At 40.8% G+C, this 143,131-nt stretch overlaps 11 protein-coding genes across 11 annotated transcripts in view; 6 read left to right on the top strand and 5 right to left on the bottom strand.

Annotated features, from left to right (window-relative positions):
• Positions 1-1,542, top strand: part of scarf2 (scavenger receptor class F, member 2) — a 12,825-nt gene extending 11,283 nt beyond the window's left edge. The window contains exon 11 of the mRNA XM_068760864.1: positions 305-1,542. Within this exon, the coding sequence (XP_068616965.1) occupies positions 305-1,542 (1,238 nt within the window). The remainder of the gene's footprint in view (positions 1-304) is intronic.
• Positions 1,543-11,269: 9,727 nt separating this feature from the next.
• On the top strand, positions 11,270-13,028 carry selenoe (selenoprotein e). The gene is made up of 4 exons (XM_068738748.1): positions 11,270-11,376; positions 11,684-11,761; positions 12,042-12,120; positions 12,885-13,028. The coding sequence occupies exons 1-4, from the start codon at positions 11,270-11,272 to the stop codon at positions 13,026-13,028; spliced, it is 408 nt and encodes a 135-aa protein (XP_068594849.1).
• Positions 13,029-13,683: 655 nt separating this feature from the next.
• Positions 13,684-15,636, top strand: zgc:112294 (transmembrane protein 17A). The gene is made up of 4 exons (XM_068760863.1): positions 13,684-13,807; positions 14,454-14,560; positions 14,966-15,079; positions 15,331-15,636. Exons 1-4 carry the CDS (start codon positions 13,684-13,686, stop codon positions 15,634-15,636), a joined length of 651 nt encoding a protein of 216 aa, XP_068616964.1.
• Positions 15,637-28,325: 12,689 nt separating this feature from the next.
• Positions 28,326-44,783, bottom strand: LOC137893109 (calcium-binding protein 7). The gene is made up of 5 exons (XM_068738550.1): positions 44,675-44,783; positions 30,984-31,127; positions 30,716-30,828; positions 29,490-29,640; positions 28,326-28,456 (listed from the first exon to the last, which is right to left on the bottom strand). The coding sequence occupies exons 1-5, from the start codon at positions 44,781-44,783 to the stop codon at positions 28,326-28,328; spliced, it is 648 nt and encodes a 215-aa protein (XP_068594651.1).
• A 23,984-nt stretch (positions 44,784-68,767) lies between these two features.
• Positions 68,768-91,867, bottom strand: nf2a (NF2, moesin-ezrin-radixin like (MERLIN) tumor suppressor a). Its single transcript, XM_068738783.1, has 16 exons — positions 91,760-91,867; positions 90,633-90,758; positions 90,385-90,507; positions 87,399-87,482; positions 81,653-81,721; positions 81,450-81,532; positions 79,883-79,958; positions 78,308-78,442; positions 77,979-78,053; positions 77,645-77,758; positions 76,879-77,001; positions 76,426-76,643; positions 75,190-75,295; positions 74,390-74,496; positions 73,561-73,720; positions 68,768-71,392 (listed from the first exon to the last, which is right to left on the bottom strand). Exons 1-16 carry the CDS (start codon positions 91,865-91,867, stop codon positions 71,342-71,344), a joined length of 1,758 nt encoding a protein of 585 aa, XP_068594884.1. The 3' UTR covers positions 68,768-71,341.
• Positions 91,868-93,527: 1,660 nt separating this feature from the next.
• Positions 93,528-98,560, top strand: fbxo21 (F-box protein 21). The gene is made up of 12 exons (XM_068738520.1): positions 93,528-93,764; positions 94,315-94,450; positions 94,579-94,688; positions 94,849-94,970; positions 95,090-95,236; positions 95,382-95,518; positions 95,613-95,749; positions 96,437-96,616; positions 96,720-96,852; positions 96,980-97,170; positions 97,260-97,417; positions 97,564-98,560. The coding sequence occupies exons 1-12, from the start codon at positions 93,541-93,543 to the stop codon at positions 97,821-97,823; spliced, it is 1,935 nt and encodes a 644-aa protein (XP_068594621.1). The 5' UTR covers positions 93,528-93,540; the 3' UTR covers positions 97,824-98,560.
• Positions 98,561-98,882: 322 nt separating this feature from the next.
• On the top strand, positions 98,883-105,594 carry tesca (tescalcin a). Its single transcript, XM_068738487.1, has 8 exons — positions 98,883-98,943; positions 99,921-99,990; positions 100,421-100,501; positions 101,232-101,371; positions 102,906-102,967; positions 104,198-104,305; positions 104,392-104,439; positions 104,521-105,594. The coding sequence occupies exons 1-8, from the start codon at positions 98,883-98,885 to the stop codon at positions 104,611-104,613; spliced, it is 663 nt and encodes a 220-aa protein (XP_068594588.1). The 3' UTR covers positions 104,614-105,594.
• Positions 105,595-105,768: 174 nt separating this feature from the next.
• Positions 105,769-119,660, bottom strand: fbxw8 (F-box and WD repeat domain containing 8). Its single transcript, XM_068738717.1, has 11 exons — positions 119,211-119,660; positions 119,023-119,127; positions 118,603-118,767; positions 117,740-117,828; positions 114,572-114,729; positions 114,145-114,341; positions 113,423-113,641; positions 110,436-110,563; positions 107,224-107,397; positions 106,739-106,855; positions 105,769-105,934 (listed from the first exon to the last, which is right to left on the bottom strand). The coding sequence occupies exons 1-11, from the start codon at positions 119,658-119,660 to the stop codon at positions 105,769-105,771; spliced, it is 1,968 nt and encodes a 655-aa protein (XP_068594818.1).
• Positions 119,661-122,697: 3,037 nt separating this feature from the next.
• On the bottom strand, positions 122,698-129,269 carry rnft2 (ring finger protein, transmembrane 2). The gene is made up of 9 exons (XM_068738605.1): positions 129,223-129,269; positions 128,213-128,727; positions 127,927-128,003; positions 127,480-127,580; positions 127,012-127,165; positions 124,141-124,290; positions 123,318-123,383; positions 123,090-123,191; positions 122,698-122,832 (listed from the first exon to the last, which is right to left on the bottom strand). Exons 1-9 carry the CDS (start codon positions 129,267-129,269, stop codon positions 122,698-122,700), a joined length of 1,347 nt encoding a protein of 448 aa, XP_068594706.1.
• Positions 129,270-129,862: 593 nt separating this feature from the next.
• On the top strand, positions 129,863-131,793 carry spring1 (SREBF pathway regulator in golgi 1). The gene is made up of 5 exons (XM_068738606.1): positions 129,863-129,958; positions 130,761-130,917; positions 131,033-131,184; positions 131,378-131,491; positions 131,710-131,793. Exons 1-5 carry the CDS (start codon positions 129,863-129,865, stop codon positions 131,791-131,793), a joined length of 603 nt encoding a protein of 200 aa, XP_068594707.1.
• Positions 131,794-133,475: 1,682 nt separating this feature from the next.
• Positions 133,476-142,842, bottom strand: castor1 (cytosolic arginine sensor for mTORC1 subunit 1). Its single transcript, XM_068738409.1, has 9 exons — positions 142,665-142,842; positions 139,470-139,540; positions 138,983-139,176; positions 138,399-138,534; positions 137,542-137,665; positions 137,001-137,117; positions 136,416-136,498; positions 136,176-136,270; positions 133,476-134,440 (listed from the first exon to the last, which is right to left on the bottom strand). The coding sequence occupies exons 1-9, from the start codon at positions 142,775-142,777 to the stop codon at positions 134,372-134,374; spliced, it is 1,002 nt and encodes a 333-aa protein (XP_068594510.1). The 5' UTR covers positions 142,778-142,842; the 3' UTR covers positions 133,476-134,371.
• Between the last annotated feature and the right edge of the window lie 289 nt (positions 142,843-143,131).

The raw sequence follows: 143,131 nt of genomic DNA, 5'->3' as shown, positions 1-143,131 counted from the left end.
AATGATATTGTAAATAAGGAGTAGAAAGAGACAATTTCTTCTTGGAAGACACTGTGAGTGAAACCGCAGAAACTGTCATATACTCGATTCACTAGCTTGCTTTGCGGTATGTTGGGACCACACATATTGTAAACAGACAAACCAGTGTGGTCGTAAAGTCAAACTGTTATAAGTCACATAGGTCGTAAGTCAACAACTACCAGAATGGTTTATTCTCTGTTGGGAAGAAGAAGGCCATTTACAGTTTTAAATTGATTGACTATTTGATAGTGTTTCCCTAATTACATCTTCCGATGATCCATAGAATCTGTGAATGAAAGCAAAGACAAGAGCAGCTCCAGCCCAGCAGCGGAGATACCAGAGCCTATTCTTAGTGAGGAGGATGCAGGGGAGTACACCTCCCTGAAAGACACCAGTGTTACCAAAGTAGAAGGCAGTGAGCAACCGCTGCTCAAATCCTCTGACAGCGAAGGCTCCACCAGTGGCTCAGATTCCACCAACGCAGCACTCTATGCTCGCATCGCACGCCTCTCCAAGCAGTCCAAGGAAGATGATTGCAGCGGCAAGGATGGGGATAGCACTCCCACACCAGAGGCTAAGCGCAATGGAAAACCACCACCTTCACCTGGTAAGCCCAAACCACGTCCACCAGACCCAGCCACTAAGCCCAAGGTATCATGGATACATGGAAATGCTACGGGTTCTCCCCAGCTGGAGCAGCATGGGGGGGTGAAGGCAATTGCAGTGCCTAAAGAAAAAAAGAGGCACTCCAGTGACGGCTCATCCAAAACAGAGGATCTGCAGAAAATGAAGGAGAAGATCCGTGAGCAACAGAAGAAACAGGAGGAAAAGGGGATAGAAGTCAATGGTTCACCCAGCAAACGCAAATCTCCTTGCGGTAAGAAGTCTGGGGATGAGCATAGCAGTCCCAGTCACATGGAACACATAAATGGTGTCGTACAGAATGCTCTTAAGAAAATAAGCAACTTCCATAGCTCACCCGAGAAAAAGAGTGCAGAGAATACTAAGGATGTCATAAAGGAGCCACCCAAGAGTCCAAAGGTGATCCACCCGCATATAAACTCTGAGGCCGCCACACTCTTGGCTGCTCAGCTCAAGGAGAAAACCCAAAGCATCAACAGGAATGAGGGGACAGGTCTGACAAAAACCAATGGTCTCTCTACCCCCAAGGGAAATCGGGAAAAGCCAACACCTCCGCAGAAAGCAAAGAGGATCCCCTCTAGTGGATTGAGCCAGCAGGGCTCCACTAAGCCCCTGTTGCCTACCTCAAGCAGTCTCCAGAAAATGGTGGCGCCCATCACCACCGACCTTGAGACTCCTGAAGCCAAGAGCCCGGAGAAGCAGGACTTGAACGGGTCAAGGTCAGGGGGTCTGATGTTAGATTCTACACCAAAGAAGACTCCCATAAAAAAGCCTCCCCGGAGGAAAGGCAAGGAGGGTACTTTGGACACAACTGAAAGTAAAATACCACAGCAAAAGACAGCCATAATGCCACCACAGGTAGTGAAAGAAGTATTTTAATATAGACATGTAATGCTCAAAGAAGATGATGCATTTCCAAGAGACTTCAATGGATTTGTTGGAAGGTGAACCAGTTTCTCAATCAAGGAACTTTTCTTTGTGCATATGCTGTTACTCCAGAACTACGAGTCAAGAGTAAGAAGTGCTTTAAAATGAAATTTGAATCGTATCAATGAGTTTTATTATAATGACATCTATTATAAACTATTGTATGTCATTTCAAGAAAGTGTTTCTCACCATGTTTCAGTGTCACATCACAAAGTATGGATCAGCCAGAAAAAGGACTCTGAAAAAAATGGTGCACAGACCTAATCAATAGTCCAGTCATCTCTATAATCTGCAATATTTCCACCACTATATTTATATATGGATTGTTTTTGCAATTTGCTATGCAGGTGTTGGAAGAGTACCAGATTTGTATGCACGCACTCCAAAGGTATTGAAGGTACTAAGAATAACAGGAACTCCAGATCTGTTGAGGATTGCAAGCAATTTTATTTGTGTGTTCTCTTTTGTCATTTGTACGACCAATATGCACAAAGACAGTTCCGTACCTGTAGTCATATTACATTGGATATAACCCTCATTCCTTATGTCGGCAAGCTTTTCTTTGCAGGTGAGTACCTACTTAATTGTCAGTTAATAGTAATAGTTTATCTCTTTTCTATTTTGTTGGTGAGCTTTGTCTTTAGCAAATGAAGGACATTTTATTTCCCCCTCCTTTTTTTGCTTTTAGCGCTGGAGCTAAGTTGAAGTCTTAATTCAATTAAATTTGACACCCAAACCCAAAGTATACTAGTCATGCTATGAAGATCTTAATTGTCTTCTGTGTGCTTGTGAGCCATCTATAATTTATTTTGGAGTTAAAGTCTTAGCTATCGTTTGGCTAACTCTTTCAGACATGGTTTTCTAAAACCCAAAATGACCATTGATCGTTTTTGCAAAAAGTGCTATTTTAAACCTCTTTCATACTTATGCTATCAAATCACTAGAATGTGCTTTTACTGTATCTATTATTCAGTCAGCTAAGCCACTAAACCAAAAATAAAATCCGAGACTATCCTATGTCCTTACTCTGCTTTTAAATCACTTTAAGCCACAGCTGTTGTTGCTGTATAAAAAAACTTACTTCAGGACAATATTCATCTGTAAATGAAGACAGTTTTGTTGATATGATGGCTGTTAGTACTATTCTGTACAGATCTAATACAGAAAGAGATTGCCACATGGATTTGTTCCTCTTTCATCTTAGCAGTTTTGGGGGGGAAACTAGGTCACATTAATTTGTTTATGCCATCGGGCATTGTGTGAAAATCAATTATTGTCAAACATTGTTAGTCAAAGCGTTTTGTCCCTTAAGGCTTAAGGATCTTATTATCTGAAGCTGCTGAAGTTGTTGCTTTAATTTCTCTGTTAAAGGGTAAAACCAAAAGACTAAATGGTACCGTGCCTCAAGAGCTATATTTGTGCCTCAACTGTGGATCAGTTTAGGCAGCAGATGCTATATTCACCCAACTGTTGTTGTTTACCTTCATTTCAACTAAAATAAGTAAGAGAAGTGTGAAATGCATGAACTGGAAAATTCAGTTTTTGTTTTTAGTTTTTTTTGTAATTGGTCACTGGTGTATATCTGTTTTTAAAGTAATGCTGAGTAATACTGAGCATTAACCAATCCATGATGGTATTTATACAGAAAGTAAATGTACAATTGGCTAAACATTTTACATTTACAGCTAATTTGAAAAATTGTCTTGTTTTTGATGTATTTTTATCAAGGTACAACACTTTTTTTTATTCAGTATTTTCTACTTGTGTACATTGTGTACTTTGTATTATATTTGTAAGCTGTGCTTATATGACACTTTTAGTTCCTCTGTTTTACTTGGTGACAGTCATGTTGTATTTGCTTCTTTTGAGCAGCATGTTTGTTATTTTTGGCTCAGAACAAACTTGCAGTACAAGTACTCACCTCCTGTAAAGTGTACAATGCTTTGAAATTGTTCTCTGTTGATGTTTTTAGTTGGCTAAGATTTAACCGCATGATGCAGAGTATAATTATACAACAATAATAGCCACACACAATATCGGTAATCTTTTTTTTCCCCTCCGGTCGTTTTATTGCCTCAATGAAAAGTAGCTCATACAGAAAAGATTGTATAATACAACTATGATACCACTGTTGATACATTTGCATATACTGTACTTATAAACATAACATTGTGTAATAATGAAGTATAATTTTTCACTTGACTGACCCGTGTCTGACTTACAGGCTTACAGTCCTTTTTTTGGTAAAGAAGGGCCTGAAAAGCTGCAAAATTATTACAAACTGTATTTTGTCTGGAGTGACTTGTTTGTAGTAACTTTGAATTGATTTTTTTGGTATGATAATTAAATCCGTGTTTTATTCACTTCTATGGAATAAAAAAAGCAGTACATGTAGTTCTAGTCAAACCTCAACTTTAAAATCAGTGCTTGATTAATCGACAAGCAATCATCGCATGACGATTGTTCATCCTTTGCATGTTCCCCTGGGTCTACTTCCGGAGTACAATCATCCAGAAAAAAAACATAAGGGAAATGGACATACTTAGCAATACACAATGATCTGTTATTCTTTCTTCAAACAGATTCAATTGAATACTCATTTGATATTTGAGCTTTTCCTATGACTGTGCTACTGAGCAGGAGCCTTCCAGAGTCATTCGGTCACAGCGGCTCGTCAAAGAGCCTGAGGGAATCAGGGACTGCTCATTTGGCTCCGTCAGGATGGGTGTACAAAAGCTCCATTCATTGGGGAAAAACAGTGGAAACTCTGTGCTAAGGACTTAATCATGTGCTACATATTATGTGTTGTGTTTTGGCGAGGAGGAGCGGGACATGGAAGTATTGGGCCATGGGGTCATGGCTATGAGATTGGGTGTATGTATATATCTCATGTGATGGGTCATTGGATTCAGATGGCGATGCAGCACTGTTTTTGATTCAACACACTATTTGACACACACTATGCATGTAATTCATACAAAATGACCACAGATCTGGAAAACTTGAGTCTGATTTCTGATGTGCAAAGGACTCGTCAGGGCTTGTTTGAATAACTCAAGCCTTGTCTTGACATTGATGACAAATTGATCTTGATCTGACCCTTTATAGACAGTCCTATAAAGATAAAATTATTTTAAACAAAGAGATCAAATTATTCTAATGCTTGCTCCATGGAATGCACGTCCTTGTTTTCTGTAGATAATCAAAAAATAGTTGTCTTATTTGGAAAATCATGCTGTTCATTGCTTGCTAAACCATGATTACAGTTCTTCATAGGCTAGTTTTGAAACAGATATCAGCTGTATACTAAAGTAACATATAGTCATGCCTTTTGGATGAAGGGTGAAACATTTTCAAACTCTAAACAGAAGTCCATGTGCTTTGTGTTCAACCTTCAAAACAATATTCATGCAAGATATTTCCTCTTGGTCAACACTGAAGTGTTTTGTGGTTTTAGTAAAAGTTCTCAAAATGTACTAAAATGAAATGTCATGAAACCTTTTAATCTGGTGCCATCTTCAGGTCAAACATTAATTTGTTTCTGATGAAATCCAACTGAAATTAAGCACAAGCTCCAGCCTCGCCTATAGTTTGTGTTACTTAGCAAGTATCAGCTTGCTAACAAAGTATGCTGAATAATAGTAGAGTTGTATGACATTATTTTCAGTTTTGTTTCTCCAAAAATATGTGAAAAAATATTACAAATATTAATAAAATATAACAATGAAAATAATATTGACAGAAAGATATAAAATGAAAATATTCATTAAATGTTTTAAAAGTTTTTAATTTTGGAAAAGAGTGAAATCTGCTGGTATAGTTTCCTGTATTTGTGTGAATGTTCTAAATTTAAACAGAGTTTGCAATATCTGTGGGCGCAGTGGCTCCTATTATTTTCAAATTTAGCTAAAATAAGGTTTAACAAAATGTCTAAATTGTATAGTCTAAATTGAAGCGCTAAATTTAATTTCCATTGACTTATCTGGATTTTGAGAATGATCATTGAGAATAATTTTGACTGGGCACATTTGGGTTCACCTTCTTTGATGGACAGGATTACTTTTATGGATGTTCTGAACAGATCAGACTGCCAGGAGAAACTGGACACTGACTGTTTATGATGTATTTAGCTCTACTATTGTGCACAGCCACGCAGAGTGGTTTGATTCACTACATAGTATTTTTTACTTTTATTTTTATGTCTTGAATACATCACAAGTTAACAAACGTCATGTCTCCAAACGCAAGTTTTCATTATAACTCCCTGTATGACTGCCTTCCAAACTCCATGTTGGAGTCGGAGCACTTTATTTGCAAAATCGTTAAATATTTCACTTGACAGTGGTTGGAGATCTTATTACTTTCAGGATGAGAGAAATATTGACACAACTGCCTCCACGTGCTTGTCCTCAGCTTGCAGAAGTAGCTGAACATACCAACACATGTTTTCTCACTTTTCATGCATGACCTGTCACAGTAAAGTCCCTGGTAATGTGAAATGCATGTCACTGCTGCAGCACATTCCAGGAAAAGCTGTGTTAACTGAACATGGATTCAGCTGAAATGGATTTCTACGCCTGCTACATTTAAATGGACTTAAATGAGAGAAACCTGTGCATGGTTGTGGAAGTTGCCCACTGTTAGCGAAGAGTCATTTTCTCAGTTTATTGACTTGGTATTGAGGGTTTCTTGCAGAATTGTTGACAAAGCTGCAACTGCACAGGATAGTGCAAAGTGTGGTCACAAAGTTAGGGTTGTGAGTGTGGGAAGGGGCTTCAATGACATGTTGTCTGCCAGTCTAAACACCACTTAGCGCTGGGGCGTTCTCATTGTGCCAAGTCTATAGAAACAGCGAGGCTTCAGAACTCAGACTCTGTGAGTCAGCCAAAAGCCCTGGACTCAGAAAACCTATTCCAGTCCCTGTGTTTCCACGGCAACAGGAACAGATTGGAACCACATCTGGTAGCCATTTCAGTCCCTGCAATGAGAGGAAGAGAGAAATTTATGAGTGAGGGGGGGGAGACAAATATTTTCTGCAATGCAAAGCAGAAAGAAAGTGGAGTTGCATTACACTTGAAAGGGGTTGAAAATATGAATTCGTCCATGGAGTCGGTGAAGTTTCTCTGTGCCTGTTTAAACTGATGACAGGGAATACGCTTCACTCTTTGTGATTGTAAATCTTGTGAGAGTCCTCCAGTGGAACGCAACTTTTATGAGTCTTTATGAGTCTATATGCGTCGGCGAGGCAAAGAAACAAAGCTGTTTTAAGTGCAGATCCCTGTACTTGTTTTGAAAACTTAGAGCTCAAGATACCTCTTGATGAACCTCAATGTAACAGAGAGTTTGACGTTTCTGACCTCCAGTTTTAGTGCTGTTTCATAGTCTGTGCTCGTTTACCCGACTGATTCATTGCATCAGAGGCAGGCAGAGGAGAAAATGCTGTTTTTGCCAGTTATCACATCTCAGCGTCTGCATGAAACGCTGTTTAATTGCAGTCCTCCGTATGCATTAAATGCTGTCTCGGCCCTGTGGACATGCAGTAACTATGAAATGACATTTACTGGAAATGGAACCGGTACTTTCTCTTGAGCCAAAACCGCTGAGATCTGAGGTCAGCTTGAAACCAGAATGGGGACGTCCCGAATGTGTGTTTATAGATTTCCAGCAATATCTTCTCACTCTGCGATGAAAGGCCATCGTTATATCAGACCTGGAACGCCCTTGCAGTGTCACTGAAGGAGAAAGGGCCGGTCGATGCGTGAATAAAGAGGACTTCCCAAATGGATGCTCAGACATGGTGACAATGTGCTGAGCATCCACATGAGCAGTGGGCTTGAAGTCAATGAATGAGATTGGAAACTTCTGCTAGTACTTAGTTTGAAAACTTCTACATTCTACTTACTACTTCAAGTCAAGCAATTGGTAGAAAATTGTAGCAGTACAAGCTACTTTGAGGCAGACTAATGTGTCATTTATCTCACAGCGTTAGAATACAGAGACTATGAATGCAAAGAAATACCGTTTTCATTATTTAGATGCGGAGGCAACAAAACGTTTATATTTATAAAAAATAATTAAGCCACATTTGTTCCCTCCATCCAGATGGGGAAGTTTTTCCCCTCTCCCTTTTTTTTTTGTTCACAGAGGAGTGTGCAACTAGTTGTCTGGTAGTTGTCTGGTAGTTGCCCCCCCATTGTCAGCATAATTCTAAGACGTATCAGGGGAGACAATTTGGATGGCTAATAGAAAGCAGATCAGTCAGATGCTCTTTCTATTCCTTCCTGTGTCTCGTCATCCTTCTCTCATGCTTCTCTCTTTAGCCTCTTTCCCTTCTCCTCATTTACTCCTCCCATCTCTTATTCCGTCACACACTCATCCATCTGAGATCTGCGCAGTAAAGCGGGACTTCAGACTTCATAATGTGGCTGAAAGGTTTCAGCTTTCACATAATTCCACAGGCTGACCCAGAGAGAGACAGAAAGTGAGAGAGAGAGAGAGACAGAGACACAGCGATAGAGAGAGAGAGAGAGAGAGGGGGGGGGAGGGGTTACTGCCTTATTCCAAATACCAGCAAATACCAGGATGGAAATTAATCACAAGACAGAGTGTGTCTGTCCAAAACCAAAACTCGGGGAAAATGTGCAGACGGTTTATGTTTTTATGAACTGATCCCCAACTGTCCCGACAGTCCTGCTTGCAACCAATCAACTGGAGCTTGCAGCAGCTTCGTTGTTGGAGGATTTCACTTCAGGCTTTTTTTTTCTTATTTTTTGGCCAATACCAGTCACAGAAACACATGTCCACACAGCAACGCACATTTAGCCTACAGGAACATTTTTTTCTCTCCCTTTTTCAAATATCTGCATCAGATTTGTTTCTTAATTTAGAAGCCGGGTCAGGATTATTCACACTCCTCTTGGATTGACACACTTTGATAACAGCATAAAAGGTAGAGATGTTGCCTTTTAAAACTTGTGTACGGATGACGGGATCTATTTTACTGTATGTGGCTGCAGTGCGCCGGCATGTATTTGTCAAGGCCGCGGCTGTGTGCTGGTGTGTATGCGACCCTTGCAGCCCTGTTCTACTTCACAGAACTACACTAGAGCCATTATAGGGAGCCATGTGTTTCTGATTACCCAGGCTCAGATTAGAGGGAGGGGAGCAGCAGTTGCTGTCTTCTTGCCCTCCTGGCTCTTCTGATGTGGCCGGAATCAGGACATCCATCAATGCAAATCCCGTTGCCTTCCTCGCCCTCTTCCCAGCTCTATGGCAGACATGAACCAGGCTAATCTATTTCCTTGTTAGACTGTGAAAATGATGGACTATCGCCGGAAGTAAAACTGATAACACAATGTGAAAAGCTGCATTCTGAATTTCACTTCCAAAAAGACGTATTATCTATTTATATATATATATATATATGCAGTATATATACATATATACTTAATGTACAATGATTATAAAGTGGTGTAAAATTCAGATATTCAACCACAGGCATCTACAAATAGCCCCTCAGTAGATGTCAGATTCTTAATCACACAACAACATATCTGTCTTCTGTGGCCTCCCTCTCCCTGTGTGGGTGTAATAGATGTCGCTTATTTTAGATCATAGTTTCAAGCTAACCTCAAGGCTCAATCAAACTCTGTGATCGTCACGTTTACTCCGTTAGCAGTTAACTAAAATCACTGTTTTAGCTGCAGGTCTCACTTTGCAGGGCAGCAAACAAGACTCAGAGCCAATTAAGAGACGAGCAAATGGTGCAAGGGTTTCATGAAAGAACAATACAATGAAACACTGACGTTTGTGTGTCCTACAGGACAAAATATTGTTACAAGTAGAGAATATGACGTTATGTGCCATGTACCAGAAACCCCAGAAGGTTATGTCCACTTACAGCACAGTGTACAATGGGGCGCTCTCATTAGCTTGTATTCTCTTTGAATGAAGCCCTCCACATGGCCTTCTCCTCTTTCAACACTGCCTCTTTTCTTTATGCAAAGACCAGGGGGAAGTAGGCAGACAGGGGGCAGCCGTCCCCGCCCCCAGATGCCCCAAAGCTCCAGAGAGATAAACACACATGCACACGCACAAACATTGCCACCCAGACTCACTTTATTTAAAACTGTATTTGTCTTTCTTAAACATGCATATAAAAGTCTACGCTAATGTACACAGAGATACTGATTCCCACAAATGCTTGTGCACATCACAAGAGAGCAGGCATAGCAACTAATGTCCCGCTGGCACGTCAGCAGCATCCGGTGCTTTGCAGAAACAGGAAGTGTGTGTGTCTTTATAACGAGCTCTCCGAGGGGGGCAGGGTTATAGCGAGGTGTTGCAGCTTTTGATCTTCCACCAGCTGCAAGTGGTGCAGTTTGTAAAGCCCATACTGCGGGAAAATCACAGTTGCAGTTTCTATAGTCTCTCATCTGCTTATGTATGACTGTGTTTCCCCCTTTGTCAGCAGGTTAATCGTAACAATTTCCCCTTTTTGACACAATGCACCAGACATATTCAGCCACGTTGAGCTCAGTCTTGCTATTCATCTTCCTCACTCTTTCGCCTTGTTTTTCTACATCAGCTCTTTAAGTTCTTTCAAGATGAAAAGATCCATCAAGAGAAGAGTGCAGACCCGTGGATTTGCAATGGCTGGCTGGGAGGGGGGTTGTTTCACTGACGTTTATCAAACAATGCATGCCGAATACAAACCACCGAGAAGCAGAGCTCTGCATCTGGAAAAGATGGGGGGAGAGAGAGAGAGAGAGAGAGGTTTAGCTTCAGCATTCCAGGCAGAATCAGTTTATTTTTTGTTTGAATCGTAATTGTCTGTGGTTACAAATTTTGGAAATACATTTTTCCGCCTGCTGCACAGTGTACATGCAGGTTGGACCGCCATCTTGTGGTGACCTTCCAAACCTACTTTTTCATGACAGAGAAACAAACGTAAAAAAATAAAATAATAAAATACACCACCAAAAATTAATCTGGCCCTAATCACCACCTTCCCATTAACATAGGATCATGCGCCTACTGTACTCCTAAAAGTCACTGTTCAGGGCAAACAAAGACAATTATCACACACGTGCAGTGGAACACCCTCCTCTTAAATAGGTTTATAATAATAATATGTGTTTCTTTTTACTGCCTTCAACTTTTGACCTTTCTACGCTCAATGAGGTAGAACGTTTCTCTTCGATGTGTTGATACAATCCGAGTGTTTTTTTCGTCTTCTATATAGAACACCTGTTCAGATTCAGTTTCGCAACCATTAGTGTCGGGCCTCAGTAGCCGTCAACCACCTGCATGGTAACTGAATGGGAAAAAGTGATAAGAGCACAGATGGCTTCTGAGTTGGAAGAAACTATGGAAGTATCATACCAGGGGCCTTTGAAAACATTTGAGGAGTGAAATAACTAAAACTACAGCAGAGGAAGAAAATGTATGTTAATGATTTGCTTATGGGGGCTCCGATTTCTTTTTGATAATAAAGAATTCTAAACAAAAACACTACACAGAAATGTAAGACGAATCTAATTAGGGAGGTCTCTGCCCCCCTTTGGAAATGTGACTTGGTCCTGTCCTCCCTGAGAAGTTCTCCAAATGGATTTGTCGGTTTCAACAATTTGGTAATAACTCAACAGAAGCATCCAAGATCCCAGTTCCTTAAAAAAAATGTGGGCCTTCCTTGCGCTCACTCTTGCCCTCACTGTTGGGGCATCAGTCACTAGCAGTGACACAGCTGTCGAAGAAGAGCGTGTTATAGCCAGAGGTAAACTGCTGGTGAGTAGAGATAGAAGTATGTGTACAACATCGATCATCATAAATCTGGATATCCTGTCATGGGCGTAAAACGCAGAGTCTTAAATGAAATAACGTCGTACTTGAAAACAGGACATGGGACAAAGCGACAGGGAAGCAAAAATGAAAACGAGTACAAGGCGAGACAAGCCGAGTGCTGTCACGTCAGTACGTCGTCACACTCTGCTGAGACGCAGAACCTATTCCTGGCACCTTTCATCACATAAAAAACATTTTGATGTGTGCAATGTTTTTCGTCGTGCTGTTTTAACAACTGTCATCCCCGCGGGCGCCAAGTGTGGTCGGATGAGGAATAAAGAAAATGCCCGAGCTCCAACATTTTCTCTTGGAGCGTTGGGCTTTATAGTATCCTTCTGCTTTTGTGTTCCTATTTTTTTTTTAGATGTCTTGACTTTTTGGAAAAAACTAACAAACAAAACTCACCAGATTTTCTCATGACCTCTTTTGTAAACAATCCAATGTTCTCAGCGAGTTACCAAGTCCAGTGCCAACTCGGCGTGCTTTCCAAAACGCTTGCTCGTCCAAGCTGAAATCATGTTGAGTCTAAAAATAGCAAAACAGATGGACGAGCTTTATTCTGCACTGCCTACCTGTTGTTTCCCTTGATCCATTGTTTCCTGCACAGTCACAATCTGGAGTACGATTCATCGGAGGAGGAGAATCCACGTCTGATATTTTATAACGAAAATGACGAGGTTGTAAAGGTGAGACGTAGTTCAGAGATCTTTCACTATTCAGCCTTATGATGGAGCTGATCCTGGGAATGTTGGAATCTCAGGACGGATTCGCATAGCGAAGTATAAAGACTACTGCATCTGCCTTTAAAAGTGCGAGACAAAAAAAAAAAAAACATATGGTAGGACAAGTGAATGAGAAGTATACGAATCAGGGTTTGTGGCAGTTCTTGGTATGAATGTTGATGATTTTAAAACATTTGCATGGCCTAAAATTGAAACTTCCCCACAAGCTTTTATTTTTGCCAGGGTGGAAAAGCCCCTAAACTTGCATTTAGACTAGCATGTGGCAATAAATCCCTCTGCTGAAACCAGTGGCTGGCTATGACTGCTGCATATCCAAAGAGTGACCGATTTGAAAGGGAACTATTCACATGTTTTACTGCTATTTGATGTTTCCAGTTTCCCCTTTAAAATATATGTTTGCTTTTGTCACATTCAAGGTCTAAAGGGAGTATTGCTATATTTATATTTCAAAATTCGGACTCATTCTGAGACGGTAATTTATTTAGATAGAGATTCATATCAGACACTGAATAACAGAACATACAAAAACAACAACCAAGGAGCAACCTCTCTACGACTGCAAAAAACAAACTTCTGTGAAGTTAAATTGCGTCTTGCGTTCAAGCTTTAAAGGGTTAAAGCATGTGTCCGAATGATTGTGCGTGTGTGTGTGTGTGTGTGTGTGCGTGTGTGTGTGTGCGTGTGCGCGCGCCTTCCTGACACGTCAGACTGTTCCTGTGAAGAAAATGAAAGCAGACGAGATCAGCAGCCTGTTACACTCACTCGGATTCTACAAGAGGTCCCAGAAAGGGGAAGAGGTGCCAGAGGAGTTCCAGCATTTCCCCTTGCGCGCCCCCAGGGATGAGCTGTGATGCCACCCTGTGGCCAAAGTCTGCTGCTGCACCCTGGCCGCATAAATGAAGAATGGGGCCTCAAGGCCAAAACGATAAGCCAGGCACCATTCGGAGGGCTCGCTGGCCAGGCGCGGCGTGCCGATTGTGATACAGAAATGTACACACTGTAAAGCAGCACAATAAATGATCGAGTAGATCAATGTGTTTAACGTGTCTGATATTTACATTTAATATTAATACGAGGATGGCGTGTCGCGTTTCAACTACCGGAAACTACCGGTAAATGTTTTCATCTTATTCTAAGTGTTTTATATTTTATTTTTTATTTTTTTTATATATTGTAAACACATTTTCTTTGGCGAGAAAAATTATATATTTGTGTAAAAACGTTTTAAATAAACACAGCATAAAAGCACTAACTCACTAACAAACCGCCACTCTGCTATCTCAGGCTAATCCCCAGCCCTCCCCCTTCAGCATAATCTCATTAGCAGTGGTGTCTGCCAGAACCAGTCGGCATATTCCCATTTGTGTCTGAGCTTTTATGCATTTGTGTACTTGTGCAATTGAGCCAAAACAAGGATTAAGCAGACCCGAGGGACAGAAGCACAGTTTTGGAAAAGTCACTCTGCCTGACTCCTCGGCTTGGTCATGGTCACCAGCTCTACCCACAATGCCTGCGTATTACTCATCTGTTCCAGAGAACCTGCAGACGGGCCTGGCCTATTTGGGAGGCTCCGTGTTCACCAACAACAGGACAGCAGATAGCGACTTCACCAGAGAGCAGGAGGAGACTGGTTTGTTGCTGCCGTCACACGACACTGCATCATGTGGTCAAATAAAATACATTACAATATATTCCTAAATCATATGAGCATAATGATGGTGTAATATTGTGATGTATTTGAATATAATTTATTATATAACTAGAAGCTCTGATATCACGGGAATGACTCTGAAGGCTGGTCAAAATAATAGTAAAAAACCAAAAGAATCTCCTTCAAAGAATAGCTCACTATTATAACAAAATATTTGTATCAATTATTCTCAGTGTATTAATTATATTGCAGTTGAATGATACCCGGCTAGATAATTAATGCATATTTTTGCCTTTGTGGAGATTTGGTAATTAGCTTAGGTTGCTTTAAGAGGTCATTTTGTGATATAGTTTTTTTTTTGTTTGTCAAAAAAGTGATTTCCTGACACCATCGATTGCTTATATTGGCCTTGAGGAAGGACCACGATCGATGTTTGCAGTGCTGATAGTTGTGTAAATAACTCTTCATGAAGACTTATTTACAGGATTTTCTTATAATTGCTGTAAATCATTTTGTGTACTTTTATGCTTCCTGCACAGACCAACCATCTGAAATTGAAATTGTTAAAATGAATTGGGGTTTTGGATATGATAAATATGATGAATACATTTTATTTGTCTTGCAGTGGCCAATGAGCCGGTGTCTCACCTTCCCCTGCAGATGCTGTTGTATTTCAACACGTATTATTTTCCATGCTGGTGGTTTTCTGCTGTTTTCATGCTGGAAGTGAAGGTGAGTCGGTGATCTATTTTACCTCAGATGTTTCATGCTTTTAGTTTGAACTGCATTTTGTTCCTAGTTTGTTAATGGCTTTGCACATTCACAAAAGTTCTGTTAAATTAAATCTACTGAAATGCACTACAAGTCAAAAATATATATATATAACATTGGCACCATCTAGTGGCAAAAACAAGAAAGATACGTTGATACGCTCAACTGCAGCAAAGTACAGTCTATCAGCAGACTGCAACACTGTACACCAAGGTTTTCTCTTTTTTTGGAAAAGCCAAACTAATGCGGATACGTTTGTCTATACGTTTGTGTACTGCACACATTTTGAAGTCCTGCGACCTGCAAATAAAAATATGCTTTATGCCTTCCTGACACACTGACATTCCAATTCTGCTACATGTCTAGTTCCATTATCTTCCTGCACACTACCAGGCTCTGCTTATAATCGGCGTGATCCTCCTCACAGTCGTTGAAGTGGCCCGACTTTATCTGGGTTACATTGGCAACCTTAAAGAAAAGGTAATTCAAACCAACATCCTCTCCAACATCACAAAGCTCCTTTATGGATCTGTCTCCTCACAGCAGGGGAAGTGCTCAAGAATTCTGCCTGACTCTGCAAACAATCAGCCATTGGCTACAACTGTCAATGCAGTGTGTGTGTGTGTGTGTGGTTTCATGTGGATACATATGCTAGATCACTCTCTGCTCTATCTTCCATCGAGCCCATCCAGCAACACAAATCTGCACTCCCCTTCCCGCCCTGTCATCAGGTGCCAGAGCTGGCAGCCTTCTGGCTCCTGTCTTTCATGTTCCAGCTGCCCGTGCTGCTGTTCTTCCTGACCGATGAAGAAATTATCATTCTCCCGCTAGAGAGAGCTGTCCACTCCCTCTACCTTCTCTTCCTGCTCGCCCAGATCCTGGCTTCCTTCCAGGCGCTCAGGGCAATGACCCGAAAGCTCACCCTGCTCTTCCATCTGCGCCAGTTTGGCAAAGTGGCGAGCATCCGCCACGCAGGGATGAGTCCTGTGCATGGGCTATCCTACCGCCGCAGCGTGTTGCCCATGTCACTCACCTGAGATATGTAACCTTCTATTAAAAATACATTTTTACATTGCAATATGTTTCCATCGATATGTTTCCATCTTATCATTTTATATTCAGAACACTTCATTTAAAATAAAATAAAATGTTGTCACATTTTGTGTTGCAGTTTCTGTTTAAAAAGTTGCAAGACAAGCCTTTATTCACGCTCCAATGTCAGATCCCGATGCCAGACACTCCAGATTCAAATAGATTGATGTCTCTTTGCATGATCAAATAAGTCAAATACACCATCAAACCATGAAATGGATTCTAAAACACAGCACAGCCAGAACCCTGAACATTGTGTTAAAGGGATTTGATTCATTCCTGTTTTTAATGATGATGGATGATGTAGGTAGGAATGTAGGTAGAATCATATTATTTTAGCACAGGTAGATTAAATTTCTACCAAGGAGAAATGACCGGGGGGGGGGGGACCAGGCTGCCAATTTTCTGGAAAGAACAATGTGAGAGTTAATATTGGATATTTCCAAAGTTTGTGAAGTGAAAGAGGCAAAGCCTAACTTCTGCAGAAATGTGTTAAAGAATCATGACCACACAGTGGCAGTCAGCAACCAAAAGAGGGATGGGGAGCAACTGACAGTGCTGCAAATGAGAACAGATGATTATGCAGCACAATCCCTGATCTGGAAACCCTATGGCAGCAGGATAAAGGTTAGGCATGTCCACCTGGATATGGTGTATTATTTTATCATCTATGTCGCTCACCATGTCTACCTGGAAACATTGATTTCATATTTTGTTGCCTAAACATCCATTGATTGTGTTTGATTGTAAAATGCTGTCATTGTAGGTGGAAGAAGACACAAACTGTGTTTGTGGCTGTTGTTTCTTTTTCTGTTGAGAAATAATATAGCGGATGCTGCACTTTTTGTACGTTTTTATTCATCAACGTGCTTCTTCTGCTCTACTTTATATCGAGCAAACAGCAGAATGCAATGGCTGCTGCAACATTGATGTAGAGTAGACAATAAAAAAGAGGACGTGCTAAACATCACCATGATGCCTTTAACCTTAAGCAAAAAGATGACCGGTACATTGTTTTTCTTGTTTGTTTGGTTTTTCTTTTGTGTGTGTGTGTGTGTGTGTTGTGTGTTTTATTAAAACTACGATCGCTGCTAATGCAGCTTGGTTTGTTTCTCCTATCACAGAGATATTATAATGAAAATGCGTACAGCAGTTAGGCTCTGTATTTGATGTACGTAGTAGTATTAGTACACATTGGAGTAGGGCACATGTGTCCAATTCCTGACAATCCCATTCAGTTCAGTCAAACCTGATCAAGAACCCAAATTATAACCACATAACCTTAATGGTTTTTTTTTTACCATCAGTATGTATCAATCCCAAACCTAACCCTAACATCAAAGTCTAGTTAGCCTGTCTGTTTTCTAGTTTAAAGTGTATTTCACCAGCCAGCACATACTTGAGTAATTTCTAAAAAGCATGCAGATGTACGCCATATACTTTCAATACTCGGAACAGAGGGTTTCCTTCCATTGTTTATCATAAGTCTATTGATTTGTCTTCCCCCTTGCTGCGCCTCATCACTAACTATCTCTTCCCATTCCACATGTAGAGTGTCGTTTTCAGTGTTGCCGTCATCATTCTTATTCTGTCTTGTGTTGACTCACCGAACCTAAAACTGCTATGTTAGCCTTTCAGGGTATGACTGGACAATCTCAGTGCAAGTCTAGTTTAAATTTAGATTCAACATCAAGAAAGCTTTTTGAAGAATTCCTTGAATTATGACTTTAACTAAAACACTGCAGAACAGGAGGCAATGTTGGTGTCAGAGCTGCTTTTTTTTTGACTCGGGAGGGATTTTAAAAGAAAAGCCATCCTCTCATTTTACACCTCATGACACTTGATTTACAGCATATAACACAGGGAGGTAATTGAGTCTGGATGGTCCTTTAGTGCAAACAGAGCTAAATCCGTTCCATAATGGAAGATGCTCAGACAAGGGAAGACACAGCTAGAGGAGTCATTTTCAACATGTTTATCCTGTTCAGTAATGCGAAAGAGAAAACAACCACCTGCAGGCAGCCACCGACGCAAGGAGGGAGCCCAGAGAAGCATTAGCGCTGCAGGCTGGCACCGGATCAACCGTGTTCTCATTCGGCGACAGTAAATATACCAAGGGTCTAAATTTAATCTTATTGGCACAACTAATCTATGTTGTACCTTTTCCGGTCAACGGAACTCTAATGATCATGTATCGAAATAGAAATAAGGGCTGTAGTCTCAACGTTTGTGAGTGACAGCCGACATAAGCTCTGCGCATTCACCAGAAAGTTGGGATCCATTTCAGCTTGTCACGTACGCAGTTTTAGTGAAGAATGAATTCTAATCGGAGCTGGAAAGGAAAAAGATTAACCAGTCAGTGATGAAGAAAAGAATAGAACCTCCCCTCTGAGACACACATCTGAAGCAGCAGTCACACGTTTCCTTTTGTGGAGTGCTGTGAGTCATAGCTCCTAGACACCTGAGTTAATGCCTTCTTATGGAGATAATGCATTCATGTTAGCGTTCTTTCTGATGATGGGCTCCCTGCAAATTTTGATCAGATTTTCTTCTTCACTTCTCCTCCGCAATGCAGAAGCATAGCTGGGCTTCAGCGAGTCTTAGTCGTGATTGGGTACAGCTGAGAGGTAATCACTAAATGTGACCAACAAAGCTCTCGGGAAGCAATAAATTGTCCATAGGTGTGTGTGTGAGAATGATTGTCTGTCTGTGTGTGGCCCTGCGATGAACTGGCGGCTTGTCCAGGGTGTACCCTGCCTCTCGCCTGTTGACTGCTGGGATAGGCTCCAGCACCTGGGCATCTGGTAAAGGACAAGAAGATAAATGAATGTAACAGGCTTATTTTCTAATCTGTTACAGTTATCCTGTTTTTGGAGAAATATTTATGGACACAAATAAAATATTTAACAGACAAATCTGCTCCAGAGGCTGACCATAAAGATCCCTTTACCTGCCCTTGTGTGCAGCATTCTACATTTTTTTTTTTTATTGTAGAGGAACATTTCTTGTAATTTGTACTGACCAAGGTTTTAAATGAATCTATTCAGCTAATAGAACTGACCTATCTCTGCAGGACTCTGCCATTACACTGCTACCTGTTGCCATTAGCAACTGAAACAGACCTTTTATGTGCGCATTGTGAGTGTCAGTTGTGCACGTCTACTAGGAGAATAAAGCTGCAAGCCTACTGCTAAATCCTCTGAGGCAGTGGTCGATCTATCTCCCCCAGATATGCTTTGGCATGCCGAGGATAGGACTTGGCAATATGATAGCTGATGGAAAACACATGTATGACTCCGTGATTTGATGCCATTCTTATGACCCAACATGCTCAAATCTCATTCATAAACCACTTAAATTGTCTCCACTTTAACAGCCAGCCGGCTGGCCAGAAAATACGACATCATCCTGGCAGTCAGGGAATATTGAAAAGTCGGCCTGCTATTGGTGGCTGGGCATTTTCAATTTAGGTCTTATTACCTAGGTGAATGGAAATGGCAGGACAATTCACTCCTCCTGGTGGTTTGAACAGTCAATCACTATCCAGTACAAATGAATACTTGAACAGCAGTGATGGTATTATATCTTCAGAGCTTGATGGCACAGGAGAATGTTATGGATTTGGAGCAAACCCCATAAAAACAGTTTTATTCAAGGCATTGGTTTGTAAAAGAAGCTTTGGTGAAATATGTATATTAATTTGCATGCTTTACAAATTTTTATTTGTTTGTTGGCAGTGGCAAAAAAAAGAAAGTAGACTTCAAAAATTGGCTAATGTGTTTTTGTCTGTGCAATTTTCTGTATGCCTCTTTACCAGCTGCCCTTCCTTAGACTTTGTATTAACTTCTCCAGCAGATGGTCTGGTCAAAAACTCTCAGATCCTTAAGCGTCCCCATTTTTCAATCTTCTAACAAAATGTTATCCCTCCGAGGGTGAACTGACCTGTGAACATATATTAAGGTAAACAAAAATAATGACTCTGAGCAGAAGGTTTATGACAACTTACATGCATCAGTGACAATAGCAATTTAATGTATCATCAACAGCAAAGGTCTGAGCCATATAGCATATCACTGAGATCCCTGGAAGATACGAGAACTCTGTCGCAACGCTTCGATTCTCTTCACAGTAGGTCTGCTTTTATATGGTCATCAAAGGCCGGCCTGTGCAGCTCTGTTGACCAGTTAACCATTCTTTTGTACTCTTACACAGTATTGTTAATCCGCAGTAGCTGGGAGACAGGCTGAGGTTGTTGTTGTCTTATAATATGAAAATAATTTTCATATTACAGTACTCTAAAGATTCCATTTCGTATTAAGGCTGAAGTCAAGCTACAAGTATGAGCACAATAAAACGTCAAAGCAAAACAATATGCATTGATATTCACTGGCTATTAACCTCTATATAGCCTTTAGTTAAAGCTTCCCGAACCTTCTCATGCATATCTTAAAGCGCTGCTTCGAATTTCCAACCCACAGATCATTGGTCCACTCCTGGGGAGAGCGCAGCTCCAATTCAATTAAAATTGGGACTTCCGTGTCTTCTGATCCAATGAAGCTCTTGGCCGAGATCCATGACCATGACGTGAATGATAATGCCGCTGAACATAATTGCAGAGATGGGTACAAACATGGCAATCTGGCAGATAGGACCATGATGAAAATTAATAGCACTGAGATGAATAAAATAATAAGAATAAATCTGTTATTGCAGTATTTGCCAGATGTCTCGAGATTCTCCCCAATGAGGTGCCGTTCTGTTAGGCCGCTGGAGAAAAGAAATACAACGTTAGAAGATAGGAAAAAGAAAATGTGCTGTTTTATTAAAAGGAAAGAATTAGGAATAGTTTTAGTCCAAACATTCTTGTTTCTAATTAAAATCTGGCAATTTCAGTTTCTGGTGTGTTATGCCAGAGGTGGTTAAAGTACCTTTACTCGCTTCAAGTTGAAAGAAGGTTTGCAAAGCGCCTTTTTTCCTAATCCACAGTCTTAACTCGCAGTGTTATTTATTCATTTTGATTTGGAGCGGCAAAAGTTTAAAGGCAGGTTTTTCCACAGATGCAATAGAAATACCAAAGATCTATTAGCATATGTTTACTTTCAGCAAACGTGACAAGTGGCTGCTTAATTTACAATCACCACAAAGTGAACACATTATTATTGAATAAACTGAAGCACTTACAATTAGAGAACGCTGGAAGTCATTGGTCCCAGTACAGCATTTTACACCCTGCATTTGGTAAGGTTTAAAAGCTAGACATAAAATTTTAATCAGCGCGCTTCACAAGTGCTTCAGGCAAGCTTTGTTAACTTTGGAGAGGACGCTAGAGTGACCGCGTTTTAATCCTAAGCTACAGTACATATTAATGGGACTGCTTTGTCTTCATGTTTATAGTACAGACACAGTATCAATCTGGACTCTAGTTACCATTGAACTGTCACTGGCACCAAAGGAGGCTGTATTTTCACACCTGCCTGCTGAATTGTTTGTCCGTTGAACGCCGCTGGGACTGTTAAATCTACCTGCTAAAGATGGCGCTTTGTGAGAGGCCTGAAACGAGCATCACTCCCCTCTTACATCCAAGCATTTTACAGGGGCATGGCTCAGAAAGCACTTCCATTTTGCATCACCACCAGGTGCTCCAGCTGGCAAAAGAACATTGCAGATGGTTGTTCGGGAAGCAGAGAGGATTACTGAGGTCTCAATAACCGCTGCTAAGGAGCTCTTCCAGATCCAGTGCCTGCATGGACAAGGTACTCAGCATTGTCAGAGACCGGTCACACTCGCTGCATAATCTCCTTGACCTTCTGCCATCAGGCGAATGATAAGGTCAACATCTAGAACAGTGTTTAATAGCTTTGTCCCATAGGCTACGAGGCTGCAGAAAAGATTATCCACCAGACTCTAGCCTCTTATCAATATACGTGCTGGACACATTTAACCTTGTTTTAAATGCATGTGGGTGCGGACATTTCTGTCTCCTCTATTGTTTTCCTCTACTTTCATTTCTTCATCATAATCCCTTTCGTCTTCTTCTCGTTTGCATGCATAAACATTTCTACAGTACTCGTGCAGAGTTAATATCCTTTTTCTTCTTTTTATTTCTAAATTCCCGGTCTTGACTCATTACTGCACAGCACAGCTTTAGCTTATTTGGGAGTTTTTGCATTTTAGAGATCCCTGAGAAATGCTCTCCCTTTCTGCCCTGCAAAGCTAATGTAGGGTGAAATGACAACAAGGTTGATTTGTAATTTAATTATGCAAGAGCTAACAAGCTAATCGCCATGAAACGTTGATGGTGGGGTCTTGGTCATTAAAATTCTAATGCAGATCTATGTTAGTGGATGAGCCATAACTCTTTAAGAACCTTTCTCATCACTTCCAATTCCAATCCTTAAATTAATTGTGATTATGTTTTAAATAGTATTTATTTATGTTAATTATTAGTGTGTTTATTACAATACATTCAATTTAGATTGTCTTTAAATTGATAAATGAAGACCTTTGAGTATTATATATTTAAAAAAAATAAAAACAGTTGTTGCTTATTGTCCTTTCAGAGTCTTGTATCGTTACTCTTATTTTATTTGGATAGTAATAAATGATAATGTGCTACACATGTTTTTCATTCATAATTCTGCTCTCTTTCTTGTGTACTACTATAACAATACCTATGAAGCAATGAAAAGAGAAACTTGCACCTGCATTTGGCCTGACATCAGCAACGAGAGTCCATCATCCAGCATCCATGAAGTCCAGAACTGATGTCATCACGTAGGTGCATAGAGCTCCTCTAACATTAGCCAACTGGCCCTGACCCAAGGGCTAACTTTAATGGCATCTGTTCCTGACAGGAAATACAACATTGTTTGATTTCTTGGAAGTCTGGTGATTACTCTTCATCTCCTGAGCTGTGGATGTGCTGGATGGGAGACACGGTGGAAGGCGGTGGCAGCCTGACATGCACGGATGTGTCATTTCAGTGATTGATGATATCTTTGATTGATATCTTGTTGGAAAGTGGCTGGAGACGGGACATGCTGAAGAGAGGTGGGATACTGAAACAAGACACAAGTGGACAAGGTCTGAGACCGCTGAATAGATAGAATGTTGAACAGCTCAAGAGAAGCCAAACAAATACGGTGACTGGCAAGCAGCTGGTACCCCAGAGCGCAGCATCAACAGAAGGGGGGACATTTGGAGAAGTGTATTTATTTTCCATTCTAATAGGTTTCATCAGTGATTTAATCATTGTGCACATCCCTTTTTCTATTGCCCTTTACTTTTAACTACAGTGGATGATACCTTATAATGAATTGAAATTAATATTTTAATTTTTTCCTCTTTGAAATTTGAGCACAAAAGAATGCATCATTAATAAGCTGAGAACCCTATTTCCATCTGTGGAGGCTAAACCAGCTTATCAGGAGTGGGTGAAAACAATTCTTCATTGTTTGAGTCAGTCCTTTTAACTCTTTCAATGCCATTTATGTCTATCTAAACCCAAACATTCACTGCCCACCCTGACATTGAAGTCTGCCTCTCTTCGATGGACGATGGCCAAATTAGTGGTGACTGACACCACAGACAGTCCCTTAATGAATTACTTATATCAAATGTGATTAGCTCCTCATTGGGAAATGATAAATATAGCCACATAGATGGTCAGGGGAATGAAAACAATTGATCAAAACAAGACATCTTTTGTGAGTAGACTGTGCATCCTTTGTGAGTAGACTGATCACTGTATTTGCACTTTGAAAATGCAAATGCAACCAATTAGCAAACAATCAAGAAACTAGAAAAGCACTCAGAGAGTGCAGACGTTGAAAATGCAAATGCAACCAATTAGCAAACAATCAAGAAACTAGAAAAGCACTCAGAGAGCACAGACCTCCGCCAAGCATCTCATTCCCCTCCTAATTGGATTTACACTGTCCACATGTTGATCACTATCACAAGGTTCTAAACTGTTTTTGGCATCTTTATACGCCAACCATGAAGAGTAAATGTGAATTGGAGTTGATTTTAGAAGCCATAAATAGGGTTAAAGTTTTCAATATTAAAATTAAATATTTTTTACTGACTCTACTCTGGATCAGATCCAGATGAAATCCGGTGGTAAGAAAGAGGTCCCCGCCCTACATGGCTGTGTCAAATTCCATAAACGTCGGTCAATAATCAACCGAGATATTGAGGAACAAATTTTGAAGCTCCATTGACTGCAATGTTACAGAAAATTCCACAACCTCCGTCTCACCTCGGTGGAGGTAATTATTAAACAGTGTTTTTCCTGCATGAACATTGTTACACCATATGTGAACATGTGCTTGACCAACTAAATATACCTTTCATGAATTTTCGGATTCCTAGAACATACGGGCTAAACTCTGGGGCCTAGTGAAGAAGTAAATATGCTCAATGTCCCTCTTTGTTTGTGCAGCTTGGCCAGGATTAACCAAACTCCCTGTAAGTGTATGCACAGCACTTATGTATAAAGGTGAGTAGTTTTGAAACATGATCTCACGTCCTTTCTCCACTAGTCACTGGGCCTTGTCGTCGCTGTGTTTTAAGTCATATCATGAACAGCATCTGACCCTGGATTTGTTCTCTTACATATATTTTATTTGTAAATGAAAAGTCTTAATGTTTTGCCTATGAGGTATATCATACCTGGGTGCACAAAAGTGCTGGTTAAGGGCAGAATTTCAGAAAAAGCCCTTAAAGGACTGATGCAATATTGCTCTCTCTGAAACCTGTAGTTGAGTAAAAAAGTTACTGAGTTGCTGATCCCACCGAGGGATCTGAGATAAATCTGGATTCTCTCCTGACTAAAACTGACTTTTTGGCGCTGCAGTATCACGTAGAAACTGACAGGTGCTTCTTCATTTATAATTTACTGTATGTGATTGTGCAGAACCAAATTCTCTTATCAAATGTCATCAGGTTAAGGCTTGTAAAGGTTTGTGTGTTCGTGTGTGTTTGTTCCCAACACATTTAACACAGCACACACACAAAACGATGAATGTCATTCAAGGTCCTTCCTTTTGATTACCAGTGTTCACCTTGAGGCATTCAGCTACTGATGAATGTGGAGACAAAAGAAATGACATTCTTTTTTTCTATTTTCTCTCTATCATCTGGGGATAATATAACTGTTTCTCATTCTGGCAAGGGCTTGTGTTGGAACTTTCTAAAACATATCAAACAAAAAAAGTGGTTAGAACACAGAATCATCCTGACAGTTATCGGTTCTCTGATAGCGATACCCTGATGATGGAATGAAACAACAGCTCACTTGAGGCTGCAATACCTCATGCTGTGTCAGTTTTTGTTTTGAGAGCAAATATTTTCTTCTACTTTTGATTTTATTTACTCATAGTTAAATATTTGCACTTGAAAAGCTCCGCGTACATTTATTTCCCGATATCTCTTAGAAGGACGGGGCTAAATGGACTGCACTTATATCGCGCTTTCTGACCTTCACGGTGCCCAAAGCGCTTTACAGAGCCTCGCATTCACCCATTCACAAACGCATTCACACTCCAGTGGGCGACTGCTGCCATTCAAGGTGCTGCCAGGCCCACTGGGGGCAATTTGGGGTTCAGCGTCTTGCCCAAGGAAACCTTGACACGTGGACAGTCCGAGCCAGGCCTATCGGTCACCGGACGACCAGCTCTACCAACTGAGCCACAGCGGCCACCATAATTATTCCTACATCTCATAATTTGCCACGGGTTGCTAGATTTCTTTTTCCTTTTTTTACCTCCTTGAATTTGAGTCATCCTCTTTGTTTCATTCCACAGTTAGTGATTCTCTTAATCAATTATTTTCATTTACTGGGCAGATTTGGCTCTTGCTTCGCAATTATATGTTAATCTCATCACTTTTTGAAGCTTTTGATTTGAAAAATCAGGATGTCAATCAATAGAGACCCTGCATTTCAAATGGTTATTACGAGCTCCTCCCCTGAGAAGTTGACAAATCAAAAGTATGTAGCCAACATGTGACATGATCATCATATGATTTTATTCATGTGAAGTACAGTTCCACAGACATTGAAGAACATCAGGTAAAGTCAATGAACAGATATAACATGATCAATTACATTTTTGTGAGACCTAGAGACAAGTATCAAAGTACAATACAATGAAAATATAACATTGAGTAGACTGTACTGTACATGTTGTTTTTTTATCTGTTCAAAGAAAATAAATATTGATTTGTATATTTTGCTCTGGTGAGAAACTATAAACTTGTATTTTTGGTGTATGCACAATGTAAAACTGTCTCAAAGAATAAGACAAATTATTATTATAACTTTATTCCCTATGAAAGATTTTCCCACAGTGAATATACAATAGAAAACCAATGAAACGGCATAATTTGTCAGACAGTTAACATTCTAGACTGTCACATTCTTATCACAAAAATAGATACATCTATGGTAAAGTAAGTCTCTATGCCAGCAATATATCTGGAAATGGATGAACAATCATGGCGGTGAGTTGTTGCTGTGTGCTGCAGCACATCTTAAAGTGCAAAATTGGAACAAAGGTAAATTGACTTTTTTTTTTAAGACTTTTTCCAATAGAGTTGACAATTTGACAAATTGCTCAACTGATCACCGTTATCCCATCTGGCTCTGCGCTACAGGCTAGTCTGAGGAGCTGCTGGTCACAGCCCTACCAAATTGATTTCCATAGCATAAAACCTTTAGATCTTTATATCTCTTATTTTTGAGGGATTTTTGAAGTTGTTCTTAATTTATTGCGTTTTTAACACATCTAAGGTGTTTGGAAAAAAAATCACATTTGGCTTTAAAAAAAGTTTTTTTTGATATTTAATTTCTGTAATGTCACGACAATAATGCAAATGTTAATTTTACCATTATGTAGCCCAGTTTGGTTGTCACAGATACCTCCAAAGCTTTGGTTGAATTTAGTATATATATGCACAATGCACATCAATATTGACAGAACTTACCCTTATGCATGCACAACGATCTAAGCTACACCCAATCAAATTCACATAGTGCTTCATATATCATTTATTGCAACAGTTTACACCATTTGTCCTGTTTATCCTTGCATCTGACTAAATGTGAGGGCTGAACTGTCTGAACATTACTGTTGTATTGCCACACACACACACACACACACACAAAACATTTAAAAGTGCTCGAGAAACTCTTTTTGAAGATTCATGTGTGTTCACTTCAAACCATTCCAAAAATGCGATTTTAGTCATTTATTGCTCCCTAACAAAGCATCCAATGTGGGGAAAAAACAGATCTAGAAAGAATTTATGGACAGGACAGATGCTTCAACCACTGGAGATAAAAACACAAAAGTGAATGTATGCAAAATCACATGAAAATCAATAAATCAGTTATGACACGCAAACCTTTAGAGCTCCTACAAAGCATGTGTGAGATTTCACTGAATTTCATCTTGCAGTTCACACACATGTGGACACACAGACGTACGTACAGACCGACAAGAGTAACCCTTTAAAAAGGAACAAAACACATCCTTGTTCATTTGTATAAGCGCGACCGACTGGATCAGTTTTGATGCATATTCTATAGTGGCACACATCTTAACGTCGTCAGCTCTTTGGCTGTGGTCAGACATGATCGTACAGCATGCCGGTTGCAGCACGAGGTCCACAGTTGAGCAATCCAATGGGCATTTTCTTTTTAATGAGCATGTTCTGATGCAGCCCTTCTTTTCATGCATTAGTATTCATTAAATTTGTTTTGATTGTTGGTGCTCTTCACCAAACACATTTGCTCACAGTTATCATTAAGTAGACGGAAACAATTCTGTCACACAGCCATAATGAGTACTGCAATACATTGATAAGAACGTTTACAGATTTGTAGAGACGACGTTTTAAAACCATGCATGTCATGCATAGATGATGTCATCTGAGGCCTGAAAAGCCTTGCTGTGCAGGCAGGTAGGGTTGAGTGTCTACAATATGTCCAGCCATTTTTCAGACAGTTAACCGACCATTTGGACCTGAACATCTCCCCACCGAGAGCTGTCGACCTGCTTCACCTCCATCAGTCTGAAGCCTTGCAGCTTGTGAATGAGTGAAAGCATTTGTAAACTCACACGCTTCTCCCTGCAAGAACTTCAATTTCTTACCAAGCTTTTATTATTATTATTATTATTATTATTATTATTATTCTTTAGTGGTTTTTGAACAGTGTTGCTTGCCCACATACATTTCCTCCATTGTTCTCACAATATTTCACAGATTTCTTTCTACTCATTTACAGTAAACTGCATGGTACACTGGACAAATACAAAACAGAATAGTCACTACACTTCTCTCTATAGCTGCCACAGTACTGAACGCAACAAATGCACATAGCTAATGAATAAATGCTTTATTACGAAGAGTGATATGTATTTCAAAACATACAAACGTATGTGAGGTCCTATTGTCCTTGAAACGCAACTTTGACCCCGAGAGATATTCCACTTGTAGTGTCTGTGATTACTTGATTTATTCTGCAGTCATCTGTTGGACTCCTTTGTCCTTTGAATTGTCTCTTAGATTTATCTTCTCATCTACCAGACAGCCATGCGGTGGAGGTCAAGTCTGAAGATACCACTAACCCTTATTTCATGCCACTCCGCAGCACCTGATTGGCGGCGATGAGCATGACACTGATGATGAAAGCAATAGCGAAGGCGCATATTAAGCTCTTACGCACACACGTTTGCTTGACATGCTGCGTTGGGCTGGAACCTGAAAGGGAGAGAAGAAGAGGTGGGTGGGAAGGAGATAAATATTGCTTAAAGGTCCATTAAATCAAGTTTTATTTATTGCTTGAGAGATATCTAACGGTGAGTGAAAGAACTTATCACAAAACCTATAATTACATGTGTCAACAGTTATAAGGGATGAACACTGCAGAGCAGATCCATTTTCACACCTGTATGCCGTGTAACTACGTACAGATTGAAACACTGATTGGAGTTTTGGAATAACAAATGGATTGACGCTTGACTGGCATATAAAAGATTCCTCATTAAAAGTACAATGTCTTCGTGGAGTCATTTGAAGCAATGACCAAGAAAACTCGACAAGTTCAAACAGAAGTTCAAACAGAAACTCTAATTTGTCATATCTTTTTTTTTAATTGAAGGCGCTGAAACTGCTTACAGGTGTGAGAAAAACCACTATAAATAAATGTTTGTATTTTTAAACAGAATAAAAAGATTATAATCACTGCACATCAGAGAGTAACAGCTCCAGCATTCATTACAGTTACCAAATGACCCTCTATAAAAGAACCATGAAATTAGAATTCCAGCCTTTGAGAGAGCCATTTTCTGTAACTGCCTGTAATCTAGTAATCAAGAGGTATAATTCACTCTTTTATTGAGGGCGTTTTTTGTAAATACCCCGCACGCTTTCATTTAGTGATTGCCTGTATTTCATGCAGTGGCTTTCAAATGAGTGCTAGAGGATTGGGTTCTCCACAGAGAAGCTGTGTGGGTAGATAGAGCTTTAGAAATAGTAGTAACTTCCTCAGGTGAAGAGAAAGAGGGGGAGGTGCAACATTTCATCCTGTACACTGTGAAGTCCCTCCTTCATGTCATCATATACAATTTATGCAAGCAAAAAAAAAAACATAATTCAAAACAATACCAAATTTAAGTTACAATAAATAGCAAATGCAACGCTTACAAGTTCACCATTCACTTGAACATCATCTTGTTCGTGTCTGAAATAAAGGTTGAGAAATTGCATTCAAGTGCAGGAGGGTTTTCCTTACTGTCTATATCAACCTGGCAGTCCTCAGGGTTCTCTATGTGGTTCTCCTCAGTCATGATGATGTTCTCAATGTCTTTCATGGAGAGGTGATCACAGAAGGTGTCGTACAGAAGCCTCTTCAGCTCTTCGACTGTTAACTTTTGCATATCACACTGGAGATAGAGTTTTAAAATCAGCATGGATGTACACAAGCATGCTAAATTTAAAGACATGCATTTACACATATATGCATACAGTAGTCACACACACACACACACACAATACTCAAGGGGGACGGGGCGTGAACTATAAAGGAAATAGCAGGATATTGTATGAAAGTACATTGAAGACTTCTCAACAGTGTAAGTGACATGAAATGATGGAGGTATACATATGATGAAAGGTGAGAAGCGTCTGACATGTTTTTTTTTGGTGGGGGGGGGGCTAGTAATCTATACAGTAGCAACGCACTCTCTGGATACTCAGATGTACATATAGCTATTATCTCTAGTGACATAGCAGGTATAATTTTCCTGAAAATATATAAATTAATAAGTATTTACATTAGGTACTTATTAAATGTACTTCTTTCAATTCCACACAAAAACCTGTAAATAGTAAGGGAACCTGTGCTAATTTGAGTTTTAGCTCACATGGAGTAAAGACTGGAGGTTCTGTCTGATCGATCCAGCAGTACAGATTTGATACTACTTCCATGTTATGTAAAGCTAAGCTGCCTTCACCATTTTTTGCTACTCTGACTGCACCAAGAATTCCCTTAAACATCATCTTTAGATGTAGAGCTTTTCTGACAGCTATATATCCAGTTCTGCTATCATCTGGCTACTGTACAACAAGGGTGACTTTGACACGAGACCCATCCCACTGTCAAAGTGTGTGGTTTATTACCTAATGTGGTGGACCTAAATAAAGAACCATTTCAAATGCAATAAAAACCTGCTTTAATTTTGAGTAATTCAACTGTGGCCATGGAGATCTTTACAGAGATATCAACTCAAAGTATTGATGAAGGATAAAGTTTTTATGGGAATATAAATCTCTTCGAGATTAAAATTCCTCATTAACCACTCGGTGGATGTGGCAATAGAAATGCTTTTTTTCTTTATTCTTTTTAGCACAGTGGCAGAATCTAAATGCTTCTCTACACTTTGAGGTTTTCTGCAGCTGAGACTTCACCATATATCTTCTCTCTAATAAGCAGGAAACGAGAAAGTGAATAATGAGCACCTTCCAAAAAACCGAGTCAAAGTCCGTGCCGTTGAATTTATCGGGCAACCCCGCTGCCGTCAGCTTTGGGCCCAAAAGTGTGACAAACTCCTCAAAGTCCACCTGGCCGTCGCCTGTGGGAGAGAGGCAGCTGGTGTTGACTGCTGCTAGGTTTACTGAATACAGTATTACTGTCCAGTTTTCAATAGAGAACAAACTGTTTCTGTGCTTTCTTGACTTATAAAAAAAAAAATGAAATCCTAATTTAAGTGTCTTGTGTTCACCTTACCATCCATGTCCAGTTTCTGGATGATGACCTCCAGCTCCACCTCATTTGGCATGTAGCCCAGGGAACGCATGGCCATCCCCAGCTCCTGCTTTGAGATGAATCCATTGCCATCACGGTCAAACACTTTGAAGGCCTCACGGATTTCTGCTCAAACACACACACACACGCACACACACACCCACACACACACACACACACATGGATATGGGAAATGTTCCACACATTTGTGATGCTGCATCAATGTCTGAGTCATAGTTATATGGGGGTTGACAGCTTCGGAGAACAAATTGTTCTGGCAAAATGGGAAAAAATATTACAATTAAATAAAAATTACACTCCAACAATGAGCTAAGATTAGGATGAATTGCTGTAATTTATAAGAAAGTGTTCTCTTCCTTCCTTGCATTTAACATTTTGGTAGGATGTATCAAGGCGATGCTGCCAAATCTGAGGCTTTAATTCCAAAAATAACAACAAGACAATGCCGTGCTGTTAAATGAGGTGTGAAACGTATTCAGATGGTTGCATTTTCTACTGTTGAGTCCCAGCAGTCAAATAGTCGCTGAGAAAGGAAGACAAAAAATGACACAAAGGATGGAATAAGATTTCCATAACTCAAAAACAATTACTGCTGGTTCGGGATAATTGCTTAACCTCTACCTGTAAGATTTTCCATCAAAATCAGGTCATAATGTGAAGGAATCAAGCAAAATGGTAATGGTGGGGGCTGTGATGAATAATATGGGTAAAATATTATTTTAATAGAGCAGGAAAAGTAGATGATTGCTGTATTCAGAAAAAAAGTTAATTATGATGCATTTCGTGTGTGTCACTTCTTGTATTTTCCTCCAGAATTGTTTCTATGATTAGAAACCTGATCAACAAGCGATCAGGATGAGAATAATATAAACGTATTTTTTAAAGTTCTTTTTGAAGACGAGACAGTTCATAATTGTCTCATCTTCAGCCTCATATCCAAATCGGGGGGGTCCCGGGTTTGCCTATCGTAGCTGACATCGTGCAGGAGACAAGGTACACTCTGGACAAGTCGCCGTTTCATTTCAGGGTCTCAACTAATCGATCGAATTCAAGACTGCTAAATATTAAAATATAGGCTTGTCTTTTGATGCTGTAGCAACGAGACTGGACGCAAGGCTCATCTGTGTGTGGGTTTCGCTTTCCTTAAATTATGTGGTCTCTGTAGTACCAGTGCTGAATGAAAGTATATAATGTGCATCTGTGTGAGATCGTTCCGTTGTGGTGTGTGCTGCTGTAATTTATGGCACTATTTGTTCAGTGGCTGCTCGCTGCTTTGCCACGTTGAATCTCCACCTCCGCTGCCCATACAAGGCAAATGTTATGCTGCTATAGGCTTTGACCAAGACTGCCAACCAAACAACAAACTCGTACGTAAAAGTTTAGCACTAAATATATCCGGAGCACTGATTGTTGATCAGTCATGCCTTGTTTCTTCCAGTTCTACAGACTTTGGAAATGTTGATTGACAGGAAGAAAGTTACTTTCAGCTAAAACTGAGGAGGACAAAAAAGCATCGCGTACAGAGACTCAAGCTCCTCCAAAAAAAACATCAAGTAGTAAAACAATGCTCCAGTGCTGGACACATGAAGCAGTGAGTGGAGAATGACCCCATCATTACCAAGAGGCACAGTAACTGGAGGAAATCATAATGCTGTTAATCTTACAGTGCAGAAAGAGCTCCTCATTTAAAACCAACACAATGTTAAATTCACTGCTTGATTAGCAGAACAACAGGGTAGAGCAGGATTGCTAAAGATAGAGATGATATTAATTATCACATTACATAAAATATCTGTAATGCTGCTAATATGGCATGCAATGAAATCTCCATTCCAACTCATATACTCATAAGCGTCTTTATTCTCCTGAAACCTTATTGCAGAGGTCTGACAGACCATTACAGATGAAGTCAGAGTAAAGAATTTGCAATTATAAGGAGGAGCGCTGTATGAATAATAAAAACAACACAAGAACTAAATGATGTTGCTTAATGTGTAACTTATTGCACAGTTCACTGACATTAACAGCCTGCTGCATGGTCTCCAAATGCCAATGAAATGCCTTTATCTTCTCAGTTTATGCCAAATGAGTTGCTGTTATCTAAATGTAATAATATAAACTAACTTTATACGTTGCAACTGCTGCTCTCTCTGGAAAAACAAAACGCAAACGGTCGATAATGGTGAGAAAGCCTGTGCAGCATTCTTTGTATAATTAGCTGACACAACTTGAGAAAATTATTTGCTGCAATCAAGAACATATCTGCAGAAAATAAAATCCTGCTACAGAGATAAGGGTACGAGGCAATCACAGAGTGGATAGCATCTGGCAATGCCATTCATAAAGTCCACCAGAATGACATTCACTGCACCGATTTCTTTTCCCTGCACAATGTCTTACTGGAGGTGTAGTTTCAATCATTGAGAGCCATTGAGGTTTTAGTCCTTCCCTTGGTGTGATCTTAATGTTTCTAGAATAACAATGCCTCTTAATCCACCTGAGGTCTTGCTCCATCTGTTTACCCTCCAATTAGAGGCTTTCCAGCACATACCGGCAGCAAAGAGATAAAATAATGTTGCATGCAAGCAGCAGGCAAACACTCTTGAATTAGGCGCCAAAACAATTGTAGTAAATGTTCTGTCTCCCCTGAAAGCATTATTCATTGATGATGCATCTAGATGTGCAGAAAATAGAGTCATGTATGCTGCATGCAATGCTACTAATTCAATATATAGATATTAATAATATGGCCACAAATTGTTATAGTAAGATGTTATACTCATGCACCTTTTAAAGGACATAATACCTGTACTAAAATAACTTGACATGCATGCTATTAAAAATATAGAATCAAAACCATTTGCCTTTGCCTGAACTCTACCTGAGCGCTTCCAGAGTGAAAATAAGAAAAGCAGGCCATGCATAACCCTGCATTATTGATTAAAAAAAGAGACTGATTTATAATTCAGCAAAGCACTTTTTTTTTCTTTGTGCAGTGAACACACATCCATATATAGGATTATTATTTATTATTTCTGGTTTATTTGAATATGGACAAAGACAAAACATAGACACATGTAGCACAAGTATCTGATGCCTGCATTATAGCGCTTATAGCTGAAGCTAATTTGCAGCACCTGTCCACAGATGGGCTTCCAACACAGATATCCATTTCCAAACATGGAAAGGAAGGAAAATTGTTTTAAAAAGTCATCTATGCATGTTTTTATCACAGAACTAAAACAATTAAGAATAAAACAAGACAGTAATAAAAAAGAAATGTTAGAGATAAAACTATGTACACATTTAAACATGGGTACAGTGCTGCTGCTTGCACATCCAAGATTTCGTTTCTTATTATATATATAATAGTTATTCTTAATGGTCCTCAAGGGGTACAACTGCTGTTTATTCTCTCATCTTCACATAAGCAAGAAAATGTGAATCTTCCATACAAACATACAGCCCAGTTCTTTACTGAGCAACAGTAGAACAACACAGAGAATCAAAAATGATAAGAATAAGAATGATAAGAAACAACCATATGGGACAACAAGGAGGTCGGCTGCAGAGAGATCTATTATCCATGGCACGCCTCTGTGTGATGCATTCATAACATGTAAATTAAAAACCAGTAGGAAAATCTTTAAAAAAAAAAAGAGCAAATGCATTAAAACAGGTCAGATATTTGTGTTGTATTTCTTCAATATATGGGCCGCTGCATTCTGAACGAGCTGTTAGCTCAAAATACATTAAAGATGAGAGAAGAACACTTATGTGATATCAAATGTGTACTCCAAATGGGCAGAGGCCTCAGGTGAGAACACAATATAACCTCAAGGTTTTTAATACGATCCTGTAGTAACAAAGCTGTCGCTGGACATTTGCCCCAAACGTAGTGATGTCTGTCTTTTCTTGCTCTAACCCTGGAGGTGTTTTATGTGAGGAAGGTTTTACGTTGTAAATTGTATGTATGGTTTATTATTTTACGCTGACCTTGCTGCTGCCCTCTTGGCCCGGTCTCCCTTGGAAACAAGATCTTTGTACTCAATGGGACAAACCTGGCTCACCACAAGAGATCTAAAAGAGAAATGGATTCTAAGATTGGGCAAGTAATTTATAATTCCTAAATCATTCAGCAAGCTAGACCAGACTATCAGTCTGAAAGAGTACAGTGTATTTCAAATATTCAAATTCACTATCTGAATCCATTTATTCTGGCAATGGAGCCAATCCCAGCTGGGAGGTGGTGTACACCCTAGACACGTCGGCAGTTCGTTACAGATTATTAATATTTATGAGTTCTGCATATTTATTTCTTTAGTACTTTGTGTTGACAATATGGGAATAGCTCCAAGAAACTGTTTCATATGACTTGGCTCTCTCTATGCAGTGATCGGTATAATTTGGATGTCAATAGTTTAGGTTCTTGCCTTGTTTCTTGTTGACTGCTGAGATCGGCTCCAGCTTGGCCCGCGACCCGATGACGGAATAAGGGGTTGGAAAATGAATGAATGCTGTAGGGCTTCTGGGCTGCAGGTTCACTAAGAAGGTGTGACTATTTTTGTTGAACGGTATTTGCTTTGATGTATAGAGGTGCTTGTTGACCTTCGAAAAGATATGACACATGCCTCGTGATGTGATCTGACAGAGAATGATAACCTAAGTTAGCATTAGTTGAGAGACCCGAGCATCAGCAGCTGAAATCACAAGAGAAATGCGCGGCGATGCTTGGCTGGTACAAAGACTAACTATCTTTCTGGCTAAATTTAACATCAGTGAAAACGAATTCTACATGGTGAACCTTGAGCAGAACAGGTGAATACGGGGCTTTTGTAGCAATGTAGTGTCCATTAATGGAATCCAAGGACTGGCTTGGTAAGCCGGCGATCCTCATCATACCAAAACAACCTGCACCTTCTTGTAGGGTTGCTCTGCTCTGAATGGGTAATTGCAGCACACCCACTCTATGTAAGATCTTATTAGTGTGAGAAAAGTACATCGCTTTGTGTGTAGGTGTGTAGGTGTGTGTGTGTATGTGAACATCAGCTGACTATATTCAAACACCCGTACAAACCTTAATCCACCTTTAGCTGTTTACAGGCCAATTTGGGCACCAGAAAGATTTTTATATTACCATAACAGGCTTCTAATAAGGCTCTGGAGAATTCAAAATGGGAATATAAGCATGTTTAAGCCATCCACGTATTAAGGAAAAATCACATCTCAAGGTCTGGATAAAAGCAACTCCCTCAATTGAAGCAGTCCTCTCCCGAGCAGCACTGACCACGTGGGGAAAATGTTAGAAAGGTCAGCTTTTTAAATCCTGCTTGCCCTTGAATGATTGCAGATGGTGGGAAGCTGTGAAATTTGCCAGTTCTTTCTTTTCCAATAAGAAAAAGGGGAATCTTAAATTAATCGATTTTTCTTCCCTCTCAGGTTATCTGGGCGCTGAAAGTTTTTATCATCTCAAGCGATGCCAAGTTGAGTCAGACACAATGTCTGGTACAACGCTGAAACACGAGAGGCACACATGAAACAAAGGTGGACAATCAAAACCTTTCACCACAAATTACTTTTTATCCAACTATCCCGAATCAGTTTCATCGCATCAACTGTCCAAACATGCTCATGGATCATGTTTTTCCCGCTACTGGGTTTGGGTGTATCGACTGGCTTAAATTCAAAGCCGATCAAATCAAAGGCAGGGAATGTGGCCCATCTCATCACAGTTCATTTCACAGGTATAAAAGGTCTTCTGGACTCATTCCTTTGTGTGAAATCAAAATGGAAATTAATTGTTCCGCTATAACCGATCCAGCAGTTCGGATTGCATCATTTCATGATTTTCTCCATGACACCAATGCCTTTTTTTTACAGCAACTGATCACACGTACATTTTATATTAACAATTTCATTAGCAGCAGCAACAAGGTCTCACATGCAACCCCAGCTGTCCCCGGTCCAGAGCTTAGGTTTATTGTATCACTTTTTTCCTTCCCTTTCTTCCCACCTTTACATCCTGATTAATTATTTACTTCCTCAGTCATTTTAACTCATATGAATGAGTGTACAGATGAAGCAGCTCAATGACAGATGCTTCACCATCCCTCAACATATTAAGATTGTGTAGTCATTCATTGATTCATCTTCTTGAAGAGATGATCATAATTGTCTCATTTACTCTGGAGTCCATCCCAGCTGACGACTGGCGAGAGGCGGGGTGCACCCTGGACGGTACTTCATGATCAGGGCCACACATAGACAAAGAAACATCCACGCTCACATTCATGTTCAGTTGACCTAAGTTGTATGTTTTTGGAGGAGAACCTGGAGAGAACCGGCCCAGAGAGAACCCACACAGGCACAGGAAGAACAAGCAAACTCTGCACAGAAAGGCTCCATGTGGAATCAAACCTGTAACTTTCTTGCTGCAACACGCTGCTGCCTGATTGTGTAGACATTTCTAAACAATATAACTGTAGTATACTGTACAGTTGTGTGGTCTTTGCTAGTGAAATAACAAATGTTGATAGATATGATTGATGTGAGAAATTAATTCTATTTGGGGGTTTTTAGCTGCAAAGTTGACACAGATTCAGATGAAGATGACGAGAGTGATTTTGGTGCAGCAGATTTTCACCCATCCTCTATATGACCACAGTTTCCAAACATTATTTTTTTCAGTGCCTGCAGGACCTGGTGGTATGCTAATGCTTTAATAGTTCTATTGAAGTGACCAGAATATAAATTAGATTGGCTACTTCTGGATCAACATTTAGGTAATGAGTGTTTGGGCATGTTATGACAACAGTGGGATTGTGGGAAAGGAGAGACATTTTTTTTCGTGTGTGTAAGTATTAAGGAGCATTTTTTATTTTATTTTTTTCCAGAGATTGCCTAAGGCAGAACACAGTGTCCTGCGCAGCCTTTGAGTCATTGTTGTGCTGGCCCAGGGACCTGATGCAGATGGTTTATTCTGTAAATGTTAATGAAAATGCAGGAAAGTACACATTGATTGGCATTTGTTTACTGTATGTATGCAGAGAATTGCTATGGCAACTACATTTGTTGGATGAAGTCCCAAAGATATATCATGTATCCAGGAGACAGACTATGACAAATTAAAAAAAGATTTATAAACTAAAGGCCTGATAATGATATATAATAATGACAAAAACACACTTTCAAAGAGCAATAAGCCTTTCAGTATACCGGTAATTGCCGATGAAAACAAAGCCAGTCAGAAGCAAGAGCAGGTATCACTTGTCATCCGATACTACATTTAGGATATTTTTCATGAGAAGTATGATTGCTTTTGTAATATCAGCAGTGCATCAGGGCAGCAACGCTTTTCAGTCCTAATCCTTATTAAAAACCACCTGAGAAAGACAATGAGAGATGGCCAACTTGGGGTCACGAGCATTGAGTCTAGATCGGCACAGACATCGGATCTGAATACATTTGTGTGCCGTTTCTGCCTCAGTCATGAAACAAAAAAGAATCATTATTCTATTTTGCGAGGAACCCAATCAACTCTTGATTCTTGGTGTCTGGATTTTGTTTAATGTCCTAAAATGGATTTGTCCTTGTTCGTAAACACTGCCAGATTGTCCGTTCTAAACTGTGATAACTATGCTGTAATAACATGCAGTGCCTGTTTGAAGTTGATGTGTTACATATAGGGTGTACTGTATTACGGTTTCTGCACCCCAGTTTAAAAGGACACTTTCATAGGAGCGGCACATCTGCGATGTTGCGGTTTATCAAAGCTAATATTCCTGTCATGCTTCTGTGAAAGTGTTTTGGTATCATACTCTGTAAAGCCTCAGAGGCCTGTCAGGTACTCACATACAGTAGAACATAGAGGATACTTCTCTTCAGGAAAGTCCCTTAACATGATCCTGCATCAATGTTTGAGACACTGTGAATCCACACATACAATCACTGCAATAGGGTTTTAATGGTTTGTTAGAGAAATCTAAGACATGATTACAAAATATTATCTTCGGCCTTTCAAAGGTATTGAAAGGCACAAGTGGAATTTCACCTTTGTTGCAAATGTAAAATTAAGTAAATTACCGGTTTACAGCGAAATTTTGTTTCAGAATTGTTTCATTAAAGAACATTGATTTGATTGATTTTTTTTCATAAGTATGAAATGCTCACATCAATGTGTGGGATGGAACAAATTGGCTGAGAGATACAATTTTAGTGAAATAAGGTGTTTTGTTTTGTCTTTGTAAGAGAAAACTATTTGGATTGTTTATTTACAGTATCTACTCCACACTCCTGATAATGAGCTTCCATATCTGCATGCTATCACCATGATTTGTAATTGTATTCTGTGTTATCCAAATCGTCTTAACACCATGTGCGCCCACTGATTCTATACTAGCAATACATTAAGAACATACTTTCTGTCTCGCCAAGCAGATGCCGATGTCTTTAAATATCTTCATTTGTATTCATGTAGGAATTTTCAAAGGGCGAGATGTCAACCCTCCACCTCAGGGCAAAGAATGTGTCAATGGTTGTTTTTTTTGTCGCAGCTACAGTAGGAGTCGATCTCAAACATCTCCTCAGGCAGTTTTTGCCCCTAGGAACACATGTGAATATGGGCTACATTCACGTTAGCTTCGTGAGGCTGACTTAGATGCATGTTCCCAATTTCATGACAATTGATGAATTTCAATTTCAGTCTTGGTCAAATTTAAGATTTAGAAATACTGACTGGCCAATGGTGTTATTCGTGAAACAAATGTTGCTAGTGTTGCTAAAACATCAAGCAGTTTTAATCCTGTCCCTTCATGCAATACGTCGATTGAAGCCACATCCTCCAGAAACCTTCTGCATACATTAATTCCAAGGCCATCAGCTTTCTAATTTACAAATAAGGCAAGGCAAACAGATAAACCTTCCTGTCATCACTTATATTACAAATCCAGATTTAATCTTCAATCAGTGTGGTTTTGTTATCACTCCCTTTTTGTCGCATTTCAGCTTCCTGTCTCCGGTTGGAAGTGACAGCCTATCTTTGTTTGATCTAAATATTAGGGAAGCTCCTCTCATTCTGCCATGTAACACTGACAACTGGAGAGGTAACTGTCGGGTGTGGCGGTTTTGATTGTCACACAGCGTTAATTTAAAATGCTCCATGAGAGATTTGTCCCCACCGGGGCTCTACGACAGGTTTGACTTTGAAGTCTCTTTCAGTGATCATGAAAATGTTTTCATAAACAACCAAACACAATGACACTAAAACTAAGAGAAACCCCCCCTGCATCATTACTCCTTTCATGCATGAATTATGAAACCCTCATTCAGATTGTTTTTCAGCATTTTTACTCATCTTTAGGCATAAAAAACAAGCTTACAAAATCAAATCCATATTTTATAAATATATTATTAAAATATAGAAATATACAAAAACTTTGAATTACAAGCTGGACATTTTAACAAGTTCATTTCCAGCCCAAAAAAGTCTCTACAGATAAAAAAAATAATAATCAAACTTTCAAGAACTGCAGCAGGAATTGACTGTGTAGTGTAGCGTGGTGCATACGGGGCTAATCGACGGTCGCCAACAACGCCACTTTAGGACCTGCCCCTAAAGATATAGTTTTTCCTTTTGGTCCCCAGCTCGCTTTAGCGGGTTTCCCACCCACAGGTCCGCTCACAGTGATGACCAGCACGGCATTAGGAATTCAAAACATTTATTTACACTCTAAAAACAAAACTAACAAAAGAAAAGGAGAGACACGCAGTGACAGTCTATACGGCCAACCTGCCTTCGAGACGGGGAAAACACAAAATGAGGACACCGGCACGAGGGAGGGGAAGCACCTATATACGCCGCCCCCCCAATCAGTGGTAAACGGGCCACAGGTGCTCCCTCCCACACCTGCCTGCCCAATTAACCCCAATCATCCGGTTACATTGTAGCCTATGAATTGTTGGTGAACTATAGCCAGAGAAGCATGATGTAAATGTTTTCCCAATATAAAATCGACACAAGGAAAATCTAGCAATTGTATGACTAACTTAGAAGTTCTAGCTGTGTGTCGACCATCTGGTTTAAAATATTTTTTTTACTTGCAATTGCTTGTCATTGGCTTTCAGTATATGAGGTGTCTGTGTCGGTTCTTAGTCATCCAGGTCGGGGTAAATCACGACGAGCAAAAAACCAAACAATCAACTGACAGTGTCCACTCCAGTGGCTGATGTGCAAATAAACCATTCAAACTCATGTGTTTATCAGAAAACAATATTTCAATAGCTGCCCACTGTCGTGACCGCTGCCTGAAAGGGTAAAATACTTAAGGATATAAATCTGTATTTTTGGTTCACAGTGACTTTTAATCTTAGGAATCTTCTGGTTCTATAATCAGCAAAACAGATTCCTGTAATATGATGTCCCCCAAAGCCTTATTTAATTTCATGCATTTGGAGTGAAGTCTGCAAAAACACGAAATTACTATTTCTTTATATTACAAATATTATATATTATATTATAGGTTGCTGTATGGTTACACATTTAGTTTTAACTCCAACGTGTGGCTTTTGCTACATTCATTCTACATTTTTGTTAAGGTTCTTTGAGAAGTTTTCTTATGTACCGGTATATGAATTGGATGAATTTACCTAATGATTAACTATATATTAATGCATTTTATTATCATTCTTGCTCCCAAATGAATAAAGCTTTTTGAGGTTTCTGGGGCAACTGTCTCATCACTGTCAGAAACAAACTGAATTTGGGCCTAATTCATTTGATCAAAGTTAAATTGCAGCTCCCCTCTGGCAATCATTACAGTTTATAATGGTCATGAGACAGGATGAATGGTTTTCTTTTTTCCAGCAAGTCTAGAACTGGAAAATGACAAAAGCAAAAAAACATGCTGTAACCTCAGCCTATTTTGCAGCATCCAATAGGTCTATTGTTAAAAGGGCTACCCACTCAATTCTACCGGTGCAAATACTGAAATTGAGCTCTGCATGTATGTGCATGTGTGTGTTCGGGTGTCTGTGTGTGTGTGTTCGTGTGTTCGTGTGTTTTCATGGTGGAGAAGGTCTGAACAATATCAAGCTCCTGTAATGTGTTTTTTCCCTCTTGTGTAGGAGGAGAAATGAAGAATTTAGAGTTCAATTCAATTTACGCTTGCATCAATGTACATTAAGGTTCTTGCCACCCTCCCTCTACCACACACACTCACGCAGCCCTAATCGAACATCAGAAAAATTGTGTTTTGTTCCAATTATAGCTGTGACAGCTTCCTCAGCCACAAAGTATAGCACCATTGGTCCAGTCCCTGGGGTGTCCAAGCTAAATGAAAATTAAGTCCTTTGTTATGTATGCCAATAGCGTTCCCAATACACACTTGCATACACATATTCACTAATGTGCAATGGAGCTATGTGACATAGCTGACTTCTTCAACATCCTCAGTGCAAAATCATGTTTAGAGGTAATTCTGCTAAAATAACCAACCAACATCATCCCTGTGATGTTTATAATCTTTTGTATTTCTTTTTTTTTTTTTCTGTGTGACAGAAAGAGCTGCAAATTTTAGTAACACTGACGAAAACAAGGACAGCAATTATAGATGTCCTTTGTGACTCTCCTTTTAGAGTTGTCCTCTTTCACAACCTGTAAGACGTTCTTGACAAGGGATCACTAGTACTTAACAACGGCTGAAGAAAGCTCTGCTGCTGCTAGCTGTGCATAACCCCAGGCTCTCCTGCGTTCTCCATAAAGCACTCCATTATTTCTCTACTGCTCAGATTCCCACTGCAGGTTGAGCTGTAAAGCCCAAATGGCACACTCATTCCTGACTCATTAAAGGCAAAATTGAGTGGTCTGTTGTTTGCCACATTCAAAACATAGTTGTAAATTAGGGTGGGGAAAGGGTTAGGGTTTTCTGAATCTCACCAATCCTAAATTGATTTTAGTGCCACCAAAAATGATTGAAATGTGTTCTGTGTTGCTGCAGAGCTAAAAAAAAAAAATACAAAAAATCAGCAATATATGTCTGCAATTAAAGGTTCTTGTACACTAGAAATCACATGACATTAGTGTGATGCAATGACAACCAAATATTATTTTTTGATACTGCCATGTTGACATTTCCTTTACTTCATGGACTCAGTTTGTTGGGTTTTAAAGCACAACATGAAGGTAATTGAATGACAAAAATACAGAATCTTAAAACAGTCTTATTTACTTTGCAACCATTCTTAAATTTCCTGGATGTTGCTGGCCTTCAGGAACAGGCACAGAGGTGGCTCGTGCAATTTAAATCAGACTCATATTTGGTCACTATTTCTAATTAACATCATCCTCAGCAGTGAAAAGTGTTTCCCTGCCAACTCTATTATGTGTATACGAGTGAGTTTTTGCACGTATTGCAGATACAAAGATGAGAGAAAGACAAAGAAGGAGTGTGTGCCGTTGTATTTTCAACTGTGTTCAACGCCAGGTTCAATTAATGGCTAATTTCTTATTTATCTCAGGGAAATTCTGCATGATGGTTGGGGACATTTTTCACAGGTCCAGCTTGTCTGTAATTGACACATATGCATGCCAGTCAGAACCAGAAAGGCAGACATTTTAAAAGAAAATGTGCATGCTGATATGTCAGACTCTGTGTTGAAAGAAGTCAAAATTGTCAAAAGAAATATGTCTCACTGTTGTTTTCCTGACTATTCATGCATTATTAACGTAACAAGGATGAGAGATGCGTGAAAGAAACAATTCAGCGGGGATGTGCCAGAGATACCTTGCAATGTCACACTGCTGAATTCATGGCAACCGCGAAATAACTTAATGTCAACACTTACTTTGGGGCTTGAACAATGTCCCTGGGGCTCCAGATAAAAATGTGCAGATGGCTCGGGTTCTCCACAAGTGCTGCAGGCTTGAATATTCTCAGGGTGCTTGAAAAAAATCCAATTGCTCAGAATCATGTCACTATGCTCTCTGGAATGCCACCATTTGCTACAGCAGTGCTATTAAGGATTGATTTGTAATGTAGAACAATGCATTTAATGTAAGTTTTATTCATCATGGTTGTTTAATCCACTTTCATTTCAGAGTCTCCAGAGTAGGTTATTATCAAGCACTTCTGGACCGTATGACCGTCAGAAAGTCTGTCGGCATGAAGTGAAATTTGTCCTATTCATCCAGCAACTTTTTTTTTTTTTTTTATAATGCCAGAGCATCACTGCAATCCTCAAGTGGGCCTTGAAGCATAACAATTGCAGTCGCGCCTGAGTTTATTTCACCAAATCAGTCTTACATTGGCAAAATATGCAATCATCACTCTCTGGATAAACTGCAAATCTGTATCAATGAAGAAAATGTACAGATTTATCACAACGTGTGAGATTATATTTGCACATTCTGTTCAATATTTCAACATCAGAAAGAGAGGATGATTTGAAAATGTGAAACGGGTAAGTTTGAAATCAATCCTTTCCCATCTCCGTCTGCGTCGTGAGCGCTGTCCAAGGTGCTGACCGAGGCTCCAGTGAATGGACGCTCCACCTCAGGAGTACCCCACAGCCGCCGCACCGTGACATGAGCCTGCTCGGCATAAAACAGCTCCTGTGTGTCACCACCCTCAGGTATACGCGAATGGAGAACATCTCACCTTCAACTTCGTCCTCGGGCAGATTCACTGGCGCGCTGTAGGAGAGGATGTCGGGGATGGTGCACATCCCGCGGTACATCAACGTGGAGGAGATCGGGTGCATCGGCATGACTGCGACCTTTGGCAGCTATACCTGCGCCCTCGTCATACAGAAATGTCTACAGAGAGAATCCCAACTTCCCTCCGCGGTCGCCGGGGGAACGGAGAAGCGAGTCCATGGATGAGGTGGGGGGGTGAGGGGGGGACGGTGGATTCCGCAGCGTGTCTGGCAAAATCTTTGGTTAGAAACAAAAAAGCTGGAAAATTAAAGGGGGAGTACTAGCTCATTGTATATATTGGTCTTTTCAAATAAAAGAAAAAAAGATAAATACACAAGTCCACTAGAAAAGAACAACTGCCTTTAGAATTAAGACAACGCGTGCACGTACATGCATGAATCACTATCAGCCAAGACCAGCTGCATCTGAAGTGTCGGGTGTCTTAAACCAATCGATCGGCTGTCTGAGCATTTAGTCCCAGCGTTTGTCTGCCGCCGGCAAATTCCTGCATCCACTTGTTGGATCCGCGCTCGCTTGACGCACACCGTCCTTCGTGCAGCCCCCTTCACAGAGTCCACAGAAACGACGCGCTACACTTGAAAAGAGCCTCGAACGTGTGAACAAATGGCGGGTCAACCCGTGTCCGGCCCCCCAAAGACCATAAGAGTAGCGTCGTTCCTAATTGGTCACGGATAGGGGGGCGCATTGCGATCCAGCTGTTCCATATCAATGGAGGAGTGAAGCGCTGATTCCTGGTGAAAGGAAGCTCACTGTGGATTTCTAGTTCGTCTCTCTCTCTCTCTCTTTCTCTCTCTCTTTTTCTCTCTCTCTCTCTCTCTCTCCCTCTCTCCCTCTTTCTCTCTCTAGCTCTCTCTCTCTCCAGCTTCTCTCCATGCGCATTCTGATTCCTCGCTGGCCGGTCGCATGTGGTCGGTAGATGTTTCTCCTACTGCGCTATGCGCTGTGATTGCATTACAATCGAGACCTTGATGCTTCTGAAGTTTTGTGGCACAAACTGCATCAAGTCGTGATGGACAACGGAAGTATTGTAGAAAGAGATAAAGAAGAGTTTCCCCCATATATACCTCTGCTCTATTCTGTTAATTTTAGGTGTTGATCTGTTTGAATCTTTCTTTTTTTCTTTCTTTCTAAATTGCTATCACAAGATAATTTGTTGTAAGGGACTTTGTTTAATTGTCTTTATATTTATTTTATGAATTCTTCAATGTTATTGCATCGTATATGAAACAACAGCTGACCAACAAACTACAATAAGCTAATTGACAGGAAAATGGGAAATAGTTTGGGGCACACAAAAATAAAAGTGATTTATTGATATGCAAAATGGTTATGAGAACATTTATAAAGTCAATTTAATTGCTTAATAATAACTTCTTCTTTTGTATTTTGATCTTACTTCATTGTTTAGGGACTCTGCAGAGAATTATCACCTGATTCTGCAGCTCCCACTGGGCTTTTTAGAGACTAATGGTTAGTCTCAGCTCACTAGTTGCCTGCAAGTTTTATGTTTTCCTTAATTCTCACTGCTCTCATTTCTTTATTTGGCCCAAGCAGGCTGCTGTTTTTAGTGAAGTCTACAGCTCTACAAATCCACAGTTTCACTTTGACTCAAATCAGACACAACTTAAAAATTAAAGGGACCGTTAGCCACTGCCAAGTTATCCATATCAACTTCACAGACGATTATTTGACAATGTTGCGTTTGTGTTTTGCTATTATAGATGTAACTGATTTTTTTTATTTTTTTTTGGCCTGAAAAGGAATTGGAGTCTTCAGGAACCCAAACAGTATACGGTTGAGAGGATGTTTCCATTCTCCTCGTAGAAGGGGGTCTATAAAATAGGAAATGTGTGTCATATAATGCACAGATGCCCCCCCCTACTGAGAAAGCTTGATTTGAAAAGTCATAGAACAAACATAAGCAGAACCAATGTAAAACTGAGTGTCTGTTTGAATTCTGTCCATCGGTCACGGACCCCCTATTAAGTCTGTTGTGTACCGAAAAAAGGGGACAATTTATGTGAGGACAGAAAGTTTTAGATACAGAAACAGGTAGAACTGGTTGAGGTGCAATTACAGGCTAGGTTGGCTATAGGTTTATACCAGGGGTCAGTCCTCTTCTGGGATGATCTAACCCCAAAGAGGAAATATATACTTCTCATTTTGTTCCATCGTTACTTGACCACTGAGTTTCAACATTCTCCACACATGACAACATCCACAAGGCTGGCTGGCATTTTCTAATGTTCAACAGACCATTAGTCAGTCTGACAGTGTCAGCAGTGTCCAACACCTGCTGGCTAGACACAAAAGGGCAACACCACTTTGTATCCTCGTGTGACATGAGGCACCTTTTATTTTCACAAAAAAGTCTGCCTAAAGCCCCGCCAGCAGGAGGAAATGTGGAAGGTCAGAGCACTTCCAATAGCCATGATATTCAGACTCCAATATATTACAGGGTTCCTTTGTCACTGAAAATGTTTAATGATTCTTTTTGCCATGACAGTTTCTCTCAGAATATAGCTACATGTGTTCTGTGAGTGGAGAGCTGGCTGTAAGGCTGCTGGTTCTGTCTCCACAATACTTCCTCACACCGTCACTTGTTCAGTAAATGCTGTCCTGACTGCAGATATATGGAATAAAGCACAGAGAGTGATATAATCTGGGAAGAACACTTGTACTCTATTTATGCATTGGAATGATTAGATTTTTTAATGATATTATGAGAAATAATCAACAACACAATTTTATTTTATTACTGAAGAAACCTGAAGTTTGTGGATAACTGAGGATCTCTTTCATGCTACATGAAAACAACCAACACTTAACTTGCAGATTTAGTTTATCTGAAAAACAATCCAAATGTTAGTTATGAGTATAATTATGAATTAGTATGTATTCCGAATAGAATAGAAATATATATGTATTTTAAAAACTTTAAATCCTTACCCTATTTCTTCATTTTTCCTCACATCTCATCTTCAGATAAGGCTGATGAGACTGTAACAAAGACATAGCGCTAAAACAAGTCCAGGTACCCACAGCGGCCTGATTAAATTGTAGCAGATTAAAGGAAAAATAGTGATTTAAAAAAATCATACCCGAAATGAGGGTTAATTACCAGGATTACATAAAAATGTAACATGTGACAAATGTGGTCACATTGTGTCTTTCTTTTGAAAATAATGCTATAAAGTCCATGAAATGAGAGCTTGTGGCGACACCCCTGAGGTCAGAGCCGTCTGCTTCTGTGGAACAAATAAACCTTTTCAATTCAGACTACGTCCTTGGCTATTGACCAGCACAGCATCGAATTGGAGAGAATAATAGCCTATACTGAATCCCATTGAGTAGCTCCAGGATTATGAGCATGGAGCCAGGACATTGAAGGGAACAGACTGAGGAAAAGGCTTTTCCTCTCTCTTTGGAGGAAACAGGAAAGACAGATGTCATTTCACAACCCAGCTGAACAGACTCATGGCATTAACACATTGAATTACAGTGAGTTCATGTAGTTATGCAATATGTTTAAAGAATTCCTACGTGAGACCATTCTGCAATCCCGTTAGCCATCCATGCAACTTTCATTCGAAGATCTGACATCATCCCTTTTCATTTTATGCCTCTTTCCACTACAGACCATCATTGGCCTGGTGCTGCCATTCTTAAAAGTTTCTTGTTATATAAAGAGGAGTTACAGTCAGTGAGGGAATTATGGATATGCCTGCAGTGGATCAGCTTCTGAATGAAGCTGCAGATCAACTTAAGTTGCACTGCAGGGCCAAACATTTATTCCCTCAACATTTGGCTTGTTTTCATAACCATGATATGGCCTCCTCTTTCCTTCCTGCTTTCCTTGCTCGGCGGCGCCAAGCAGGACACAGATGATGATTTTCAGAGGATGTATTGTTTTGCTGTTTGGAGAGCTTCCGCTGGAAGGAGGTGTAGGAGGAGGGGGGGGCTGGGCGTGGAAGAATTAAATACTCTCTATTTGGGGAAGAAACAAGGCAACAACCCCTGGTGGCACAGAGGTCCGCTGTGCTTCCTTCCTGCAGAATCAGGCTCCTACTCGTCTGACAAAATATTTTGTAGGACTTTGAGGGACTCAAAGTATTGCTGTATTGAGGATACTGAAGGCTGGAATAGTAGCAGATTGGTAATTAAAAAATATGATCTATTATTGTGCTTTTACATTTATGCCTGATAAAATGTATTGATTGTCGTCTTTTAGCCCGTGTAACACCTAAACTACATCCATTGATTTAAGCTTGCTATATGAAAGTTAAAAGTTAAATGTTTTACAAAATAAAATACTTCCATGATTTGTGTTCAGTTTTCAAATGTTCTTGGGTGCAATTCCGAATGATGTATTTGACAGAGTTGAGCAGTAATTTAAATGTATAAATCTACTGATAAATGTATAAATCTACTGATAATGATGCAACAATACATATGTAAACTAACATATGTATAGTCCAAGGACACAAATGCTCCCCAAAAATGACAAAAAATTTTTACCTGTATTCATCAACTGACATTCAACTTTTCAATAAATAAATATTTTTTTAACTTGCTGTTTGCACTCCAAGAATTTCTACGTTCATGAAACGTCCCCATATTTTGACATGGTCTAAATTTAGTTCCTAAATTTTACCATGCAGTGGGACCATTACAGTAAAAGCAGACTCTTTGTTACCAGTATAGGTCAACAGTTTGTGAGTGAGTGGACAGAGAAAATATTTCAGCCTGGTAAGCTAATGTTAGTCCACACCTCTATATTCACTCCATTCATAGCAATTCCCATTTTTCTTTTCTTTTCTTTTTTTGTTGTTTATGTCGGTAACATACATTTCACTTTGAAGGAAAAGCATATTGAAAAGTGTCTTCGGTTGCAGTTCAGAAATGTTCTAATCTTTTCTTAGTTATAATTAATAAATGATTGCTATATCCTAAATTATTATTTATTTAGCTTTTTTTTTTTCACACTCCAAAAAGGTGTCCAAATGGTATCCATGACTCTGCATTTGTTTTGAAAATGCTGCCCTACAATAGATAAACAGACAGACAGACAGTATATTGTATATTGCTGGTCCTGAGTTGGTATTAAATGTAACACAGCCAGAGTAAATATGGAGAGTCAAAAGGAGATGAAATATTTAGCTGTACATAAGCAGATGCAGTGCAGGCTGTAGATACAGCTATTTAGAGATCAGTAATGTTATTTTTACAGTGAGCAGAGTTGTCTCCAGTGCCTTTCTCTGCATTTCAGCATGAATACTGCTCTTATCCAAAATAGAAACAACAACCGCTTGTGAAACTTTAGGATATTCACTCTCATTCGTGAAGCGCATTCCCTGTGAATATTAAAAAGCTTTCCCCAGTCAGTTTGCAAAAAGAAAATTCCAGGCCGAATCCCATGTGCCTGCACTCTCGAGACTTAATAGCAGATCACTGCTGCATAATGTAATGGAAGAAAAGTTGCCTTTGTTTGAGGCCTACTTGTTGGCTCTGTGTTTATGTTGGTGTCATGATCAGCACCGCTTTGTTGCGTCTTTGTTTTGGGTGAATTCAAACTAACAGGGTGGAGCATAGAGTGTGAGTCAAAGATGTCAAATCATTTTACTCCCCGTGGATTTTTCTGCTGTTTTACCAATAACAAAATGTGGACTTAAACTCTGGACCTGTATTGAGGGTAAATGAGCCTGGGCTAATTGCACCACTGCTATGTGAGCACTTTTCCCGACATAAAAGGGGAAAATAACCTGTGCAGACTACAGTATATATCGTGCATTGTGCATATCATCCAAAACCCATTACAACAAAGAGCATTATGATGCTGGCCAGTGCAAAATTATCCCCCAGCCATTTAAAGATTCTGAATCTTCTCACAGGATTGTCCCAGTCATATTTTAAATAATTTGGATGCCCTGGAGCTCATGCAGGACCGCAGAGTGTGATGATATTTAAAAGAAGCAGGTGTCATCATCTTTTAAAATGCCATCACACGTGTGTCTCCACCTTCTTCCTAACAACCCCTGTGATGTCAGAGCGATTGTGTTAGAAACAACGAGAGGCATCAGAGTAGCAAAGGAATAATCTGAAACCCACTCAGGATTTGGTGCATAACAATTCTTAGTAGACTTGGAATTAAATAACTAATGTGAGGGATATCAGATTAACACAAACACAGAGCTACTCTCCCTCCAGAATGTTAATGCCATTTCCCAAACATCAAAGTTGTTGAAACTAGGATAAGGCAGCCACGGCATATTTACCTCCTGAGCGAGCTGCTGAGTATTTACACACCTTTTCTGCAGGAAACGTTTCAGCACATCAAAAAGGCCCAAGTCTGTTTTCCCTCTTATGACCCAGAAATGAAAGGCAACACTGAAGGCAGTGGAAAGAGAAACCACGAGGGACTTTAGCTTTTTGAAAAGTTAAGCAAACTCCAAATTCACTCTGACTTGAGGTGAAGTCTCACTAGATAACTTTGACACCGGTGAAAATGTCCCGGTGGAAGTTCTTTATCATGAAAACAGTCAGTTTTCTGAGAAGATCTGATTTGTGTCATCTGTTCAGCATATTGTGTGCACAGCTGTGGCTCTATGTTACTTTGTGTATACATCTAAAAAGAAAGTGCTGTTGTGTTTATTTCATTCAATTTGGCTACAATTTCTTGATCAATCTCTACGTCCGATTATCCTTAGGGATACACCCTAGACCTGCAAATGTTATTCCCCTAACTTTTCCAAAGTGTTGCAAGTATCAGTCAGCTATTGAATCACCTACTCAAGACTCTCCTCTATATGGAAATAGGGAGGAAATGCATGTGTCCCTGGTTAAAATCAATTATTGACAGTCATCTCTAGGGATGGACAGGCCCTGGCAGTTTCCTAAAATGAATCAAAGTGTGCATGTGTAAGCATGTTTGAGCAATTTCAAGCTAAACTCATTTGCATAATGCGAGGAGTTGGCTGTGTCCGGGTAACCCCCCCTCCCCATCGTCACTGCCATCTCCTCCATGACTGAATCCGCTGAGAAAATGGGCCTCTCAGAGAGGTCTGCAGCAGCAGATAGGAAGCAGCTACAGGCTAGCCTCTCTGTTCCAAAAACTCTTACTGACTGTCCCGCTGCTGTGACGGTGTGAATGTTTTATAAGAGAACGTACAATGTTCCTACACAGCCCTTTGTGACTACAACGCTGCGTGAGTGCATGCATGTGTGTGTGTGTGTGTGTGTGTGTGAGTGCACATATGTGTAATTCTGTTCTATGATTTCATATGCTTTTTAAGCTTTAATATTCTTAATATTATCTGTATTACATTATGTTCTATTGGGGTGCTCTGGATAATCCACCTGTTTAATATTTATTCAGTAAAACCAACATGGCTTTGAGGCCTTTTGACGCAGTGTTTATTTCTAGTAATATCCACGTATTACTTGTTCCATAGGAAGCACTATCCATTGTTGTCACTGAAATTATTCTGTGTCAAAAATGCTATTGTTGTTGTTTTTTTGCATCAGTCACAAAGATGGGTATCCCCTCCCCCACACACTCCGGCTGTGCGGTCGGGTCACAAGATCATAATGAAAATAAATAAGGGAAAAAAGTGAAGGAATTCCAGGAAACGGTTCTTCCATGCTTAGGCTGCTGCCCCCGCGACCCGGCCCCGGATAAGCGGAAGAAAATGGATGGATGGATGGGTTCTTCCATGGTGCAGACTTAGACCTATTTGCATAATTCATATTAAGAAACACGTGGTACCTTTTTCTGTTTTGAATATCATTTTTCACTCATTTACTCCATAATGATATTCATAATAGAAATAATATGTTCATTTCATTTTCAATATCTGAGTATTATGTCAGGAATGAAATATAACTGAACAAAATGAAAGTACTCCTGTTAAAAAATTGAATCAGGATCAGGATCAGTATCATCAACAAAGTGTAAACACATTGTGTACACACACATTGAATTTGACTCTGTATTACACTGCACTATGCAGGATGGACCAGTATAAATGCAGAATATACAGGCTTACAGTATTTTTGCAATACACAGAGAAGTATCCAGTTAGATCTGGTCTCCAATTTTATGTCTTGCAATATTTTATGCACACATTATGATGCTTTTAAATGTAAATGAGAAAAATGCATCATTAAGGCTTGCACATTCAGAGATGCAATAGTAATATGAATTTAGGACTGGAAGTTTCTGTCTTGAGGCTCTTCTATTTGTTTTGTACCCTCAACACTGACGGAGCGGTACAAAGGTGAGACCTCTCTCTCTGAGGTTTCCAGCAGTCAAAGGCCTATCAACATAAAAGACTTGATGTCAATCTGCTGTTCTCTGCACCCTGAAGGGCACATCGGAGCTCTGGTTGTGCTTTAGTTGACAAATGATCAAACTGCAGCAGAGTTTTAACAACATTTACAGAGACACTGGGGTAAAAAAAAAAAAAAAAACCTAGGTGTTGTTAGAATTAAGAGTTGATTCATTACAGGTGTTGCTGTTCTACAGCCAAGTTCAAATATACGTACCATTAAAGAAGAGGGCCGTACAAAGGGTCATAGTCATGATGTAAACGTTGAGTGCTCCCACCATTCACACTGTCTTCTCATTTAACCATGACATTTCTGTTTCTATTTCTATACGGCATTCATGGTTGTTTTTACGATTACTGTCTGTTTGGTCAACTCCAATCTTTTTGTACTCCATTGTGTTTCTTTTTTTTTTTTTTTGCAAAACAAACTGTGTGACAGATGGATGTATGGCTGTGTGCCGAAGCCTCAAATCCTGCTCAGTGGTCAGGGAGCTTTTCAGCACCCCTTGTACAGATACACCATTGATGGATGTCTTTCATTCCTCCCCAAACCTTACTTCACAACAGCATTTCTCCCAGGTATCACCCCGCAATCAATCTTCTCCACTATGAAAGACTCTTTTCCCTGTGACACTACGATTGTATCTTCACAGCCAAGTATTGACAAAGACGGTCCGAGTATTATTTCCAATGCTTTTCAGTCCAGTCAATCATCCTGGATAGCAACACCTTATGTAACCGACACATCTGGTGCTGTAATCAAAAAACATTACCTGGCTTCAAAGAATGTGCATGTTATCTCTTTTGTCTTTGCATTTGTTCATCACATCAAACTAGTTACAGGATAGTTAACATGGAGGGAATAAAAATTGCCTTTCTCTTACAGAAATTATTTTAGGGGCTTGTATTAAACAAGTGCAAATAATCCAAACTGATTTAAACACACAAAGACTGATTGAATGCATGTGTCTTCAGGATCACTTTTACTTGAGTACATTCTATGTGTAGCGTTGGGCAAATGGGGCCAAACGATTGTTGCCAAAGCCGACAACGCCACTTCAGGACTTTCAACCTGAAGATCTATTTAATTTGTTCCTTCGGTTCCCAGCCCGTTTTAGCGGGTTTCCCCACCCACAGGTCCGCTCAGTGATGACCAGCACGGCATTAGGAATTCAAAACATTTATTAACACTCTAAAAACAAAACTAACAAAAGAAAAGAAGAGACACGGCAGTGACAGTCTACGGCCAACCCGCCTTTGAGACGGGGAAAACACAAATGAGGACTTGGAACGAGGGAGGGGAAGCACCTATATACGCCCCCCCCCAATCAGTGGTAAATGGGCCACAGGTGCTCCCTCCCACACCTGCCTGCCCAATTAACCCCAATCATCCGGTTACATTCCTCCCCCCCTCCGAGTTATCGGTGCCCCACCGATAAATCATAACATAAAAACAAAACAGTTTTCTAAAAAAACAGTCAAAAACCGGGCGTCATCCGAAGTTCAGCGCCTGAGCCCCAGATACACCAGCGTACGCCACAATATTCGGCCCCAAAAGAACAGCCGGAATGACCCTCAGTCTGTTCTTCCCGCTGGTGATTCCCCCAAATGTCTGGCTCTCCCGCTGAGCCTCGCCCGGTCGTTCCCCGTCCTCCGAGGGGCATCGGACACAGCCACGCCGATCCCGCCACGTCGATCCAGCCACGTCGATCCAGCCACGCCGATTCCAGCCACGCCGATCCGGCCACGCCGATCCGGCCACGCCCATCCAGACGCCGACCCAAACGCCGCTCCAAACGCCGATCCAGCCACGCTGCCATGCCGATGTCCACGCTCCGGCCTCGCCTGGGCTGCATCCCCCTCCATTCGCCGACGACCCGCAGCTGCCAGAAGCTGCGTCCCCCGGCCCCCATGGTTCCACAGTTTCTGCTCCACCACTGGAGCGTCCTGGCGGTCGTCCCGCAGGGTCCATGGAAGGGTCGCCTGCAGCCAAAGCCACCGCCTTGTCTCAAAAAATAAAGAAACAAAAAACCCTACCGATGCCGTGCTGGATTGTGATCCTGCCGACAACGCCAAAATGTAGCGTTGGGCAAATGGGGCCAAACGATTGTTGCCAAAGCCGACAACGCCACTTCAGGACTTTCAACCTGAAGATCTATTTAATTTGTTCCTTTGGTTCCCAGCTCGTTTTAGCGGGTCTCCCCACCCACAGGTCCGCTCACAGTGATGACCAGCACGGCATTAGGAATTCAAAACATTTATTAACACTCTAAAAACAAAACTAACAAAAGAAAAGAAGAGACACGGCAGTGACAGTCTACGGCCAACCTGCTTTTGAGACGGGGAAAACACAAATGAGGACTTGGAACGAGGGAGGGGAAGCACCTATATACGCCCCCCCCCAATCAGTGGTAAATGGGCCACAGGTGCTCCCTCCCACACCTGCCTGCCCAATTAACCCCAATCATCCGGTTACATTCGGCTAATTGTGTCAGAATCAGAATTGGTTTATTGCCATTGTTAATGAGGATTCACAGACAAGGATTTTTTTTTCCGGTGCAATCGTGCACAAGGTAATGGCGGCAATAATAAAAAAAATGCATGGATGTTTGTTTACATTATTCACAATTCAAAAAAACAACAATACAACACATATATATATATATGATCCTTTCATTTGAATATTGTTTAGCTCAGTGATAAAATAAATAAATAAACAGCTCCAGGGCCTACTGGCTTAAGAAGCTAACGGCACTCCATGAATTCCTAGCAGCACAAATGAATCAGCTATCTGCTGTTAGAGTCAGGAACCCACTCAGAGTGGCTAAACAAAGATTGAACAGTTCTCATCATGAACAACCCCCAAACTACCGCCCCATAACCTGCCTCAGAACCACATGGAAGCTCCTATCAGGCATCATAGCAGCCAAAATGAGCAGGCACATGGATCAATACATGAGAAGGGCACAGAAAGGGATTGGCAATAACACCAAGGTAGCCAAGCACCAGCTACTGGTAGACAGGGTAGTCGCCAGAGACTGCAAGGCCAGGAGCACCAACCTGTACACTGCCTGGATTAACTACAAGATCCTGGAATGCCTGAAGCTGTATAACATCAACAGGATGCTGAGAACTAAACTTTTGTCAAGCCACACAATGGCACAGATACAGCAAGGTCCAAGGGGGTGTGCAGAGGGCATGCTGACTTCAAGAATGTCCATTAGAGCTTCAGTTGTTCCCAAATAAGCAACAATGTGGACGAGTTGTCTCGCAGCTTTGGTCATGGGATGACAGGCTGAGATGGTCATGCTTAAGTATTCTCGATCGATTTCGGCTCAAGCCTGGATTCGATGTTTCAGTTACAGCATCAGTGTCAGCATGAGGCAGCGCTGTCAATCAAACGCTCAGACAAGGCCGTCGCTATTTTTGGTGCCATAAATCAATATAACATTACTAACTGCTATCATGGGATAAATGAAACCCTTTTAAGACAGTGAAGCAGACAGCGGGGAAAATCTGTCATTTTTTTAGTTTGGAGTTGACAGTGAGGAATGATGTGCACATGTCATAAGTTTCTGGGTGGAGACAACAATAGAGAATTGTTACCTCCACCGAGGAGGTTATGTTTTCGCCTGCGTTGGTTTGTTTGTGTCACGGGCCAAGGCAGGCAAGAACCCAAATGCACGACAGGAGAATGTGAAGGTGTTGGTTGGAGGGGGGAGATGGGGGGGGGGGGGGGGGGGTAGTAATTCTTCCAGGAAATGTGATCTGACGGGCTTCTCAATTTACGGTTCTGGAAACTAAAACATTCGCGGGTCCCGCCTGTGCTGAATTTCATGCACATGACCAGCTATCCACCACATGGTGGGTGTTATATTCTACTGCGAGTTATCATCCTCATGTTTATTTTATTGTGCTGCTATGGAATGTCATGAATCAACTACTGTACCAATCTCTGACAAGTAAATCTCATTAGGGGTGTGTGTGTGTGTGTGTGTGTGGAGCTGGGTGGAGAGTACCCGCCTCTGGATATCCAGAAGGTAAACTTGCAATACAACTTCTTTTTTTGTCTCACTCATATGTAAATTAGCCACTTGTACAACAAAGATTGCCCAAAGTGTTAGCTCGGGTAAACTGCCGTAGTATTTATTTGGCCCGTATTGCATGCCAGAAGAAATGCAGTGGCGAGTGGTCGAGGCTACAGGTGAATGAGCCTTCCAAGAGGCCCCCAGGGACCATCCAGAGCCTGAGCTGCTGCGAGCAAACATCTAGGGGAGACTTTATTGGATGCTGTCACCAGCACCAACTCCTGAAGGGACCTGTGTTGCACTGATGCAGGAAAGAGGCACAGTACACCCTGGACAAGCCGCCAGTTAATTCCAGGGTCACACACAGACAGATAACCATTCCGACACACACTAAAAACTACCGACAATTTAGCGCAGCTAGTTAGTTCAACTAAGTTGGATGCTTTTGGTGGTGGGAGGAAGCCAGAGAACCCAGAGAGAACCCACGCAGACACGGGGAGAACGTGCAAACTTCTCACAGAAAGACTCCAAGTTGGATTTGAACCTCTGATCTTCTTGCTGTTATCTGGATTAACTCATCAAAACAATGCAGCATGGGTCATTACAATCAGTAATGCAAAATACATACATACAATAAAATATTGTTACGATTTTGCTTTTGCACAAATTTCAACTGGACTAATGTACCTACATTCATTCAACCACAAGAATTATTTTCTTTTTCCAAAATGATGTTGAGTTGGATAAATTCAATTCTGATTTATAAGCGGGGGGGGGGGGGGGCACAGCAAATCAGCAAATCAACTTTCTCCACTTTACCCTGACCTTTGCAGAAATATGTCTTCTCTAATAGACACATTTCAACAAGTATCCCTCTGTTACCAGACTCTGAGGCATTCTCTAATTATAGCTTCCATTTTCAATGTAAACAACATAATATGTTATTATGCAAATGTACACTGTTGCCTTCAACAGCGTCAGGTTCCTGAAATTCAGCAGTCTGATGGAAGTGCTAGGAAATGTATCAATATGAAAAAGTAATATTTCCGAGGGAAAGTGCTCCTCTCCATTACACTGTCACATTCCTGCCTTACTAACAGAAAGCGAATTCCCTCTGTGGCTGTGGTTTAATGAGGGCATGGTGGTGCACAATAAAGTGTGATGGCAAAAGCAAAATAATTAGTGTTTGCAGGTTTGGGGCATAATGTAAATTGTTTTTATTCACTAATAGTTATAAACAACCCATGTTATCCCTGGCCAGTTGAATCAATTATTATTATAATTAATATTTCAAAAGTGAAAAACATGTAGCACTGTTTCAAATTAATATTTTAACATAGGATTTTATAGGAACAAGCCAAATCAACCAAATCACTAGAAGGCCAGTTCTGTCCCAGTTTGCTTTTGTTCATCAGGTCATTCATCTCGTTTTTCTGTGGAAACCATGTAAGACATAATTGACATAATTAATCACACCTTTAATTTTCAGATGTATTTAGTATTTATTTATTTATTTAGAATGTCATGTCATGTAGGGTGGGGACCTCTAACTTACATTCAAATTTTATCTGTATCGGATTCAGAATGGAGTCAGTAAAAAAAAAAAAAAAAAATTAACATTGAAACATTTACGGATTCAAAAATCAGTTAAAAGTACACATCAACTTCGATTCACTTTTACTTTTCAAGGTTGGTGTATAAAGATACCAAGAACAATTTGAACCTTTTGATGATGATCCAGATCACCATGTGGACGGTGTAAATCTAATTAGGAGGGGGAATGAGCTGTTCTGCGGAGGTCTGCGCTCTCTGAGTGCTCATCACAACCGGTTAACGTGGACTTGTTTTTGACTGATTATTATAATAGGAATTATTATTATTTTTTGTTTTGTGAAATAAACTATTTGAACCTGACATAATAAAGTAGCGCTGTTGCCGCACAGCAAGGTCGCAGGTTCAAATCCAACTTGGGGCCTTTCTGTGAGGAGTCTGCATGTTCTCCCAGTGTCTGCGTGGGTTCTCTCTGGGTTCTCCGGCTTCCTCCCACCACCAAAAGCATGCAAATTAGGTGAATTGTTCCACTAAATTGTACATGGGTGTGTGTGTGTGTGTGTGTGTGTGTGTGTGTGTGTGTGTGTGCGCGCGAGTGTTTGCGTGCACATGTGATTGACTGTGTATCGGAGATGGGAGAGAAGCATAGGGGAGACTCAAGTGTGTGTGTGAGAGAGAGAATTGAGCAAGAGTGAGAGAAATCCCCGCCGCCCTTCAGTGAAACCTCAACCAGAGTGTTGTGCAGAATCTTAATGGACTCTACTGTCAGATATGGGGATTTTTCCATACAAATCCCCAGACATAAAGGACATGCCCACCCCACACACACAGACACACACACAGACACGAGCACTAATGAGTCTGTCAGGGAGGGAAAGCCCATGGAAGAGGTAATATTTTGCTGCACAGATTGCTTATTGATATGCAAAGAAAAACAAAACAGAAAATGCTATGTTGATCATTTTTTAAATAAATATTTTATTACAGTCTACTGTTGTCTGGCCATTTCAGAGAGGGGTTTTATCACACACACTAGTCTGCAATTAAAATACATTTTAACCTGTTTGAATTCAATTCAAAACAGTTGCTTTCTAATGCATTGCTCCTCATATTCTGGAACAGAAGGAGAATAAACTCTCACACAAACAGATTGTTTTCCTTCTGAATGTTCTCTGCTGGCGTTGGAGTTAGGATTTTGTTAAAATCACCACAGAGAGACTTAATGTAAGCAATTATGATGTAACTTCACAAATATGTTTGATTTGCTGTTTGTGTTTTCTTATGTGTGCAACATTTCAATCCTTGTTAAAGGCTATTTCCTGCATAATTCACTTGTTAACTTGAGGCAAGTACTTAATATTAGGAATCTATATAATACTGGATACTTATGATTTTGGCTTTGCCATTTTATCCTGTCACACATAATTGAAGCACATTCATGATAACAGGATGTGTTAACTCCTCGTGTAATGGTGCCTCATCATTCAACTGATGTGCATTTTTTATATGAGGCCTATTCCCTTGTTGCATGAAGTGTTACGAAGAGAAACATTATGGTATTACAAAGACAGATCGAACACAACAGGGTGGCCCTAATCGGTACTTGTGGGTATAATTTTAGAATGCTTGTTTTCTGCAGCTACAGCTACATAAAAAGAAATTCCACGTTCCAATATTACATATTGTCACGTCATGGGATTATTAATGTTGCCTTCTAAAGCAGTAACTGTCTGAAATTTTACAAAATGTGTGATTACGCTTTATAGAAGCAAGAACTGACTCAAGACGGAATGTGAAAGGGCAAGAGTTCATCCTTCCAATCCATCCAAACGAAAATAGTTTTTGCAGCAGTTGTTGACATATCATGTACAGGAAGACATCAACAATAATTAAGAAGAAGGCAGGGATCTTTTGTTTTTGAAATGCTCCACGGCTGTTGAGAACCACATTCATCAGCTCTTTCAATAATATCAACAGATGTCCATTTCCAGATCTGAGTTTTTAATTTTTTTAATTTTAGAATTTTCCTTAGATTGGGAAAACGAAATAGGACATAGTATGGGTACAGACCAAAGGGAGCTGCATTCTACAATGATCTGGACATTAAGCAATCTGCATCTACTTATTAAATACTTAAAATAAGTTATATTATTAACAGCATTCAAACAAAAGCTTTTTAAATGTCTTGCAAGATTAAAGAATGCCTCAAATTGGAACACTTCTGGTTTTTTTAATACCAATATTGGCTAATTAGCTTTGGAAGTCAATAATTTCCACATTTAGCTAAATGTAACCATGTCCCTGGATATGCTATAATTATATATAGGCTACACAGAAGCTTTCCAGTCATCAAGTGTCAACTATAATGGTAAAATATAATTCTGATTGTGTTAAATTGATTAAAGTAGGGCATTTGCATGTTCTCCCCGTGCCTGCGTGGGTTCTCTCTGAGTTCTCCGGCTTCCTCGACCCACCAAAAACATGCAAATTAGGCAAATTGTTTACACTAAATTGTCCATAGGTGTGAGTGTGTGTGAATGATTGTCGGTCTGTGTGTGGCCCTGCAATGAACTGGCAGCTTCATGCTGGGATAGCCTCCAGCATGACCCACGACATGCTAACGGACAAAGCAGTTTAGAGAATGAATGAATGAATAAATGATGAATGAATGAATGAATGAACAAGCCTGCCAGCAGCTGTAGTCAGATATACATCTGAATTCCCATTTGCATGAACCCTTTTCCTTTCTTTTGTGTGCAGCAGATTCCGATCCTCATCAGAAAACACACATACAGTATCTTCTGTTTTTCAAAATTAGAAATGAGGCAATTCACATTCAACAGTTGCTTGTTGAAGGACATGCAAGGACAGCCTGGGCCTGGAGTCCTTCCCACAAGAGTCTTTGAAGTGTGGGCTTCTTCATTAACGATAGGCTTCGTGTTCAGAGGCTGCAGAAAAAGGCGTGTTTTACAGAACTTATGTAAGACCCCCAGAAGGCATCTCATTTGATCGCTGTCGGAGAGGAAAGATTCTGGAAACCAAGTGGACATGGGGTTTAAAGAAAGAATGCTTTCTTCACTGTCACAGTTAATACAACAAATGAACATTAATATACAGATGTGTTCCTCAATCACTTCACAAGGTTATCTAAAGGACAGATGCATAATCATGTAATTATGATTGTTAATCCAAACCTGTAAGAAAAATTATGACACATGTGTGACAGCAGACAGTTTCAAAATTCCTTTAAAAACAAGTGATGTCATGCTTTTGGTGTTAACAGCACTGTTCACCAACCATAAAAGCTAAACGATAGAAAGCCTTCAGCTTTTCCCTTTCACCACACATTCTCATTCATTGCACCTTGCGTATTTTTCCACTAGTTCTGAGAGTAATAGAAACAGGCAGGAAAGCCAATTGTAGACGATCCCAAAGAAATAACCCCAGCAGAACAAAGCGGCGCATTGGCTTCTCAAGCCGACCAGGATTCTCCATTTATATCCCCTAGATGAAACTCCCAATTAAACTCACTGGTGTTTAAAAAAGAAATGAAACTAATATGTGAGCTTATAGCGTCCCCATTGCCTGCCTCAGAGGCTGAAGCAAATTGAAAATTCAGCTAATTCACTATTTATTTTCTCGCTGTTTCTCATTGTTTGGTAATGAAACATCAGACTCGCAGACAGACGGTCAGACAGAATTGCAATAATAACCTTTATTCTTGCATCAGTGGTAAATCACAAGCATGGTTAGGAAAAGTAATTTCCAGAGGGCAGATAAAAGGGACACATTAATCAAAAGAAAAAAATATAATGTGTATTAATGACGCAATTAAAATTGCCCCTTCATTAATGTGCTTTGTAATATACGTTATGCTTACAACCATCCTTCTTCTGAATGATGGAAGGAAGGCATTTTGCTCCATGAATTGTGCTTGGAGAAATTTTCTCAGTGTCAATATGTTTTTGAGAGAAAGAAATCCTTCTTCATCCTCTTCAGCAGTAAAGCCACATGCCTAATAATTACGAAAGATGGAAATAAACTTTAATTTTGCACTAATGTTCTGCTGAAACTCATATTGTGTATTATTAAACATAACGTGTAATCTTTAGTATAGTTTAAATAATATTAGTATATTTAGTTTGAACAGTCAGATATTTTTTTTTACAGCAACAGCACAGATTAATGTGCAGCGCTAAAACAAACACACCAAATTGAAACTGTCTCAGCCACAAGTGGAAGGGATAATTAAAGTGATTTTTCTTCAGCAAATAAAAGCCTCATTATTATCATACAACCAAATATATTGCCACTCTGGCAGCATCTAATGGGTCTGTCTACGCACGATTTACAATCTATGATCAAGTCTGGTGCCATAAGTTTAAGATGATTTGTTTTACTTTACACACTGTTATGAGCCTGTAGCACATCTGTTGGAGTACACACAAAGCTCAGATCTAGCTAAAAAAAATAATAATAAAAATGCTTTAAAAAGTGATGGAGTTGACTGTATGTCAACAGACCGCTCTGCCCTCCAGGGTGTGTGTGTCCGTTGGGGGGGGGACTAAGGTCTCAAACAGCATAGCTAAAATCTCACAGACACCTTTTCACAGGTTAAGAGACAAACAGAATACTGGATAGGTGCCCGTGGCATCAAATCCAAACAAGCACCTGCATGGGCATGAAATTGAATAACGCAGTGGTGAGGCAAGGCATCATCTTGCACTGTCTGTAGTATCTTCACAGTCTTGTCAGTCTGAATGAGTTTACCAATGTGATAGTTTTGTAGGGTATTTTTCTGCAGACTAGTGTTCTTTTTTTACTTTTTATAAAAAAACGAGGATCGCAAGATCTTTCTTCGAGGAAGTCCTGGTCAAGATGACAACATAGTTACCAAGAATAAAAATTACAGACCAGACATTATATCATCATGAAGAACATACATTATACAAAATCTGAACAAAATGTAAATAAGATATGATTAAAAATCACTTAACAGGGAGCCGAGGTGTCTTGATCTCAGAAGTCATTTTCAGGACAAATTCTACCCTTATTTACTGGAGATTCAACTCATTCCCAGTTATTTCTCCCTGTTCCTACTTAACACCATTCAGAGGGAAGGACAGCTCTTCAAGTGAGCAGCAGTCTTGGGAATGACGCTAACCAGCACCATCGTTGAGACAGAAACATTTTAAGATTTTGCAGCATGTATCTAATACTTGGACCTGTAAATGTTCCTCAGACATTTCTGCAGACATGAGAATGTTGCACATTCAAACACAGGCATTACAAGACTAAAGTCTAAAAACTAGAAATGACCAATCGGAAATGTGTCTTTTTATATTCTGTGAAGCAAACAGAATGGCTGCCATTCTCCTCAGACCATTGAGTCACACAAACCAAATGTTTACCAGAGGGGCAACAACAAGAAATCTGCATGAGACATCTCTCGTGAAGCTTGGACAGTCGTCCAGTATGTGGCTCATATACTGAGAGTTGAAGTTGAGTTGAAGGACACAGATACCCTGTGACTTGTTAAACTGCATTTGTGCTGATGTGGAGGGATCATCTCCCCCCCCCCCCCCCCCCCCCCCCAATGTGGGTGGATTTGAGCAAATTGGTAAAATGACAATTAGCTAAATTTAAAGGTGCCTAAATATGTCCCCTTTCGGTAGTGGCAATAAAGGATATCACTCTCTGGGCAAGTGGTTCCAGAATGTACCCCCCCCCCCCTTTATTGTCCTTATTAGGAAAATATAACTTCCGTTTGCCTCTAGTGCAGATGTGTGGGTGGTTTAATCCCCCAACAAATTCTTGCTTCCTTTTAATAGCTTTAAAGTTGTGAAGTTATTACCAGCAGTCTGACAGTATCACATATGGGCCCACAGCTTATTGTGGATCAGCATGTTCCAGTTCTTTAATGAAGCCATATAATTACAGTGGGCGAAACCCAGGACTCTTTATACAGTAATAATCCTGATGTGCATCATTTTATAAACATTATATCAAATATATGACCTCTTATGATTGGTATCCTTGTAATATTTAGAATACAATACAAAAACATATTCCGGGAGATCAAATAGTGTTTGGCTGCACAGTGTTAAGTCTGCACTGAAGACCACACTATGGATCATTTAAGGGTTTTAAAATCATTATAAAAGAAGAAACTTAAATGTATTTTCTTACAAGCTTAGAACAAAGCATGTTAATTCTATCTTAAGCATCAGTCAATTCCTGATAACACACATATTAGAAAATAAAATAAATATAGGTCTCATAGAGAGATCTGAATCAGTCAGCGTTTTAGTTCATGCTCAATTTGCTTTTCAGCACTCGATCTTTGATGACCGTAAAATACTAAAAGACTGAGGACCTCTCTATGAATGTCATCATTAATTAAACAACTGTGTTGCTCCAGCAAGTAGAAACTGAGATAGCACTCAACGCTCTCTTGAGCCTGTTTGGAATAATATAAATATGCAGCAGGAGGGGGTTATTGAAATTGTGTGAACAGTGCATATATATATGCGTGGTAATGCTGCTGACTTTGGTACTGAATCTTAGGGGTTCGAATCCTGGTCAGGGCGGTAACAACATCTAGCTGGGCCTTTAGGCAAGACCCTTCACGCGACACGCCTCTACCTCGGAATGAGCGAAACGAGGAAAAATAGTCACAGCTAATCAGGCTAATCGGGTAAAAAGAGACATCGCACAAAACAAAAACCGCCCAATGGCTAGCACTTATGGTCAGTGCATAGCAACATCCCAGAAGAAGACCCAGTAGTCATCACAACAGCAGATATCCAGACAAGAGTGTCCAAAATGAAGAGCTGGACAGCTCCAGGACTACAGCGACTACCGTGTCACCAAATAGAGATATATTCGAATCAACGATGTCTGTGAGAATCAAAGATGTGGCACGCCAGAAAATGTTGCCCTCCTTGAATGTCTACAAATAGGCCAACAAACCACAACCCAGCAAGACTGAGAGGAAGCTGGATGATGCGAGTCACAGGATGAACAAGCGGAAAAATAATGTATAAAAAATAAGGGACTGACAGCCACTGCTGAGCTAAGTGATAGTGCAAAGAAAATTTACCCACTCAGATCTAGACAGATTCAAGATGCCTCAAAATAGGGGGAGAGAAACTTGTATACTGTACTTGAGTTTTTCTTTTTTGGTAACTTTACTTCTTCTAGGTTTTGATTTTGTGGCTGTTGACATTGGAGTCGTGAGCAACAGAAATGAAGCAGCGTTGGCGAAGACAGACATGACAAGTAGGGAAAAAAGACTCCTGCAGATTTTAGACTTTAGGAAAAATGCATGAAGAACTGAAACAGAAGGTGTTGGACTAAAAACAGTTTGCCGGGAAGAAGCATTTCCATACCTGACAGTGTTTTGTTTCTTTAGCAGTTAAGGAACAGAGAAAGAGGAACGGTGTAGGTGAGGAAGCCTCTGTTAGACTCAACCAGGGCACTGGGATGTCTGGCACCAGGATGCTAGGAGGAGAGCAGCTTGGAGAGGAAGAGAGGCACATGAATGAACAGAACAGCAAGACAGCCTTCTGTGCTGCATGCTGCCCCAGTCTCTGCCTATTATGTAACTCTATATTATATCCAATGTCCTTGGACTGCAGATAAACTGAACTGCTCTATTTCAGTTCAGTGACAGATCCTTCTTTTCCATTTACATTTTACACAGACATAGCAGTCTGTGTTTAAGAGTTTTGAGATTTTTAACGTCTTTAAATTATTTGGAAAAACACTTTCAATACTCAAGATATGTTTCACAGAATGTCATACACACACACACAAATGTTCAAATCAAGCTGAAGTTACTGCAGAAGGACTGTTTTGTGCCAAAGTCAAAGAGTGTCCATGTTCACGGCACAAGCTGTGATTTAAATGTTGTTTAGGGGAAGCAATGTGAAACTAAATCACACAGGAAATGGCTCTAAAAAGATTTTGCTACAGAAATATCACAGAGAAAATTACACATTGGACTACAAAGGCAAATAAAGGATTAATTTCTGGGCTTTAGAATCCCACCACAATCCTTTCTTTGAACCTGTTTTCAAAGTGTTGTGCCAGTATCAGAGACTTAGTTTTGTCTCCAGATATTTAATCAAAACAGAGGTATTAAATGGAGAAGACAAGGATGTTGTGATGTGCACCTTCGTCTCCAGACACTTGCTTGTTGCTGGTGCAGTAGTGTAGAATTCATAAATAGAGGAGCCAATTAAAGAAGAGCCACTGGTTTACGGCTGCATGCATCATATTTGCAACATCTGCATGTGTTTTATTAGTCTGCTGGTTTCATACCTTCTTTACATCTAATATATATCATTTTATTAAATTTTTAATGGAGTAAGACAAATAAAACAGTTCATCATTATATCTGAGGGTCAGAAGTAAATATATTCATAGCATGGAGCAGAGATATACAAAAACAAACAGGCAGCAGCACTTCTATTAGTCTAACAAACTGATCATTTAAAAAGGGAGTGTTTTTTCAGCCTAAAATACCAAACTCATTTCCATCTAGGTAACATAATGAACTCAATCATGGTGATTTTCCTCAGGTATTCCATTCAGCAAAATCTGGAATGAAAGGAGGAACTAATTTGGCTGTAAGGACTGAGATGGATTTTGCAGTTCTGCCTCTGTGTGTGTGTGTGTGCGTGTGTGTGTGCATGCCTGTTAAAGGTGTGGGTGAACGTATTTGAGCAAAATGCACACAAGGCAATATCCTGATCCAACTTTTCAAGCCCTGCCACCACAGCGAGGACCCAGGGATCGGAAACACTATAATCACACTAAACATGTGTAAGATGAGGTGACACACAATCAAATAAATAACAGCATGAAGAGCAGGAGACAGGAGTCACGTGATGAGGATTTGCCCTAAATATCTAGTCAAATAAAGACAATCCCACAAGAGCGGGCATGCTGCTGCATCTCACCCACACGTATCAAGGGAGGTCTCATCTCAATGAGGAAGCATTGCATAATGAAGAGCCAGTGGATCCTCCTGACAAGACATTCCTGCACAACATGCTGATGAATGTGTCTATAATCATAGCATGTACAGAGTACACATGCACACACAGATGAAGTTATGAAGCTAAAACTTTGGTGACCTTCCTGATTTATTTCAGTTTCTCTCGTCAGCATCATCCAAAAAGATTACTTACACGAGGAGGAAGAGTTGCAGGGTACTTGACGGATGTTCACTACATAGATTATAGTAATCTGTGCATTTGTACTGTAGTGTAAGCAACGATTTTCCCTGCAGCAGTCGAGACAGAGCTGCTGGAGTTACCTGTCAGTCACTAGAGTAAAGAAACAAATATCAGGCACTTTCAGATGCTTTAAGTTTACAATTACAAGTTGAACAGCTAAGCTAAAGAGCTAAACATTTCCAGATAGTATAAATACTTCTGTTCTGGGTTCTCACAGCTTCTCGGTTGCTAGATAATGTGAGTGGTAGGTGAACCTATCGGGAGAAATACAGGGAGAAATACTTATTGTGATTTGCAGGTTTAAAAAAAAAAAGTCCATGGTGAAAGACACTTTCACAATTTATTCATCCCTCAGATAAGAAGTCTTCACAGCTATAATTGCTGCATTCTAATGAGTTATTCGCGCACACAAACACACAAACATGTCATCTTCCCAATGAGGCACTTGTTATGAATAACCTAGAACATTGAGTTTCTGCAGATTTAGTGTCTGGATTACCAGACAGACCAGATCCTCCAGCCTCGACACGCCGGTGGACTGAGTGAAGCGGGTTTAAACACAGCCTCAGATAAGAAGTCTTCACAGTAAAATAGTAAAATAAATAATTTCTGAAAGATTGTGAAATAATCATCAAATATATGATTCTGGGATATAAATCTGACCAATATTGGCGGTTGTTGGATAATAGAATACCAGGTGACAAATGACCAGTGACATTGTTTATCTGGTGATGTCACACTATATATTATATTATATTATATTAATGCACTGAAAGCTTGCGATTAAGTAGCAACATTTATAGCTGCACATGCTCAGCATTCCATTTCTTACAGCACCGTGGGTCGTTAAAATATCAACGATTGAGGGAAGCTTGATGTGATGATGATGAATGATGAATATATTTATTAGATAGAATGTTAGAGTACAAGTAAAGTCACACAGTAGCATGTATTACAGTACAAGTACAGTCAAACATCCTGTCTAAGAGGAGCATTTCAAAAAAGCCCTTGCGGTCTTGTTTCCGTTGAAAGTCCTTCGTACATAAATCATCGACATGTAACAATACCAATAAAACCAATATTAAATTACTCAATTGATGCAAAATAACAACTAATAACTACGCAATATTCTATTCTACGTATTGCATGTTTCCCAGAAGAGGCCTTTAAATATTTCTGTCTATCAACAGGTGGAGAGAACTGAGATATAGGGAACACTTTACTGCACGTACAAGAAAAAAAAAGTAAATATCGGGTCACATAGAGAGCAGCATTTATGGAGCAAAGCCCTCAGGGACGAGCCATGGAGGAAATATATCATCAGCAGGAAAAAGCAGCGTGCTGGGTAACAGCAGTTCCTCAGGCAAAGCAGGATTGGATGAATTTTAAATGTAAAGCAGGAGAGCAAGCTGGTCCTGCTCTCTTTCTATATATATATATATATCACATACACACGTGCATGTATATGTACACATATAGACAGAAATAGAGCAAGCAAGAATGATTCTCTAATAAACTGAGAGCTGACATTGAATCTTAAACTTCGCATTACGTTTTGACTTCATTAACAATGCAATGGGAATCATCTCAAGTGTGATAAACTAGCCATCATTTGGACACACTCTTATCATTTAGGATTATTTCTTATTTATTTTCAGGCACAATTCTTTCTGCCACACATCCTTCACTGAAGCGCAGGCAGCAGTTTTGACACTGATGCAATCCAAAGTTTAGTCCAGTACGTAATGGCTTCAATCTGCCAAAGATTTGATTTTCTCCTACGGTCCATGCTAATTTTGACCAAAGCTTAATTTGTGGTGGATTTCGGGGAAAAACTGCAAGGCAGGTGCTGTCAATATGAATTGTTTATGCATTTATAGATCACAGATACACAAATTACAGCTTCTTTAAGGTTTCTTTTACTCTTTCAGAAATCAAGCACAATCACACCACCAAACACCTTTGAAAATATAAGCTGAGTTATAAAACTGAGAACACTTTTATCAATACAAGTTGGAGTGGGATGCAGTCATAGTGTAAACCAGACTTTAATTGCGATATGTTGTTTAAGAACACCAGCAAAATTAATAATGCAAGGCTCTGCCGCAGTCTTTTTGTAGGCTGCAAACATTTAACATTACTTAACTTACCCAGCAGAACCCTTCTTTCATGTGCAGATCTACAACTTGTTAATAAACTAGGCAATGTAACTTATCAAACAGATGAAATTATGTCTTAAATAGTCCTGACAAAATGTATATCTTATAATATACAGTAGGTACAAAAAGCAATTCCTCCTCAGGGATCAATAAAGTATTCTGATTTTGATAACCTCACCCAGAATTTCATTTAAGTAGACTCATTTTCATTAAAACTCGTCAAAACCGGGAGAAAACCGGGAGAAAATAACTGACATGATAAAAGCTCAGGTCTGATCATGCAGTTAGAACATGAACGACCTGGTACAAATGAAGGTCTCGCAGGACATAGTCTAAGACTCTAAGTATACAGCCAGAGGTACACAGTATGCAAAATAATATCTGCGTGAATAGAAGATGTTAACACAGATCACAATGTTTCCTGTACACACATTATCAATATTCACCATAAAATGTTGGATAAAGGCCCAAAAATGAACACAAATCAAAATACAAACAGCAACTGTTACAAATACATCACTATGAATCAAATTGGGATCTTTGAGTTGTGTTTCACATAATATCCACCAAAGCCCAGTAACTGGACCTTCTGGAAATAAATGTCTGTCAACATGCATCACAGAGGAATTGGACATTTCTTCATTTAAATGCTGAAACGTCAAAATGAAGGAAGCACAAACTTCAATTAGTAAAGGAAGAATATTTGATACGATGGAATTTGTTGGCATTATAAAACAAATGTTTACAGTTAAAGCAGAAAGAGTCCAGCAAAGTATATTATTAAATATATATTCTACCACCTTTAAAAACTAAATATCAGACTGGTGGATCAGGATAAGGCATATCAGCCATACAATGCAGCAAAATACAATCAATTCATGTTCTGGTTTAGATTAGTCCCTTAGTGGTTTTATTTCTATCGTTTGGCTTTCAAAACAGGCTAGTTAAAGTGTGCAGCTCCCTCCCATTTGGACATAATATAAAACCATTGCAAGCATAGATTTAAAAAAAACAAAAACATGTTCTACATTTGGTATTTGACTCAAATACACAACAAACCAAAGTTCACTTCAAGATATTCAAAGACAATGTCCCGTGTTCCACCCCAGATTTGGTGCAGGAACATTATGCATGTATCCTTATTTGCTCATAGACTTAAGGCTCCTGGACATGGTGCAGATCAAGGCAATGGTCATTATTCTGTCTGTCACGTTGCATGGTGGTTTCCCAGGAAGTGAATCCTAAAATGTTGTCAGGAATGTAGGATTGTGCGATACGTGGCAGTTGTGCATCTCAGCTTAGAGTTCCTCAAAGACAGCCACCCTGGACTTGGTACTCTGTAGCGTTAGCTGCGGACGAGATAAAGGGAGACTCAATAAATTTGCTTATCAGTGACACAAGTAGACAAGAACAGAATATACTGCAGCGAGCAAAGAAAGTGACCAAAGGTAAATCCTCAGCATTAAAGCAACATCGCCGTCAGTCTTGACCCTTTGACCCAACCTTGATTCAATTAACACACACACACTCAAATGCCAGTCACAGAAAGGACTGTTACCGGTAATTGTTTTTCTCCTCTGCTTTAAATGAGCTAGTGATGGATTAATTCAGGCCTCTGGCTGTTCTGCAGCTCCTTCTTATACAGCATACACAGGCACTATTTTTCACATTGGCTGAGCAATGTTTTCCTCTCTCTCTCACATCTGTAAGGTAGAGAGCGTTAAAGCAGCTGCTCAAGTAAATATTAGAAAGAGGATGAAGGAGTACGGTTTGGGAAATCGAGGTTATTTCTGGGGAATGTGTAGTCGGAGAGACCAAATCCAAACAGAGCACTGTGTGGGAGAGGGGTGGATTTGCTGCATGGTGTTTACAGATTACCTTTGATTGTCCCTGACAGGCAGCCTGAGCTACACTTGAGTTGAGCGTAAAGGACTGAGAATAACTCTGCAGCATTGTACTCCACGCTGCCCACGACCCCCATTACAAAAGCCCCTTTATTTAATGCTCTAGGTACAGCAATATGACAAACAGCACAATGAGAGTTACGCAAATGGTCGACCTCCTCAGTGTGCTGCTTAAAGTCAAGATGGACTGCTGCATTTACAAAAAAAAGATTTGCCTCTTCATGGAACGTTGCACCAAATCACTGCAGCTCTCGTTTTGTGATTCAGTTGTTGGGAATCAGCCACTAACAGAACTGAACATGTGGCCCGGCGGAAGCGAAAAGGCGCTCGGCCGTGTTAAGCAGGCATTCATTAATCATCCGGAGGGGAAAGGAAAACTGACTGGAGGAGCCTTTGGCCTGAGGTGCAGTCAGTCCTGACGCATCTGGCTCAGAGATCTGCTTTGTTCCACGTTCTCTGTGCTCCTCTTTCCCCACGATCTCCCCCTCATCCTGTCCTCCTCTCTTTGCCAACTTCATTACATATTCTAGGCACTTCTCTGTGGCTCAGCCTCCATCAATTCCCCTCTCATCCTTTGAATTTTTTTTTTTCCTTCGGTCAACCTCAGTTCTAAAGTCCTAAAGTTCTCACAGCCTGTGCAAAGCTTTCTTAGTTTCCACACTCCTGACACTTCTTTCCTTCTCACTGCAAATGTACGAGCCCCCACCCCTTCTCTAACTAAAAAGACAAATGCCAAATGCCTCTGGTTCAATTAAACCAACACCTAACTTAGCTCTTAGCTCCCCCTGCATGACAGAGGTGCCCCCATCCATCCAGATGACTAATCGCCAAGTAAAATCAATTACAGTTCCCTTAACAAGTGTATTTTACACTGGCAGGCAAGAGGAGAGGAGGGGTAGACTTTTTTATTGCACAATGTGCTGAGAGTTTGATACTTTTATTAACATTTTTACAGCTACGAGTCAGAGGATAAAGCAGAATGAGTCTAATCTACCAGTACATCATAGAAAACTGGAAAAAGAATCTACTTTTATAACAGCTCTATTGCCTCTGACTAATCAATTTAGGAGTTCCCCTTAGGTTGAAAGAGTCGTTTTGTGTCAAATCACACTATCATAAAGTCAGGCACATGGGTGAGAAAAAAAAGAAAAAGAAAAAGCTATTCTTACTGATGGCTGACATGAATACAATTCAGATTTTTTTTTTTTTTAATAGCTTTAAGAACAGTAATCTCTGCACAGTTATTGAGGTCGTAGCAGAAATTGAACGACTGCAACACCACAGGCTCCATCAAAGAAATGGATCAGAGGCCAAGTCGATTTTCTTGCTATTGCACAGCAATCTTAGAATCAATGAAATACCCCAAAAAGCGCATGATGGTCAGACAGGACTATAAGTTATATGGTAGATATTAATCACTGGAATATCTAAGATCATGATTAACACCAGATTTACAATTCACCACTTCATTTTCCTCCAACTGGTTGAACAGTTGTTAACTAGGAAAGAGAAATTGATAAAAGCAGCCAAGAAGCAGAAGCGATGGACATCGGTGTGCGTTTCTCCCTCTCAAGCACAGACTGCGTTCTGACAGAAGCATTTTGAAATGGAACCTTTTTAAAGTTGCTGTGCTTGCTCGTCCCCTGCTCGGTGTTCTGGTTGTGAATGATGTCCATTGGAGTCTCTCTCTCTTTCAGCTTGAGACTTTCGATCTCCGTCTTTAGCTCATTGAGTTGCTCCTGCAGATGTTTGCTCTTCTCCATGTACTCAACCCTAAACACGATCAATGAGGAGGTTGAGAGACAGTTTAGAACATTCCTTTTATTAGCATTTTTAAGACATGTGGACGACCAAAGGATTATATATGCATTTCATTTTTGATGTAGAATCTTGTATCTCATTCTTCCCAACATCAAGCCTTTAAATATCTCCATTTGATGAGTGAGTATTTTCATAGCTACTAGATTATTGGTTCATTGGTATTACTTCTCTTGGTGGGGGGCCAGCCAGAGAAATATTCTCATTATTGACAGCCTCCTCTGAGGATACATGAGCACAGCAAGGGAAATGATAAAATGCATTAATTAATCCTGAATCACATGCCCTGAAGGGCCGGTTAATGCAGCCAGGTTCATACTCGCCTCAGTGTCATTTAGAACGTCTGCATTCAGTGACGCCAAGAGTTTGAGAAACAAAACACTTGAACATTAGCAGTGACATCAATAACAGCTAATGCTGAGGGTCAATTGCTTAGCTGAATTAATTAAAAAAAATCAAAGTGTATGTGTATTAAATAGCAATGGTGTAGAATTGTTGTCACATATATATTCTTGACTGTTTTGATAATTTCTACAACGGAATCATCAAAACAGCCACAACCAGGCTAAACCGCAGTATTAAAGGCAAACGTATTGAGGCCCAGCATGTCTGGCAGCCACTTACTTCTCCTTCTCGATCTCCATAGAGAGTCGTTTCATGTCGGTATCTTTAAAGTCAAAGCTGAGGTTTTCCCTGCTGAAGCTCAGGTCAGGAGGGAGAAAGCCAGGGGTCTGGGCAGAGGGATGGAAGGAGAGATTACAGGAAACGATTAAGATGAAGTGAGAGGGGGGGAAAGGGGAGGGGGGCAGAATGAAGACAACATGTAGCTGGCTGAGTAAAAATAATTGTTCAAGTAAACAATATAGAACATTTAAAATGAGAAAGAAAAAAATATTGAATAATTCTAATGGCCACAGACCATGAATGCAAATAAATGTCATTTTAGGTCTAGATCAAATATCTGAAATGCAGTGCAGTGGTCAACCGGAAAGAAGTGCACCAAAAACATAATATAAATGTATATCCCAGTGGTTCGCATGAGAATCCAAGTGATGCAGTGAATACAGACAATAAATACCATCTGGAAAAGCTGAGCGAACGACTTGATGAAGGCAAACAGAATGTAAACTATTGTGTTCTGTGGCAACAGTGTGTATGTGTGTTGATGTTTCACACATGGGCTGATCCAATATGTGTACAGTGAAATTCCAGTGGCATCATGTCTTTTGTATCCTTATTTGTGTGTGTGTGTTTATTTATTTGACCTGAGCAGACTTTAGACCGGCTGATATTTTAGACAATTAGCCAAAAATTTATTTGTACTTTATGCCACACATTTACCTCTGTATGTTATGTAATGGTTAGTACAGGTAGTTGTGTGAGAAGGTATCTGTGTGCATGTGTGTGTGCTCCAGGCCCAGTACCGTACAGACAGGCCTGCTGGTAATCTCCACCAGCTTGTTTTTTGCCCTACGCTCTGACTCTTTGGCTTCCTGTAGGTCCTGTTTCAGCTGCTCTGCCTCCTTGACCCTAAAAGATGAACAGACAGACAGATGCAGGCAAAAATGCTATTCTTCTCCTAGACTTTTAAAATAAACACAATTATTTCAATTAAATCCAAAATGATCCTACATAATTAGTATGATGATGGTCAGCGAACGCAGAATGTCATTAGCTATTACAGGGTTGATCAATGTTTCACCCGAGCTCACAATCATTACCAGCTCTGTTATTCTGTCATCATGTTTGCACACAGAGATGGGCGAACTTTGCATACAGATGATTACATTTCTTTTGATTGTGTTCCTGAACAGCTCCTCGTTGATATGTGGGACTTACATGCTTCAAGGGTTTGAGTGGACGTAGTCATTTACAAGTTGAGTGCTCTGGCACAGATAGCGTTCCTCTAGAAATAGCCGTTTCTGGCAAGTGGCTAATGGTATCCATTTGAAATGATAATTGCCCAATTAACCCTGATGTAGAGGCTGTGAAGTGATATCCTTCGTAACTGTGTATTAAATGATTCAAATGCTGTTGTTACAATGAATTGGAATGTATCAATTGTTCTGATCAGCAATCAGTTATTAATTCCCTGTCTTCCTAATCCATCTAGCGTTAGGTCCAACAAAACCACACATGTAAACCACAGCTGTTTCAAGCACTTAGTAAGGACTTGATATAAGAATGTACCAAAAATGTAAACGAATGTTTAAAGCACTAATGAAAAACAGATCAAACTAGTAAAGCACTCAGAGCGCAGACCGCCGCCAAGCAGCTCATTCCCCTTGTAATCGGATTTTGGATCATCACCAAAAGATTCTGAATTGTTCTTGGTATCTTTATACACCAGCGATCAAAAGTATAAGTGAATCAGCATTGATTTTAACAGATCTTTGAATCCATACATGGGGTTTTCAATAATAAACTGTAGGAAAGAAATATTGGAAAGTAAATAAGATGAGGGAATTAATTGGTTGAGGGTTTAAAAACTGTGCGCTTGTGCAAGACAAATTTGAAGAAAATAATTTGGGTATGGGTGACAAAGTGCTGACAAAGACAAACCCACATAGTGGCAAGCACAAGACGACCATATGAACTGCAGCACGGATGGCTGTACACTCCACTTTCATCCATGCAGACATCCTTTCTACTCTCCCCACCTCCTTTCCGATTCCTCTGCCATCTTGAGGGCCAACATCTCCGTCTCCAGCATCTTCTGCTCCATGAGCCGTCGCTCCTCTTGGCCTCGGATGGCAGTCACTTTGATGCGCTGCATCTCTGTCTGAGTCTCGGCAGCTTTCTGGGCCAGCAGCTTGGCCTCCTCTTCCGCGATCTGGGCCTTTTCAGCCAGCAGGTCTGCCGTCTGCTCCGAAAGCAGCTGAATGATGATAAGCAGGGGGATGCCCATGAACGGAAGAAAAGAGGTTGATGGAGGCAAAAGAAGCAACAATGAGAGACAGAAAATGGGAAGAATGAATAAATGACATGTAAAAAGATGAGCAGGTAAAGATGCTGTAAAACTTGACATAACATTTTGATTTTAGATTTCATCTATGTGTAATATCACCATTAAAAAGGGTGATTTTGGATTAAGCAACTCAAGTACACGTTACCAATGCCTCGTTGGCCATGTGAGCCTCATCCTGAAGATGCATCAGCCTCCTTTCCAGCTGGTCCCTGGCTCTCTCAGCCTCTTCCCGCAGCTGCTTCTCCCTTTGCAGATGCTGCCTCTCTACCTGAAGAACACAAACAGGTGGGTGTAGATCAAGAAAAGGGGATACAGTAATAAATATGAATGAAGATAAAAAAATAAAAATAAAAGATGGAATATGCAGGTGCCATAGAAAAGGGTAATATATTTGACCTTTTGCTGTGAATAAAAGTGTCTAAAGTGTACTTTAAGAAACATAGAAGTGTGCTTTAATTGTTGTTCTCACCCTTGCATGGCTTGAAATAGAGATGTGATTGATTACAAAAAAAATAAAATACATCCAACTAAACAATATGCTCTATAAAGGAGATCAATGAGTTACAGCATCAAAGGTTTACCTGGATCTAGAAACATGCATTGCTTTGCATTTTCTTTTGTAAATGCTTTTGGGAAGTTCATTTAAAATATACAATCCATTTGGATTATTAACTCTTAAGTTGTCTGTGTCGGTTCTCTGTCATCCAGGTCATGGTAAATCACGAAGAGATCAAAAAACAAAGAATCAACTGGACTTGTTCACGTTTGATTGAAGATGTTTCACCTCTCATCCAAGAGGCTTCTTCAGTTCTCAGAATTTGGATGAGAGGTGAAACGTCTTCAATTAAACTTGAACTATTAAGTTAAACCCCATCCTCTCTCCTATCTCTCCTATTTTATACAGTCAGTACCTGTTTCCTGGCCCTCTCCTCTCTGGCCTGAGCCTTCATCTGCTGTACTTCAAGTGAATCAATCCGCCGCCGGCGTATAAACAGGTCATGGTTCCCTATACACAGCTGGAGGATCTGCACAAGAAATAACCAAAAACGTGTGTAATTTTCAATGATATGATATGATCAATGTGGCTGACATCCCAAAACTCTGAGTTTACAACTCAGATGTAATATGTATAATCACCTTTACCATCAAAAAAGCATGATTTTCAGACCATTTTTAGTTGTTAGTGGAAAAATAATATTTACTTATCACCGACAAAGTAATCTCTACCATCTCAGCTGAACTCACCAACTTGTTTACGGAAAGACGTGAAGAGTTGAATTTGAAAACATTTGCTTTCTTGTCCAGAGGTTTGATGGCAAACTAGACGGTGAAACGAGAACAAAAAATTGATGAATATATTTTTTCAGATACAAATATTTGTTTGGAACTATCTTTGTTATTTTCTCTAAATCATTAACATGGATAATAAACTCATAGAACAATTGTAGAACACACAAAACATATTCCCTTTAAAATGAATTAATTACCGAATGACATTGTGTTATAATCAAAGGCCTTTCCAAAAGACTTTCCAGCAACCTTTGTCAACAAGCAAATGAAGCAGATTCTCACACCTTCTTGTCGCTGTAGGAGATGTTGTGGATCTCATTCCAGGTGAAGGAGCACTTGGGTGTCAGCCTGTTGTCCGGTCCAAAGATGTGGAGTCCCAGGGCATCCACTCCCAGAAGAAGATCTGTTCCTTTTTTATTCTAAACCACATCAGCAGGGTAAGAAAAGACTGTCTTCCACACGTCTGTAAAGGGGCTCTGGTAATCAGCTGCGGGACTGCCCCTGCAGCCAAAATTAATTTGTACCTTTGACAGATGTGACATTCTGTGGCTCTGCTTGCCAACCCTACTTATTAGGAGTTAAAAAATGCCAGGTGTGGGGCGGTACTTGCAGTCTGGGCTTGTTTACTTGAAAGGTAAGGCTACAATGAATTACTTAGGCTGACATTGACTTGTTGATGGCATTTTATAATGTCTCTGGCTATATAGAAATTATGTTTGTTAAGAGAGTTTTGTTGTGACACACCTAGATGCCGTTTCAGAAAGAACTTGCACCTGCATACACACCATGAATAGTTCATCCAGAAAGGTCAGTTCAAGTCCATGTATTCAGACTAATCAGGTTCATGTATGTCGAGGTATGTACAAGTACAACCAGAGCAGAAGGCTGGTGAGAAATTGCTGATTGAGTAAATTAATAAATATAAGATAATTGCACTTTCAACGGTGCTGGTTTTAAAACTAAAACTTGGTGGTTTCCTTCAAATCAAATCAATTATGGCAAACCATCCACCAACACTGTTTACAGTGAAGACACCATGCCTTCTATGGAGGACGAAGAGGTCTTAGAGGACTCGTCCATCACACGGGCTGAAGTCACTGAGGTGGTTATCAAGCTCCTCGGTGGCGAGTCAAGTCCTGATACAAGTGAAGTCAGAGTTTGGTTTGCAAACTTGTTCCATGTGCATGTTGGACTCCGGCAGGGCTGCCTTTTATCACCGGTTCTGTTCAGAATCTTTATGGACAAAATTTCTAGGTGCAGCCAGGGGCCGGACGGGGTCTGGTTTGGGAACAACAGGATTTCATCTCTGGTTTTTGCAGACGATGTTGCCCTGTTGGCTTCTCCAAACTTCAATCTTCAGCATGTGCTGGGGCAGTTTACAGCTGAGTGTGAACCATCAGCACCTCCAAATTCAAGGCCATGATTCTTGACCAGAAAAAGGTGGCCTGCCCTCTCCGGGTCGGTGGGGAGTCTTCGCCCCCTGGAGGAGTTAAATCTTGGGGTCTTGTTCACGAGTGAGGAAAGGATGGAGCGTGAGATTAACGGACGTATCGGTCTGTCATAGGAGCTGAGCCGAATGTATATAAATATATAAATCATTTATGATGATATATCATTGTGATTTATTTTTGTTTCTCTAAATAGATTTTCAATTAACCTCATTTTTTGACCGATAGTTTCACTGGATTATTTGATAAACAGGCTTAATGGAACTGGCCCCTAGAAAATTGCCAAGATTAAACAAAACAGGATGATATTCCCATGCTTCATTTCATAACATTGCAATGAAATTGACTTGCCTCCTAATCTGTCATATTGGTTTACATTGTAAAGATAATAGTAAAGCAGCATTGGCTCACCCTGATTAAAAAGTAATTGACTCCATACATGTCCAGGTCCTGAGCTATTTTTAAATACTCCATCTCAGCTTCTTCCCTGGTTCAAAGACAGAGCAAGAGAAGGCAAAATAGTTTGAGAGGGATCCATGGGATTGGTGATGAGAGGGAGAGAAGGGTGGGAGGAGAAGAGGTGCAGAAACGGAGAGAAAAAGGAGATCAGGCCTCGTTTCCTCTGCTTTTGTGAGTAGCATCTGTCATCGTTGTCTGATCCATAAAAACTGCGCCATAGAGCTCTTTGTAGAGAGAAAATATTGGCACAGAGCTGACACTAAACATAACTATAATGCACTAACAGGATTTAGACATCTTGCTTGATAGAAGACTTATTCTGATGCCTCCAAGTGTCTAAATACTCAGAGAGAAAACAAACGCTTCAAACTCTCTTCTTCCTCTCTTTCTGCAGCCTGCTTTGTAGATCAGTTGAGATTTCAGGGTCAACCCTTCAAAAAAGAACATTAGCATACGTTGATGGTTGAGGAAAAATCAGGGCATGTGTGTGTATAAACTTAATAACTTGCTGTTTGCTATGGGTGGCTGATAAATTGATGATTTAAGCCTCAATTAAAGTTTAAAAAGGCAATAGATTATTGTGCCAAATAAATAAAACCTTAACTGTGTTGGCTGCTGACTAAATTCTTACTTCATTGTGGGTCCATTAATGATTAATGCTATGAAACTGCAAAGGAATAGAATTGTGCAATTAAAGGAAACCACAGAAGTACATGGTAAGTCAGAGTCACACATATGCAGTACTGTAACATATACAATGCAGTACCGGTAAATGTCACAGCAAATCAAATGTGGAGACATTTCAACACAATGAAACTGGCAAACACACATGGTACGTTCAAACTGCTGTGCCCCTACAATAGTGCATCAATAAATAAAGAACTGAAACACTAAATTGTGAATAATCCCAAAGCCCTTCTCCCTGCTGGTGAAAAGATTATTGATCAGGACCAGTGACTCAATTACTGCTTCCACAAATGCAAAGGCTTGCTGACTGAGAATTCACTCTCCACCCATGGGACTTCAAGTACACTCTAAATCCATCCCAGTTGCACCCTATCCATTTTCACCCGAATCACCTTCGTGATGGAGTGAAGTGCAGCACCATTCCTGTATCAGATTTTTGAAAATAAAAGGTGGCAGTATATTTATTTAGCGTATCTTTCACTATTTGCTCCACGATAAATTATTCTCTTTTGACAAATAGCAACGCGAATCGGGTTTCCCTCCTGAATATAAATTAAAGTTAAATTCAGGTGATGAGATAGTTACTGTTAGTTACTTAAGATGTGACATTTTGTACTTGCTTTTTCTTGTTAACCAAAAAGAATAAGAAATGTTAATAATAATAAAGCACATGCTTCATTAATGCTCCCCTACAAACTTCCCCACGGAAGACTTTAAAAAAATGTTCACTACCAACACACTACAGTTTACATGAACGTGAGCACATTCAGCGTGATTTTGAAAGTGCCCATTTTCTGACAGAGGTGCAGTTCATCACAGCAGCCGTTTTTACCTCGTCCTACCCCTATGCTCTGCGTAGCACGCTGTGATTCTCTCCTCCCACATTTCTGCAGTCATCTGGTACAGGTCAATCACCTGAATTGAACACAAGATATCCATGAATCCACAAAATCCAGTACATGCTGGAAAGTCACACAATAATATAGGTCTTCACTCTTCTATGACATTGATTAAGTAAACCTGGCCATCACTCACTCTTTTCGGCAGCAGTTCTTCCTGAGCCAGGAATCCAGGTGTGTGAATGCTGGGGTCGTAGTCCCCATACTGTAAAATAGAGCAGAAATGCCAAGAGGATTAAAAGTACTCAAAAATAATGGCTTCTAACCACCTTCCCTCCAACAACAGGCCAGACTATCGCTATCCTGGGAGCTGTTCACAAGATGAAACTGCAGCACATGTGAGAAAGGGTTGTGTGTGTGTTGGAGAGTGAAGGAGCGTTGGCCTGCCATCCAGTCCTTGATGTGCAACGCGCATCCAAAGGATCAGTTGTTGGAGTTGTTGGGAAATAATGCTATTGGTGACATCTTTGAGAACGCAACATATTGCTTATCACCACAGAGCTGTGACACACACTATATTTAAAGGAACATATGGATGAATTAGGCTGTGGGGAATTGAATGCGGTCTGTTGTAACTTGTATACGTAGCTACAAGACCAGCTACTGTAGGTTTATTGAAGTACGTGCATTTCGTTTAAGATTCCACATACTTTGCCTTCATGATGTTAAAAAAGAAATCAGATATGAGGATGGGCAAAAAAATCTTTTCTTTGGAAATCTTTCTAGCAAATGCATCAGATTCATAAGAAAGCTTGACATAAAACACATGCATTTGATTTCTCAGAGAAAACAGTGGCTATAACTGACTAAAACTCACCAAATGTGTGTTTACATTCAAAATAACGGGATTAGACAAAGTGTTTTTCTCTTTGACACCAAAGTGGTATTTTTGTCCTCTTCAAATAGATTTCTCCCTCCATCAACAGAGTATTTTGTGGTGGAAAACAGTAGTCTAGTAAACCTTATTCCCTGCAATATAGCAACGCAGTTTCAGATAACTGAAAAGGCTATCATCATAATTGCGCTGCAACCTCTTTCAGATGGCCAGTTTGGAGTGAGGGGGAGGGAGAGAGCGTAAGGAAGAGAAAACAAAAGACAAGACAGATTGGATCACAGCATTTTGTAAGAAGCAATGGATTTAAAGTGTTTTACCACTTGAAATGTCTCTAATCAACTATATTTCTAAAGGCCGCATTGTTTCTTCTAACGCTACTGTTATTGCGGTTCAATTTGGTTTTGTATTACGGTATTTATTTTTTGGATGGCTCGGCTCAGGGTGGCATTTTGACAGTGACAGGGCTTCCAATTACAAAAGAATCTTCCAATTATTTCTACAACCCCAAACTAACAGCACAAAATCGACTCTGTGAGACTGTTAGCATTTAACACGTATCCTCAGAAACACAACAGTGACCGATGACTACTGGATGTATTCTGCTCAAGAGGAGCAGCTTCTAAGGTCCTTGTTTTACAGCATGAAGGTGCAGAACAACAGATTCCAGCATTGGGCAGGCTGCTGTAAAAGGTAACATCAGTATGATAGCATGCCAGAGTTTGTGTTTAACGCTTTTGGTGTTCGTTTGCCTTGATTAACAACTCGTATACATACTTACTATATTCATTCCCAGTGCATGATAGAAGTTTAAAGTGAAACAAAGGTCTATTCTGATGAGTCTCACCAGCTGACAGTGAAACTGGCTAGGCTTTCTTTCTCCAGCTCCACGTTGTTGTCGTCTCTCACGGCACAGTCGTCTCTCACGGCACAGTCGCCTCAGTCGTGTTGAGGTAAGTGTCGGCATTATGACATTTGAAGAAGACGAGTACAGCAGGATTTGCATAATCTCAAATTGAAACTGACAAATGAAATCTTAAAGTCATTCTGGTGTCGACCCGGATATACAGCAATCCCCACCAGTGTCATTCGGCCTATTGGCTTGTCATTGGCTGGACAGACATCGCCATGCCCTGGTGGCGTTGTGAATGAGAGGGAGCGCCTGTCTCGCTCTCCACTCCTCCAAAGACACCATTTTTTCCCCCAGCCTTTTTTCCTGGTATTCCCTCTTGACAGCTCCTTGTGGCACCGCCGGGTCAGAATACAGAGCAGGAGGCGCTGGAACGTTCTGCAAGCTCACACAGACTGCACACATACAAACACCTAAAGATTCAAAAATGGATCCACTCACTGGGAGTTTTCTTCATTTTCTGTCTTACAAAATGCTGACAATGATATATGTTAGCGTCAGTAAGCCTTTTCTAGCAGGACAACTTCAGAACACTGTTTAAGTTAATACCTGAGCATACCCCTTTTTAGTGGCATGCCATACCTCTGATTCTAGGGTCATACATACAATTTACATTCGTCCACCTCAACTATTACTAGCTTCTACTGCCCCCCCCCCCCTTCCATTCATGTAGACTCTGCAACACACAAAAGGTGTTCGCAGTTTTTATGACTTCCAACTGTGTTATTTATGAATTACATTTTCCCTTCTTTTAGCGTGACGGTCCATAAATGACCAGAGCTATGCTTCACCCTATAAAAAACAATCTTCTTTAAAAGATCTGGGTGTATATATGCCTTTAAATTCTCCTTGTTGCCGTCTTCAGCCCGGTGTAATCATGAATAAGACCGAGAGAACGTAGCTCCTACTGTGTGATGTACTTCACGTCACAGGCTACGTTGTGGTTCTGCATAAAAACAACTCATGGTTAGAAAAGAAGAGACAATCTGCCAAAAACCCGCAAACAGCTGCACCACTAAAGTACCCGTCTCCTTTTTTAAAACACCATTTTACTCATGCTGGCCCTAATCAAAGTGGAAGCCTGCTTAAATGAAAACAGATCGCGGCCCCAAAATCCCCCCCCCCCCTCCCCCTCTCTCTCTTTCCACATCAAGGGTTCTGATAGCAGAGCGCAAGTTTCAAACTCACCCTCTGTCTTTTAACCCAGGCTTGTTAAATTGGCATGGGAAGGGCAAGTCTCCGAGGGCTCTTGTCTTGCTATATGTATATATATATATATATATATACACACACACACACACACACACACACACAGGTATGTACCCTTTCCACCTATCAAAAAGCTTCTCTACACTCTCCCGTCTGTTTCACAGGGAATTTTAAGTGATGTGATCCTTCGACCAAAACGGTTCAAATCGCCTGAGGTTCATGAAAGCTTTTTTGCTACGGAGTGATTCCCATGGATTTCATGAAATCCGTTTGAACCGATACTTAACTACCACAGCAATAACAACGTTACGGAACTCAAAGTACGCGTCATGGAATGTGAAACAATAAAAAACAAACAATGAATAGAAATATAACTGCAGAACTGCAATTACTATCTTCAGTTGTTTGCCTCCACCAACTAGCCAATGCAGTTTGATCACTTCCGATTCATACACAGACAATGTATAACGAGTTTAATAAAAGATGCTACCTGTAGTTTTTGTGAAATAGAAGTTATTAATTACCGGTATATAGACTAATGGGATTCCAGTGAAAGACTTCCAGTGAGACATCTTCACAGCCTATTTCATGAAGTAACTGTGGATACTGATGGAGAGCTTAACCACGCGGTGCAAAGGCAACCCCCTAGCACTCATTATCTCTACAAGCACTGACCTTGAGGAGGACTACCAGAGGAACATTGTCATAATTGTCATCCAGGCAGAGGAAGCGAGGAAGATGGACTCATACAAGTCAGTAAAATAATGGTCTGGGCTCACTATACTGTGGAACTCTTCAGGATTGGGCAGTGCAGACTGTTCCGTCTCAGGAGAATCTGTCATTTTGAAGCTGCTAAAAATCTCAAATAAATCTTTAGCAGGTAGCTTTCTTTGTTCCTGGAGGTAACCTCACAGAAGTCTCACTCTCAAGAAGCTAGAAATGATGGGCTAGTTTTTAAGTAGACAGTGTGGAGGAAGTAGCGACCAGCACAAGGGGCGTCGACAGAAGCTGTGAGAAATGGGTAGCATATTCAGCCCCCAGATGTAAAACAGGCTTCAGGCTCCTGGCATCAGAGATCAGATATTAAATGTCAAAATAATTACAAATGTAATTACTGCATGTATTTGTGGGTCACAACAGCAAATGTGTTTATTTAAAAGTCTCTTAAATTAGCATTCTCAAGAATGAACCGGGCAAATGTGGGAACAAACTAGCTGAGAGCATAATGCCTGAGGCCAGAGCTGCATCTGCCACAAAGTTTAAAATGGTCAGTTAGAAGCAGGGATTCATGACAGGAAACAAATCCAGAAAGATAAACCCTCAAAATTGCCCGAGGAGAATGTGATGATCTGCATTAATCCCCATTGATAATTCTCTACCTCTGCTTTAGTCATGCCAGCATACCCACAAATCGTAGCCATTGGTGTGAGCATTCTGAGAGGTCTCTCTGATAAGTATTTGTGCAGAACAGTTCCGTAACGGCTGATCCATGTTGAGGAGGCGCTGGCCCTCAGCCCTACTTCATTAAGGTTCCCGTATGCACCGGAAGGCACAGCTCAAAGAGGCCATCATTTCATCGCTGGCAACAAGCAAAGGCATCAGAACACAGATGTCTTGAGGCTTTTGAACTACAATCTTCAGCTGCACCCTTTAAACATTAGAATAATCATTTAGATTAATTGCACAGAACCAGGCACCTGTTCTTAACATGTATGGCATCTCATGTACTGCAGTACTCCATGAGCGTAGTCAAAGAACTTAAAAAATCAATAACAGGAGGCTATCTGTGCACTTCCTCTTATCAGGACGAAGGAAGAGATCTGGACCAATCGTAGAGGAATGATGTCTTTTTTTAGCGGGAAAGAGATGAGAGGATACAAGAATAAAGCCTGCTGGTGATAAAACATACGGTCTCTCTGCACCATTGGCAAAGACAAATAGCTGAACTATGCTGATATATTTCTTCAGATGATAAACAAACAAAACAAGCACATGAAAGTATTGCCACTGAAATTAATTCATGTGAAACACTATCACAGACCTTCTTAGATAGTCATCTCCAGCTACAAAATCACTGCCAGCGGAGGATGAGCCAGCTTTGGACACTTCCAATCACGCATGCCCCCTCAGTCGCTTCAAACATTGATGAAACTCTTTTCTCCAGTGGCTTCTCTCTGCTGGGATTTTGCTTCTGCTTTTCCTGAAACGACTACATTCTTCAATGCGCTGACAAACGGCAGAACACGGCAATGATAAACTACTATAAAGTCATTGATGATGGCTGATGGCCAGATGAATGTATTATTTGTAAATGGTGACATTTTGAAGGCCATAATGCTTATTTTCCCGCTCTTACCTGTAGTTTTCTTTTTTTTTTTTATCTGATTGCATTCGTTTTGGCCTGCATTTTATATGACATTGATCGTCGTGGCGCTTCTCTTCGTGCATCGTGAAACAAGACGGCACTTGCACGAAACATTACATTTGATTATCCACTGACATTTCATGTCGAAACTTTTTTTCTTTCTACCAAACTAAGCTGTGCAACAGTGCAAAAGGAAACGTGCATCTTCACTTGAAGAGGAGGGCAGACATTAAACATTAACGCCACCCTCCTCAGCTGACCTTTGAAGCTAGTTATTTAGTTTCATGGCATAGCTGCACGCTTCCTCTGCTCGGCGATACAGAAGGACAATAGTTTTGACGTGACACTGCTTGCAACAAAGTTTGCTGATTAGGGAGTGTAAACGGGTCATTTCAGGAGACAACCTTTCTGATGACATTGCAAATATGTATGTGCCATCCAGTTTCATTACATTCAAAAGGCTGATAACCAAAACTCACCAACTCACGCTAAGTCTATCGGTGTATATCAACAGAACTACAAGTGAGAGGAAAGATTTGAGTTTTGATTCCAAGAAGAGCGCTGACCTTGGCGTGGACGGCGTATGAGGCCAGCAACACTGAGGCTTCCGGGGGACAGTGAATCTCCTCGTCCAGGATCCTTTTCTTCACCTGTATGAGGTATCAAATAGAAACTACTGTTAATCTCATTTGACCAAAACTTCCTTACCAACATATAAATTTAGAATTTTCAATGCATATTCCGCGGAAGCGTTTCACTATTAAAGTTTATTACAGCACTGAAATGTTATCTATCTATGTTAAAAATCAATATTTGTACCAGGTAAAACCATCACATTTAGGCCTCACTCAGCTGTTTATGTTCCATTAACAACATTCATATTAGTTCTGTCACAGTCAAATTCCAACTAAGCTCCAGAGCTTCAAGAAGACTGGAAGGAAAACGTCAAATATCAGTTAAATAAATGTTTCACGTACGTTTTTTTTAACAACAGGCAGTAAATACCTCGCTAGCAACAATCTCACATTCGATCTCACTGAAGCAGCAACCTTTTAAAATTGTTAAAATGACTGAAATGACTCAGCTGACTGTTGGGCATTGAAGTACAGTGTACCACAGAGGTTTACGATAAAACTACAAGCTAGGAAAGTCATTATGGGATCAGATTACTTAACAATAAACCATAATTTAGATGTATGATACTAATAATAAATACAAAGCCGTACTGAACTGCAAAAAGAAGACGCCCATCAACTAAAAAACCCACAGGCTTCCCAAATCAATATTCTTTCTGCACACGTAGCGACATGCCGAGTGTCGGGATGCCCCGTCCTCTTCCCACAGTTGTCTCCTTAATGGGCTGTTTTTGGTTTGGCAGAAAGCCAAATGTCAGAAAACGACCCAGAGAACAGACACGAATCAAAGCAGTGTTTAGAAACGGGTTCTCAGCGTCACAAAATCAGGCTATGTGATGCAAACTGGGTATAAAGTACCACTGCAGCAGTACAGTGGTACTTTTGCCTTTCTGGGAAGTCTGGAAGACAAACTGTGCCAAATAAATATTTTAAGACTTAAGTGTCGTAGCCACATGGGGACATCAAGCCTAAAACCATGTATTTAAGCCAGCGTCATTTCATAATCATTCAAGTGCTCCAAGAATATCAGCGTGCAAACAGGCAGAGCATAATGGCATGGCAGAAAGCCTCACAAATTACAAGAGTGCCACCTATTTATATCTTTTATATAATAAAGTGTCCTCTGTGCCTCCTGGATCATTCTGCATGTATGAATTCAGTCCAGCTGCTAGTAATGACAAATTTCAGGATGGGTTTACCTCTTGAATCCAGAGTGTTTCACGTTAACAAGAGCCGACTGAACCGTTATGGATCACAGAACCAAGTGTGTTAAACATGGGCGTCAATCCCCTTTAACAAGCTCCCTTAAGAGGAACGTGCCGTCTCGCCCGGTGTCACAACCTGAGCCCCATCACCTATCAACATAATTGATTCACCAACTTCCATAACGACTTGTACAGAACAAAGCCAGATTGCAAGATTAGATGGCAAAAACATATTTCGGCCGTAGCTGTATTAAGGGAGAAAGTTAGCACCTCGACCCTCATCATTTGCAGAGGCAGTCATGCTGTCGACTTGTTTTGAACTAACAAAGGCGAGGAGCCTGAGGCGACAGCCGCGAGTCATTGCAAGTACTAATCTGCTTTACAAATGAGACGGTGTTTCTAAGATTGCAGACAGAAGCGACAAAGGTGCGGATGTGTCTGTTGGCATGGCCTAAAAACTGTGTGTGTGTACAGATCGGAGATCATTTCTGATAAGCGCTAATCAGCTGTCACGCCGGTGACACCATCTGAGCAGAGGTCCGCTCCTGACATTATGGGAATTAATGAGAGCAAGGTAATAAGGAGACAGGCGATGCGAGACGCGACGCATTTGTATTCCTCCCCCCTCGTCGCTGTGTACCGCATTCACTGCTCAATAATTTGTTGACTGCAGTCTTTTTTTAGGAAGTTGTCCCTCTGAAACTGATTTGGATTCCTATTAACGGATCAGGGACACAGAGACTTTATAAAGTCACAAATGGATAACCGCCTCGATCCAAACCTCCAGAAACAGAAGCTGCACCACTGTCTCAAGGCAATTCACTGCAGGAGAACAGTGGGCTGGGTAAGACGGAAGAGTTCTCAGAAACAACGATCCCGTGGAGAATATGTCATTAACTGGGACAGTAACCAAACCCTTAAAGCCTAATTGGCAATTGATAAATGAAGCTGGGTGTACAGGAGGAGGGAAGCACAGTTACAAATCCCATCTCTTGTGAAGGGAATGGTTGTCGCAGACTCTGCAGGAATTCCCCAGAGAGTATTAAGTGGAAAGAAAGGACGGCAGTAATATGTTGAGCACCGACTCCACACGGCTGCCCACAATGAGATTGGGACAATGGAAAAAAGTGGATTGGAGAACGACCTGCTCAACAACTTGTCTGAAGTTAGTGGGAACGATCCCTCTGTTGGCACCGGATCAGAAGACTCAGGAGACTGCAGGCGCAGCGTATCAGCCAAGCGCCTGCCGTGCGAGGCTGGATTGGATAATCTTACATTTAAAGAGGCTTTTGAAGAGATTCAGGCGATAAACATCGGTTATCGTGTCCTCACACACATATGTCTCCCCCCCCCCCCCCCCCCCCCAACAATCATTTTGACTCTTCGAGATCCTTTGAAAGATAATACACACAAGTCCTGAGCATAGCAGCGCTCTGGGAGGTGTCTGCCCACGAGCCAGGCAGTAATCGGCAGCTTCTTCTGAGTTTCAGGTTAATAACCTTTATGCCTGTGGCAAACATCTCAGTACAGTATATAAAAGCAGTGCGTCAAATCAAATAAAGCACACTGGAAGAAAACATATACATCCCAATGTGTACACAGTATATTTAGAGCCAAAATGTACTCCCAGTGCATGTACTGATTACTTTCGATCTGATTATGGAGGAAACAAAATATCGATACGTACAATGGCAAAACAAATGTGTGGGCACCTGTAGGAAGAAGAAATGCTGCGTGACGTCTTGCACCAGCTCCTCTTCGGCATTCTCGGGGTAAAACCTGGCCAGGAAACTGAAGGTGATGGGTTCTTCCCGCGGCACCTCCTGATCCAGAATCTGCAACAGCGAAGCCAAGAAGTCGACAATTGCTCAGCGAGGCCGTGCATCTCACGCGGCTTACGGCTTCATCAACAATGCTTACACTCATGGCTGTTACACTATCAGGCATAAGAATCACTTGCCCTCTTTTCCATCTTCAGCCAAGCAATCGTGTCCTTGATGTCGTACCGGAGCCCAAAGAACCACGTCTCCCTCAGTCCCAGAATTTGACACACAATGTCAAAAAGGTATTTTCCTTTCCATTTGGCCTGAAACATATTTTAATCCTTATTCTCAGCAGAGAAAAACAAAACAAATACGACATTTAAAAAAGAAACAGACATTCAAGGCATTAGAACTAAATATAGACTCTATATAAATTACATGTGCGTAATGTGCACGAATTACTAATAGACAAAAATACAAGATTTGTTAACGGGTTTTTACAGCCCTTTTCTTAGACACTGAATCCAGATGTTCTAGCATTTTTAGCATGATCTTAATTTCCAGATGAAGACAGGGAGCCACGCATGTTCTCCTTAAGCAGATGAGAACAGCAGACACACAAATCCAATTTAAACAGCCTTCATTCGAAACATCCGAGTTAGCTCAAAGTGCAAGTTTCTGTCAAGCAGACAGAAAAAGAAGCATCTTAATCTGCAGGAAATTGGGATAGCAGATACATGCTGAAAATAGAATAGTTCATTAAAACAAAATATGGGTTGAATTATCATCCCAGCTACAAAACATACTGCGACTAATACTGCGCTCCTTTCCGTGCGGCTGCAGACTTTGGTTATGTTCCTCCCTGGCGTCTCTATTTTTGATGCCGAGTACGTTATGAACCAAAAACACTGCAAGACCCACGTTTCTGACAGACGTGTAGTTTTAATCTGCACTGCAGAACTGACATAGATCCTTTCAAGTATTACACGGCAGCATACCGACTAAAGCGTTCCGGATTTTACTGTTGCATGGAAGAGATAAATTACAACGCATGGGCAATAGGCCCACCGCCACCTCATTGAGCACATAGGTGCAAGCCGCCATCTAGTGGTAGAAAATAATACTTTGGGGTCTCGGAAGAAGCTAGACTTGGATGCACGCTTATCAAAATGCTATTGTGACACTCGTTTGGGTTGCATAGGATGACATTTGTGGGAAGTAAAAGTCAACCAGAAGGCTAAAATGTGATCATTTTGCATCAGTCTTACTGCAAATGTGAAAAACCTTTTAACACCTGGTAAAAGAATTGTTTAAACATACGCACCTCGCAGCTGACCTCCATGTCCGACTCCATGGTGCAAATCCGAACTTTGAAATGCTTTGATTGTTTCCTCATCAATGAGCTAAGTCCCAGTGCTAACGCACTCGCCATGGCGAAGAGCACAGAGACTTACGGCAGTTCTTTTCTTCTTCTTAAAAGTCGTTCATCCGCACTAAGCCGGGGCTCTATCAAAGCATGGCGTCTATTACCGGTAGATTCTACGACACAGACAGCCTGTCTGCCGTAGAGCAGCTCCAGCTTTGCGCGTCCGTCTCTGATAGCTCGTCCAGGACGCCAAAGTTTACACAAGACTTTTTAGTCACAGCATCATTGCTTAGGAATTCCTCGTTGACTCTAATTTCGCAAATTCTGCCACAGCAGAGGCTCAGACAGCTAGCATGAGCCGATAAACAGTTCGGATGCGCACACAGCTCGCTGCTAACGTTAGCTCTGTAAAATACCGCCGCCTATCAACATCGTTTAACAATAGAAAACTTGTTTTCTTGGACTGAAGTTACTCTTCTCTATACCGTAAATGCGCTAATGTGTACATTCCCGTGTCTGAGAAAATGTTGGGCCGATATATCCAGTGGGAGTTAAAGCACTTCAGGCGCACGACGTGTTGAAACCGACGCGCCAGTCAGCTGGTGTTAGCCATTAGCTCTCCAGACGAGAGACGAGAGACGGTCTTGTGTGTGTCTTACCCACGCTGCTGCGTTCAAATACCATTCAGAATGTAGGTATGATGCTCATTTGGGCCGCCAGCGTTCATCCATTCATAAAATAATAAAATATAATCATAAAAACATTCTATTGCATCCTTCTTGCTCTCTCTCCCATAATATAATTCCCCACGGTGTAATTTTCATAGATTTTATATTTACTACTTAGAAATTGAAATACTTTTATTTTAATTTTTTATTTAATTTTGATAATTGTGGTTACAGCCTAAAACAAAATCTGACATCTCAAAATATTGAAATATTTTGAGATGTCAGTAAAAAAACGTGTTTTATCAGGTCAGGTCAGGTGTGTTGGCCGCCCAATCAAGCACAATAATACCAGAGGCCATCAATTCTGACTAGTTTGGGCACTGTGGGCAGATACTCAGTCCTGCTGGACAAGGAACACGGCATTTTCATAAATCTTCCAAGCAGATAGAAGAAGTGCTCTAAAGGCTTCTGGTAGACTTCTGATTTTATGCAACACAGGAGACCAACACCAGAAAATGATATAGATCTCTGTTTTGCATATACAGTACTTTATACTGTATATATAGCACTCATTGATTCCCTCCACAAGGACATCACATCATTTTGCATCATTTCTGTTCTAATACTGACCTCATTCCAGTTCACACTATCATAATGTAGAGATCAACGAAATTTAAGTGACGTAACATATATAATTCAAACTGACATAAATATTTGAATCTGGAACTGCTTTGATTATTGATTGATTATTGAATTGGATTTCCAAACAAAAGCGGTAAACTAGGAGCAATGCTGATGCCAAATAAAAAACATTAACAGCAATTGTTTCCAAGTACCCAGTAATACATGCAATAATTGTATTCCTGTATTTAAATTCGTTCTAACATGTCAATTGTTTTTATTGAAATTAGAGTATCCGATTTTTGTGAACGTATCAAAGCTTCCTTTTCCTTCCTGACCTAACAACCAATCACAATGCAGTGTAGTTCACACGCGCGCCCAAAAGCTCTGCCCCCTGCGCCATAAAGGGGCGGTCCCTGAGCGATGAGGTAATCCGGGTAAACAGTAAAGATGGCGACGTGTGTGGCCGAAGCGGAGCGACCGAACGTAAACGGGGCTATTTCTAATGCCCAAACTAAAATACTAACTGACTTGCCGGCCGAGCTGATCGAACACATCCTGTGCTTCCCGATCCTCAAACATGGCGACATCTGTAACGTTTCCTGCTGCAGCAAGCGGCTAAACGACGTTTGCCATGGAAGTGGAAAGGTCTGGGGACACCAGTACAAACTCAGGTATTGTGATTTTTATATGTATATGTTTTTTTGGTTAAATTTCTTCAGAGTTTGGTTCCTGCAGTTTCTGGAACTCAACTCCTGAAGCAGGTGTTCCTGTCCGCTCTCTTTGTTTTACTGGCTAGAGCCCAAATAGCTGAATGGAGAGCTCGTTTGCTGCGAACTCGCATCCAGCTGTCATCCGCTGACATTTTTGCTGATTCACCACAATCGCGAAAAACCCAGTGGCAACAGCCTTTACTTCTCTGAAGCTTGTTGCCATTCGTAATTTGCATTTCGATCGCTTTCTGACTTGCATCCTTTTGCACCCAGAACGGCCAAGCAGGAATTCGTGTGACCTTGACTTGACTCTTGCACGCACTTTGCGAACTGCAGAACCGCAGCTCTGCAGAAGATAAGCCTAATCCTTAATGAACTCCGTCTCTGTTTTGTGCAACAAGACAAATGTGTATTATGGAGCAAGCTTCATGACTTTCCCAGGCATGTCGCTAAACTGATTTTGCATCCACGCGTGTTCTTGAACGAGAATTCTTGCCGTCTTAATCAACAGATGGCCGAGACTGCAGATGTTTTACCGTCATAATGAGTGTTATGACTGGCTCCGAGAGTACAGAACGCGCCACAGGGTTGGAATACAAATACGAAGAACTGTGGACACGATATCAAAGAGGTTCTTCACAGAAGTCGTATGTAATCCGTTCACTTTGATGTTTTTGTGTTAGAGCTGCACGTTTATGCTTCTAGTTTGAGATGCAACGCTGTGAATCTGTCTGTGAGTAAACGCTCCAAACTAACCCAGAGGTCCATGACTCAGCCTTGTGTTGGTCAGGTGCTTGGGGACAGTTTTGCAGAGATCGAGTCCCTCGGGATGCCGGAACACTTCTGTGAAGATGAGCTCCTCTTCATCCTCAACTCTGACAAGAGGTGAGAGCCGCACTGTTCCCACACAGTCGAGCCTCTTGACACGCTACGAACTGGATCGGATGTGAATCTCATCGTTCCTCTCCGAGGTTCCTGAGGTCTGAATGCGCTTTAAATGTTTGACCGTTTATATCTCTGTCATCGATGTTCCATCCATCATTAGGAAGAGTCTGACCCTGAAGTACTATGCAAAGAAAATCCTTTACTTCCTGAGACAACAGAACATCCTGAAGAGTCTGAAGACCTTCATAGAGCAGCCTGCGGAGCATCAATCTGCTTTAGAGGGTGAGGCATGAACTCTGCCCTGTTTTAGTCCACGCACAAAGTTCTCTTGTGTTTTCTACTCCAGCTTAATTCAAGCAGTCTTAATTGTACTTTTCCATCCTTGGTCCAATCTGTTGCAGGTGCTGTACTGGTCGATCAGTACTGTAACCCACTGGCTGCCGTGACGATGAGCAGCATATCAGCCCAGCTGGATGGAATTGCAGAAAAAGTGAAGAAGATGCTGAGAATAAAGAACCCCTCTCACCCGAGTCTGCGCGTCTCTCAAGGTGTGCGTTCAAAACAAACACAAGTACCAGAATAGCACTTAATGGACCGAACGATCCGAGGGCAGGCGTGACTTTTCAGCTTGCCTGACCCAAACTCATCCCTCCAAAAGGTTTATGAAATCAATTGTTGTTTTTTGTGATGAAGGTGCCCGTTTTGTCGTGGAGGACTTTGAGCTCCAGAGTCAGGTGGTGTACGCTCTGAACTCTGTCTTGTATGAGCAGCTTCAGTACAAAGGCAACGAGTTCGACTACTACAACCCTCTCAACTCTTACATCCACCAGGTACAGCTGATCAGTTGTGTCTCCTTTAAGTTTCAATCTTTTCGTAACTATTTTACTTTAAGATATGTAAAGACCTTGTTGTTTTCCCACTTAGGTGCTGCTACGCCACACAGGCATCCCCATAAGCCTCTCTGTCCTCTACATGACGTTAGCCCAGAAGCTGGGTGTGCAGCTGGAGCCTGTCAACTTTCCCAATCACTTCTTGCTGCGTTGGTGCCAAAAACCGAGGAGGTATGATGTGAAACTAGAAAAGCACTCTGAGAGTGAAGACCTCCGTCGAGCACCTCAGTCCCCCTAGGTTTGATTTACGCCAAAATATTATTGTCCGACATTTATTTTATTAAAAAATGTATTGGTAAGATAGAGATCCACACCCTACATGACTGTGTCAAATTCCATAAACATCAGTCAATATTGAGGAAAAGATTTTGAAGCTCGATTGACTGCAATGTTAATGAAAATTTCAAAAGTGATCCTCTTCTGGATCATCACCAAAATGTAAAAATCTGTTCCAGGTAAGATCCCCAACACTTCCTTAAGATTTCTTCAAGATCCATCTGTAAATGTTTGAGTTACCTTGCCAACAGGCATTATCTCCTCGGGACGTCCTCTCAGAGTAATGCTATCGCTCTGGGGCGCTGAGTTTCATTAGTTAGCTCTTTAATTTCACTGTAGGTCCTTTTGTCAAGGTATCAATGAAACAGAAACGGAAACGTTTAGAACTCCACGGCACCTTGTTTGGGTGTAAATATCAGTAAAAATCTTACTGTTTGTCTGAGATTGATTCGGTTTTATCTCTTTTCCGTGTTGTAACAACAACATCTCCATTATATTACTAAAACACTGTTCTAGATGGATGTCTCTTGTACACATTTGCACGGTCCATTTATTTATTTATTTTTTTCTTTGTCCCTGCAGGAGCGAGGACATCTATGATTTCGTCTACATCGATGCTTTTGGTAAAGGCAAACAGCTGACGGTGAAGGAGTGCGAGCATCTCATCGGCCACCAGGTGACAGCAGATTACTACAGCGCCATCAGCACCACAGAGGTGCTGCTCAGGATCGTGGGAAACCTGCTCAACATTGGGAAGCGGGGGTAAGAGGAATATTAACCACCTGACTGTAGGCTAACAGCAGGAGCGAACATTTAAAAGCTATTTTGATGATGGCATCTTTTCTTGCATTTTGGCTTCTTTCAGGGAGGGTAATGAGAAATCCTATCAGCTGTTGCGGGACTCTCTGGATCTCTACCTCACTATCAACCCAGATAACGTGCAGTACCTGCTGCTGCAGGCACGCCTCTACTTCCACCTGGGCATTTGGCCGGAAAAGGTCGATGTCTTAAACCTGTTGCTCTAGTTAGTAGGATTTAACTCAGAAAAGGTTTAGCGCTTCATAAACGCCACGCAGTTTTTCCATCCAGTCGCATTCTCCACTGATTTGTGTCCTTCTTTTCCAGGTTCTAGACATCCTGCAGCACATTCAGGCTTTGGACCCCTCCCAGCATGGAGCCGTGGGTTACCTGGTTCAGCATACATTGGAGCACATTCAGCACAAGAAACATCCCGTTGCGCCCGATGTGAAGAAGCGAAATGCTCCAGAACACCTGGAGGTCCAGTATTCAGTCGGTCTCATCATGAAACACAAGCGGTGGGTCACACGTACAGAACAGGAATCCTCTGCTCTGTTCAAAGCTCCCTTACTAATAGCCAGGTGGCCCATCACATCCCTTCCACCAGGTCAGGTTATAATTGTGTGATCTATGGCTGGGACCCAAAGTGCACCATGAGCCAGGAGTGGATCACCACCATGAGGGTCCACCAGCTGTCCAGCGGGGCCAACCAGCCTTTCTTCAATGTCCTGGTCCAGGATGGGACCTGTCGCTATGCAGCACAGGGTACGGATCACACACATGGAAACATAGATATCTTCCTGATGGGTGCGGGAGGGATAACAGAAATCAAAGCCTCTGTAAACATTGAGAGCTGACTCAATCATGTCGCCACGCCCAATTTGACGCTCATTTCTGTTTCTGTTCCTCAGAGAACCTGGAGCCTCACTCGGCGCCGCTGGAGATTGGCCACCCGGAGGTGGGACGCTACTTCTCAGAGTTTGCTGACACACATTACGCTGCTAACGAGGAACTGCAGAGCCGATACCCGGAGGACCTGAGGGAAACTTTAGCCACAGTGCAGGAGCTTTACCACAGACTGACACCCGGTTCCGAGAACCGGGAAGAGCCTCCTGCCACAGACCAAAACAACCATCAGGCCACACCCATGTCGCCAAACGCTAGCATGTAGCTGGCGATGACTGGTGACCCATTCCTCCAAGCTGCTGCGTTGCTGCACATACTCTAGTTTTGGGCGTGTTTTGTACAAATAAGACAGACTATAGTATTTTATGAAAGCAATGATTAGATGCCAAAATGAAGTGATTTACAAACATGGACTTTACGCCACCGTCACTTCCCTGTGGAGCTGGAGAAACATTTATTTTAGCATTTTCATGGTTGGAAAAGGGTGAGACCAAGAAGTAAGGAAACAGAATTCCAGTATTTACTTATTGAATGCACGTGCTGTATGTAATCACCACCGTGTGTTTGCGGTGGAGATATTGTTCAGGATGTGGCCTGCGTGGCCGTTGTCCAGGGCGAGGGTCTCCAAATCCACATACTAAGGTCTGTTTGGATAAAGTAAGGAAACCCAGGATGATGCATACTGAGGCACCTTACTGGGTAAAAAAATACATGCTTGGAAGTGCAGTTAAGACGACAGTTATTTCAGGTGTACAGGTGCTGTAAATCTGCATTAGACAAGCACCCAATGTACAGTTTAGCCCCCCCCCGGTGCCACACTAGACTATAACAAAAACACTTTTTGTAAACTGACTTTTAATCCAATATTTTACGCCGGTTTCGTGCACTTATTTGACTAAATGTGATATTCCTACACTATCTGTATATTTAGAATCAGCAGGAATCAGGGCTGTTGAGCTGTTCATTGAAAAACAACAATATAGACACCAGTGGCTTAAAAATGACCATGAGGTTGAAATAAGTTACAAAAAAATAAAGTGTTTCGAGTTTGCCTGTTTTTTACCCCCCCCCATCTACTCCTTGACATATTTGCGGAGCGTATTCCATTCACTTACTTGCTGTTCGAGCGCGCAAAGTAATTTACTTTGAGAAACCAGGGCCGAGCTGTGTGGATTTAGGACCTGGAGGAGGCCAGATGTGTGCGGGGCGCCAGCAGCAGCAGAGTAATGTTACGTTGACCTGCTGCTATCAGCGCGATAAAGCAGCAGCAGCGCCGGGGCTGAGCCGGTGTTGTGCGTTCTGACGCGCCGGTGGACCAGCGGCGATGGGTGCTGCGCAGACGCGCTCCGAGCACAAGTACCGGGACTTGTCGGACAGAACTGGATGTAAGTAAAGAAAAACTCGTTTGGAAACTAACATAATTAAAAAAAAAAAAATCACTCAATTTCCAGCTGCAAAAAAAACAACCTGTGGCGGTGCCCAGTTAGTTTCGTTAGGATGAGAGTTTGAAACCGGATCGCTGCACCCGAAGTTTTTACGACTTTTCTAAATGTGTTGAAGATTAAAGTAGAGCAGGGATTAACAATCGAAACTAACCATTTGAGATTTAGCGCGGCACTTGTTCATAATCTATTTAATTTTGTTAATCTTCCCAATCATGCTCATCAACGACAGATCTGAGATGATTTGTGTCGACGCTTCGCTGACAGTAAAGTGAACCCGTGATGCGGGTCTGTCCGTCTAAAGTCTAAACACACAAAAAAAGGAAGTCAAGCTGTTCCGCTGTCATTTTCTCTTTAGTATGAGAGGAAATATAAAAAAAAAACAAGCAGCAGAATTGTGCAGATTTAGGATGGGAGGAATCCTGATGTGAAATCAGTGCGTGCGTCTGGGTAGCAAGGATTGCGTCACATACCGAGCCCAACTTTATTTATTGATCCGGAAGCGGTGAGAAGTTGAACTGCTTTATTCCAACGTTTAGGGTTGTCAGAATAAACAGGTGTTCAAAGAAATGATTAAAGATGCCCAAACCATCTTGATACGGGAAAAGGCAGGACTCCATCCAAGTGTTTAGACGTGTCTTTGTGCCGTCCGCCGTCCACAGTTAATGATTCAAGGAGCTCTGAGGGCAAAGGCTTGTTTGCTTCAAGCTGATAGTAGAGCTGCACCTCATCAGCAGGTCTCACTGTTCAATCACTGTTTGACAATGTGATCAAAAAAAATGTGCATGTTTCTGCAATACTGTTTTTAGAATGAGTTAATTGCAAGTTTTCATTGCACTGAAAATGAATGCAGGAGGCGTGCTGATGCATGGAGTCATTTTGGATGTATCTCTGACACACACTTCTTTTCCCCCTCTCAGTTTCATTCGAGCAAATAAAAAATCTCCACCAAAGGTTCCAGCAGCTGAGCGGAAATGAAGAGACGATAAGGTGTGTCTTAAAACGAGTGGTGAAGCTCTGCTGCTCAGCTCTCTGAGGTCTGGATGTAAATGTTCAGCTTCTGTGTCGCTGCTGGAGAGGAAGCGCTCCCTGCCCAGGCATTCATTTGTGGGTATTTCTGTCGTCTCTGGTGCTGCTGCAGAGCTGAGCTAATGCAAACATGTAGGCAAATACAGTATGTCGGTGCATCAGGCACACACAGCTGGCACACACACACACACCGCCTTTTGTATATAAACACACAAAGAGGTGACATGCTGGTAGCAATAGATCAGAGGCATTCCCTTTTAAAGAAATGGACTATTGGACAGTAGCTGTTTCAGTTTACTTCCACTCGATTGGGGTTCATGTTACTTCCCTTAAATTACGTTTAGTGTTTCATCTGTGTCGTGGTGATGGTCTTTCTTTTGTCACTCTGCAGGAAAGAAAACCTGGACAGCATACCAGCGCTGGCAAATAATCCCATCAAAGAGCAAATAGTTGACGCCTTCTTTGATAAAAGGTGGGTGTGGTGAAGTTAGAGCTGGTGTGGTTAGTTAATGACCAAAGCAACAGATATTAGCACTTTCATTATTTTTTATGTGTCTTGTGAGGCTTAAAATGTTTGCTACAGGCTACATCATGACAGCACTCAAAATATAAGTTCTTGTCATAACCCTAACCCTAACCCTAAATTCAAAACATTCTTTTAATGACAGCTTCTTGTGATTTTTAGTGGAACTTTTTCTGGGACTGCCGTCAGACTGGTGATGTTTTAAAACTAGAAAAGCACCCCGAGAGCGCGGACCTCCGCCTAGCAGCTCATTCCCCTCATCATCATCTTTACATCATCCACATGTTGATCTGGATCATCACCAAAATGTTATAAATTGTTCTTGGTGTCTTTACACACCGACCTTGTAAAGTAAAAGAGAACTGTCCAGAGAGTCGAGTCCAGAGAGTCGAGTCCAGAGAGGCAGGAGCTGATTAGCCGAGATGTGTAACAGGTGCGTCTCGTTCAGTTCAACAAAGCCTCCGCAGCTGTGCAGAGCAGAAATCAACCTGCAGCAAAGGTCACCATAGCAACCCTCACAAATGGAGTTTAATGTTAAAATGTAAGGATCAAAAATGAAATACTTATAGAACGGATCTATTTACAGATGTGGCACTAAAGGAAATACTGGTATTATGTCATAGCAAAAAGCCATAGCTGTTTAAGTTTAATTAATAATGCCTCAATGTCTGAGAACCAGGAACCAGCACCAGGAGGAAGTGGGGAGCTTTGAGGAGATCGGCTTCGAGCAGTTTCTCATGGTGATGTCCCACTTCCGTCCTCCAACCCTGAAGACGACGGAGGAGGAGAAGGAAGCCTTGAGAAAAGAAAAGCTGCGATGTAAGACAATATAATGCATTTTGAATACAACGGCATTAGTTAAACCTAAGAAAGACGGAAGCAGAAAGTAGCAGGAACACGAATCTTGCTTTGAAGCTCCAGCTGTTGGTCTGCGTCTCCCTTTGTGTGTCTCGGTTTCAAAATACCTGCAAGCAAGTTCATCACCGAGCAGAGATTAGAAATACGCATAACGCTATGTGGGTGAGCTTATTTCAGTCACCAACATGCTGTAAAGACTTTGGAAATCCGAAGCATGTTTGAGACTGGATTCCTCACTGCATGTCAGTAGGCGTATGTCATTGTATTATTAATGGCCTGGCTGGGCAGAGCAGCAGTGTTACAACACTAGCAGCGACAAGCATAGCCAGAGTCAGGACCCAAACGCAGCATCTGATGCCTTCGTAGATTATAGTTGGAGGTCTATCACTGATTAAAGAATTTTTTTTTTTTTGAAATACTATTTTTTTTAAGCATTAATTTGGATATCCTTTTTGATGTATTGAATTCACCACAAAGGCAGTGGCAACGGTAATTTAATGCAAGCAACGTGTGTCAAAGGGGCAGCAAAAGACTGAAAGTGGAATGTTCAAATCGCACCTGTACGGAACATCGCAAAGGTAAATGGGCTCATTAGTAACACTTGATTGTGTCAAAGTTAGGTGTGAAATGACAGCTGCGATGGGGTGGGGCTAGACTTTGTACAACAAAAGGAAAGGATATTTCAAAAAGGATATTAATACATGGTAAGACTTTGTTAAAACAGACGTACAAATGGTTCATTCACAAACGACTGAATTCTGTTGCTTTGTGTAGCATCGCAAGTTGCATGAATCCGGGGTTGTACCTTCTTGAGTCAACAGCGTGACCAATGCAAAAAAAAATTGATATGAAAAAAAAGGTAGACATTGTGACACAGTAAAGAGATAATTACCAGATTTGACGTTACGCTTTACTTCAAACAATTCATCTAAATGGTTTCTCTGTTATCAGAGAACCACTGTCTGAATGTTATTTCCTCTCAGTTCATTTTTATACAATTTTTATTGTTGTTGTTATTTTTATGTTCTGCGTGACAAAAACAAAAATCAACACAGCTCTCCCTGCTATCACAAAGAAACATTTCACCTCAGGAACTTTAAACGGCTAAAGAAGAAGATCCAGCTTGACATTAAAGCTGACATTCTATCGCCTATTAGAAATAACAATGGCAGTGGCATCAAAATGTCACTGGAGAGCCCCGAGGAAGAGAACTGGTGTTTTCCTCTCTCGTGTTGCATTGTCGTGGCAGTGAATCGTGTAAATGTCCCAGGGAAGGAATTTCAAAGGTGTTTTGTTGCCTGAGTGGGATTGTTGGCATTCAGCAGCGGTGGTTCCGACAAGGCCGTCGGGAGACACGCGTCGTGATTCTACTTTTCCATCTCAGCATCCTGTAAACATTCTTGTGATAACATGTTCCCCATTTTTAATTGTGTCGATATAAAGAAATCCTTAGGAATCAGAATAGCCTCTCTATGCTTCTGTTCTGTCGTTCCAGTTCTGTTCAACATGCACGACACAGATAACGATGGCACCATCACCCTGGACGAGTACAGGAAGGTCAGAGAAAAAAAAGATTCCACATTAAGGCCATTTTGGACTGAAGTATGGGCCAAATGTTTTGCATCTAGATGTACATTATTAGCCTGCATTAGAAAGCTGGGATAATGGTTTCACCATCGATTCTCTAATATCTGCAAACATCCTTTAAGCTATTTAAAGGATAAATCACTAAAGCTCAATTTCCACGGTTTTAACCATTACTTGAGGATTTCCTCAGCAACAATGAGTTTTTTTTAAAGATTTGCTTTGCAGCTCATATTTAATGCAAATCGCATTTAATTTCCTAATACTGTGCCATATGCTTGAGTCAGATCCGACCTGCTGAATGCACGTTTGTTTGTAGATTTCTCTGGGTGATTATATTACTTATTGTCAAATAATGAACTAGCTATTTTGGCTCTACCGTTATGTGATGTTGCAACATGCATTATTGTAATAAGTATAATTTTGATGTTGTCCCACGCAACAATCTCAGAGAATGCAGAGGTGTACACACACATCTTCACTCGCGTGTATTACTACACAAAAAAATGGCAGATATCTAAACTAATATGACACAAGAGACTCTCATATTTGTAAAATGCATTCTGTTGTTTGTCCTGTTTAATAGAAAGCATCTTCCTGCACGGAATTTGAATATTTTGTAACTTTCACTTTATCAGTAATGGAATCCTTTGATATCCCATCATAAATACATAGATTATAATGTCCAGTTAGTCACACAAATCGTAGATCCCTTTAGTCTCCCTAACGTAAACCATTATCCATCATTCCAGGTGAGAAATCAGGGATGCCACGTAACCGAGTGATTCCAGACCTGCCCTCCAGCTTCTGAATAGCTTGCCATGCTTTAAAGAAAGGGTACTTTGTTGTTGTTACAAACTGGTTTCAAGCCTTTCATGTTTTATTCGGGGCATTTTCGACATCGGGTGCTCTGCACCAAAGCAGAAAAATCCTTGTACACCCATTCGTAATAATACTAACTGCACTGATATTTTCGAAACTGTAAACATTATCTTCTAAGTGGAAGGTGGTGAAATGACAGCTCAAGAATTCCTTTTAGTGATTATTGCAATTTAAGTCCAAATCATAGGAATAATTGATCACGCGCACGTTTAATGATTCCATTTGCAGCTGTCAGAAACGCTTCACGTGTTTTGCTCGACGACTGACGCCGCTCAAACTCCACCGCGGGTTGAAAGACTAACATTGTTGTTCTCATCCAAGGTAGTGGAGGAGCTTCTGTCCAAAAGCGGCGCCATCGGGCTGGAAGCTGCCAAGGCGATAGCAGATGCTGCCATGCTGGAAGTGGCGAGCACAAATGTGCCCCACATGGTAATAAAACATACCCCCCCCCCCCAACTCAGCAACATTCTCAGTATAATGTCTACAGTGCAGCAACCGCTGGTCTCTTCACGCAGGCCCCAGAGGATTTCTATGAAGGAATTACATTTGAGCATTTTGAACAGGTTTGCACTCTGCTTCGTTTTCTCATGGGACGCACTTTGTTTGTTTTTTGTTACTTGTATCATTTTGTTATCCATCCACAGATTCTAAAAGGACTTGAAATGGAGTCCAGGATGCACATTCGCTTTTTGGATGTAGATACCACAACAGTGCGCTGTGGGATATCAACCCCTTGAAGGAGTTTTCTTATAAAGAGATGGTTATGTTGCTGCTGCTGTTTTTCGGCGAACCCTCTCCAGTCACTACTTAAATGGAATGGAATGAAAGCATGTACGCTAATATATTTTTGGATGGATGGAAAAGATAACAGACATAATTACATAAACTAAGTGCATGTTTATACTTATTCTTAAGACTGTTGTGGGATGATCGAAGTTTTGAGCGAAAGGTCATTTATAACATCAGCATGTGATCCTACCGGAAGGAAGTACCAGACATTTCAGAGATTTAGCTCTTTATGAAACCATGGCAACGATGTAAAGGATTATTTATACTTTGGTCACCGATAGTGTTCATGTTGTATAAGTGTGACACCAAAGGCACAAAATATTCCTCTGCAGCTTCACAGTAGCTCAATTTGTCATTTCTTTCAGACTCTGAGCCACTTATCTGAGGATAATCCACCATTTTTTAACCAATAACAAACAAGTACTGTCCATACATGAATTATAGACTTTGCACTGAATTGTTAATGAATAAAACTAAAGACATTAATAAAAAGGTCTATCTAAGATATCTTTTGTAGAGACTATTCATTTACAAATAGCCATTGCATTTAGTAAATGAGGTGGAAAATCTGGAGTTTTTAATCACTGATGACGCAGAGCAGAAAAACAAATAAAAGCGTGAACATTCTTTGAACACTTGCAAGATCAAAGCAGCTAAATTTAATATTGTAAACTAGAAAAGCATTCTGAGAGCAGACCTCCGCCGAGCACCTCAGTCTCCCTTGTGATTTACAGTAAAAATAATGGCCCTACATTTATTTTATCTATAATTATAGATTCCTTAAACATGAAAACAAACCTTTAGCTGTAGCAACTGTATTCACGTGAATATTATCATTAGTTTAGATGTTATTCAGAAAAAGCAAACGATTTCCCACTACCAATTCCACAGTGTCTTGGTAAAGTCCAGCAAAAACAGAACAGCCTTATAAATACGTACAGCAATAAGTACAGGTAATGTACTTTAAAAAGTATATATTGAATAAAAATAAATGTAATAATACATGGAAACAGTGTGCAGAATTAAATTAACAAAAAATAAAAATGTTTCTATTGTTCATTCAATCAGAATTAGAGCCCAGTTGCAGTTTGGACAGCTGCATGTCAGAGGGCAGGATGGGAGCCAGAGAGTCTGTCGTAAGGCACCACCAGGCCGATGTTGTAGTTGTAGCCGGAAGACTCGGTGTAGTTGGACCTGCAGATCGGCAGGATGTGATCCTGTGACAATGCATCTTCAGAGAAGTCGTAATGGGAGATGACTCCCCTGTGCCTGAAAGATGAAGACATTTTGAATCTGCAGAAGAAATATTACCTACATATTCCGTTTGGAATGTCAGTGAAACTGGAGGCTTGATTTAAAGTCTTTAGAGATCACGTTTATCTCTGATGACATCATCGCAACATGTGACAGGAAGGAGCAACAGGATGTCTGGGCAATCAGATTACCGGTCACCACTATCCAACCTGAAGTGATGTATAAGGTGATGTTACAATTAATAGCATGTGTTATTTATCATGGCAATTACAGAAATAGTTTAAAATCATATCAAAACCGCACACATTTCTGTTTGGTAAAATAGAGTATTTAGCCCACAGCCTGGTAGCTTAGCATATCATAAAGATTTGGAACAGGCTCCAAAGGGGGAAAAAATAATACAGTTATAACATCTCATCAAATCTGGACAGAAACCAAAGTGTAAAATGTGTAAGAAATGATGTCTTGGCCCCGGGAGAGTCAAAAAAATTGTTACATTATTTTTTATATTTGAAAACCACATTTCGGTTGTTTAAAGCTGCGGGATGGATTTTAGATGGGTTTTGTTTTCTTCAGACAGAGCCAGGCTGCCTGATTCACCCCATTCCCAGCCTTCATGCTCAGATAATCTTATTTACCGAAAGAACCTACATTTTAATCACAGTATTAAATTGGTTGGATTTACTTTCAGAAAACCTAAGGTGCAGGAGGCAGTTAATCCACTCCATATTTCTGACACAGAGACTGTGTGAGCTTGTGGAAAATGGGAGGAGGATGAGCTCCAGATTGAAAGAAGAATGTGGGTGAGAGATCAGTGACCTGCGGTGAGCTGTGAGGTCATCGTCTGTGATGCAGGCCCCCCGTGGTGACTTGTCATCAGGGATGTTGGCTGTTACCAGGGTGCTTGTGTCGAAGTGTACATGCCTCACAGGATGCCTGCAGCAAAGGCAGAAAGCAGCACCTTTGCTATGAAATGTTTACAGTGTTATTTTGTAGTTGTGCCCCTTAATCTTTTCTACAAATGTTTCCTGAGGCAAAAGTAAAGATGCATGGAACTACTGCACATATAAAAATATTAATATTCTGATTCTCTCGCCCATATAACACAAAATCTATTTAATCTCATCAGTGAACCGCACAAAGCTGCACAAATTGATAGTGTGCGGTCCAACTATCAATGTTAGCAACGAGACAATCTCAGAGACACGGCATAGTTTATAATGTGCTAGACAGAGGAACTCATTTTCAAAATTAGATGTTACTTTTTTTTTTAGCTCTGTGACTCCGGTAATGAGAAAGCCCACCTGTTGTGCATCTCCCACAGCTTTGTTCCCATCCTCATCTCCCACACGCAAACCAACCCTTCGCCTCCGCCACTCACGATCTTCCAATCGTCAGCCTGGACCGAGGTGACTCCCAGGTAGTGGCCGTACAGAGACGCCACGGAGGAGCCGGACCGTAGGTCAAACACCCGGACCCTGAATCACAGCAGAGACGATCAAATGCCATTAATTGAGTCAGAACTTTTCTGTGTTAGATTTGCCACATCAGTCGAATTTAGTTTGATCTATTGAGAACCGTTATTGGTTCTATGTTCAGAGCATAATAAGGTTGTATAATCTGATGTATTGTTATATAGAAAGTGACACATTTGCATATTCAGTCCAGAAGATTCCCTGAAAAACAAAAGTAAATTCAATCTGCCAGTGAAAAATGGAAATTTAGAGTTTCACTTCCTGAGAGCTGGGGCTGGAGGAATCTCAGACCACACACAAGAGAGAGTAGTTTAACAAAGACAGTATTCATCCACAGACAAAAGAGCACTGAAAGGATTTCAATGCAGCAAAGAGAAAAAATGCCAGAAGTGTAGCACATGTTCAGCACAAGCCATCGAAGTAAACATCACATTATTGCATCTAATGATAAAAGATACCAGAATGCATCAACCACTTTTACTGGATGTTGGGCAGTAAAACACATTTTACTTACATTCATATAAAGAAAATGGACATTAGCTTTAACATTGAGCCAGAAACCAAGGAAACATTAAACTAATGAGGATGAAGATCAGAGGACTTTTCAATAATCCATTAGGGTGTGGATGTAGTCATGAGATCAGAGGAAAAGGAAATGAATAAACAATGAACAAAGATGACATATAAACACAAATGAAGATAAAAGGGGCAGGGGTTGGGTATCGAACCACAAACCTTTCCTGAGCAAGTGACTGCTCTGCCTCCTGAGCCACAGCCACCGGGTGGAAAGTGACACAAATACAATCCCACAAGCAAATTACAGATTTACAGGAAGGTAAAAATACATTCATTTGGTTTTTACCACATCCAATTTTGTTTTTGTCATGAATAAATATGGTTTAATAGCAATTTGTATTTGTGATCACTTTTTGTAGTAAATATATAAACTATTTTTAGTAATGTATTTATTTCGCTCAATAACAGCAACAATGGATCTGCTTTAAGATCATTTGTATGTGCTAGTTAATGATATTAAGATGATATGAAGATGATTAGGGTGTGGGTATTACTGTTTATTATGGCTATCTGGCAGGGGCAGCCGAGTTGTACTCGCTGGGGTTGATGTGAACACTCGAGCCCAGGGGACCTGCAGCCCCATCTGTTGTCATTGTGGCTTTATTGCAGCTGAAGGCATCCAGGACGCAACTCCATCCAGGACGCAACTCCATCCAGGCTCACACATCTTCCAAGACTTCATTACCATAATGAAATTCACTTTGGGGACTCGGATTTCATTTCCGTTACCAGCCTTCTTGCAAAAAGAATCAGAGTTGGTTAAATTGGCACGGTGGACTTGATGTCTGCAGCTAGTTTTGCCTGTTTAGAGGCATTACGTGATGAAAGCACACATTAAAACATTTAGGAATATTACTGGCAACCACAGGGAATCATCAATCTAATGATGAAGGCAGCTCCATATTCAGTGAGCCGTCAGTGGCCCGACTGTTCTTCATTAATCAAGGGGGAAGCTCTGCCGATGAAGAGAAGTGAGGAAGAGGCGCAGATACTTCAGTTAGTTTCCTCTAAGATTCACAGGACATTAATCTTCCCTTACTGAGGAGGACACCTGATGGAAACCTGAGCTTTGATGAAGCCGCATCGTCTTGTTTCCACGCATTACTCTGGACCTGTTGCAGGTAGATCTTGTAAGTTAAGATGAAGTCAAGAATGATTAAAGTTCCCCCCCAAATAATGATACTTTAACTTTTTTTTATTTATTCGTCAGGTGTTATGGGTCGACTAATTAGCTAGCTCAAATGTTTTAATTGTCCCAAATGTAGCCGAGACTGATAGTAGCAAAGTCCGGATTTAATTTACCTCGAATCATCAAGAAAATTAAAAAAATCATTTTTCTTTACCAAACCAAATCCTAGTCCAAAACATCAGCAGAACAGTCTTTAGGCTCTCTCCCAACATGATTAATAGCCTAATTAAAAAAATAAAAAAATTCAAAAACTTCTTTCCCATTTGTGTTGACATGGCCGCCTTCCAAACAGCCCTTATCAGGACCCCTCATTCTCTCCCTGGATCTTACAAAAACAGGGGGGGGGGGGGGATCATTTGGACAAAGGGAAGGGATGCATTTGGCTTTGGCTGGTAGCCACCGAGTCAGAGAGCCAAGACCACTGGCTTTCCCTCCATTTATTTCCATTTGTCTTTGACTCTGCATGCACCAGCTGGGGCCGAAGTGGAGGAGACGAGATGAAATTACACATCTCTCAGAAAGCAAACACCAAAAGTAAAGAAGAGAGGTATTGAATTAAAATCTAAATTCTGTAAAGAAATCAAGTGTGTTGATACTTCAGTCAAAAACAATACAGAAGAGAGGAGAGAGAGAAAACCAGAAGCTAACAATGTGTCTTTTGCTTTAAGCCAACTACTTAACAGCCAGATGGATTCAGTGTGGAGTAGAAACAGTGGGGGCAGCTTTGGACAAAGACGTGCCGGGGATTTTTGTCTTCCCGCCAGCTCATGAACCGCAGCAGCCGCTAACAAGTAGAGCACAGATGAGAATGGATCCTTTGTATGTATTTTCCTCATCGGAGATGCGCCAGGTGAGCGATGTGACAAATGTGTGCTTACGCATAGATGTGTCAGCTGCTGATGAATAAGACGATGTGTTTTTTTCCCTTGAATAGTGTCTCATATAAAAAAAGAGACATCTGTGTACAAAAAAAAAAAACCTTTCACACATTGCCTCTATCTTGTTTTTTTTACAAGGAGATTTGTCTTGAAAGTAATGGGGAAAACATAAGACTAAATAATGCACAAATTGGGGGGGGGGGGTCTCCTTATAACACCTTTCACTGGAAGCGATGCATCCTCTCTCTGCTTCCTCCTTCATCCGGTTACTTTTATTTAACAGACACCTCTTTCTATCATTATTGTTTTTTTGTAGAAATCGGAGATTGCAAATATTGTGAGATTCTGTCCTTGGACATTATCCACATCCGTGACTGTGTGAAAGTGTGCGTTTCTACCTCCTGTCTTTGTTTCCAGACACCAGCAGGTGAGGATGGGCATCTCTCAGGTTGATGCAAGTGAAATCTCCTGCAGAGTTTCCGACACAAATCACAGGTTTGCTCGTCTCTAAGCTGTAAACATGGATCTGAAAAGCGAGAGCACGCACACAAAAAACGTTTTTTAAGAGATCAGACAACCTCCAATAAAACACCACCAAATGTATCAGCCTGGCTACTCAGAATGTAAAGATCAAAGTCGCTTTTGAGCATGTTCCAATTTTTGTTTGGCAAGTTTTGTAGGACTTTGTAGCTTCTTTCGTCCAAAGCCCCCCCTAAATATAAATCCACGATACTCAATACTCAGTTTTCAGTATATCTTGGAAAACTCCAACAAACTACACTGAACCACGTCTGTCATGCAGAATAATACTTATGATTACATGGGACAGGTACTTGGACAAAGGCTGGTCTATGTCACTGCACATTTCAGCTACATAAAGAGATGCTTAGCCATTTCATTTAAAGTAAAAGAGCACATGTGTTCAATATGGAGACAATAAAAGAGACATGTTCGGGGAAAGATTTATTCTCCACGGCTGCAGCAAACTTTGTTCATACAAATTACAATGATGTCATCAGGAGCCAGACTAATTGGACAATTACTGGCTGATGTTTACTGCTCCAAATCAGACGGTAGAAAAACTACAACCGACAAATAATCTAATTTCAGTGATTAAGGCAATAAAGAAATTAAAGGAGGTTTGAGAGAGAAAGAGCGCAGAAGGTAGGAGACAAAAGGAAAGATACAAAGCAAGAGAGAGAGATTAAGAATTTTAAAGGAAGGGAGGCATGATGTAAGCCTTGATGATGTGCCAGCGGTTTTTCTATGTGCCTTTCTTGGGCCAAACAGCTTTAATTGTACACCTCCCTGGGGCACAGCCCAAAACATGCTGGACACTGCAGTGACAGTTTGATAGGATTTGGACCGAAGAAGACGGGATGAGAATGCAGGGGTCATAAATGAGAAATAAATCTACTTTGTTTTTTCTCTCTCAGAGAATCAGTGTTCCAGGAAGAATTATTTTTATTAAATATCAGCGTACATAAAATGAAGAGATATTACTTCGGGAGACAAAGGATCAGTTTTATGATCATACCGGTGGGGGGGGGGGGGGGGCTGTTTACACACCCCAGCAGAATGTCTCAAAGATGAATAATCATGAGAATGACAGGTGGGCTTGTTAGGTTAATGCACTTGTTGGAGTCCCTGAGAGGCTTGAAGACAAAGGACAATATAATGCTTGCGTTTATTAAGATGTTAATGCAATTACTCTCTTTGGTAGACCCACTGCAGTGGATGGCTAGCGTGTGAGGGGGCAGCCAGCTTGTGTTGGATGTCCAGCCACGAGCTGAGTGGATGCCTGGCTGCCCCCCCAGTCCACTGGCACAAAGGACTATGAGCAACAACAAAGAAGGGGAAGGCTAGAAGACAATGCTAAATGACAATGCATGCCGAAATTTGAAAAGATTTCTTCTATATAATTGACAGAAACCAACTAATTGTGCTTTAAGATTTTTCTTACTCGAAACAAACAAAAACCTGACAATCTGGTCGAGTTCATCAGATGTCAAAATTCTGTAAATGAACATGTTCTGTGATGCAAAAAGGCGTGAAACAGCTTTGATGGATGCCAGCTCCGTTCATTTTGACCATTTTTAATGGAGCATATGTTTTTTCTTACCAAACGTTGTGTAGAAAAAACAACAACCCTGAAGTCTCTATTCGATTTTTGCTCTGTCTTCCTCACAGTATGAATTTACTGTTAGATGCATGACAAAAGTGACAAACTAATTACATTTGTGAAATATTTTAATTAGTAAGCGAGTGACACTAATCTAGAGTTCATACAGAAGGTAGTGCAAAACTCACCATGGAAACAAGAATATTTCTGCACTTCCAGTAAAATTAAGTGAAATCAAACTTCAGCTTTTCATAATATGATTATACTTCAAATTAATTGTAATTATGAGTCACCACTAGTGAGGATTTTCATCACTGATTCATGTACAAATGATCTTTCGCTATGACTAATTAATAATTTCGTCCAAAACATGTTCAGAAATAGTGGAAGCTTTCACATCCGTCTTTCCCAGACTCCAAGGTGACTTCAGACGTCGTACACAACAAAGATATTTAGCTCAAAATTAAATGCAGTCAATGATTTTTGGGCATCTTTGTGCATGTACCGGTATATCTGCTGCTCTCGTCTCGGTCCACTATGTGGTGCTTTAGTGCCGCCATCGAATCCGTGCTCCTGAATATCGGCTCATCAGGTCAGAGTGCCACACGACGCTCTGCTGCCTCAAAAGCTACCCGTCTCACAAACAGCCAACAACTGATGCTTGAATGACGTCATTCATTTGGATGTTGCAGCTCTCGCTATCACAGCATCATAATTATTCCATTAACTCTGAAAAAATAAATAGCACGACGTGAAAGCATGCCGAAGAAGAACGAAGAACAGTTCGTCTCGTGCTTCTTTGTGCTTTCTACGTGAAGTCTTAAGAGTCAATTAGTCTTTAGAAACACAATATTATTAGAAGCAAACAGAAGAAGCTCAGGGAACAGCAGCTTGTCAATGCCCCCTAAAGACTGGTGTAATCCCCAGGAGGTGCAAGAGATGCTTGTCAAAGGGGATCCAGTGTAATAGTGATCACACTGTCTAGAGACCGGTTTACATTTAGACAGACAAGATCTATTTAGAGAGGAGTCTTAGCACGTAATGCATGTGAAGCTCAAGTCACCGCAAAGATGGATTAAAAGTTGGACGTAGAGAGTTCAGTTCTTTTAGAGCGTGAGCTTTTAAGACCAATATTTATTCTTGCGAAACGGAAACATAACTCCGTCTTTGCAACCATAGTTGTATGCAAAATACAAATACACATGAATATATAAGAAGCATTAAAAATTCTGATGAATAAAATAGTGCAGACACCGCACCCACCTTGTTTCCCCCGCCGTGCATCGCCCAACCCGCACTCTTCACTCCAAGTGCAACATGGGATTCTGAGGCGTCAAGGCAGGTCACAGGATGACCGTAGACGGAGTGGAGGATCCGTGGAGTCTCTTCGTGGGGGTCCAACAGGTACACGGTGTCTCCTGTTGTCACGGCCGCTAGCGGGCAGTGCTGCCCCCTGCTGGGCACCAAAGCCATGCTCTCAACCTGCCACAAAACAAGAATAGAATAAAGCAGGTAGCACGCACCCTACTCATCATAACATCATTTCACTAGACCGTACATTCATGGACTCGCTTTGCTGCAGATTAATTACACCTTTTTGTTAAAAATAGGGTTTATTTTAAATCCTTTACTTCTACTAATAGTTAACGCATATCACAAAGACATTTATCATACAATTTACAGTTGCTAAAGGAAATCATCGCCTCAACAGTAACCTTACTTAGTTGGATGAAAAATAAAAAATAAAAAAACATTTAGTATTAAAATGATTCAAATGAAAGGATTTTGTTGGATGTGACCATCTGTCCAAAACCCAAAAACATCACATTTACCATGATAAAATAAGAATATCTATGAAGTGAAATGTGCTTTCTTACTTGATGAATAACTTGTATAATAATTCTTAAAAACAAGAATGATAGACTACCGGTAAATGATAAACCGCTTAATCACTTCAGCAGATGCTCAGCATTTGTCTAACTTACAGTCCTGGGAAGATGAACCTGGCAGGATGACCTCCAGTAGCCGCGACCGTCGGCCCAGTCCAGCCGCACATCAGGCCCAGCGGCAGAGCCGAGAGCAGCTCTGTCGGGGCTCAGGACCAGGACTCGGCTCCTCCCTGGAATCTGGTAGTGGTGGATGGGCTCTCCACCTGTCTCTGTGCTCCACAGGTCGATGCATCCTTGAGCCAAGAAACACGTGGAAACCCTTAACAGCAGCACTCGGGAAGGAGTGAAATCAAAGCTATAGCTCATATATTTAAATCCTGAGAGCTTCCTGAAAGTATGAGTGTATTCCTGTGTGTGTGTGTGTGTGTGTGTGTGTGTGTGTGTGTGTGTGTGTGTGTCTGTACTATCGTCAAGAAGGAATCTGTTTATCACAGGATAGCAATGCCTAAGCAGACATACACACCATCTTCATAAGCAGCAGCCGCCACTGTGTTGTTGACCTGGACGTGACTAACATGAGGTCTGGGCTCAGAGAGAGCCGACAGGCTGTTAGTCTTCAGGTAAGAGGCCGTCAGATCCCAATGCCGCGTATCCCACAGCCTCACGTCACCAGATGTGTACCTAAGACACGCACAAAGTAAAATAAAGACTGACCAATGCAACAGCACAATTATTGGCCATTTTCCACCCGAGGCTGAGAAGTTTGTCTCTTCATGAACACCTGACGTCAGCCTCCCACCGCTGAATCATTTCCTCGCTTTACTCACTTTCTTGATGTTATTTTGTTTTCTAAAACCTTTTTTCCATCAAGATCTTTCGCGCATTACAGGGGTGTTGTTTGGGTGGAACAATGCTGAACATTTCACCCCGTTCTCCTGACCACTTGTGGGATTTACAGCATGTAGTGAAGGTTATCCAACCAACTTGCAAGAAGACTACATTTTCAGAACTCCTATTTAGCTATAAAATGTTAATGCATGGTCATATCATCACTCTTACGTATACCCTTAATCTAAAATTATATTAAAAAGATGAGACTTTTTTGCAACGTGTATTTTTACAAATATGGATATAGTCCAATTCATTGTGATCATCATCATTTCTGTTATAGGTCTGCAACTAATTGTATGATCATTTATTTTTTGTTTAATGAACTCTTTAAGTTGATTCCCAAATTTGTTGCTAATTTCTGTCTGAGAAACTGATTAGCATATTATTTAAGGAGTGCTTTAACTAGAAGGCAGTTAGCTAGCGGTCCAACAATTCCTTTCAATATAATTAAACCCGAAACCAAATTCCGAAAAATGTACTCCATCTTTGGGATTCTTACAATATCAAAAAGGAAATTAATTAAATTTAAAACATGGGTCCCTTATTAATCAAATTTTGCTCCAAAATTCTATGTCTTTCTTTGGGACATGAATCACTATTCAATTATGTTTCCTGGCTTTGTCAAGTAGATCAAATATAATCATTCATTCCATTTTTGAACAAAAAGCAGGGAAAACAAAAACTGCCGTTTATCCAGATTGAATTCAATATTGAACACGTTCTTCCTTGCTACATGAAAATACCAAGTTTCATCAACGCTTCATCCATGGATAACAAACAGAAACAGCCTTTGCCAGGATCCAGTCCAAAATTGATTCGGTTCTCCTGTGCCATAAAGTCCTGCCACGAAAACGCTATCAAATTTTATATTTTTAATTCTACAAGTAGACCGACACACCAACAAAGAAACATACATGGATGATGACGTTGTTGCTCCTTTCTCATATATATGATGGTAAGACACAGATCAAAGTGTTTTGCTGTTTTCTGACATTTGATACAATTAATGGGAAAATTATCAAAGGATTAACCAGCGATGACCCAATGGATATTTAGAGCCCTATACCAAAGAACAGGTTTTTATTCATCTATTTTTCCACTAGCCTACTTTTCCTCTTTAACAAACTGTACGCTTTGCTCTACTTCCTTTTCTGCTTGTGATGCTGTCTAGTAAACTGAGCCACAAAGAGGATCCTTTCTTCGTCTGATAGCAAACCAGTGTGAAACTCCGCAGAGGCTCGCATCAATTACACAGAAATCTCATGACTGATAGAGCAAATGATTAATGAATCTTAAAATATTAGATGAAAGTCTATCTAATCAGTCCCCCCCCCTTCCTTTAACAAGTGCTATAACCCCAAAGTACACCCCTCACACTCATTAGGCCCCGGGTCTGTTCCCTCTCTGCCCATCTTCATCCGATTGAACCAGCTCTCACTGCGGGACACGACACACCGCCAGCGTTCCCACCTCCGCAGATACCATCACGTCTGAGTGTGCGACACAGTGACAGCAAGTGTGACAGAGGGTGTACATGTGTGCACCCGTATGTGTGTGTGTGTGTGTGTGACTGGCATTGCAGCTCTTTGGCATGGACTTAACAATTGGAATGCTCACTTTTACTTATTCGGTACATCACTTCAATGCCAGTTATCAACAGAACGATGATGCTGAATGTCATTCACGCAATTTGCCAAAAACTTTCATGTGCAGAAAACTTGGTGCACAGATTATGCAAATCTTCATACGAGGGCGACCAAACAGATTCGGGCTTCATGTCATTGTGAGGGGGTTGTTGGGTAAAAAAAGATAATGACTGCTATTGTCTTAAGTAATAAATATTATTTTACCACTTCTCTCGTAATATTTGGTGGATGCAACCACATCATCCTCTGTTTCTCTTCACTTATTCAAGTTCAACTTTTAGCTAAATTACAAAAAGTAGGATCAGCAACGATGGCGCGACTTCTTCGGTTGCTGTGGTATAAAATGTAGGATTGAGAATGTCTCAACTGCTTTGGTACTGTGTGTCTTACCTCTTTTAACCTGCAAAGGCATAAACACACCATCTTCTCCAGTGGGACACAGCAGTGCCAGAGGGAGCCTAATCACGCGCTCCCTGGACACGCTGCACATCTCCTTGTGGGCCGTCTATCAGGGGGCCCTCACATTTTATCACCATTTTCTTCAGAGCACGTTCAGCTTATTTCAAGTACTCCTCCTTACACAACCCTCTATGTCCCTAAACATTCCCATTAGAAGGAAATATGCAACCTCAAAATTAAGGTTTGGAACCAGTGAAAATGTTCCATCACATGTGCCTGATATATTTTTATTTCTTAAAAATAAATAAGGATTTGCTTAAAAAAAATATTGTTTTTTTTTATTTAATGGATATATGAAAGTATTTGCACTACATGAAACACAACAGTATAAATTATTTTGCATACATCAGTTGTTTCTTTACCACTTTGCTACCAAAATTGTAAGCATATATACTGCAAATAAGATGGAACAGATCAACAAGTCTTGATCACACTGTACCTGGAAACCGCATACATCACCAAGAGCAGAAGGCTGGCTACATTGGAGCTTTGGTTGTTGATAGCTATTATACTGCATCTGTGATGCATTAATAACTTTTATGTCCAAATGTGACACGTTTCTAATAATACACCCAGTCACATTTCAGAAGATTTAGTATAAGAGTAGAAAGCCAGGCATGGATTCAGAGCATAAGAGCAATGAGCATTATAGCACTAAACTCACATCACTAGCAACCAGGATCTGGGAAACTCACCCAGCAAAGACAAATTCGGCACAGGAGCTGACATCACACAACACCTTCCCCAGTTCAAACTGCAGCTGGCTGATGGATCCCACTCGGTTCTGGGGAGAAATATTAACATGCTTGAACACATTGCTCCATTCTTAACTAGAAAAGCACTCGGAGAGCACAGACCTCCGCCAAACAGCTCATTCCCCCTCCTAATTGGATTTACACCGTCCACATGGTGATCTGGATCATCATCGAAGGGTTCTAAATTGCTTTTGGTATCTCTATACACCAATCATGAATCGGAGTTGAAGTGTATTTTTTAACTGATTTTTAAATCCATAAATTTAGTTTTCAATGTTAAATTCTTTTCCTGACCTCATTCTGCATCAGACCCAGAAGACATTTTTCATGATAGTACATATCAGAACCGTTTATGACTGTGATTTTTGGTGAGTGAATTGACTGTATATTTACAAGATGTGATTTTTTTAAAAAGCCTCCATTATAAGTAAATGGGAAAAGCCAGATATTTTTGTATCCTATTTGCTCTCAAAATGTACCGTAATGGGTACATTTGGTGGAGGGGATAACTTTCAAGTTTCAGTTATAAAAACAAAAATACCACAAATTATATTAACCTGAAATGTTCTACGTAGTCACTCCCGGAGTTTGTCTGCATGTATATGGAACAAGGGCTGAATAATTCCTATCCATCAACCTTCATATTCAAAAAGTGAAATAGAAAATGAGACACAAATGGCCTATACTCAACCAGCTATTCCACACGTCATACATTTATCCAGACCAACAAGTGGAGGGTTTGAGTTTGGTGGTAAAACAAATAAATCATTCTAGTTCCCCACGGTGGTACAGCCTGAACCCACCTTCCAGTTGGTGCACACCGTCCGTGCTCGGTTCCTGCTGTCTCGCAATGTACCTTTCCAGCAAGGGGAGTCAGACACACTGGCATCCTGATGATAACCCTCCTTTCTGCACATCTTGAACCACAGAACGGCGTCTTCAGCCAGGACTCTCCATGCCCTGCTCACCTGCGGGGAGAATGGACACACACTGTGTAAACTGTAAATTGCCTGATACACCAATAATAATCTACAATGTAAGGCGACAGAGAGAAGAGAATAAGAAGATAATTTGCTACCTTTGCGCTTGAATATTATTTTTTTATTTTCGCTGATGTTTAAGATTTGTCTATTTGTCCAACCCTTTCACCAGACTTGCGTATTAATTTGAGAATCCTTCCTTTCTCTCATCTTAAAATGGAGTCATCTCTCAGCAGCTTTTACCTGTGCACACCGGCCCAACTCGGTACGGTCGAGGTACCGGAATATCTTCAAAGCCAACTCGTACGGAAGCTCAATGTCGAAGAAAGGAATGTCATTCGTGTCATTCTGCAAAAGAAGTAATTAAAGCACACCCAATACACACAGAATTCAGCATATCATAAAGCCCAGAACCCCCGTCGTCGTCCTACCAGATCCTGGATGAGTTGATCCAACAGCTTCTCATCTTCCTTGATCTTTCTCCGGGGACGCTCCTGCTCTAGAGACGCGCTGCGCACGTCGGTCACGTCACGGAAATTCCGCTTTCTGCGCTTTCTCTCCTCGTGGATTCGATCCAACAACGGACTGGTCCTCCCATCCAACAAGCTACGCGCAATGGACACATACTTCGGCTGATCCTCCGCCGCGTTCCCTGAAGCTTCCCTTTCCCCACCGAGCCGTCCTTCCACCGCAGCGCAAACACACCCTTTCGGTTCGTCCGGATTTGGTTTCGAGTCGTCGAAGTAGCTGTTTCTTACGTCCCCCTCGCCTGACTGGCCGCGAACGTCACAAGGAGGACCAACAAGATGCTGCTCCTCTTTTTTACTTGCTAATTCTTGTTCCCAACGGTCTCTGAACGCCGCTAGTTCGTTTTCTGCCATGTTTATCGATCATTGTGCATCTCCTTATTGCATTATAAAGCTCCGTCCCGGGAATTTATTAGTTCTCCCAATACATGAAAAGAGAAGCCAGAGCTCGGCATTCAGGCGAGTCGAGCGCGTCCTTCTCTATAAACAGCCCGAAGAGGGACAAGGCGCTGCTGCAAATCAGTTCCGAGGTTTTTAATTCCGCACTTTTATAACAGAAGCAGCGATTTACGGCGATAATGCATGTTTTGCAGATACAACGGACAGTTGTGTTTATTATTTTTTTTAATGCAATTGTTTCACATATCATACGAGTGGAGTGGCCATATTAGAAAAATCATTTAAAACGCATGTTTTTACAGCGATACAAATCATCCTGGAGAACGCAACGTCCCAGGCTTGTACCGCGTAACGAAAGACAGCGGACTTCAATCCAGACATGAGCGATTGAAGAGTTAAATAGTGCGTCTCTCTTTGGGGAAAAGATGATGTAAACCCCACACCATGTGACTTTGCAATGAATAATACAGTGGAGAGAGAGAGAGGGGGGGGGGGTGCGAACACAGTTAAGGTTGGAGAAGAGAAGAGAAGAGAAGAGACGGCGGCTCATACGTCCTCAGGACTGACAGAGAGAGGAGCTGCTCTGCTTGGGAAGATGTGCTGGCTGCCGATAGACCAGCCTTTGCTCCTGCCCGGTGACTCCACCTGCAGCGGCCCCCGAGCCTCCCCGTGCTCCGCGGCGCAGCTGCTCGCCTCTCGCCTGAGGAGGATCGGGGACCAGCTTGAGAGCGCCCGGGCGGCTCGGGAAGCGCGCAGCGAGGTGAAGCGTCGGGACAGCCGAACGGCGGCGGTCAGCGGGAGAGGTCACGTTAAGAGCTTCCTGTGCACTGCGATACGCGCCGCCGTGCGCGCGCTGGCCGTCGCGCGACGACACCTGTAGGACCACGAGACCAGCAACAGGTGCGTAAACAGACGCGTCACCGGTGCCGTTTTTATTTAATGAGGGAAACAAATAGGGAAATGAGCAAGGAAGAATTTTACACGGAAAATATGCTAAAATAAATTACAGTTGGCTGCATGGAATTAATTTATTACAAAAAAGTTTTTAAAGTTAATTGCAGGTTAAGTTGTGAGACATTTGGCATTTCAAATTATTTGATTGGCATATAAAATGTGTAATGGTGTAAATATGTACTTTATACTTGAACGTTTAGACAGGTTTCTGGAAATGTATTATCAAGAGAAAATACCAGGCAAACGTCATGAAATAACGCTGGACGTTCTGTATAAATTAAACTTTGGAACGCTTCTTTTTATTGCTTTAATGCGATGAATAACAAATGGGTGCGTCACTATGACCGCCTTTGCGTCAGCAATCTATTATTTATATAAGTGAATGTGTTTATCTCGTGTAGATGGTGCCTTAGGATCACGCAAGAGGAGCGGGCTCACATCATTTGCACTAAACGGGATGCAGTCCAGGAGAAGATGTGGCCGACGGACAGCGAGGAAGAAGCGGCCTTATTAGATTTCTTTAAGGGCCGACCCTCACTTTGTGTCTGAATAAATGTCACGAAGAAGACTTTGTGTGGCCGCACAGCGAGATTAGTAAGGATCCGACACACGGCGTCTCAGCCCCGCAGTCGGTCGGCTGCCCCCAGCTTGACTCTCCGCTTCAGTCATCTCTGTTATAAAACGGTGACGTCATGCTCCCCATGCAGTGGGGTGAGGGGGGGGGGGCGCTCAGAAATAGAGCTGCTCTGAATTTACACCTCCCACCATGCGAGTGCACACACAAAGGGGTTGAACTGCTTTTTTTTTAAATGTAAAATTTGTGCAGCAATCCGAAAAAAATAAAAAAATGCACTGTACTTTTATTACTTTACATAAGCTAATGCTGTAAGTGTACACAGGTCATTTACGAGGAATGTTGTTGTAGATGTTTTCTGCAGTGTTTAGCTCATGTTTACGTATTCTCCTGTGCTTTAGCATGATCTGTCTGAGACGGTGTCGAGTGGCTCTTTAATGGTATAAGCATGATCCAGGACCTTCATAGGAACCTGTTACTGCTGTCTGTGATCTCTGGAAATAAGCTTTCTCTGATGTATTACACGTCACGTGAACAGAGTTGTTGAAACTGTCTCTTTTATAAAACTGTGCTATTTATACTAATGAAATATTTCATATGGATTTTTAAACGTTAAAATAAAATCTTTCTGAAATACATTCTCGGCAGATATCACTATAATTTGATGGGGAGGACAAACTGAAGCTGTTTTTCCCTTTTTTTTTAAATAAAATCCTCAAACATTGCAATGCATTGTGTAGGAAAGGCATGTTGTCTGTCATAGTAAACAACTACTAGTCCGAATGACATGGTTTATATTCTAATCTAATGATGGGGGAAAATAACATTGAGTTTACAACAAGATTATAAGAAGCTCTCAACATTCATAATGGGACAATCCTGATACAAATCTACAAAATATGATAGGAGAAACATACACAAATTATACTTTGTACTGTTTCAATTCTGGATATTAGAAGTCAGAAAACAATTTAGCCATTGCTTGATATTTAAATAATCTCACTCGTTTCTAGTCAAGAACCACAGAGGGCACAATTGCTTGTTCTGCGTTTCTTCTTTTTACAAATATACATAGCAACACAAACAAAATCGTCAAATACAAATTGCAGCATCAAATATTTATAGTATAGTATAATAATAAAAATAATGTATAGTAATGACATAAATAAACCATAAATAGCACACAATAAATACACAAGTCAAATGTGAATGTTGTGTCTATTTACATTGTCACCATAATAAATTAAGTTAACAGAAAAACAGTGATCAACAGCTTATAAGGCTACATGTACACAAAACTGACTATCAACTCGTCCACAACTAAGAAAATATAATTCACACATTGTCAGAAGTCTCTCTTTCTCTCTCTCTCTCTCGCTCTCGCTCTCTCACACACCTCTTTTAAAGCCTTCCACTTGTAATGAGAAAGACGCATCAGTGCTGCATATGAGGCGTTGCTGGAGCTCAGTAGATCTGGAGGTGAGTCGAGGTGGTGCCGTCCTTCCAGCAACGCAGATTTTCAATGACAGTAGAGCGACACAGCGGACACGTTCTCTCCCGGTCGAACCACAAACACAAACAGTCCTCACAGAACACATGCTGTATACAGAGGAACAAAACGTATACACCCATTTTCAGTTTCATGGCATAGAAGTAGAATGTGCTTATCTTAAAACAGCTACGGTAAATTGAATGGTAGAAATGAAAAAATGCATTTGGCTGTGATGTTTCTAATTTTTTTCAGTCCCGATTGACTGAACATTGCAATTGAAGATTATTCCGGATGAGAACCTAGGTTCTCTTTAACTTAAACTGGCTTACTGTTTAACCTTCTAACCTGTTTACTGAGCTCTTACCTGACACAGAAGAGCAACAGGGTCTCTGAAAACAGCCTGACAAATGGCGCATACGTCACCGACCTCGCTGCACTGCTGACTGCCTGCTCTTGCTCCATAACTCTGGATAAGGAGAAGAAGAAAACCAAAGACTTAAACTGTATTATTCCAGATGTATCACAACGTTTCGATACAATCACAAAGTCGAATATATCTCTGCATGTGTTTACAGATAATGGTGAATCAGACCTGGGAGCTGCAGAATATGACCAAGGCTTTACGTATGGCAGACAAACGTCCACAGATGTCAAAGGACTGAAAAGAATTAAAGCACAATGATTATTTGTCAACATCTCTTTGTATTTGCCCTATCCTAACTTTCTTTTATACTTAAATAAACATTTTAATAGCAATACAAACCACGGTAGCAAGTAAAAAGCTAAGCTAGCTTTTTATTAAAGCCTCATCCAACTGTCACCACATGTTGCACAGCAGTATGGCGAAGGTGAATCAACAGTCGATGCACATCAGCATACTGTAATACTGCTCAACTTTTAATAGATCTTATCTTGGGCTGCACAAAAGCACACACACACCCAGGAAATGGGAAATGATGAAAAGGAACTTTGACAATTGCATCCTCTCATCGTCAACACACACACACACACACACACACACACACACTAGAGTACATTCACTGCATCATTCATTTTTAGCTTTGACTGTTTCAGCTTCCTATTTAAAACTGTTTGGCTAAAAACTGACTCGCAACCCTAAAAATCGTACCAGACAGGTTCTTTGACGTAACTGCTCAGGAAGTGACATCACCATGGGCCTCATGTAAAATAAATATAAACTATGAAAAGCATCATTTGATGGGATTTTTGGCCATCTTCAACAATCTCTTTACAGATTCCCTCTGTCTATCGCTTAACTCTTACATGACTCCCTACTGACTGCTTGAAAAATGTAGCGACAGATGTTTTGTGTTGTTTATATTTGCATAAGGAATTTGAAGAACAAAGTATGAACTAAATTTTGATAATTAATATGCATTTTGCCTCATGTTTACCTTGCAAAGACTATAGATGATGATAAGAGTGGCTCCCAGGAAGTAACTGTTGGAGGGGTCTTCTCCCATGATGTATTTGTACCACAGCTGGATGGGCACCAGGGCCCGAAACAGCTGGCTCAGCTCCTCAATCAGCAGATAGAACTTACCCTGCACAAAAAAAAAGACAAACTTAGAACCAGCATTAGAAGAAGTATATTAAGATGTTGCAATTAAACCTAATATACTAATCCAATCAAAATGAAAATAGTCATGAATAACTCATGCGGCTGCAACACAATAAATTTAACAGTATGATTTCTTTTTTTATTACTAGCAATACATCTCTGACTGAGATTGATCAGGTTTTAATGACATTGGTGTGGGATAATTTTTTTAATCTAATCTCTGAGTGTTTTCTATTTTATTCAGAGGTTCTGTTTAAAAAGAAAAGTTTCAACTTGAGTATGAATTGCATGGATAAGGAAAATATAATAAATTAGCCATAAATTGAGGAAATACACCGTGTATTCTTTCTTTAATCCAGTCGCTAACCAGACAAAAGCACTCCACGGCTTCCGGGCACACTTCTATCTGGTCATGAGCAGTACAGTATTAAATGCTTAAATCAGCATGCCCCCAGCCAAAACATGGCTGCTGTCCAGAGCTCTGCATTTCACAGCAGTAGAAGCAATTTTGCCACACTGCAAGGGAAACTGGCAGCAGCTCATTCCACCTGCTACCCGTGGCTCCCATTAAAATAAGCCCAATGGGGTTTGCTCGCCGTCTTTAAAGAACCTCCACTTCTCAAGATAATCGCAGAGAGAGGAAAAAAGAACTTTCCCCCACTGCCACAAATTGTGCTAAGTGAATTGGGTATGGTTAAAAACAGAGGCTACCCAAATGGAGGCACGCTTGATTCCCCGCTGACCCCTGTGGCATCCCAGCTTGTGTAATGACTTCCTGGATGTTAGCTGACAAAGATTGATGACTGTGGACAAAGAGCCGCAAGCCGCCAGGTTGGTAGATGAGGAAGACCTCTGGCAGTGGCTAATTCATCTTCCTTATTGTCCCCTCAGCCTCATATCCCACAGTGCCCATCACGCCAACGTAAAAACTGTCAAATCTTACGTTTGAACAGATGCCAAAACGTTTGAGTAATCTCCCTTGGAAATTGTGTTAGAAGAGTTTCCTGTTGGTTTCTTTGCTGGTGTAATCACTTAAGTGCTTGGAGGATGAAGATAGTTTTACGGATATCTTTCTTTCCTGAAGTAGATGATTTGATGCTAATCCAAAACTCGAACATGTTTTACCTCAAACTGAGATTTTTTTTTACTCTACTTATGGCTCAACATAGTTCTCTTTGAGACAATGAAAGCATTCACTGGATAGAAAAAAAAACATGTGGCAATGGATAAATAAATATAAACCCGTCACTAAAATGTGTTTATGTGGGATCTTTTGAGTATTTCTGGTTGGATTTATAGTGAAGTAAACCAGCTGATCATTATCTTCAGAGAAGATTGAACGGGTTGGCTTCTATGAAGCAGTAAAAGTAACAAAACAATCTCAGAGCCACCAAAACCAAACATGTGTCCCATCGAAGCAGCCTCACTCAGCATGTAATACAGTGTGTGTGTGTTTGTGTTTGTGTGAGAGGAGGGAACAGGTAATGGTTCATCTCCAGGGAGGGATGACCTCACCCGCACAACTCCCTCGAGGGCAAATGAGCTCAGTTGCTTCATGAATTCACCCTCGTCCTCCTGACACAAACATACACCAAGCACATGACCCGCACCTGCATGGAAATCTAAACAGTTTCACGCTGTGACCCTTCATCACTTTCTTCACTCGGTGGAGCATTTTAGCAGCGTTAAGAATTTTCCTCATTTCCTTTGTTCAATTATCAACCGAGTCATACAAACTCTTGATGTGGAACAAACTGTAACTCAATGATTGGCTACATCCCAAATATGACAAGTTTAAAAAACATCCACACATCAGATGACTTTCAAAATCTAATGGAAGATTTTCGAGGTCTACATATTGGGGGGGCGTGGCACATTTTGCAAAAAGGAATTCCAGTACACTAACTTGCAAAATATTAAAATATAGACCTTTACTATTGCCACGCCACCATTAAACTATCAAAATTTGACCTTTTCCTTTTGTTCATTACATGTATCAGTGAAGAACGGTGGATTATGAAGAGAAATCTGGGATATTTTGTGTACGGTGTGTGTGTGTGTTTACAATTTGGCACGCATCCAAATGAAAAGGGTTAAGAGTTAGTCTTCGGATTTAAATGGCTGGTTGTTACAAATCCAGGAAGACCGGACGATTACAGGATTGAGTTTGACTAAAATGTAGGGGACATTTGGGCCTTCGTGCAGGTATATGCATGCTCAAGTTCATTCTCACCTTTTGCATTGAAACCATTCATTTGTGGTTATATCATTGTAATTGGCGGTGCAGTGGTTAGCGCTTTTGCCTCACAGCAAGGTCCGATTTGGATTTCATTCCTTTCTGTGCAGTTTGTATGTTTTGCCCGTGTGGGCTCTCTAGATCCATCCCACCTCCAAAAGCACACAGCTTAGGTGAATTGGTGAGCATGCATGTTTTTTTGTCTTTCTTATGGCCCCGCAATGAGCTGGTGTCTCATCTGGGGTGTGCCCCGCCTTCCGCCCACAGCCAGGTGGGATAGGCTTCAGCAGACTCGTGACTCGCAAGACGGACAATCAGTTCTCGTCCACAAGACAGTGAATGTGTGAATGGATCTTTGTCATTTATATAATTGTCATAAAATATAAATCTAATAAAAGACAAAAAATAATGAATGAATTGTAATTTCTTTTGAGGAAATATTCAGGATCAAAGTGATGTGCTTCTTACCCTGGATTTGAAGGCCAGAAGAATCTTGGGCAAAAAGAGAACAAAGCATTTCAGAGTGATGGTGAAGTACTTCAGAACAAAATCAGTGATGCCCACGACCCAGATCAGGTCAAAGAAGTCAAAGCTGCTGAGGCTGGGCTTGGAAAAGATGAGGCTGGAAGGAGAAGAAAACAGCAACATGACTAGCTAAAATGATGTCAGTTGTTTTTACAGGAGGCAGACGATTGACAAGTTAAATATTGAACCAAATGTAAGGAATTCTCACAAATTAATGATGACAAAAGCCAAAAATACTCACAGGACAAGACTAAATATGAATAGGAGGAACACTTCCTAAAGGAAAGTGAAGTAAATGGATCACGCAACACAAAATGAATTGAAGAACATAAAACATGAATCAAATGCCAAACATAAGACAGGGGGCTGAAAACACACAGATCGCGCACAAAATACCTGCTTGCAAACTACCTGTTTTGCAGCTCCTCGTGACTAAATGTGTAGTAGATGTAGAATGTATTCCCTGCAAGAAACATGATGATCCACAGAGCAACAAATACAGATCGCTCTTCCTGGGAAGACAGAAGACACACAGAGCTATCAAAACACATGTCCTTTGCATTTGTAGCTACAATTTAATAATTCACTAGCAACTCCTTAGTGTTCACACCTACACTAGACAATCTCAAAACAGACAGCTCATGAGAATGAGTAAAACAAATACTTCACTATATAACGCGAGGAAAACCAACAGCAGAACGACAGCAAGTTTGTTTCTCATGGGGGGGGGACCTAAGTCACAGAGAACCGTCGACCTTTGAAGCTATAAACAAAAATGGTGCATAAAAAGCAGTTGTCCTGAATCCTGTATTAATGCTGCAGTTAATATAGTGAAGTGTTTGCATTTGGTTTTTTTACCCTTAAAGACACTTGGTGTCTGAAGGTGGAATTGGCGTAGGTAAATGTGCTGGCCATTCCCACACACACAGCAATCCCTGCAAGAGAGAAATGCAACATCATCACAAAACCAAGATTTATGCTGCTTATACAAGAATATATTCCCTTTATTAGTCCTGCAAGGGGAAATGCCAATAGTGTTGACAGTTAGTTGATAGATCGATCATTATGATAGTAATACATGGTGTCCTATCAGACACTGTGACTGAAGACTCACAAAATGGGTACACCAAACAAGCTGCAATACCTAGTTTATGCTGAAAGCAGACTTTAGCTAGCAGAATCAGGATGAAGGGGAAGCCCCTCTGCAGCCATGTGACAACTGCCTTCAACTCAGACAGAGCAGGAGCCGGGGCGGATGGGTCTTCCTGGGCATCATCCCTGGAGCCGTGCCTCTCTGCGGCTACTGTGGTGGCCTGCTGGAGCAGAGAGGTTCTGTGCTGTAGGGAATGGTGATGGAGGAGGTGGTGGTGGTGGTGGTGATGGTGGTGCTGGGGTGCCCGAGGGACAAAAGGTCCAACCTCAGAGAGATGTGGTCCCCCCTCTTCTCTGGACGATGCAGTCATCTGGATAAAAACTTCAGGCGGAGCGCCAATGACTAAACCCGCTGCCTGGAATTGGGCAGAAGAGACAGAGCCAGAGGGGACACCCACCAGGCCGGAGAAGATCTGCTGAGGTGAAGTGGGTGAATCAGGCTTCAGGCAGTCAAACACACCACCTTCATCCAGGCTGCTCTCAGATCCAAGAGTTTGGCTTCGGCTCCTGAGTGTCAAAAAAGAAGGGATGCAAACAAAATGAAATTAAAAAAATGTTTGTGCCTTGTTTTTTAACATCCTACTTCATTCAATTCATAAGTAATATTTTTGTTGTTGTGCTATCAAGTATGGGTCTCTGATATCACATTTAAACATTCAATATCACTCAAGTAAACATTTGATCATTGCAGGGAGATCTATTCTAGGGAATCACTAAAAAAGATATATTTTAGACACTGATGTCAAAAATGGCAATAGGTCACAAAAGCATAGCACACCATCATCTAAAAAACATCATCTTATGTAACTGCATTATAAATGTGTTTTTTTATTCAACTGGAAAAGTCGTTGCCTACAAAATAGGCAAACCAGTCCCAGACTAAATGTTGGTGTGGATCAGGAGTCAAAATGTGGACCGGGAGTCAAAATGTTGTACATTTGGCTACATAGTGTGTCAAGAAAACAAACACAGGTCTGAAAACAGGCGTTCTTTTCACGCCACCTTTCAGAAGGCATGCCATCCGTGTTGCTGCTGTGTCTCCTCTGCATGGCATACCGTTCATCACCACATGGTTAACCCTGCAAAGGCACAGCATCCCCGTCAGAGCGGCAGAGGCCGCCTGGCGGCTCCTATCTTCACATATTCTGCTCTGTTTACATGCGACAACAGGATGCGGAGCAACTGGAGACGACTTTACCTGAATTGGTTCACGCAGTTACTTCGTTGCCTTTCAGATTGTCATATTTGGTGTCGGGTTAGCTACTTCGACGCAGACAAAGATGCCCCGACGATCAGGCTTATTAAACTTCCTGCATGACGTCACCGATGGTGCCTATCGACCAATCAGCGCCGCTCTTGCCAGCACACGACATCCGTGTTTTGCTAAGGGGTCAGATTTTGCTTTAGAAATGCCACGATTTCGGCTTGCTGGACTTCATACCGAACAATAACGCTGCAGATAAGGACAGTAAAATGTTACCGGCGTCCTAAAATATCGGTTCTTTTTTGATTCGTGTGGATTTTACCCAAGATGGAAGGCTAATGCTAAATGCAGCTAGCTAGCAGGCTAACAGGGCATCTTTTATGAGTGGAGCTTTGATGTTTTGGACTGTCGCTGTCATCTCCACGAGAAAGTCATGCTATGATGGTGCTCCGTCGGTTGATGAGGAAGCGCTGGGTGCTCGCAGTCGTGTTCGGCCTGTCGCTCATCTACTTTCTCACCAGCACACTCAAACAGGTACAGAAACACACAACACACCAAAGCAAATGTCGTCTGCACCGGGCTGGGATGTCAATAGAGACATTCAATTGCAAACCGGTTTTATGGTTCATAACAAAAACCCAGAAGAAAGATTCATAGTGATGCAAAAACCTTGCAGTCCCTGTACTGTCATAATAGTAATGTTGCCTTAACTCGTTATTTCTTTACATATTAAATATATATATATTTAACTGGTCTCCATCACCCTATAATAATAACTAATAAATAAGAAACAAACATGAGCCACCATCTATTGTCTTGAAGACGAGGATACTCACTCGTCTAGATATAATAATAATAATAATAATATAACACCTACTTGACCTCCTGACCCACAGCTGACATAATAATTGTATTTACGTTTAATTTGGACCACAATTTCTTAGCATAGACCCAAATTACATTTCAATTTTTATAAATCCAAATGTTGATATGCAAGCAACCTTTTCCCTTATTGACTATTGATTAATTTGGTCTCTTCAGCACTCTTTTTTCCTAATTAAATTTAGAATTTGAAATTTTTTAACAGTGAACATTGAGACAAAGATCTGCTGTTAACATATGGGATTGTTGTCTTCCTTTTGTTTTAGTATTATTTTTTTTACAAAATTCACATATATCAGTGCTAATATTATCTTAAAATAAAAGTTAAACAAAATACCCAGACGTGCAGTATTTTATCACTGTTTGCATCATCATTGTATATTATCCCATGTTGTACTTTGTAAAATTGTTCCTAGTCAACATTTCATGATCCACTCCTGTGCCAACTTTCCAGGAGGAGAGGACCATACGGGACCGCACACTCTTAGAGGTTAGAGATTCAGATCATCGCATCCTCTGGAAAGTCCGTTTCAACCTGGGAAACAGCAGCCGACAGATCACTCAATGCAGAAACTCCATTCAGGGAAAGGCTCTGCTCACAGATGAACTTGGTGAATAATCCTGCCATCCCATTTTACCGTACAGTGATGATAATGACAGCTCCATGAAACTGTCTTGTTGCCTTTTTAATCAATGTAAATTCTTATCTGTGTTAATGTTGTACAGGTTTTGTCTGCGAGAGAAATGACCTGCTGGTTAATGGCTGTTGTAACGTCAATGCTCCTAGTAGCAGGCAGTACATTTGTAAAAGCTGCTTGGCCAATGGATGCTGCAGTATCTATGAGTACTGCGTGTCTTGCTGCCTCCAACCTGATAAGGTAACCTGTCATAACAAGGATGTTCATGTTTTTGGGTTAACACTGCTTCTCAATGCACACGTTTGAATGGGTCATCCTGAAATTCTGGAATTCAGATATTGTATGTCTGCAAACTGAATAGTGAGATTTGAAGGGTGACTAAAGATTCAGTTGAACAGATTGAAATCTGCATTATCTGTACACTCTATTTCAGCAACCTGTCCTTGAGCACTTCCTGAATCGTGCTGCTGAAGGTTTCCAGAATCTCTTCACTGCTGTGAGGGATCACTTTGAGCTATGCCTGGCCAAGTGTCGGACGTCTTCACAAGTATTGACAAGCTCATTTCTGACATTCCATCATATTTTCTTTCTAAACATATAATTGGTTTGAAACATATCCTTTTGCATGATTAGTAAAAAATTTGCTTTACAGACACACAGCACACCTTGCACTTGTTTCTCACAAGTTAGCTTAATATATTTCTTAATATGTGCAGCATTCATCAAAAATAACAATTTACAAACCTTTTTAACCCTCTGATCCAGAGTGTTCAACATGAGAACACCTACCGAAACCCTCAAGCAAAGTACTGCTATGGAGAAGGTCCTCCTGAGCTCCTACCTTTATGAACTCCTGGATTAAGGATGCACGGGAACGGCGGTCGGCCAATTCCAAATCATCCCTGTGTGGACATCTAAGAGGCAAAGACATTCTCATAAATTCTTGCTTTGGACAGTTTTGCACGATGGTGGAAAAAAGGATTATGTCTCCCACAAACCTCAAAACGGGCAAATGCTGTATGTGATTTTATTATTTACACTTCATAAGTGCATAGAATACTTCACGAGTTCATCCGTGATGATCATCGGGTCAACATTGGCAGCAGCTTATTTATCAGATTTAGAATCAACTTTCAACAGTTCATTTCAGGAAATAGGCTTCATTTTAACAGATTGTATCAGATGTTTCATGTTTTGTTGATTTTAAAAACAGCAAAGAATGTGTTATTACTAGTGCATGTATAAACATGCTGTTTAATAAAAGTGACTGTGAATTGATAATGGTTAATCATTTTCTGCTGATTTTCTTTGTCACAGATGTACAGAGAAGCTCAGTAGTGTGTGCATTTTATCTAAAGTAATTGACGTGATAGGAAGACATTTAAATCTGTCATCTGCCGAAATAAAATGTATTTTTATAAACTGCTATATGATTTTATTTTATAGCCTCAAAACAACTTAATATTCATAGAAATAGTGCACACGCAGATTCAGCATTCACTAGCCATTAAAAAAAAGGGGGTTTTGGTTTCATATAAAAATATTCTATGATGTCAAGTTTTTGGAATAAATTTGAAGCTCATTCAGACCCGCAAAACATTAGAACTTGAATTGGACGTGAATTGATGACTTAATTTGAGGAGGACAAGGCCAACATCAATCTTTTTTCAGCGGTGCCTTTCTACTGCCTTGCTTTGATGGGAGTTTGACAGACTTAGCTGTCTCACAGTGTACTGTCCATCTGTCCACACATTTCACTATGGAATAATACACAGATTGAGTCCAAACTGTTTCCTGTCTGAAGGTGATTATTATCGGCCTGTTTCCACCTCGGGCAACGTAGCCTGCTCACAAGGGGGAGATGGCCAGAGCGAAACAATTAATCATTGTGACGGCTGAGAAAACAAGCCCATAATTAAGACATTTATTGGAGCCCCGTATCATATTTGGCAACGTGATTAACTGCGGTCACATGGGAACAGTGTTATTTGCTAAAAAGAGCATTTGAACAAAGATATTTCTGATAGCTTTAAGATATTTTGGGAAATACACCTGTCTCTTTCAGAATTTGATGAGATTGATATCGCTCATATGAACATATATTCATTTTGTAGGTTGGTTTGTATGTTTATCTTTGCTGAGAATAAAGACTGTAAACGGCCAACCTCACAATCCAACAGCACAAGTGAAGCTCACCTCGCTGCCTATATATCTCAAACAATACGAGAAACTGAACCATTACATTAACCAGCTCTAACCATGTTTGCATTACAAAATAATATCATGTACTGTATTTAAAAAATGTAAATAAGAATCTACTCCCTGCCAATAACTTTTACTTTCTTTGATCAGTGTTTTTTTTCTTCCCGTTGAACCTTAAAGTTTGGGCCTTAACCTTTATATATTTGAATCACGAGTGATGGGAATGCCTTAAAACTTATCTAAAGTCAGTCAATATTTGTTAGAACACACAAGTCTGCATTTTTGAACTGGATAAATATGCAATATTTAAAAGGAGCAACACAAACAAAAATGTTTACAGAATCCTTTACTTCAAATTGTACAAAATGCAGTTGTACCACAAAAAACATGTATGTTATACAAACTAAATTAAAAGTATACATTGTGAAAATAAACAAATGAATGTGCAAATAACAAATAGTGTCATTGACCAGGTCTCATACTAATTTAATACCGATATGTTGACCTCTTCAAAAACACTGAACACTTATTGTCCTGCTTGACATTATTTGTACTAATTTTAATATCTAGGAACTACTATTACATTCTCCTGAAACTAAAATAACAGCGTGCTGTAGCAAAAAAAACAAAAAGAAACTTAGCTTCGGAACCTTTCCTTTCAAACATCACACTTCCACTTTAACAAACAGGAGGTCTGCAAAAAAAAAGCCATGTTGCCCTTATCATAGCTAGCACTAGAAAAAACTCTGTGCATCTCTGTATGCAACAAAAACAAGAGGAACATTCCAAATTCGGACCAAATACCTCAAGACCCAAAGTTTAGTGCTGGGAAAATAATTATATATATATATATATATATATATTAAAAAAACACATCTGACTTTGTGCTGGTAATATGAATGTGCATGCGTATGCATATGTGACCATGTGTCTGCTTAAGGGTGACTATGGATTGAGATGTGTCGACTTGTGGTCCCCGTAGGACAAGCACCTTATCCAAGTATTCGTAGACAGGAAGCATGAGACAGGAGGCCTGGCAGATAACACATCTGTGCACTTCGTAGAGAAATGCTTCCAGTGGTTATGGTAAGATTGTAGTACTTAATACTGCTAGTGGTGCATTTCTAGGTTAGGTACAAGGATAGCCTGCCACTCCACGCCACTAGAGCTGGAGCGAAGGGTAGCACACTGAGCCAGGATCATCCCACGCAAACCAAATTAAGCATCAACTGGCTGGTTCTTTCCTCTTCTGTTGGAGCATGTCTGTCACGTTCACTATGTCCTCCTCGGGGACCTAGAAAAATCATAGCAGAAAATAAAACACTTTATTTGACGTTTTTGCAAGTTACACTGCAATAACACATTATCACTCCATAAATCAAAATTTAGAAACTGTATACAAGAAATGCAAGAAATACTGCATGATATTTTTTGTTAGTACATTTGTTTCTAGTGAAGAACATTTTTATTGATCTTTACTGGAAACCAAACTTTACTCAATCAAGTGCAATTCATCTGTAGGCTAATTTGTTTTACTCGTTAAAATGTAAATATTACATTCATTAACAAATCTGATAAATACCCTCGCAAGTGTTGAATGAAAGGGAGCTGTAAAAATCAAATAATTATAAAATGATCTCATCTGTCCCTTTGTCCTCAGAAATCAGTCTTGAGCATGTCTCCCAAGGACATGAAATTAAGTGTAGTAATGATTGGAATTCCCCCTTGACAGTGACTTTTGATGGTCCTGCGCATATTCCTAAAAAAACAAGGGATGTTTTGCTAACTGACATCCAAACTTTTGTTATTTGAAAATCATGCCGTTGTGCCATATTTTGGCATTTCCTCCCTGGAGTTCCACTGCCTTACAGATTTTGCCAACATCTTGGTTGTGATGGTTCTGCTAGCGACCTGCTATCCAGAGGAGATGTGACCGCGTGTGCACTGCCTGGATAACAGCTATCAGACTTTGGTTGTTAAAGTCTGATAACTGTGAGGAATGTTGTTCCTATTATACATTTTCCCTTTATCCCTCATCTGTGTGTTTTATTTTTGGGGGGTGGGGGCGGTTCATCACCTAGTTTGAGGGTTTAAGGGTCGAGAGTGTTGCCCTGTACAGATTGTAAAGCCCTCAGAGACACATATTCTGTGAATTTGGGCTATACATATAAAATTTGATTGATTGATTGACCTCCATATAAGAAACTATGAAGACATAATTTTAACTGTTTAAAAGGATCCAAAGTATGCATATTGCAAACATTTCATCCTACCAATAGCCAAGAATGATCTCCTCAAATATCATTTATTACATGAAGCAGATCATTATTTTTACCTCCGCCGAGGCGAGGCGAGGCAGAGGTTGTGTAATTGCCGGCATTTGTTTGTCTGTCTGTTAGCAAGATAACTCAAAAGGTTCTGGATGGATCTTGATGAAATTTTCAGGAAATGTTGAGAATCTTATACCAATACCTTATCAGTTCAGTTCAGAGCTTTATTGTCCCACAAGGGGAAATTTGCTTTGCAGCAGAGGTCACAACAACAACAATAATACCACAGGACGACATGGAACATGTAAAGTAAAACAACAATAAAAACAACCTTAAAAAAATAAAAAATAAATCTGTCCTATCTCTGGGATGGAGGCCCTAATGAATAAAGTGCTGCTGAGCAGTGCAGACAAGTGAAGGTTAGTGCAGGTTAAGAACATTTATTGCACTTGGGACAAACGAAAATTTAAATCTATTGCTCTTGATCCTGGGGAGCTTGTATCTCCGCCCAGAGCGTAGGAGAGCAAACTCCTCCAAGAGAGGGTGATCCGAGGTGGACAGAATCGACCGTGCCTTCCGCAACACCTGCCGGTCAAAGATTTCAGCCAAGGAAAGCTGCTGTGAGCCAATGATTTTACTCGCTACCTTCACAATGCTGGACAAACTGTTTTTGTTTTGCACTGTGAGATTTCCATACCAGGAAATTATATCAGTGGTGGCCCAAAAAATGACAGGTCAGTATGAGAAAATCGTACTCACCAGAGCATGGTCGAAGCTGAAGGTGCTGATGTAATAGGCAGAGATGTCACTGTCAGCCAGAGGCTGAGAAATCTGTGCAACTATACCACACTCATCTAAAAAAAAGAAGAAAAAGAAATGAGCCAAAAATAATAATCATCCAAGCATGTCATTAACACAAATTTAAGGACTTAAAGTCTATGAAAACATAGCCAGATTATAAGAACAAATACAAGAATCATTTCAATTCAATAGCCTTACCAAAGCCGAGCGGCTGTCCCCCGATGCGAACCATTCTCCACAGCTCCCTGGAGGAACTGGTGAACATGAGATCAGCAGGAAACCTACAGCACAAAGATTAAACATAGGAATTTGTGGATGATTTATGTACTAAGGACTTTCAACGGAAACAAGGCCGCAAGGGCTTTTTTGAAATGCTCCTCTTAGACAGGATGTTTGACTTTATTTGTACTGTAATACATGCTACTGTGTGACTGTACTTGTACTCTAACATTCTATCTAATAAATATATTCATCATTCATCATCATCAGCACTTCTACCAAGCATTTCAGAGACGGCATTAAAGGGATCCTCTTCTAGCTAGCAGGGAAAAGCTTAGAAAAACAGACTCGCAATGCAAATATAGAAAAAATATCAATTAAGGGAAACTGAACGGTTGTTGTCTATACAGCTATACAGCTTTTGTGGTTTTGAATGCAGTTTAAAAGCCATATTTACAACCATTATGTGGAAATCCCTCTGGAAACTGCTGTTTGGGTCAGTGCAATATACTGTGTGCATCATCATCATAAAAGGTGTCCATGTGAGAAATTAAGAATATTTACTGTCGCTGGGCTTCAGTGTCCATCACCAGTGAGACGTAACCATCAATGAGGGAGAAGGAGAAGAACTTAATGCAGCCCATGTCCTGGCTGGGGGAAGACTGTGTGTCCTCTTTGGGACTAGAAAGGAAGACATGCATTCAGTATGATGTTCAGTCAGTAGCAATAAAAGAGGGAACATTCTAAAGCACACACAAAGAACAGCAAATAAACTAGAATAGATGAAGTATAAATAAGTGTGCCTTGAAGACATGTTGCCAAATGTCTGAACATCCAGAGAGGACACAAAGATTCCATAAAATAATTACACTTCACTATAAAAGTAGAAAAAGTAAGCAAGAACAAGAGACCAACAAAAGCTTCAAGTAGAACTTGCATTTTAACAGAATGTTAACAGACCAGTAACGTGCACTACCTATCTATCATGTTTAATGTGAAATAATCAATAATCACAAATCATTAAACTGGTCTCTACTTTGGATCATGTGCTGCCACTCTGTGTTTTAAGCAGGTATTGCAGTGAAATGTTCAAATGGCATCTGACCTGTTGGAATAAAAAAGGACGTCAATAAGCGTGGTGGCGATGGCGGGTAGCGTGTCCGGGTTCAGAGACATGACACAGAACTGGTTCTGGGGAAAGAGCACCGGGTGAACTGTGGGTTGGATGGCTGGAAGAGAATGGACCCTGTTAGTGCATAGAAATCTATTCTTGCACCAATATAAACTCAATAAAACAATTTCATAAATTCACAAACCTTTAGCAGACAATTATTTTTGTGTTCGAAATGGGCTACAATCCCGAACACAGATGAAACATGGAGTTCTCCTCACAGATCACTTTGCCAACCCCCAGACAGAGCTGAGAAAATTCTCCACAGATTTTTGTAAATTATTTTTACTAATTAAAAAAAAATGCAAATACAAAATCTGCATGACGTAAACATACGACTTTCTTAAATGTGTGTTAATAGTAGTTTTGTCACCATACCTGACCTTTAATGACATTTAAACCTTGTGTGAGAGGGAAAAAAAAGGATTTAAGCAAAAGGAACAAACCCGGATGTTCCATGTCTGAGTGCACTACATTCTAAAGTGAGTCTGTGTAGCTAGTTTGACCATAGCAACAAAGAGCCAGAGCAACCCGTCTTCATCAAACAACATATCCGGTACTGCGTGGTTGTATTGAAACAACTTATGGTCATGGATAGACCTCAGTGGATTTTAGATGCCCCTTTCTCTGTGGGACATAGCAATCACAAAGAATAAGCAAAGATATACGCTTTAATCGTGTCTAACGTTGCACACAGCCTGAGGGTGGTGCTCGAGGATATTTACTCATTCTGATAAACTCAAGGCCTGAGAACCAAGTGATGTCATACTAAACAGGAACATGAACTCCACCTTCTCTGCCGTTCTTCTGGAGGCCGTTGGAAAAATCCTGACAATGCACAGGGACAGATTCTCCTCCCACCTCTTTATAGATGTTGAACTCCTCTTCCAGAGTGCCGATGACCACAGACAGGTCTTTCTCTTTCACCTACATGACATAGATGTGGACTATGAATAGCAATTCTTTAGCTCAATTGCCGATACATACATTGTGTTGTTTGCATAGTGGGTTCATCGGCAGTGGCTCAGTGTGCGTGCTGTTGTTGCAGGGCACGACACTCGCTCGCTTTATGGAAATACCTGGGCCCAACAACATGCTGATGTGAAAACATTCACACAGACTGACTGTAAAATGCCCTCAGATCAGATTTGAATCAACTCCACTTTAACTGTGACGTTGGAGACCAGATTAAATTTGGACTACACACCTCTCGATTTGTACTAATGACACGCTTCACGGGCAAGATTAGATTTTTCAGCTTGAGAAATTTCCCCAGACATTTCTACAACAGTACACAACATAAATAAGAAACCTGTGCGTTCTGCCTCGACTGCAAAGGAAAAAACAAACAAATCCAAAATTACATGCGACTCACCAGGATAAAGTCAGTTTGATAAGTGGAGAGCATGAAGACTGAGACGTGCTGCTGGGCCAGAGGAGCGATGACTGACTTGGCGATCTTTGTCACGCCAACAGCCTGGGAGCTACTGGACGCATTAACGTTGGAGACCACGTTGAGCGGCAGCCAGATGGAACTCTCCATCTTGAGATGCTCTGACAGCTGGAGCTCTGAGTGGGATAAACAGTCACAGAGTCAGTGGGTGCAGCTCTTGTAGTCGCAACTTTTGATGAATCCAGCAGAAGTGATCTAATGGACAACAAAAATACACATAATGAGAAAATATACCATTTCTACTCATGCAAGTCTAGAACCCCCTCAAAAATCCCTGGTGATCCCATGACGCCAGTTTAAGAACCACTGCTATGTATCAACATATCGTTTTCAAATGGAATGGGAGATATTTGTTCGTAGGAGGATAAACTGTTGGCAATGTGTGTGGACAGGTTGTTGTTTTATTTACCTTTAAATCCCTCCTCGTCGAGGACAACTGTGTAGTTCTCTGGTGTCTCCGTCAGACTGAAAAACTTGCACCTGAATCAAGTGAGGGGGCCCAGATGCAGCAAGACACATAGTTGGAAAGAGAAAGCAAAAAAAAATGTATGAATGAATAGTGGGAAGGTGGAATTATTCTATGACCAACAAAAGTTTATGAATTCAACATTATCAGGGAACAAATAAATATATTCCTCATAGATTCTCACTGGTTTAAGGATATTGTTCACTAGTGATGCAACAATTAATCGATTAAATTGAATAGAAAAAAGCTTAGAATTCAATTCTGTTGCCTCGAGGATTCGTTTAATTTGTGTTGTGTTTGTAGGCAACATTGAAAAACTGTAAGAAGAAATCGCTCATCATCACAAACACACAAACTTCAAATTCATTAGTTTGAGTTCCTAGCTTGCAGAAATGTCTCTGCACCATCATCACTCAGGCCTGCAGGTTTGGGTCCATCCTCTACTTATTTTTGTTCCATTCTTCTTCTGCGAGAAAAAAAAAAAAGAGCAAGAAGAGTTTCATTTTGGATCTCGCAGTCTTCTCATTCTGAAGTTTAAAAATGTTTTGCATGTTTTCTCTCGAGTTTGGAGAAAACAATCATTTGCATTCAGCTCTATTGAATGTTGCCTTTGTGGCACATTTTCTGGAAAGAACCAGGCAGTGAACACACATTTTCTTGGATTACATTACCATTGGTGGCCAAAATACAACATTTCTGGAAGAGAACGTTTATTCTTGTTCTACAGCCACACAAACACGTTTGGTATCGCTAACACAAAAGGATGTGCGAGATGTTTACGGTGAACATTTATATGGATTAAAGGAGTGCATAATTATCAAGATAAGTAAAAAAGCAGGACGGACAATTCGATAAGGCAATATTTTTTAAAGAGGGTATTCCCACTAACAGGATGGACGCGGATATTAAATACGAATTATCACAAGTTACAACACTTTTAGTCTTTAAAAGTTACAAAGCAGTGTGGCTTTTTGATTTCTGGATGCTGATATGAACATTGTCTGCATTGAGCGCCTCTATTTTCTTTGAATGCCTGAAAAGGAAGCAATGCCTATTCCTGTTTCCTTAAACATTATAGTGGAAATAAACCTTCCACTTCCTCTGATTATCAGTCAGCTGTGGCCATTACAGCAGAGCCAAGAGTAAAAGTGCTAAACTCAGCAAAAGGTAATCCCGGGCATGACAGTGGACAATCACCCCACTGAGACGGAGACAGACAGAGGACGCTGGACAACAGCGACCATCAGCTGTGCTGAAAATTCAATCCTGTTCAAATCCAACCTCATTTCCTGTCGACCTTTTACCTTTACCTCCGCTCAGTTTCCTCGAGGTAGAGGATTCTAAGAAAAAAAAAACTAATAATCCTGCAAACTAGAATGCTCAAGTGCAAAGCTCCTGCACTGGTTGTCTGTTGTTCAGGTACCCAACACAAAACACTCGCGATTACTTGAGCTGTGAATCGTAGGTCAGACAAATGCATCACTTTTAAACCAGGGATTTTGGTAGTTAATACCGGGAGGACGGTGAATGTCTTCAGACATCCACTCTCAGAGGATGTCGCTATTGTAGCATTCAGTGTGTGAGTGGTGACGGAAATAGTGGTCAGTAATGGAAAAAAAGAGAGAACTCGAACCCTGGCCAGTCTGATAAGGTTCGATAGGTTGATTAGGAGAAATTTATCAATTGATTGTTGGACATTTTACCTCCATTTGATGATTCTTGTTTCCCAACTATAGTTTGAATATGTTTTAAAGTGTCGTTTAGTTTTGACTATGAATTTGTGATGGATTTTTCTCTCTCACCATATTCAGAGCTTCAGCGATTGTCCGGGAATCAAACCTGTCTGCGCGGCACTATGTGGCAGCGCCAAGCGTGATCTCTGGTGGGAATGAGTTGAAAAACAACGGGTCGCCGAGGGAGCGGCAAAGTGGGGAAGATGAAACCCAAACAAACAAGAGTCTGGACTTTGATCCAGCTTAATGCCCCCGTGGGGGGTCCGGTCGGGTCGGGTGGGGGGTGAGTTCTGCAACTACCTTTTTTAGCCGAGGAAACGCGATAAGAAACAAAAGGGAAAACAAAGTGTTGAAGTGAGGAGTTAGCCTTGAGCTATATCTCAGCCCAATAATCAGTTGACAACCAAAGCAGTCCGCTGTCGTCACAACTTCCAACGAACAGGTCCTTCAGTGTTCCCGCAGGCGCCTCTATTTTCAGAACAATGGGATTTATTTTTATTTTTTTCCTATAAAGTATTAAAGTTGTGTGTGTGTGTGTGTGTGTGGGGGGGGGGGGGGGGGGGGGGGGAACTGACCTTACGTAAACAAGTGAGAACCAGATTACCAAACCATCACAGATCAGCAAAGCAGACAAGTGGAACATTCTGGCTCAACTGAGGCCTCCTTTCACCCCATGCTCTGGTTAGAGAGCCGCTGAAGAGGAGAAAGGAGCGCCGAGGAGCCAGCAGACCTGAATTCACCAGAGTGTGACTGATATATTGGGCTGATACTTGACTTCAGCATGCTAGACGAGGATTAATACCACACCTATGAACCCCAGAGGAGAACAATGATCACTTCACAGGAGACGTCAATCACAGATTTCTCTGTTGGCAGACACTGAATGTGTGAACTATGTTAAGCTTCCTTACTTTCATGAGTATCCGGATTTATATCTTAACCCTCTTGAATTAAAAATAATAAGAAATCCTTTTGAATAAAAGGTAAACTCTCAGACTTCTTTCTTTGCTAGAAGTGATTATATCCTTAAAGTTCTGCCCTCGATTGCTTTCATCCGTTTTCTGTCCTGTGCTCATTGTAATTTGTTTTTTTGTCGGACTACCATATAAACCCACATTTCATTTTTTTTTTGTCAACAGCACTGCTGCTGCAAATTCCTTTGCAAACGGCACACAATAAATTAGAAAGAAATAAGCACACAGCCACCAATCGTAACTCCACAACACATTCACACGTGATCGCTTAGCTTCTGTGCAGTCCGTCAGCCGGTGCATCTGGAAAACACTGCAGCACCTCCCTTGTTTAGAGCTCATTCATCCAGGCAGGGCAGAGCAGAGCAGGGCAGGGCATGTACGGGCAAACAGCCCCGTCATGGCCCGCTGCAGGACAACCCGGCTCCTCTTACCGTGTCCGGTTCCGGAGAAATATAAGTTTGATCAGGGGGTGTGTGAAATCCACCAGCCCATTCTTGGATATGCTGGTGACCCGGAGTCTATGATCCAAGATATGCAAGTCCATGTCGGCAGTGTCGAGCGGTGCCCGGCTCCTGTTTACTCGCGACGTGGAGAACCGCCTTTGGGCCAGCCGAGAAGAATATCAGAAATGTTAAATATTGGCCCGGGCGATGAGCGGTACCGATAAACAAAAGCACATCCCACCGCGCTCTGCTAAAAAGGGAGAAAAACACCCGACGTAACACGACCGGAGCCCCCACCGAGCTGCTGCATATTCAAACACAGAGACGGCCCACGAGGATGAACCCGCCTCCTCTTAAAGGTACAGGATCACCACATCCGGTTCACCGCATTAGGATCTTAACATTAATGCACGGCATGGATATTAATGTAAAATAAATTATACTTTACAATATTT

The sequence above is a fragment of the Brachionichthys hirsutus genome, chromosome 4, assembly GCF_040956055.1.
Source record: "Brachionichthys hirsutus isolate HB-005 chromosome 4, CSIRO-AGI_Bhir_v1, whole genome shotgun sequence".
NCBI classification, from domain to species: Eukaryota; Metazoa; Chordata; class Actinopteri; order Lophiiformes; family Brachionichthyidae; genus Brachionichthys; species Brachionichthys hirsutus.
Note: the sequence above shows the minus strand (reverse complement) of the source record. Positions and strands in the feature narration are given on the sequence as shown.

What these genes read in the sequence shown, in the direction of transcription:
- LOC137893109 (XM_068738550.1), bottom strand. Translation starts at nt 44,783, where the DNA reads ATGCCGATGCACCCGATCTCCTCCACGTTGATGTACCGCGGGATGTGC. An exon ending in GCCCGAGGACGAAGTTGAAG is followed by an intron (nt 31,128 to 44,674) that starts GTGAGATGTTCT and finishes GTGTTTGAGCAG; the next exon opens with AAATCCGTGAGGCCTTCAAA. An exon ending in CCAGAAACTGGACATGGATG is followed by an intron (nt 30,829 to 30,983) that starts GTAAGGTGAACA and finishes TCTCTCCCACAG; the next exon opens with GCGACGGCCAGGTGGACTTT.
- fbxw8 (XM_068738717.1), bottom strand. Translation starts at nt 119,660, where the DNA reads ATGGCAGAAAACGAACTAGCGGCGTTCAGAGACCGTTGGGAACAAGAA. An exon ending in AGTTGGGCCGGTGTGCACAG is followed by an intron (nt 118,768 to 119,022) that starts GTAAAAGCTGCT and finishes TTCTCCCCGCAG; the next exon opens with GTGAGCAGGGCATGGAGAGT. An exon ending in GACCTCACAGCTCACCGCAG is followed by an intron (nt 105,935 to 106,738) that starts GTCACTGATCTC and finishes TTCATCTTTCAG; the next exon opens with GCACAGGGGAGTCATCTCCC.
- zgc:112294 (XM_068760863.1), top strand. Translation starts at nt 13,684, where the DNA reads ATGCCTGCGTATTACTCATCTGTTCCAGAGAACCTGCAGACGGGCCTG. An exon ending in CAGAGAGCAGGAGGAGACTG is followed by an intron (nt 13,808 to 14,453) that starts GTTTGTTGCTGC and finishes TTTGTCTTGCAG; the next exon opens with TGGCCAATGAGCCGGTGTCT. An exon ending in TTTTCATGCTGGAAGTGAAG is followed by an intron (nt 14,561 to 14,965) that starts GTGAGTCGGTGA and finishes CTACATGTCTAG; the next exon opens with TTCCATTATCTTCCTGCACA.
- spring1 (XM_068738606.1), top strand. Translation starts at nt 129,863, where the DNA reads ATGATGGTGCTCCGTCGGTTGATGAGGAAGCGCTGGGTGCTCGCAGTC. An exon ending in GCTGCCTCCAACCTGATAAG is followed by an intron (nt 131,185 to 131,377) that starts GTAACCTGTCAT and finishes ACTCTATTTCAG; the next exon opens with CAACCTGTCCTTGAGCACTT. An exon ending in AGTGTCGGACGTCTTCACAA is followed by an intron (nt 131,492 to 131,709) that starts GTATTGACAAGC and finishes CCTCTGATCCAG; the next exon opens with AGTGTTCAACATGAGAACAC.
- tesca (XM_068738487.1), top strand. Translation starts at nt 98,883, where the DNA reads ATGGGTGCTGCGCAGACGCGCTCCGAGCACAAGTACCGGGACTTGTCG. An exon ending in GGAAATGAAGAGACGATAAG is followed by an intron (nt 99,991 to 100,420) that starts GTGTGTCTTAAA and finishes GTCACTCTGCAG; the next exon opens with GAAAGAAAACCTGGACAGCA. An exon ending in CATTTGAGCATTTTGAACAG is followed by an intron (nt 104,440 to 104,520) that starts GTTTGCACTCTG and finishes ATCCATCCACAG; the next exon opens with ATTCTAAAAGGACTTGAAAT.
- fbxo21 (XM_068738520.1), top strand. Translation starts at nt 93,541, where the DNA reads ATGGCGACGTGTGTGGCCGAAGCGGAGCGACCGAACGTAAACGGGGCT. An exon ending in GGACACCAGTACAAACTCAG is followed by an intron (nt 93,765 to 94,314) that starts GTATTGTGATTT and finishes CTTAATCAACAG; the next exon opens with ATGGCCGAGACTGCAGATGT. An exon ending in GCATCAATCTGCTTTAGAGG is followed by an intron (nt 94,971 to 95,089) that starts GTGAGGCATGAA and finishes AATCTGTTGCAG; the next exon opens with GTGCTGTACTGGTCGATCAG.
- rnft2 (XM_068738605.1), bottom strand. Translation starts at nt 129,269, where the DNA reads ATGCAGAGGAGACACAGCAGCAACACGGATGGCATGCCTTCTGAAAG. An exon ending in GATGGCATGCCTTCTGAAAG is followed by an intron (nt 128,728 to 129,222) that starts GTGGCGTGAAAA and finishes TTTGACACTCAG; the next exon opens with GAGCCGAAGCCAAACTCTTG. An exon ending in TTCTGGCCTTCAAATCCAGG is followed by an intron (nt 124,291 to 127,011) that starts GTAAGAAGCACA and finishes TTTTTTGTGCAG; the next exon opens with GGTAAGTTCTATCTGCTGAT.
- nf2a (XM_068738783.1), bottom strand. Translation starts at nt 91,867, where the DNA reads ATGGCGAGTGCGTTAGCACTGGGACTTAGCTCATTGATGAGGAAACAA. An exon ending in ACATGGCCAACGAGGCATTG is followed by an intron (nt 76,644 to 76,878) that starts GTAACGTGTACT and finishes ATCATCATTCAG; the next exon opens with CTGCTTTCGGAGCAGACGGC. An exon ending in ATGGAGATCGAGAAGGAGAA is followed by an intron (nt 73,721 to 74,389) that starts GTAAGTGGCTGC and finishes GATCGTGTTTAG; the next exon opens with GGTTGAGTACATGGAGAAGA.
- castor1 (XM_068738409.1), bottom strand. Translation starts at nt 142,777, where the DNA reads ATGGACTTGCATATCTTGGATCATAGACTCCGGGTCACCAGCATATCC. An exon ending in CGACGAGGAGGGATTTAAAG is followed by an intron (nt 139,177 to 139,469) that starts GTAAATAAAACA and finishes TATCCCACTCAG; the next exon opens with AGCTCCAGCTGTCAGAGCAT. An exon ending in GACACTGAAGCCCAGCGACA is followed by an intron (nt 136,499 to 137,000) that starts GTAAATATTCTT and finishes TTTGTGCTGTAG; the next exon opens with GTTTCCTGCTGATCTCATGT.